Source organism: Ascaphus truei, chromosome 6, assembly GCF_040206685.1.
Source record: "Ascaphus truei isolate aAscTru1 chromosome 6, aAscTru1.hap1, whole genome shotgun sequence".
Classification (NCBI taxonomy): domain Eukaryota; kingdom Metazoa; phylum Chordata; class Amphibia; order Anura; family Ascaphidae; genus Ascaphus; species Ascaphus truei.
The window spans coordinates 43,227,801-43,352,893 of record NC_134488.1 but is presented as its reverse complement, the minus strand read 5'-3'; the positions used below and the strand labels follow the sequence as shown (position 1 = coordinate 43,352,893).

General features: G+C 46.7%; 1 protein-coding gene across 1 annotated transcript; it reads left to right on the top strand.

Moving 5' to 3' along the window:
* The first annotated feature begins 22,313 nt into the window (after positions 1-22,313).
* On the top strand, positions 22,314-91,118 carry LOC142496938 (nicotinamide N-methyltransferase-like). The gene is made up of 4 exons (XM_075604053.1): positions 22,314-22,417; positions 87,418-87,588; positions 88,124-88,331; positions 89,098-91,118. The coding sequence occupies exons 2-4, from the start codon at positions 87,441-87,443 to the stop codon at positions 89,519-89,521; spliced, it is 780 nt and encodes a 259-aa protein (XP_075460168.1). The 5' UTR covers positions 22,314-22,417; positions 87,418-87,440; the 3' UTR covers positions 89,522-91,118.
* The last annotated feature ends 33,975 nt before the right edge of the window (positions 91,119-125,093 follow it).

Below are 125,093 nucleotides of genomic sequence, written 5' to 3'. Positions count from 1 at the left end.
GGCATCAGCATCTCATGGGCTTAGATGGAGATTTACTAATAAAAATCAGTTATTTTCTAATACAACAGTAAATTATGAGTACACAAAACAGTGTGCTCAAAAAGAAATTCACTTCATTACTGTTACACTCACAATCGGTAATATATGTTTTAAGTAAATACTATTTAAAAAGTTATATTCTAAATTGTTAGTGGTGTGCATTTAAGTGAATTTATTTTTGAGCACACTGTCTTGTGTACTCATCACTTTACTGATTCACTTTTTGTTCACAGTTTGCACCCACTCATTACTATTTCTACTGATTATCTCACTTATTAGTATGGCTTCTAGTTGATCACTTCCTATCACCACCCCTTTTTCCCATTTTCTATTAAAATGCTCTTTTTTTTAATAATAATAATAATAATAATAACTTTATATAGCGCTTTTCTACCAATGAGACTCAAAGCGCGTCACATTTACAAAAAGGAAAACATATGTAAGGTTATAAAAGAGACCAAACACAAGGAAAGATACAATACAGGATGGGTAGGTTCTGTAGCTATTAAATGTGAGACAAGCTGTGGTTCATTAATTAAATGCCTGGGTAACCAGGTAGGTCTTGAGACTGTACATAGTACCGCGCTCCTCCGTATAGAAGTTTGCTGCTGGTAAAAAGATAGGCCTTACATATAGAAAAACAAAAAGAACGATTTCTGCACTCCTACCAATTACACTAAAATAAATTAGTGATCTCATGAATAAGGGTTATTTTGTTAAACCCTTTGCCCAAAGCGTTATAAGCCTGCACGCCACGTCAAGGCATATACAAACTTTGCAGTTACCTATACTGAATATATGTAATTATTGTCCCATGGACTAGTGAAAAAAGGGAGAAATCCCTGAAGGGGTTAAATAAAGCATATGCTTTTGTGAGTAGTGCAATTAAAATCTGTCTCTCACACTTCATTTTCTCAGGAATCATTCTTTTTGTAGATCCTGGGCCTGTGTTTATAGATCCCCCAGGGAGGGGCCTCTCGGGCTGTACAAGACAGACTGTTCCAGAGAGTTGGAGGAGCATGGCTAAAAGTTCAGGCGCCAAAGCGGGTCAAGGAGATTTTGGGAACTTTTAAGAATCCTTCATCGCCTCCTTTTTTTGACCCGGAACCCCCAAATCTTACCGATTTCAGTTCTCCAAGGTTAATATCTCTGCATATGTGTCAGATATGTCAACATCCAAGGATCAAAAGAGATTCTGTGATCCTGGCCCATAAAATTGGAAAAGGTACTGATTTTGATAGGTAAGATCTCATTGATCGATGGGGCTACTAAATATTAGTAAGACTGACTCCAAATTAGTGACTGAAAATCAGTGAGTTACATGACTGGTGGGCATCGCATGTGTATCAGTGTGTATTTACACTGTGTATCAGTTTCTCCATGTGTATTTGTGTGTTAATGATTGCACACAGTGTGTGCACTGTGTGTGAATCAGTAAGTGTTTGTGAAGGTGTGCAGTGGTTAAAGAGCATGAGCTGTATTAGGTGTCAGCATGTATAAATGGCAATGGAAATCATTAATAGAGATGTGGTCTTCCAGTATGGCATATCTTCCCTTAGCCATGCTACAGTATTACCCCCACTGACTGTTTTCTTCATAATATACCCTCAATTAGAAATCATTGAAGCCTTTCTTCTGGGCATGGTCTCCCACTTTCCGTTCCTGGCCCTGCCTCTGTTCTCACTGCCACTGCCTGCTGGGATGGTGGTGGTAATAGCGCGGGTTCAAGAGGAGAACTACGCCTGACTGAGTGACCCTAGGCCTATGGCTTCTCCTAGTTCTGGTGGTTTATGGTTGCTCTCACAGGTGGTGGTCGTGGTGAGGATTCTGTGACCTCTCTAGAGGAATACTGCAGGCAGTGATATTTCCACAGCTCCCTATAATAAAGGCACAGGTGGCTGTGCATGTCAGTGGTCCCAAGTTAAGAGCTTCCTTCACTAAAATATATCCACAAAAAAGATGATAGTGTCCTCCTGTTCATGGGGGGTGGGAGTGTTTTGCCATTCAGACACTGTGTCCTCCTGTTTCCCATCATCATCATCATCATCATCATCATCATCATCATCATCATCATCATCATCACCACCACCACCACCACCACCCCCAGAGCCACAAGCAACAGCAATGCTAGCTCCCTCAGTAGTGGCCTGACTTTGAGCCTCCTCAACTGGTATAATATCAGAGACAGTAGCAGCAACCAGTGCCGTCAGGCTGAGGCTCTTCTAATCCCGGAGTCTGATCCGGACTCTGGTGGTCGGCTGCCACCACAACAATGATGAGGTTGAGGAGTAAACCCCCAGCAGTGTCTACAGTGGCTGCTTCCTTGCCTCAGCTAATATGTAGCGGGGGTGATGATAGTGGAGGCGGTAGTTCTGGCCACACAGGAACGCCTAATTTTTTATCTCTGTAGTGCCTGCCTCCCTGTCTTCACCTCCTTTTCTCTCCTCAAACTGCCAATCCCTTTCCTCTTCCCTCCTCCTCCTCCTTTTCTACATACTAACATAAAAATAAAGAAAATTACAAAGGATGTAAAAGTAGCAGTTATAAAGAGAAAATTAAATTTATTTAAAACAATAAGCAATTTAGAAAGAAAAATAAAATTAACCTATATATTACATGAACTAATTTAACTGTAGCTAAAACAAACTATAACTTCAAATAATTTTAACAATATTACGGTGCTCGTCTCTGAAGTGGACCCGCAGGGCTGAGGTAGGGGTATATGATTACCGACCGGAGCCAGGGGACAGAGTCCTGTTACAGTAGTTGTGATCCAGGCAGAGGTCAAGGCAAGCGGCAAAGGTGCAAAGTCAAGATACAGGCTAGGGTCAAGGCAAGCGGCACAGGAGCGTTGGTCGGGGTCACAGGCCGGGGTCGGCAACAGGGATGGCTCCGGAACAGGGACTCAAGGGGGCCAGGAACACGTAACAGCATACCATGCCCGGGCTGGGAGTCACAGACCTGCTATTTAAAGCACTGGAACAGGTGCAGCCAATCACCAAGTGCAGGAAGCGTTTTTGCCAGGATCAAAGATGGCTGTAACAGCACATAAGGGCAAGTTACTGCAAAACACAGGACTGGAACCCTTACAAGCAACAAACAATTAAAATAAACTACATAACAATTTATTTTGTACCTTTTTTTAATATATTTTTTCTTTCACTAACACTCATTCACAATCACTCATAATATACTCAATATAACAATTAACACTCAATAAGCTCATACAGTGAAACACATTACATATCAATACAAATACAATCACATAATATAAAACACAACCAGTCTAAAACTGGCAGTAGTAATCACACTACGTACTAATCTAACCCTCTCGCTTCTGCCCACACCAACACCTAAGAACCAAATGTAGCAGGTCACTTGACCACATATATTTCTGTTTTGTATACGCTTTCCCGTCCCATAAATTTTTTTATGCTGTTGCCTGGGGATTATTTTTCTGGAAGTTAACTAATATGGTGATACTATTATCCCTTTGAGGCTTGGCGAAACCTTTTGCGTGGAATAGAATTTGAAAAAAAAAACAAAGTTTTGCATTTTGGATATTTTAACATATCAGCCACATACATTACATGCATCTGATTGGTGCAGTGCTTTGCATACTGTGGCGCCATTGGTGTAAATAATACATCGCAGCCAATAGACATCTGGGAGACCGCGATCAGGAACCAATGGGGAACCCTGTCTTCCTTTTATTAGGGCAGTTAGCTGTTAAGGGTGATAGGATTCCTGACTAAGCTATTTAGTATAGCGAAACGCATTGAATCTAGGAGTAGACGGAGCCACATCGGGATAGAGCCTCGTGGAGTGGTCTTGTTGCTTCTAGCGGTAGCATCAAGGAGCAGCACCCGCTCGCATTCATGTCTATCGGCGTGGACCTGATGCATTGAGAGAGGTGGTGAGATTGTCCTGGCTCTGGGTTGATTATCCTATGTTTGTTTTTATTGCACAAAGTGTAAGTGCACATTTGTGAGGTTATTTTTTATAAAATTTTCTACATATACAATCTGTGCTATGGTGTGCCTTTATGTCCTACCATAGTACACCCACACAGCTCCCCCCATCCCAGAGGTCACCTGGTTTATCAGGGACCTGTGTTCCTGCACACCTATCCACTGTGTGTGACATTCTTAGTCAACTCACACATATGTGAGTATCACTTTTTGAAGCCAACTAGAATTATTCATTGCATATGATGTTGCACTGTACATTGTCTCATTCTTTTTTCACATATGGTATGTCCCACTCCCACATGCTGCTTGTCCCATGTTTCCTAAGGAAAAAGAAGACTTTTCCCACATACGTAGGTTTAGTGGCACTACATTTGTGAATGCTTGGCATCACTGCTGGTTTATGATTGTCACCTTTTATTTTTTTTTGCAACCGTAGTGTTGTGTTCACTTTTCACCACCAGAGGTCATCATCTGTTCACTAGTCTGTGTTTTCCCGTTTCATTACATTTCTGGCTTTCAATTACATTCACCACCTATGGCGCCAGACCTGTATCTATGCCTACATACATTACACATCATGAACTTCTTTTTCTCAAGAGGAACCTGCAATGCATTGCTCTGCTAGATGTGACTTATCTTCCAATCATCATTTCCGTGAACATGTTCACCTTCATCAGGCTCAGCTTTCACCAAAACTTTAATGATAAAAGAATTCGAATTTATATGATACTGTATCTCCAACCTGGTTAAGCAAACAAACTAGGTGCGTCTGTTTGAGGCTCACCCTTACCTCGGGGAGTCATAATTAGGAATGACTAATCATGGTAATTTATGGAGCTAACCCCAGGCAAGGGCGTCAGTATGAGTCAAATTTTGGACTGAAGACTGTTCCACTGAATAAAAAAATCGAGTAATAGCAACTTTATCATGGTGTGTATGGCCATACCATTGCATGAACTTCTGAGAGGCGGAGAGGTTCAGCTAAAGGGAAGTCACTATACTTTTAACAGAAAAGTAAAGCATTACCGTTTTACAAACATCTTTATTAGAGATGGGTGAATTTTTGGCCGGATTTAGATCTGTTTTATTCTATCTCTTTCAGGATGACTGGACCTCTGAAGATGCCAATGTGTGTTTTTTGATCTGCAAATATAAATATACAGGCTTTGTTCATTGCTTATCATTCAGCTTAAAATTACCACTAAGTACTAGGACCAGTATACATTGTGTTTTGATCACGCTCAGATCTTGTACTTTTTATAATTATGTTTTGATTTATTATTTACTTAATTCTATCTCTTAATAAATGTGTAACTTTTAACTCACTTGGGTTAATATATCATGGATATATTATATTACAATAATGTATCCTCTATGCTGCAGCACTTTGGATGTCCTTTCTCATTCTTTTTAATAGTATATGTATTAAAAGTTACTTTGTCCAGGTCATTATACATATCTCTAAGGGGTATTTTACCCACTTGGAGTATTTATGAGTGCACCTCATCTAAAGGATTGCTTTTTCTCTCTCATCATATTCTAGTAGAGATTAAATAAAACATAGGTTTCCTGACACACAAAATTAAAAACAAGGTGAAGCGCAGCAAATAAAGCAGATGCAGAGAGATGGTGATATAACAAAGTGACCGGGTGACTTGAGTTAGAACTTCTAATCTTATAATTGTATTGTATTGTATGTCTTTATTTATATAGCACCATTAATGTACATAGCGCTTCACATTAGTAATACATGTGGTAATCAAATAAATAACAGATAATATAAATAACAGATCATGGGAATAAGTGCTTCAGACATAAAAGTAACATTAAGGAAGAGGAGTCCCTGCCCCGTGGAGCTTACAGTCTAATTGGTAGGTAGGGAGAACGTACACAGACAGAAGGAGGGAGTTCTGGTAAGTGCGTCTGCAGGGGGCCAAGCTTTATGTATCATGTGTTCAGAATATCCACAGTGCTATTCATATACTTCTTTAAGCAAGTGTGTCTTAAGGTGGGTCTTAAAGGTGGATAGAGAGGGTGCTAGTCGGGTACTGAGGGGAAGGGCATTCCAGAGGTGTGGGGCAGTCAGTGAAAAAGGTTTAAGGCGGGAGAGGGCTTTAGATACAAAGGGGGTAGAAAGAAGACATCCTTGAGAAGAACGCAAGAGTCTGGATGGTGCATAACGAGAAATTAGGGCTGAGATGTAAGGAGGGGCAGAAGAGTGTAAAGCTTTAAAAGTGAGGAGAAGAATAGAGTGTGAGATGCGGGATTTGATCGAAAGCCAGGAGAGGGATTTCATGAGGGGAGATGCTGAGACAGATCTAGGAAAGAGTAGAGTGATTCCGGCAGCAGCGTTTAGGATAGATTCTAGGGGAGACAGGTAAGAGGCAGGAAGGCCGGACAGCAGGAGGTTACAGTAATCAAGACGAGAGAGAATGAGGGCCTGAGTCAGAGTTTTATCAGTCGAGCAACAGAGGAAAGGGCGTATCTTTGTTATATTGCGGAGGAAAAAGCGACAAGTTTTAGAAATGTTTTGAATGTAAGGGACGAATGTGAGAGAGGAGTCGAGTGTGACCCATAGGCAGCGTGCTTGGGCTTCTGGGTGAATGATCGTAGTTCCAACAGTAATGTGGAAGGAGGTAGTATGGCCAGGTTTTGGAGGAAGTATGAGGAGCTCTGATTTAGCCATGTTGGTTTTAGGTGGCGGAGGGCCATCCAGGATGATATAGCAGAGAGACATTCAGAAACTTTGGTTTGTACAGCAGGTTTAAGGTCGGGTGTTGAAAACTATATTTGTGTGTCGTCAGCATAGAGGTAATAATTAAACCCAAAAGATGTTATTAGGTCACCTAGAGAGTGTGTACAGAGAAAAGAGAAGAGGTCCCAGGAAAGAGCCCTGGGGTACCCCCACAGAGAGATAAATAGAGTAGGAGATGTTAGCAGAAGAGACACTGAAAGTACGATGGGAGAGGTAGGATGAGATCCAGGATAGAGCTTTGTTCCGAATACCAAGATTATGGAGAATATGAAGGAGAAGAGGGTGGTCCACAGTGTCAAAGGCTGCAGAGAGGTCGAGTAATATGAGCAGAGTGTAATGACCTCTGTCTTTGGCAGCATGGAGGTCGTCAGTTATTTTAGTGAGGGCTGTTTCCGTGGAGTGAGCAGTGCGGAAGCCAGATTGTAGAGGGTCTAGGAAAGAATAGGTGTTGAGAATTGGAGCAAGCGAGAGAATACAAGACGTTCAAGGAGTTTAGAGGCAAAAGGCAGAAGGGAGACAGGTCGATAGTTAGAAAGACAGGTAGGGTCAAGCTTGCTGTTTTTGAGTAATGGTATGACTATTGCATGTTTGAAGGAGGATGGAAAGGTTCCATAGCAGAGGGAGGAGCTAAAAATGTGTGTGAGCGTAGGGATTATAGTAGGAGCAAGAGGTTTTAGGAGATGGGAGGGAATGGGGTCAAGAGGGCAAGTGGTAGAGGGAGAAGAGGCGATCAACAGCGACACATCCTCTGAGGCAGTGGAAAAAGAGTCAAGGAAGGCAGGAGGAGAGTTAGGAAGAGGTGTAGGATGGGAGGAAGAAACAGAGGGGATGTTCTGACATATGGATTCCACCTTTTCCTTAAAATAGTCAGCAAAGTCCTGAGCAGAGATGGATGAAGGAGAGGCAGCTGAGGGTGGTTTGAGTAGAGTATCAAAGACAGAGAACAGTCGGCGTGGGTTAGACTTGTGCATGTTGATTAGTGAAGAAAAGTAGGCTTGTTTAGCTTGCGAGCGGGCAGAGTTGAAACAGGATAGCATAAATTGTGAATAAAAGTGAAGGAAGTCTGCGAGAGTATGAGATTTCCTCCAGAGGCATTCAGAGGAATGGGTGGAGGAACGCAGCATGCGCGTGTGAGAATTTAGCCAGGGTTTAGGGTTAGAAGGGCGAGGGTGGCAGAGAGAAAGCGGGGCATGTAGATCAAGAGAGGAGGACAAGGCAGCGTTGTAGTTCCTGACCAGATTGTCAGGGTCTGTAGCAGAGCTGAGAGAGGAGAGGGAGGAGCGTAAAGTGGACTCAAAGTCAGGTAAGTGAATAGAGCGCAGGTTTCTGCAGAACCGGGGGTAGGTGGAGGTGGAGAAGGGGAGAAGCGAGATAGAGAGAATGAGATGAGAGGGGAAATGAAGAAATCGGAGAGAGAGAAGTTTTTAGTGAAAACCAGGTCTAAGTAGTGGCCATCCTTGTGGGTGCTGGCTGCAGTCCACTGTTGAAGGCCAAAAGAAGAGGTTAGAGAAAGAAAGCGGGAAGCCAAGGGAGAGAGGGGTCATCAATGTGGCAATTGAAGTTCCCAAGGAGAAGAACAGGGGAGTCTGAGGAGAGAAAGAAAGAGAGCCAGGATTCAAAGTGAGAGAGAAAGGCAGAAGGGGGATGAGTAGAGGTACGTGGGCGATAGATGACCGCCACATGGACAGGGAGAGGAGAGAAGATCTGGACAGTGTGAGCTTCAAAGGAGGGAAAAGCAAGAGATGGAGGAATAGGAAGGGTTCGGTAACAGCAGAGAGAGGAGAGCAGGAGTCCCACTTCTCCACCCCTTCTATCAGTGTGCGGAGTGTGGGAGAAGGAACGGCCACCATAGGAGAGGGCAGCTTCCAGAGCAGAGTCAGACTGAGTGAGCCAGGTCTCAGTTATAGCAAATAGGAGCAGAGCGTGAGAGAGAAAAAAGTCATGTACAGAGAGGAACTTGTTAGAAAGGGAGCAAGCATTCCAAAGGGCACAGGAGAAAGGGAGGGAGGATGGCAGGGGATGGGTATGAGGTTGGAGGGGTTGACACCAGAAGGAGTAGAGGTTGCAATAGGCAGGCGAGGACGAGCGCATGTAGGAATAAGGCAGGGATGAGGATTGGGAGAGATATCCCCAGAAGCAAGGAGAAGCATGGATAGAAACAGAATGTGTGAGGATGATTTGTAGGGGTGTTTTTTAGTGCAGAGGATATAGCTGTGTGGTGTCAGGGGTATAGCAAGTAAGAAAGGAGTTCATGTGAACAGAGAAGTGGTGAAGGAAGGAGAGATGGAGATATATGGATAGAGTTAGAGACATACTGAGGCTGGTAAAAAGAAGTGCATAATTTGAGAAGAAGTGAAGTCACAGCAAATATAAATGGTAAAGGCAGCATCACAGCAGTAATGATGCAGTCTGGTATAGATGATATCCTTCTTTCCAGCGTAGTTCAAATGCAGGAATCAGGGCCAGTTGGGGGTGTCCACTTCTTCACTTCTTTTGAACTTCCTTTTAAACTTCAGTTGTTCAGTAGTCCTGCCACTTATAATGGGCCACTTGGACTGGGCTGCAGGATATAGACAGTGGCACATATTTACTACTGCTCCTCCGTACATCTCAGCCCTAATTTCTCACTATACACCATCCCAACTCTTGCGTTCTTCTCAAGGATGTCTTCGCTCTACCCCCTTTGTATCTAAAGCCCTCTCCTGCCTTAAACCTTTCTCATTGACTGCCCCACACCTCTGAAATGGCCTTCCCCTCAATACCCGACTAGCACCCTCACTATCCACCTTTAAGACCCTCCATAAAACACACCTGCATAAGGAAGCATATGAGCAGCTCCATGGCTGATAATTAACATCTCATACATGAACCTTGGCCCCTTGCAGACGCACTTACCAGAATGCCATCCTACTGTCTCTGTACGTTCTCCCTATCAACAAATTAGATTGTAAGCTCTTCAGAGCAGGGACTCCTTTTCCTAAATGTTACTTTTATGTCTGAAGCACTTCTCCCCTTTATGTGTTATTTATATTATTTGTTATTTATATGATTGTCACGTGTATTACTACTGTGAAGCGCTATGTACATTAATGGCACTATATAAAGACATACATACTAAGCAGTGTTCTGCCATAAGGCTCCTTCGGTGCATGAATATATTGCAGCCTATTCAAATAAATGGACTGTAAGGTGTCTTCCCTTGCTAGAACGTGTCTTATAGAAGAAAACTGCTTATTATATATGATTCTCTATCCCAGAACAATGTAAAGTTTTGTGTACAGGTATTAGCACTCTATGAGAAGTAGAGCTCAAAACTATGTATAAAGTGACAGTGGTGCTACCCATCAGCTGGTTAAGCTCACACTGCTAGAGCTGTTGTTCTAAATAACACTTTGTGCGCTGTGGGAAGCCAGCAGAATCCCTTCCTACAGTTTGTAGAGCTTTATCTATTGTAAAATAAAGTATTTCAAATCAGTATGTCTGGCACGCTTGTCCCTGTTATAATTAGTGCATGCACCTGTAGTAGCTCCCTCCACCTGGATGTCTTTAAAAGCAGACAACGTCCACATGGTGGACAGTTTAATGTTCCATGTGGAGCACCCTGAGATACCTGAGAGATGTGTTTATAGCTTGATTACCTGTGTGAGCAGTTCAAAAGTAGGCTGTGATAATGACACAAGCTGGTTTGGCTCACACTGCTAGAGCTGTGGACTAGAAAAGTAGTGGTGGGTTCTAGTCCTGTTGGGTCCTGATCCTGTTGGGTCTGACACCATTCCAGTCATTAGGTTGGTACTTTAGGCTTATTATCAACTCTATATGGTTGGTATGTGTGGGATGGGATTCATTTAAATATAATTTGTATAGCAATCAGTATATCTCAGGTACCTCAGGGGTGCTCCTTTTTCATCAGACGCAGGTCTCCCTAATTTATTTGGAGAGATGTTTGAGGGGATATATACACAACTGGTGACAATCTGTCCGGATTGTATTCAATGACCGATTTGAATGAATCCACCTGGATCTTTTAGTATCCAATCCCCAGATGGATTTAGTGGGCGGGATGGATTTGTCACAACAATCTGTGGAATTCCAGGGAACAGATTTGGAATGTCCGGCCCATCCCTACTTCAGTCCTCAAGGGCCACCAACAGGTGCTGAAGAAGGGAATGATTGAGTCACCTGTAGTGAAGTAGAGATATCCTGAAAATCTGACCTGTTGGTGGCCCTTGAGGATTGGAGTTGGCTTTCTCTGGAGTAGGTGTTTAAAATGATTATACTTCAAGAATTTGCAACCATTTATAAGTCTTCAAATGGATAAAAAATGTCATTCTAATAGTTCGTGTGTCCCTTCTACTCATTCGTTATGTTTTTAGATCTGGCCCCTTTAGGAAACCTAGTTGAAGAGCCCGGCTTTGGAGCCTGGGTATAATGTATAACAGGCAGAATATCCCCAGATCTCGTTGTTGGCTTGGTATTAACTGTATGGTAGGAATTTAAAGGGAATCTCGACATCATTTCAAAGTGCAGCAGTTCCCACTAAATGGTTGTGGAAGCCTTAACCATCCATCAGCCAACGCATGTCCCTCTGACTGGGTTAACATCACAAATGACCAGTATTGTGAGATCTTTTCCCTCTGCTTATACTTGCTTGCTGCAGGTCCTTCTTGTTTCTCCCTGGATGCAATCTAAATCTACACAGCAATTACACAACGTCAATAAAACACGATTGAAGCCGACCTTAATCCAAATTAACACATTGGAGCAGCTGCACAGACAGCGCCGTCTTGTGGTGAAACTAAGAATGGGTGTGTACCCAGCGATGCACTCAACAGTAATTGACATTACTGCACAGCAATGGTTAGAGATGTACAAGATACCAGGTGTGGGGGGGGGGGGGTTAGGAACAGGTATATTTTACCATTTTGTGTCTGGAAATTGTTTTAATGTTGTTTATTTATTGGTGGTACAGTAATCAGGTTGTGTGATGTGATTTCCCAGCAAATGTAACCATTATTTTGTATACCTGCTGGGTGCTGGGATTTCCTTTCTTATTGTCTGATCTTGTTCGTGGCCCTTATGGTATTATAATTCCCTATACTGTCTTGTAAAGTGCTGAGAGGAGCTGTGGGCGCTATATAACTAAAGATATACATACATAAGGGAAATACTTTGACACATGTGAAGTGCAGAATAAAGGAACAATGCCCCCCAAAGCCAAAGTGTACTCGTTGGCAGTGTCATGTTTAAGGGGTTACAGCTGAGTAATTGATGCCCTTTCAACAAGAATCCAAAAATGAGGAGCCGGTCTGAGGACCAGAATAGAAACCAGTTCAACAAGACTTTAAAAACAAAAAAGCTGGCTGGCATGCGCAAAGGCTAAGGGAATGGAAGCATGAGAAGAGAGCTCCTTCCCCTTCGGCATATTATCAACTAATTAAACGCGCAAAAAATTCAGTGAAAACACTAGACAAACTTGATATACATAAACCGGAACCTATCGAGATGCAGTCTAAGCCAAAATCAGGGGGAAAAAAGGCCGTTCTTACAACATATTTTAATAAATCCGACCCGGCGCGCACCCACAGAGCGGGACCCTCACCGCCGCGTGCAGGCTCAGACTCGGAGGACGATTCAAATATGGAGGAGAATGCGGAACCCCAACCCACAGAGGCGATAACCAGAAAGTTCTGTAATGAACTGAAATCCTACATGCACACAGAACTCGCTGACCTCCGCAGGGACATCAATGGAATTGGCGCCAGAACTGCTGAAGTAGAAACGAGACTTGATGCCACTGTAAAAGCAGTTCGCAAAAACGAAAAAGTCTCGGCAAATCTGCAGGCACAAATTAATGAGCTTGCCACCAAGCAAGAAGATGCGGAGAATCGGGACCGCCGAAATAATATTAGGGTAAGAGGAGTCCCTGAAGAATTTACAGACCCTGAGGAATTTCTTACAAAATGGCTGACAAGCCTGTTCCCAGATAGGCCTGAAGCGGATCTGCACCTTGATAGGTGTCACAGGGCCCTCAGATCAAAACCTCAGCCAAACGACCCCCCAAAGGACATAATCGCTCGCCTGCACTTCTTCAAAATAAAAGAAGCAGTATGCCAAATTGCACGAGCCAAGGGTTCGGTGGAGTTTGAGGGGGTCAAACTCCTGATATTTCAGGATCTTTCTCCAACTACCCTGCTCAAACGTAAGACCCTCTTCCCGGTTACCAGGCTCCTGAGAGACAAAGGTATCAGGTACCGATGGGTGTTCCCCTTTGGTCTCCTGGTCCTTAAGATTGGCACAGCACATACACTGCGCAACCCTGAAGAACAGGACCGGTTTCTGCACAAGTTGGGCCTCAAGGAGCAGATTACTCACCCGTCGGACGCAGACGAAGCTTCCCCTGAGCCGAGCTGGAGCGGAGTGACGCGGCAACGCAGCAAGTCACGGGAAAAATCCCTCCACTGAGGTCTGTCACAGTCCAATTAAGCCTTAAAAGGGCCACACCACCGGACTGTGCGTTTGTCCAGGACGGTGTTCAATAAAGCTGGGATTCTTCAATCATCTGACACAGTGGAGCGGCCATCTTGCTACCCCCGCAGGCCAACAACACTCACCGGGAGGCTCGGTGGCCATCTTGGAGTCCCTCACAGCGATATCATGCGGAGCAACACGGAAGGGGAGGGCTCCCTACGGTCCGGCCACGGAACGCTCCTGGCTTGCCTCTACAGTTGCCACGACCGCCCCTTGCCCACTACTTCCATACACACTCCCCGCCCCCCCCCCGTCCAAGGAGGAGCTGATCCTGAGGAAGCAAACGATCATCAGCGCCGGGGTTCCCCAGCGGTCCTCCGCGGGGGGGGGGGGGCCTCAGCCATGCCCACATCAGCTGCGTTCGTATTGTCTCTTTTGGGGGACTGGAGGGGGGGGGGGAAACCCGACTAAGTTCTACATTAAAAGTGGGGGTACCCCGACGGGAGGGATAATCAGGAATAGGAGGAGGGAAACACTACTCATGGATGCCCTTAGACCCAGGTAGTAATGTAACTACAATATCCTGTTAGCAACACAGGGTAGGTCATCCTGAGGAGTGAGATCTATTTTAGATCCTACCCGTTCACCTGTAGACTCCCATCCTATCATTGCAGATAGGGGTGACTCACAGCCTAGATCCCTGTCACCGCATGCTCCCCGCAAAGTAGCTGTTTCACCACCATTGCGCCGTCACCACAACCCAGCTAGTTAAAAGTTAAAGGTTACAAGTAATTTCACCCACCTGTTCCTGAGCTTCCCTTACCCAAACATATTGGTAATAGGTTTCTCATATCAATGTTGAAAAAAAAAAAATCAAATGTTACACAAAGTTTACACTGATTAGTATTCGCAAATTTGTCGAGGGGGGGGACTCCCCCTTCCCTGGCTACCGCCATGTTGCTGACACGGTATGCCCTGTTTTGTTCCAGGACATGCCATAAAGTCCTTGGGGAGGAGCATGCCCAGAACATCATGGGCAACTGTACAAGAGGTATGGGTAATTGGTTACAATTTGCCCCCCCAAAGGCAAGGGATCCACAGAGGTCTATGACCGCCACTGGATCACCACATTTGTTTATGTTGTTTTTGTTTTTTGTCTTCCCTTCCCCTTCCCTTCCCGCCGGACTGCCGCGAGGCTCGTACGAATCAGATGACGATACCGAAGACTTCTCCGAATCCAATACATTGGAAATAAAGGTACAACACACCATACCGCACCACATCACACAAACGCCACTTATATTAGTTCTCCAAACAACCGCGTCATGGGGTTGATTATCTTGTCACATAATGTGAAGGGCCTGAACAGCCCAAACAAGCGAAAGTTGGCGTGCACAGATTATCAAAGAAGGCAAGCGGATATTATCCTAGTCCAGGAAACACACTTTAGTTCTAAGAACACACCAAGATACCTTGACAAACACTTCCGACAATTTTACACCTCATCCTCTACCAAAAAAAAGCAAGGAGTAGCAATCATCTTTCATAATAAATGCTCTTTTCAGCTGGAGAAAACCTTCAAAGACAAGGAGGGCAGATACCTAATCTTGTTAGGCACTATAAATGGCCAATCACTCACATTAGCAACACTATACGCCCCCAATAATCAGGACCCACAATTTTTCACGACCTTTTTCAATAAATTACATACAGTCGCCCAGGGCCCAATAGTTGTAGCAGGTGACTTCAACCTAGCTCTTAATCCTAAACTCGATAGATCGGCTCCAACACAGCGTCACCCCAAGGCAAGTCTATTGGCCCTACGCAGGGGGTTATCAAAGAATCACCTATTAGATATTTGGCGGGAGCAGCACCCTCACGATAGGGACTACACCTTCTTTTCTCATCCACACTCAACATATAGCAGAATCGACTACTTCTTTGTCTCTAGCAGACTGGTTCCGAAGATCTCCCATACTGGGATCCATGATATTTCATGGTCAGATCACGCATCTATAGAGCTGAGATGCACACAATTAACCCTAGACAGACCGGGAGCAAATTGGAAACTGAATGAGTCCCTTCTGAAAGACCCGGGATTCTCTCAGTTTATAGCTGATGAAATACAACAATACTTTGAGAACAACACAGGCTCAGTAGACTCTCAGCTATCCCTCTGGGAGGCCCACAAAGCAACCCTGAGAGGGGTTCTCATTGGATTAGCCTCCAGAAAGAAAAAAATAAGAATGGCCAAGACCCGTTTGTTACAATCTAAATTAAAGCAGCTTTCAGATGAGCATAAACGAACCAACAATCCTAGTATTCTTAAAAACCTGAAAGATGTCCAAATCGAGCTCAACCTGTTGTTGACCTCCCAGGCTGACACTTCATTGAATTGGTCAAAGAGGATGTTTTTTGATAAGGCGAACAAGCCAGATACTATGCTTGCGAACAAATTACGTTCCAAAACTCCTAACTATAGCATTCAAGCCATAAGGAATAAAGCAGGTGTTATTTCAGGTAATCCTAAAATCATTGTTGAAGAATTTAAAAAGTACTACGAAACTCTCTATAATGGAGATAAAATAGCGCATAATCCTCAAACAGATAGAGCACGGGGAAATTTCCTCGCCAGCTCTAACTTAACGAAACTGACGACAGAGGAGAGAGAGGTCTTGGGCAGAGATTTTACTTTAGAGGAAATCTCACTAGTCATTAGCAACCTGAAAGCGTCGAAAGCTCCAGGGCCTGACGGCTTCTCAGGCTTATATTATAAAAAATATAGTGAAATATTAGCCCCCTACCTGCTTAAAGTATTTAACACAGTGTTGGCAGGCAACCCCTTCCCCGAACATATGCTCCAAGCGTCGATATCAATAATCCACAAACCAGGAAAAGATCCCCTAGATTGTAAGAATTATAGGCCCATCTCACTCATCAATACAGATATCAAAATATATGCTAAATTAATTGCCAACCGTTTAAGTCAGATCCTACCTAGACTCATACACCCAGATCAGGTCGGCTTTGTTAAAGATAGACAAGCGGCCGATAACATCCGACGAATCATCGATCTGCTCGAAATAGCCAATTCCAATAAAATAAAAGTTATGGTGTTAAGTCTAGATGCCGAAAAGGCGTTTGATAGGATCGACTGGGCATATTTGAAGGACACGCTTGGAGAGTATGGTTTCGGTAGCCACTTAATCACCGCCATAATGGCACTCTACGCAGGCCCAACAGCCAGAGTGACTCACCAAGGGTTCCCTTCGGATCCCTTCAAGATCAGAAGTGGAACAAGACAAGGTTGCCCCTTATCCCCCCTGCTCTTCGCCATGTGCATGGAGCCCCTCGCGGCCCAAGTAAGGGACAACCCGGATATATCAGGCATTAGTATCGGTACCCACACCCACAAATTGGCCCTATATGCAGACGATGTCCTTATGATTTTGTCCAAACCCCTCACCTCTCTCCCCAACCTCTTCAGCTTATTAGAAAAATTTAACAAAATATCTGGGTTCAAGATCAACCAAACGAAATCAGAAGCCTTAAACATCACAATCCCGAAAGCTGAGGAAAAGCTAATATCACTTAATTTTAACTTCCGATGGCAAAATAAGGCGATCAAATACCTGGGGGTCTATATTACCCGTACGTACCGGGAAATATACACAGCTAACTATCCCAAACTCATCCGAACCCTGAGAGAAGATCTAAGGCGCTGGTCAAAATTTAATATATCATGGATAGGAAAAATATACAGCGTTAAGATGAATTTACTCCCACGCATTTTGTATCTGTTCCAAACACTCCCAGTTCCCCTACAATTGGCAGAAATTAACAAGTTACAATCCACCTTATCCAAATTTATATGGGGGGGTAAAAAGGCACGAATTAATAAACAAACATTACTAAAACAACTAACTGTATCATACTACAGAGCGGCTCAATTATGTCAAATCTCTCAATGGCACACAAACCCTGTTTCGAAAAGATGGGTAGCTATCGAGAATACGGCCAGCTCCCCATTGGAGTTGAGTCAAATGATGTGGACCCCAAAAATAGCGAGACTCAAAGCTATACCACAGCCGCTATCCTCAATGACCAATTCGCTAGCATTCTGGGACGCCGTAAAATTTAAATGTGGCCTTATCACCAAAAATACATTGATGACACCCCTATGGGGGAACCCACACTTTGCTCCTGGTCTAGATAGGACAAACTTTAGCATTTGGAAACATAATCATGTCCTAAGACTTAAAGATCTGGAGGGAGGAGATAACAAAATTAGAACTTTCGAACAAATCAGAAAAGATACAAAGATCCCACACTCTGAATTTTTTAGGTACCTCCAGATCAGAGCATTCTACAACAAAAATATCCCACACCCCCCATTGACGGTATTTGAACAGCTCTGTCTTAAAGAGACATCAACCAAAGGTCTCACATCGCAGATGTATAGAGAAGTGGTCAGTTCAGCAACCAAAGTCACAAGAAAATTAGGCTACATGCTAAAATGGGAAGCAGATCTAGGTGAGACTATAGAGGAAGATTCATGGACGCAGATCGTAACAGCAGCTGCCAAGAGTTCAATATGTACAACTTTAAAGGAGAACGCATATAAAGTCCTGATGCGGTGGTATCTGACCCCACTCAAATTATCTAAATTCTCCAAAGGAATCTCCCCACTGTGCCCTCGACAGTGTGGAGAACCGGCGGATCTGTTACATATGCTGTGGTCCTGCCGTCGGCTTGCCCCGCTATGGCACACAATCAGAAGTTGGCTTGAGAGGATTTTGGGCCTCAAAATTCCATTTGACCTAGGGCTCTTCCTGCTGGGTAGAGCCCACGGGGGACTCTCAAAATCAGATCTGAAACTTATCGCACACTTTGCAACTGCAGCGAGGTGCGAGATCGCAGCTTTATGGAAACAACACGAAATCCCGTCAATTCCCAAGATTCGAAACAAAATTTGGTTCGTGTGCCAGATGGAGAAGTTGACAAGTTTAGTTAACGACTCTGGCGATAATTTTCTAAAAGTCTGGTCACCATGGTTGGCACAGACAGACATCCCAGGGGTAGTAAGAACCACAATCCTGCTTTGATAACGCATAAATGCGTTCTCCTATGATGCGGTAACATATAGAAACGTCCGAACAACCCAATTACTTATAATACCCTTCGGTTCCATCGGAGAAAAATTACGTCCCAGTCAAAGGTGGATAACAATTCATTGCCGAGGACTCGGGGTGGTCTCGTGGCAGTCTGGCACTCCCTCCCCCTCCCCCCCGACACCTCCCCCCTCTTCCCTACCTCTCCCTTTTCTCTTTACGTTATTTATTATTTTTGATTCTCATGGTTAAAATGATACTGTTATGAAAGTTACTACAGTCGTTATACAGATCTAATCGTGAAAATGTATGACACAATTTTTGATCCTGCAATGTATTATGACTGTAACTCACTTGTAAAACCAATAAAAATGACAAGTTAAAAAAAAAAAAAGAAAAAAAAAAGCTATTTGGTAAAAGTAGCTTTAGGAACAAAAGTAACAGCTTTAGGAACAGGTTGTACCAGATATTTCCTGTATATAGAATGTAAGTTGGTTTTAGGCTGAAATAACCATGTTTTCTGCATGGTTTGGGTAAAACCTGTTGATTTTATTCCAAAATGAAAAGTTTGGGGCAGTTTTCTCATAGGGGACAAAGGGAGAATCTCTACAAATATGTTATCACTTAAGCCGGGGGTGCTAAACTCTAGTCCTCAAGACCCCCTAACAACAGGTCAGGTTTTTCAGCATATCCCTGCTTCAGCACAGGTAGTGCAGTCTCTGAGCCATCTGTGCTGAAGCCGGGATACCCTAAAAATATGATCTGTTGGGGGGGTCTTGAGGACTGGAGTTGAGGACCCTTGGCTAAAGCAATTAGATCTATAGATGTATGAAAGTTTAACTGAGAAATGAGAATCAAATGACTTTTGCATTATCACGTTTCCGCAGAACTTGCACGCATTGCCCGATCATTCAGTGTAATCATCGCAACAAACAAAAATAATCACACACACTTAAATCTATCCTTGGGTCTAACAATAAACCCAATCTTGATTTAACACAATATCATTGGAATTAGCTGAAATTCACCACAGCTTGTCAAATTTTACCATTTCCGCATACTTTTTTTTGTGGACACCATAAAAAATAATATCAATTGATTCGACAGATGATTCATTTTAGAAAACTGTGATTTGTACATATCTGTGTAATTACTGGAAGGTTACTCTCCAGCTAAAGCAGAGGCGACCAACTCCAATCCTGAAGGGCCACCAACCGGCTAGTTATTAGGGATATCCCTGCTTCAGCACAGAAGCATGTCAGAATGATCCCTTGAGGACTGGGACCCCTGAGCTTAAGGCCTCAATGTGCTTGATCCCCACACAAATAGAGATTTATTTCCACATTCTGTTTGAGAGTGTAACATTTTTTAAAGGGCCAGTGCCTTCTGGTCTAATAGGGATCTAAAGTCCATGGCCTGTATAGTAAGTTAAATAGTCAATCGGCGCCGCATTTTTTTTATTGACTAAACCATGTATTTTTAAATAATTTTCAAACCGTTTAACATGTATCTATGGTAAAAAAAAAAAAAAAAAGAAGCATTGCAGGGTTTTCACAATCTTTATCTAAATGTATTTTGGTGATCAGACTGTTTGCCAGTCCTCAAAGTCACAGACAAAATTGCTCTCTCTTGATTTGTTTCCTTGTTTGCAGAGGGATGATGCAGCGACACAGTCAGAGGAACAGAAGCAGCTGATCTGCTTGATCGTTCAGATACTGTAAGTACACAAGTTCCTTTTTAATAGGCGATTGCATTTTTCTGTGTGAGCCAATTAAAGGGGGAAATGCACTTCCCTTTTAAATCCGTGTTTAAAGGGAGAGCAAAAAACAGAAGCCTGAGGGATTTGAGGTGTTTGTGAGGAGAATATAAGCACTTGACAGCGATTGGGAGCTGTGGAATAAACACTGGTCGTGTGTTTTTCCATTCACCTGCAGCGTCTCCCGTGGAGATTTTCCAATTCCAAACAGAATATGAGCATGGGTGAAGATGCCCGCATGGGGAGATACGTCTCCTAAACTTGTTTCGGTTTCATCCTGTTGTTGGACTTCTACATTCTAATTTAATTTCAAGGAAGGAGACTGGATAACGATGCTTAACTAGGAGGGAATGTTCCGGTTAATCGAATTCCCACGCGTGTCTGTGTAAAGTGAGGGGAGCCATGGGATATTCCTGCTTAGTTATTTATTTGTCAAGGAGATGAACTAGCGCAGGGGTGGCCAATGCCAGTTCTCAAGGGCCACCAACAGGTCAGGTTTTCAAAGACTGAGCCACTGATTGAGCCACATGTGCTGACGCAGGGATATCCCAAAAACCTAACCTGTTGGTGGCCCTTGTGGATTGGTGTTACCCACCCCTGAACTAATGCATCCTGTCGGCGGGAACCTTTTTTTTTGATCAAACCATGAAAAGAGTTTTTACAAAGTATAATGATGCAGAGTATCTCTCTATACTCCTGGTTCTCCAAGTGTTCACCTCCAAAAGGGGGTGCACATCAAGAGATACAAATGCCTTGTTGCTGTTAGGTTGATGTTCTGTGTTTGTAATTCAGGTTCTAGAGGAAAATATTTCCGGGACATCTGTTTTATAACGGACACATGGAAGATGTATCCTCCTCACCACCTAATAACAAACCCAGAATGGTGATCGCACTGTTACTAGACGTTGTAGAGATAAGATGTCCAGACCAGATAAATTCATCTGACACATGAAAGTTTCCTCTTCCTATTCCAGTACTCCAAGTACTTATGGATTTATATGTATGAGCCACAGAAGTGCTATTAACCCCCTCCTCCCCCAAGCAGTTGATTATTAGAATATGTATTTCATCTTCTAGCTGCTTTAATTAGCTGAAGTTTCAGCCATACAATATATAGGTACAGGACATACAAAAAAGTACAGTACCTGCTAAATAGTTACAGTTGGAGGGTACTCCTTACCCCCAAAATACTCTACCCTTCTCCTCCTTACACATACATGTGGCTCATTTTCTAGAAGTGCATAGTACAATCAGGAGGTTCCAGTAGGATCTTGAAACTCTATGGCCCATACTTAGATTGTAAGCTCTTCCGAGCAGGGACTCCTTTTCCTAAATGTTACTTTAGCACTTGGGAAGCACTTCTTCCCATTATGTGTTATTTGTTATTTATATGATTGTAACGTGTATTACTGCTGTGAAGCGCTATGTACATTAATGGCGCTATAGGGAGCTAAGCTTCTGCACATCTTACACTCTCCTTCATTTGAATGGGCGTTTGTACAGTAAGTGCTGAATCCTAGGACTCTTTGGTGAATGGGACTCTATCTTGGCAAATTACCCACCCCACCTTTGCCTCATTTATACAGATTCGGTTCTTCCTTAACACTCCCCTATCTCTTGAACTAGTTACCTGGCGGATATAGTTGTTAACATGTCAGGTCACCTCCCTTCAAGACCCTTCATACTTTGCTATATGAAAATACCTATGTCATCAGAGAGAGTAGAGGGAAAGCTTCATTTATTTAACCCCTTCGTGGCTTTTCCCATACCTCACAAAGTTTAGTCCAGAGGGCAATAAGAAGTTGCATATATTCAGTGTACAGTAGGTAGCTGCTAAACGGTGTTTACCGTGACGAGGTTGGCGGCTTGCATCATATATTGATCAAAAGATGCAACCAAATGACTCCTTTGTTACACAGCCTTAGGTTCTAAATGCAAACATGTCACCAGTATATTTTAGCCCAAATTGGAAGGAGTGCAAGAATTGTTATTTTGTTTTCCATATAAAAGGCCAATCCTTTCACCAGCAGTAAACTCCTAAAGGGAGGAGCAAGGTAATATGTACAGTCTTCCACAAATGTTAGGCCAATTATTTTCCTTTGCAACATATTCCATAAGGGCATTTAATTATAGTGTGACTGATACATTGCGTCACAGGGGCAGGTTATCGCCTCGCCTGGTTTCTGCTTTACATAGCAGTTCCTTGGAGGTGTGTGGCTCCTCCCTTCAGCACAGAGCCCCTACCAATTCTCCAACTGGCATAAAGGTATAACACACCTCATTGTCAGTCCACACATCACCCGCCACCGAAGAGCAGGTGAGTGTCTGTGGCTGACAGAAGAGATATGTGTCAGCATTAATATTGCACACCTGTGCACCCACAGGTCACCTTTATAATAAGGGAACTCTGATACTGGCTTTGGCCAACTTTTAATTGCACTAAATCATAAGCTTCATTTATTTAACCCCTTCAGGGCACTTTCACATACTTCACAAAGTTTATTCCATAGGACAATAAGAAATGACATATATTCAGTGTAGGTAGCTGGTAAAGGGAGGTTACCTTGACGAGGCTGACAGGCTTGTATTATATATTGATCAAAAGATGCAACCAAATGACTCCTTTGTTACAGACTTGGGTTCTAAAAGTGAACATCTCACCAGTATACTGTATTTTAGCCCAAATTGGTAGCAGCGCGGGATCTGTTCTTTTATTTTACAAAATGATTGTGTTTAGCAAACTGGGATCCTTTTGAATTCAAGAAATACGAAATGGCTTCTTATCCCTATATGGTGCTGGGTGTTTGTGTGAAGCTTGGGTGTATGTATAAATATGACCCCAGAAGGGTCAAAGAAGGTGCTACTTTTTGCCCTTGCTGAGGAGATGTGGAAAAGGACCATATGAGTCCGAGAGATGTCAGTGTCGCTTCCACTATTAGTGGATACAGTCCCTTTTTTTTTGTGTCCCTTTTTTATAAGGCTGTATGGATGGAACAAAAGGTTTCAATATCTGATATAAACGCTTGTTTGTTCAGTGACACAGCCGATGACGATACTATCGGATGACCTTGAGGGGGTGAGCAGGGTTTCTGTGGATCTTTGCTTGGCTCTAAAACGTGGCTATCCTAGGGGATTGTACCATGATGTAATTAAACTTCCTAAAAGATCACAGGATCACACAGACCTAGTCCCAAACTCTGCCTTTTTCTAAGATTTAATAATGTGTTTTATCTCTTAGCAGTGATCCAGAGTGAAGAGACGATGCACAAGCGTGAGAAAAAAGGAATAGCTGGACTGCTGGTTACCGATACAAAAAAATCCTTTATTGGCGGCACATAGATACAGCAAGGAGAAAAAACTCCCTTGCTGTATCTATGTGACGCCAATAAAAGATTTTTTGTACCGGTAACCAGCAGTCCAGCTATTCCTTTTTTTTCCCCCACGCTTGTGCATCGTCTCTTCACTCTTGATCTATGGACATTTACAAGACTGGAGCACGCTAACGGCCTAAGGCTAAGGCCCTGCTCCCTCAGTCAGCGCGCCCGCACTGCAGACAGGCGGCGTGCTGACAGGCACAGACCGCGATATGCGGTCTTTAGGGAGCCGGAGCGGTAGGGGGGCAAGAGGGGGAGGGAGGGGCGTGGTTTGAGCGGAGGGACCTGCTACCCCCCCCCTCCCTCCACGGGCTCAGGCTCATATTCGATCTTCATATTCGAATTACAGCTCCTCTCCTGCGCACGAGGAAGAGAGGCAGCTTTAACCACGCGGGCGCACACTATAACATTTGGATTTATTTACGATTTACGAGCACTTGTCCATCCTGATCACTTCTCAACAAATCTCCATCTCTCGGTTTGCGTGCAAATACATGGCAGAACACACACACTCTCTCTCACACACACACACACACACCACCCCCTACCTTGTGTAGGAAGCTGTCTGACAGCTCCCGCTCCCGCCCCCGCCGCTGATAGGCTCATCAGCACACCATGTGACGCGTCACCGCTCGGGATCACAATTTTCTTGCATCCCCTGGTGGCTGACGCGTCACAGCGCGTAGTGAGCCGTGCAGCGAGGGGGACTGGGACCGGCTCAGAAGGATTCCCATGCTGGTGGGGAACGCTCACGCGGCCGTCCGCGCCGCCGGGCGCAGCGGGTCCCAGCCCTAAGAAGACGCTCAAATCCGTGAGTACAAACTTATCTATTTACTCACCAGTTTCCCTGCTTTCACAATTAAGTCCATACAGTGCAGGTTAGCAAGCGTGGTGCCTTGTGGAATAGGCCAGCCAACCTGAGGGCTAGTGTATTATCTGAGAACCTAACAAGAAATATATGAACAGGACTCAGTATATATTAAGCAACTTTATGAGTTATAGTTTCTGTTCAACATAGCGACTGGGATTCCTTATTTTAACAACCAATACTTTGTATTTTGCCTGGGGGTGTTTCACTCCTATCTTTCTTATCTCTCAGCAGTGTAAGATTTTCAATGATACAATCCTCTCTGCATTATCACGATATTGCCCGCTGTATCCAATGGTTTGATGATTCTCATCATTACATCTTCATTCATTTAGTGCTATCCTTTAAATTCTTCATGGGCAAGCTACCCAGCTATCTGAACAAGCTCCTCACCCCTACCACTTGCAGCACCTATCACCTGAGATCAGACTCCAAAAGACTGTTCATGGTCCCAAGGCTCAACAAAGTATCCGGACGTTCCTCCTTCTCCTACCGTGCACCCCAAAACTGGAACAGTCTACGGAGACTCTCACAGCCACCACCAGTTTAAGTTCTTTCAAATCTAAGGCTGTCTCACATTTTAACCTGGTCTGTAACTGTTTCATACGCCCATAATATATATTTTCTTTAACTGTGCACGCAATGTCTTGTATATAATGTATACCCTGTTCATTTATGTAACTGTATTTGTAACCATGTATTATTTGTTTTACTGTGTGCCCAGGACATACTTGAAAACGAGAGGTAACTCTCAATGTATTACTTCCTGGTAAAATATTTTATAAATAAATAAATAAATCCTTTCAGATCGCTTTATGTTGTTCATCCCCCAGTTTTTCCAGAGGTCCTCTAAATCCCTTGATACCAGATGGACACATGTCTCTACATTTCCGCTGACTTGCTTAATGGGAGTAAATCTGCTTTGGGGTTTCGGTTCAGTGAAATGACTTGTTGATAGATCCTCCTTGCTATCATTGAGCACTAAGATTTCTCAAATATGCCAGGTCGTTACTGTAAAAATTAGGAAGGCCAGTAACAGATTTCCCGTTAGGCCCGGACCCAGGACGGCAAAATATGGGGCGGCAAATTTTTTTGGCTCCATATAATAATAGCATGTTCTTGTATAGCGCTGCTAGTTGTACGCAGCGCTTTACAGAGACATTTTGCAGGCACAGGTCCCTGCCCCGTGGAGCTTACAATATATGCTTTTGCAGCGCTCTCGGGCCTAATGGGAAGGCACTTACATGTGTCGGTCGCCTCCTTTCTGCCGCCCTCCTGCTCCTTTGCAATCCCACCACGCAACGTCACCAACGTGGCGTTGCATGCCATGTCGTTGCCATGGCAAAGTAACATCAGGAGGGCGGCAGAAAGGAGGCGACCGACACAGGCAAGTGCTAGGCGCATGAACTGATTCTAAATTTAATTGAATGGGTGACGGACACCAATCTACTTGCAAGAATATTACTTCTGCACACGTTTCTGAGGAAACATGAATCCCAACAGGCAAAATATCCGGGCCTTCCTCAGCGGCAGATTTCTAAATCTGAGGAAGGCCCGGATGTTTTGCCTGTGGGGATTCATGTTTCCTCAGAAACGTGTGCAGAAGTAATATTCTTGCAAGTAGATTGGTGTCCGTTACCCATTCAATTACATTTTAAATAGCTGGTGGGCTAGAATAATAACCCTTTATAGGACTGGGCAATGTCATGGCTAAAACAGAGCTCCTCATACTTCCTCCCAAACCTGGCCCTACTTCTTCCTTCCACATTACTGTTGTAACTACGATCATTCACCCAGTAGCCCAAGCACGCTGCCTAGGGGGTCACACTCGACTCCTCTCTCACATTCGCCCCTCACATTCAAAACATTTCTAAAACTTGTCGCTTTTTCCTCCGCAAAACAAAGATACGCCCTTTCCTCTGTTGCTCGACTGCTAAAACTCTAACTCAGGCCCTCATTCTCTCCCGTCTTGATTACTGTAACCTCCTGCTGTCCGGCCTTCCTGCCTCTCACCTGTCTCCCCTACAATCTATCCTAAATGCTGCTGCCAGAATCACTCTACTCTTTCCTAAATCTGTCTCCGCATCTCCCCTCCTGAAATCCCTCTCCTGGCTTCCAATCAAATCCCGCATCTCACACTCCATTCTTCTCCTCACTTTTAAAGCTTTACACTCTTCTGCCCCTCCTTACAAATATCAGCCCTAATTTCTCGCTATGCACCATCCCAACTCTTGCGTTCTGCTCAAGGATGTCTTCTTTCTACCCCCTTTGTATCTAAAGCCCTCTCCCACCTTAAACCTTTTTCACTGACTGCCCCGCACCTCTGGAATGCCCTTCCCCTCAGTACCCGACTAGCACCCTCTCTATCCACCTTTAAGACCCACCTTAAGACACACATGCTTAAAGAAGCATATGAATAGCACTGTGGATATTCTGAAAACATGATTCATAAAGCTTGGCCCCCTGCAGACGCACTTACCAGAACTCCCTCCTACTGTCGCTATACGTTCTCCCTACCTACCAATTAGACTGTAAGCTCCTCGGGGCAGGGACTCCTCTTCCTTAATGTTATGTTTATGTCTAAAGCACTTATGATCTGTTATTTATATTATCTGTTATTTATTTGATTACCACGTGTATTACTACTGTGAAGCGCTATGTACATTAATGGCGCTATATAAATAAAGATATACAATACAATACAATGTGATTTGTTAGACGGAATGTCCGTCAAATGTGCAATGCGGGTGTCGCCATTGTTGGGATCCCGTCTCGTTGTCGTTGCATGGCTTTTGCCTTTGTTGCAGTACCCCTGTGTTGCTCCAGAATGGGACATTTGGTCGCAGCTATCTCGCCGCGAACCATTCCCTGGTGGCGTTGGGCCACAGAGGGACCCTCCCCCGCAGCCGCTCTGCCGTCGGCCACTTCTAGCATAAGGGGTTTTAGGATGGGGTTTAGTTTTAGGGTAGGGGTTAACTTGTGGGGTTTTAGTGGTTAGGGTAAGGGATTTAAGGTTTTATGGGTAGGGGGTTAAGATTAGGGGATTTTAGGATAAGGGGTAAGATTAGTGATTTACCTTAGAGGCAAAGAGTCCGGTGGTGGGCGATCTTTGCAACGAGGTTACTTGCGACAAAACGCTGGTGGAGATTTGTTGGTGGCGAAATGCCCGCCGTCACATATCCTAGACTGTGTTGCTCTGTATCTAAGGCCCGTAATATAGTGCGCGCGGCACTAATAATGGCTGTGAATAGCCAGCCGTCCTATACTAGGGCCGCACGCGCGCACGGCAGTGAGCGTGGAGCCGGCCAATCAGGAGGAAGACTGTGAAAAGTACGTTTTCGCTCCGCTACCGCCGCTGTATTGTGTGTGTGTGTGTGTGTGTGTGTGTGTGTGTGTGTGTGTGTGTGTGTGTGTGTGTGTGTGTGTGTGTGTGTGTGTGTGTGTGTGTGTGTGTGTGTGTGTGTGTGTGTGTGTGTGTGTGATGTTAATAAATAATTTATTCTTACACAACGTGTCTTTTTTTTTAACTTTACAAATATATAATACATTAATAACACACACGTGTGTGTGTGTGTGTGTGTGTGTGTGTGTATATATATATATATGTACATACATACATACATACACACACACACATACGCACCACTGCACCACTGCAAACCTGTCGCTCCCGGCAGCACGGACTGTACACACAAAAAGTGTCCGCACCCACTATAGAACAAGCCTTAGATCTTCCCTTACCCCTTCTGGTCAAAACAATCCTGAGAGGCCAGAAACGCATGCCTTTGCACTGTCTGCCAGGCCCCTCTGTGCTCGGAGGGGTACGCATGATGGCCCTTGGGAACCTATTTTAAGAAGACATTACAATGTGTTTATGTTCTAAAAACGGAATAGAATAAGGAACTAATCCCATCACTTCTTTATAAACAAAGTGGAACAGCAGGTGTATAAACAAAGAACCAGCGATTTTCCGGCTTAGTATGGAAAAAAGTAGTGACACTCTGCAGCCGTCATAGTATCACTTCAACCATTTCACCTCCTTGAGCATCAAAGAGTTAAGTGTTTTTTCTATTGAATCCATTCCCTGTGTGTCCGCTTGGGACTTGGGAACGGTTATCATGGGATGAAACCACTTCTGCAAATAGTTGTATAGCTGTGACTTGAACGCCTCGGGCTGGAGATGTACAGCAGATAAGTGAGGTTACGCTTCATTAAACATAGGAGAGGCTGAAGTAATTTACACATATTATAATACTTCAGGTACGCTGCTCTCTTACTGATTTATAATGTGTTAATGTGAATGTATTTATAATACAGTATATACATTCATTATTCTGGTATTCTTTACTACTTATTTCTCTCCAGGATCAATGCGTTACTACAGCAGGGGTGTTCAAATCCAGTCATCAAGACCCCCCCCCCCGCCCTCCCAAACTGGTCATGTTTTCGGGATATCCGAGCTTCAGCATAGGTGGCTCAATCGGAGGCTCAGTCAAAAGACTGAGCCTCTGATTGAGCCATCTATGCTGAAGCAGGGACCGATTGAGCTATCTGAGCTGAAGCAGGGACTGAGCCACCTGTGCTGAAGCAGTGACTGTTTGAGCCACCTGTTCCCAAAGCAGTGACTGAGCCATCTGTGCTGAAGCAGGGATAGACTGAAAACATGACCTGCTGGGGTAGGGGGGCTTGAGGACTGGAGTTTAAAACTAGTCAAGTTATTACATTCTTTACAATTGGTTTTTTTCTCCACTGGCTACATGGGATTGTACCTTTTACTGAAAGGCTTCCCTCTCTTCACCCTCAGCTGTGAGAACTATTGTTATTACATAAAGACGAGCTAACCCCATGATCCTAGATGGATGGTAACCAGTGGCCCACCTCTGGAGCTTGCAAACAGTGTTCATCAGACATTGGGAGTTTTTTGACTTCACCACACAACTAATAAGTAGGGAATGGATATGACAACAGTCTAGTCCTGGTTTTGCTCTGTTAGCAACATTGGTATGATAGAGCAAGGGATAAGAAAGACCTGGCCTGGATCATTATCATGAAGTGACCTGGGAGGGAGATATAACTTATTTGTGGGACCTTTGCGGAGGTGAAGAGTGGGGCTGCTTGTGAGTTGTGTATTAACACTTGTCCTGTAGAGGAGATGTGTATTGTGCATTTGAGGGACGTCTGTGAGGGTGAAAAGTGGGAGCGCTTGCGAGCGTGAATATTAACCTTTGTCCCGTGTGCAGGTCGCGTGCTCACAGGGGTGGCGTACGTGCCGGGTCCTTTCAAAAAGTTTGCAGGTGTGTCCAAAAAAAGGTAGTTCAGCAACTGCCACCTGCTCACACTTCCCACAGAGGTACAGTATGGGCATGATGTGCATTCTCAATCCTGCTCATTGTTGCACGATGGAGTATTAAGTGCTAACTAGCCACTCTCTTCTCTTATCTATGTATGTGGTGTCAAGCCTTCTTTCTTACCACTTTCCAGTATTTAGACATTTTTCAGAATGCCCAGAAGGCAGATTAAGCAACCTCAAATATTTAAGGCATAGAATGTATTAAGATACCAATTGTAATTGCAGTGCTCAAATGTGTTGGACACTCACGAATTTAGCCCAACCTGAAAAAGTTCGATTTATGACAACCCTCTGCTGTCTGTCCTTTAACCAGTTTTCAATCCAGGTGCATATATTATTACTGAGTCCAATTTTCTTTATTTTGTACACCAACCTCTTGTGTGAACCCGTATCAAAAGCCTTTGCAAAATCTAAGTAGACCACATCAACTGCATTACCCTGGTCTAAATTCCTACTTACCTCCTCAAAGAAACTAATAAGGTTAGTTTGGCAAGATCTATCCTTCATAAATCCATGCTGACTATTACTAATAATTTTGTTTTCCATTAGGTATTCCTGAATATTATCCCGTATTAAACCTTCAAGTAGTTTCCCCACTATTGAAGTCAGGCTTACAGGTCTATAATTTCCCGGTTGTGATCTAGCTCCCGTTTTAAATATAGGCACCACATCTGCTTTACGCCAATCTTGTGGTACTGAGCCTGTGGAAATGGAGTCCTTGAATATTAAATATAATGGTTTGGCTATTACTGAGCTTAACTCCTTGAGAACTCTTGGATGTATGCCATCGGGGCCAGGTGCCTTATTTACTTTAATTTTTTCAAGTCGCTTATGAACTTCTTCCTCAGTTAACCAATTGTTCATTAATATGGGGGTTGTGGCTTTCTCCTGCGGCACTACTATTGAAATTGATTCTTCCCTGGTAAACACAGAGGCAAAGAATTTGTTTAATATCTCTGCTTTTTCCTTATCTCCAATAATCTGCCTGCCCATCTCACACTGAAAGGCTCCTATATTTTCTTTTCTCATTTTTTTGTTATTAAGGTACTTAAAGAACATTTTAGGGTTGATCTTACTTTATTGCAATCCTTTTTTCATTATCCATTTTTGCTCATTTAATTGCCCTTTTGTAATTTTTGTTACATTCCTTATAATTCTCATACGATGTCTCTGTCCCTTCTGACTTAAAGAATCTAAACGCCTGCCTCTTCTTGTCCATTTCCTCCCCTACCTGTTTATTTAGCCACATTGGTTTGACTTATTTCTTTTATACTTATTACCCAAGGGTATACACTGATGAGTGTGCTTTTCTAACAGTGTTTTAAAGACTGCCCATTTATCTTCTACATTTTTCCCTGCAAAAAACATCACCCCAGTGTAATACTTGTAGATTAGACCTCAGTTGATTAAAATCTGCCTTTCTAAAGTTTAAGGTCTTTGTTGAACCCAAGTAATCTGTTTTTTGATCATTTATTTCAAATGAGACAATGTTATGATCACTGTTACCCAAATGTTCCAGGACTTGAATATTTGTTATTACTTCTACATTATTTGATATGACCAAATGCAGTACTGCCCCTCTCCTGGTTGGTTCCTCAATAATTTGGGTCATATAATTGTCTTTAAGCACCCCCAAAAACCTGCTTCCTTTAGTTGTAATGCTAATCTCATTGCCCCAGTCTATGTCTGGATAATTAAAATCCCCCATTATGCAAACATGACCCAGTTTTGATGCCTTCTCCATTTGCAAAAGTATTTTAGCTTCCTCAATCTCACAGATATTTGGTGATTTATAGCATATTCCCACAAACATTTTCTTTATACGTTTACCTCCACTGCTAATTTCTATCCACAAAGTCTCTACATTTTCATCATTCCCTTCATAGACATCATCCCTTATAATAGGTTTTAGATCCGGTTTAACATATAAACATACTCCACCTCCCCTTCTATTTGTTCGATCCTTCCGAAAAAGGGAATAACCCTCTAAATTAACTGCCCAGTCATGAGTTTCATCTCACCATGTTTCAGTAATGCCTATGATATCATACTGCTCCTTTGTAGCTATTAATTCAAGCTCCCCCATTATATATATATATATATATATATATATATATATATATATATATATATATATATATATACATACATACATACATACATACATACATACAGCCACCAGTATTAGATCTCTTGCCTTGGAAAATCTGGGGCAGTCTCACTGTAAATGCCACAACATTTCTGTGAGATTCCTAATGGCCCATCGGATTAATACAGCGGGGGGGTCCTTGCAGTCCCATTCAAACTGAATCAAACTGAATGGGACTGCAGGGACCCCCCACTGTGTTAATCCGATGGGCCATTAGGAATCTCACAGAAATATTGAGGCATTTACTGTGAGATGCCTTAGTTTTTACCCAGGCAAGTGATCGGATACTGGTGGCTGCAACTGTATATACACATACACATATATTTCAATGCAAGGATCAGTAAAACAAAAGAATACACTTTGCTTCAAGTAATCAGAGAGAGAGAAATGTAGTTCCGCCACTGCCACATGCTCACACATCCCACAGAGGTATGGGCAAGACGTGCATTCTCAATCCTGCTCATTGTTGCACTATGGAGTATTAAGTGGTAATTGTCTTCTCTTATCTATCTACGTGGTATCTACCCTTCTTTCCTACCACTTTCCTTCTGGTTTAAACTCCACCCCAACCACACATGAACCAAACCGCAATTCAGTCACACCGCTCCGGGCTGCAGGATTCTTTTCCTTCTTTTTTTTTTTCTAAATCTGTTTTTTCATTGAGTTTCATTGTTTTTATGAGAAGGGAGAGTGTGTGTGTGTGGGGGGGGGGTTAAACAGAACTTAAAATTGGGTGTGGAAGGGTAAACAGGTCTTCAGGCCCCAGGATTATTTACAAACCGCTGTTTAAATCAAGCACACTAATCAGGACAGCAACTAACTCACGCACATCTATGGCAATCTCTCAAACCAGGTGGTAAAATAAATTGCCACGAATTCCCAATTCCCACACAAACCACAATACATTAACTCACTGCCCTCTCCAAGCTCACAGACCAATGCTAGCAATCCACACTGCACACCACTTTCCTTCTGCTTATAACTCCACACTTAATGGAACTGCAGCTGCACAAAATCCCACCGCTCAGTGACGGCACGGTATACATAGAAATATACTGTTAACCTGGCGTTACTAGCCTTTAACCCCTTGGTAGCATCACAATAAAATGGGATTTTATGTAATAAAATCTATTAATAATAGGGCTGATCACTGTTTCACCCAAAAAATTTGTGTATATTTCAGGATACATATATGCGCACGCCATAAATATGCAATTAAAAAGTCTTTAATTGGCGCAACGTTGTGGCTATCCTCCGAAGCCTTTATCAAGAACCAATTAAGACATTGTTTTACATATTTATGGTGTGCCTATCACTTTGTTTGGTTCGTACCCTCTCCAGCAGTCTGGCTTATACTAGTTAAGAGTTTGCGTGAGTCCGTCTCCCTCCTGGATGCAAAAGCAACCCTCAAAAGTGGTTTATATATTAGCACTATATATATATATATATATATATATATATATATATATATATATATATATATATCTTATACTATATTAGTGAAAGCACTGTATGTTTGCCTGCCTGCCTGGATGTCCGGTGTCCCTAGGGGAAATCTCATTGGTCCCTTGGCCCGCCCGCCCCCGCACACCTCTCATTGGCCTGAGGCGGAGTGACGGGCCAAAGGACACACAGGGACACACACACACACACACACACACACACAGGGACACACACACACACACAGGGCCACACACACAGGGCCACACACACACACAGGGGGACACACACACACACACACACACACAGGGACACACGGACACAGGGACACAGGGACACAGGGACACACACACACAGTGACAGACACACACACAGTGACACACACACACAGTGACACACACACACACAGTGACACACACACACACACACACACACACACACTGTTACATACATTAGCGGGGCTCACAGTGTTAGCAGCACCCGCGCGCACCTCCTCCTCTCCCCGTGTCTCCCGCGCTTTCACCCCGACCCCCCCCTCCCCCGGCGCCGCTACAGTCAGCGGGACACACACACTATTATTACCCCTTCAGCGCCCCCCCCCCCACCAACCAGTGTCAGCGGCCGTGCGAGACCCCCCCTCTATATCTCCCACCTCTCCCCCCCCCACACATATACATGCCCCCCCCTCCCCGGCGCTACAACTCACCCCTCCCCGGCGGGGGAACAGCCAGTGGCCAGGCAGGCTGCCTCGCGGCGCCGAGTGCCCAAGATGGCGGCGCCCGGGACACAGCGGGGGAGCGGCCACAACACGCTGCCTCCCGCCTCAGATCCACGTGGGACCTGCCGGATGGGTGAGTGAGCAGCCTTCACCTCCCCTCCACCCCCCCTTCACCTCCCCTCCACCTCCCCTCCACCCCCCCCCTCCCCTCCAGTGTCAGTGTCTCCCCGATACCCCCCCCCCCCGGCGCCGCTACAGTCAGCGGGGGAGCGAGCGAGCGCCCGGGACACAGCGGGAGAGCGGCCACAACACGCTGCCTCCCGCCTCAGATCCACGTGGGACCTGCCGGACGGGTGAGTGAGCGGCCTTCACCTCCCCTCACCCACCCATCACCTCCCCTCACCCCCTTTCACCTCCCCTCACTCCACTTCTCCCTTCCACCCCCCTTCACCTCCCCATTTACCTCCCCCCCTCCACCCCCCCTTCACCTCCCCTCCACCCCCCCCCTTCACCACCCCCCCTTCACCTCCCATCCACCCCCCCCTTCACCTCCCCTCCACCCCCCCCCCTTCACCTCCCTTCCACCCCCCCTTCACCTCCCTTCCACCCCCCCCTTCACCTCCCTTCCACTCCCCCCCCTTCACCTCCCCTCCACCCCCCCTTCACCTCCCCTCTACCCCCCCCCCACCTTCACCTCCCCTCCACCCCCCCCTTCACCTCCCCTCCACCCCCCCTTCCCACCGCCTCCCCCCCCTTCCCACCGCCTCCCCCCCCCTTCCCACCGCCTCCCCCCCCTTCCCTCCACCTTCCCACCGCCTCCCCCCCCCTTCCCACCGCCTCCCCCCCCCTTCCCACCGCCTCCCCCCGCCCCCCCCCTTCCCACCGCCTCCCCCCTTCCCACCGCCTCCCAGCCCCCCTTCCCACCGCCTCCCCCCACCCCTTCCCACCGCCTCCCCCCACCGCCTCCCCCCACCGCCTCCCCCCCCCTTCCCACTGCCTCCCACCCCCCCTTCCCACCGCCTCCCACCCCCCCTTCCCACCGCCTCCCCCCCCTTTCCACCGCCTCCCCCCCCCCTTCCCACCGCCTCCCCCCCCCCCCTTCCCACCGCCTCCCTCCCCCCTTCCCACCGCCTCCCCCCCCCCTTCCCACCGCCTCCCCCCCCTTCCCACCGCCTCCCACCCCCATTCCCACCGCCTCCCACCCCCCGCCTTCCCACCTCCTCCCACCCCCCGCCTTCCCACCGCCTCCCACCCCCCGCCTTCCCTCCGCCTCCCCCTTCCCACCTCCTCCCCCTTCCCACCACCTCACCCCTCCCCCCCTTCCCACCACCTCCCCCCCTTTCCACCACCTCCCCCCCTTCCCACCACCTCCCCCCCCTTCCCACCACCTCCCCCCTCCCCCCCTTCCCACCACCTCCCCCCTCCTCACCACCTTCCCCTCCTCCCCCTTCCCACCACATCCCCCCTTCTCTCCCTTTCCACCACCTTCCCCCTCCTCCTCCTTCCCACCACCTCCCCCCTTCCCACCACCTCCCCCCTTCTCCCCCTTCCCACCACCTCCCCCCTTCTCCCCCTTTCCACCACCTCCCCCCTTCTCCCCCTTTCCACCACCTCCCCCCTCCTCCCCCTTCCCACCACTTCTCCCCTTCCCCCCCCCGCTCCCCTTCCCCCCCCCGCTCCCCTTCCCCCCCCCGCTCCCCTTCCCCCCCCCGCTCCCCTTCCCCCCCTCCGCTCCCCTTCCCCCCCTCCGCTCCCCTTCCCCCCCCTCCGCTCCCCTTCACCCCCCCTCCGCTCCCCTTTCCACCCCCCCCTCCGCTCCTCTTCCCCCCCCCTCCACCTCTTTTTCCCCTTTCCCCTCCCACCCCCTCCCACACTTCCACCCCCTCCTCTAACCCTTCCCCCCCTCCTCTAACCCTTCCCCCCCCTCCTCTAACCCTTCCCCCCCTCCTCTAACCCTTCCCCCCCCCTCCTCTAACCCTTCCCCCCCTCCTCTAACCCTTCCCCCCCCTCCTCTAACCCTTCCCCCCCCTCCTCTAACCCTTCCCCCCTCCTCCACCCCTTGCCCCCCATCTCCACCCCTTGCCCCCCTCCTCCACCCCTTGCCCCCCTCCTCCACCCCTTGCCCCCCTCCTCCACCCCCTCCTCCCCTTCCCGCCGCCCTTCGCCTTCATGCCCGCCTTACCGCCTCCCCACCCCCGCCTCTGCCTTTCACCCGCCCTTACTCCGGCCGCCTCTGCCTTTCACCCACCGCCTCACAGCCGCTGCACGCACTCAACAGACACCCGCCACACACACCTGCTGCCTCCCGCCCCTACGCACCGACATCACTGACCCACCGCCTCACACCCTAGCAGGACCCCCACTCACAGACAGCACTCACAACCCACGCGCCAGCCGCCGCCTCACACCCTTGCAGGACCCCCACTCACAGACAGCACTCACAACCCACGCACCACCCGCCGCCTCACACCCTAGCAGGACCCCCACTCGCACACAGCACTCACAACCCACGCGCCACCCGCCGCCTCACACCCTAGCAGGACACACGACTCAGATTTTTACATCACTTATGCCACCAAAATATACATTGTACTGTGGTGTGGTTACAATAAACCATTTTTATACAACATCGTATTACATTTTCTTCCATCTTTCTTTTCAATATTATTATCCAACCTTTACAACAAACAGTCACCTATTGTTCCACGATTTATAAATAATACTACCTATTACGCATTTACATCCCGGGCAACGCCGGGTCTCTCAGCTAGTATATATATATAATGTATATGTAGCCAGCACTCAAATAACAGTATGAAATAGAGGTGCTTGTCCTGTAAAAATAGTATTAAAAATATATATATTGGTGTATATGTATACATTATGTGATGGAGTTCTACAGTATCTATCAGAAGGTTGAAACTGCTGGAAGCAGGAACATTAGGGCAAGATGTAAACTCGAGATGCAAAGCCAGCAGTTAAGAGTTACCTGCCCGGCTGTGCAGGACACAGGCAAAAATAGGAACAAGGAAGAGCACTGCCAAAAATATAAGGAGGAGGATCACATAGATAAAAGTATATGAATTTTATTGGATCACATAAGACCCTCGATACAAAAGTAACTCACCTTTGCATTTCGAGCTAGCACGCCCTTTATCAAGGTGTAACTACTAAAGTGTAAAACCGGCATTTTATGTGTACACTCTCGCGCCAGTGGGTGACGTTACGCATCACCGACCAATGAGCTTCGCACTGCTCCGAGAATAGAGACAGTAGTTGTACTTCACAAATTTGAACAAGATTTACCTTTATTAAGTACTTGAACATAAACAAATATGTAGAAAAAAGTAAAGAAAAAGCGCCCGATCCTAGTGCATTATCATTAAAAATATTTAATACATTTCCATTGATCGCAATTCAAAACTCACAAACAAAGAATATATTCAGCCGTTGTATGAGATCAATACTCTTGCCCCAATCAAGTTGATGTAACTCCTCTCCTCTGCTACAATCGTCTACACAGTCCGTCACGTACTCACGTCCAGCAGGAACACCCAATGGTGTCAGCTCACAGATCGTCCTCCGGCAACACACATCTACTGCATTCAGTTCTGGGCAGGGAACGTTTTCAATGGGGCAGCGGATTTTCTTAATATTTTCGTATGGGTGCACCGCTCACAACCACCCTGGTATCAGCAACACATGTAACCCTACGTATTTCTTCAGAGGATGATAAGACAAGACTAGCTATACACATGTGTATTGTATGTGCTCTAATTGTACATATACAAATCAGCGTGTCTATAGATCAATTGCTTAATTAATCCACACAATCTTACTATAAACACACAATTATATATATTAAAAAAATAAATAAATGTAGCCCTTTTTGTGAATACCTGCACTAAGGAACTACTGGTGTTGCATATACCTGTGGCTTCAGGAGCTCTGAGCCTCCGCTGTTTGGGAGCCTGGGGTCATACCCTTACTTATCACGGTGCAGCGCCTCCACTTGCCCAGGATCCCCATAATAGAGAATCTACCCTGAGCAAGAACATAACAACAGTATTGTGCAACAGCAACCTTTTATGTATTATGCTTACTGAACGGAAACAAGTGCAGATAATATCATAACGTAACACACACACAGTGGCTCGGCCACAAATTATCAGGAATAATGTTCTGTACACAGGTGGCTCTGCCACTCTCCCAAGGAGTATGTCCTATAACCAATATCTGTATTGTACCATATGATTGCACACTGGTGCCCCAATTAGTTAGTGGGAGGCGGGATCAGCGCCTGTTGACCGGTGTAGGTGCACTTGTAGACCAACGATACCTTCCGGTCACTGCGATGACCGCCACACTCCACACAGGGTCCCTAGCGTTGTTCCAGCCTTTCGCCGACACTCCGTTATGCTGCGCAGTCTGTATCCAATCCAAGATGGCGTCCGCAGCTCCGCCGCTCAAACCGCACTAAAGGGAAACGTCCCTAACTGCTATGGCCGTCCCTACAAAACGGCACCCTATGATGACAGGTGAATGCTCCTCGGGCCTGGGGAATGTCTCTCACCTAAGCGGGAAGGTCACTGACCCTCCGCTCCCGCACACGAGGTTCCGCCAACCTCCTCCTTCACCTCTCACTCGTGTCTCACCCACCGCCCACACGCATCCTGTTCCTCTATCCAGAGTCTCGCACCCGATTGGTCCTCAGCCTCAGCTGACTCTCCCACAGTTCAGAGTTCAGAGTTCAACCCCCAAAGTCCCTCCAGATTGGTTGCCCTTAGCGCGCTTCTCTCGCGCATGCGCAGCCTGACTTGTACACAGTGACCTTGCTGGCAAAAGAACAATATGGCGCTTCCTTTGTAAGTGACAGCGCGGAACCTTCATATATATGTATACACAGCCTTACATTCTCCCCTCTCCAGAATCCAACGTCCCCGCTGGACTACCTAAACCACATATATATGAACTATTTACACGACCCTCTCTTTCCTAGATTAGGTTACACATTTCGTTGAACAGTACCATCATAGCTTGCATCCTATGCCGAGCCCACTGCCCCAAATTGATCATATGCCATTCGCATGGGAGGCTGACTGGTTCTTTGACTTCGCCGAGGTTGATTCTCCTCTGCTTCCTCTGCAGAGTGTCCAGTCTCAACTGGTATTTCCATCTCTACCCTTGAGGGGTTTTCAGCATTAGTACAGTCTCTCTGGGGTGTGAAACAGGGACTTTGTGGATCTAGGGACTGACTCACTGGAGTCAAATTGTCAATTTTCGGGCCAAGAGGCTCTTTACCCGTGGCTCCTTCGGGAGATGCCCCCACGGCCGGAAGGCCCCTTTGAGAGGTTCCTTCCATTGGATCCTCAGAGGTGGCAATTTTTACAGTCTCTGGACCATCCTCTGTGTTTTCAACTTCTCCATCTATGGGCGTGGCTGGAACTTCCAATTCGTCAGTCCCTACTTGAGGTATGGGAAGTAGATGATTCCTATGCCACACTTTTACGCGGCCTTCGGAGTCCTTGATCCGATACACAGGAAGGCCAGGCATCTGTGACTCCACCTCATACACGCCTTCCCGCCACCGGTCCGCCAATTTATGTTTCCCAGGAACACCTAAGTTGCGTAAGAGGACCGCGTCTCCGGGGTGAATCTCCTTGTGACGTACTTTGTGATCGTAGCGTCTTTTATTTCCCGCATTCAATTGCGCTGTCGTTCGTTCAGCCAATTTATAGGCCAGCTGTAAACTGTCCCTTAGCCGCTGTACATATCGAAAATGTGTTCTGTTGGATACCCCATCGGTAGATATCCGCAGCCGTACATCCACCGGTAACCGGGCTTCTCTTCCGAACATCAAAAAGTACGGGGTATACCCGGTGGACTCATGCCGTGTACAATTATACGCATGTACCAACGCCTCGACGTGCTTACGCCACTCCGTCTTTTGCGGGCTCGTCAGAGTTCCTAACATATCTAACAAAGTGCGATTGAACCGTTCGGGCAAAGCATCCCCTTCGGGGTGGTACGGGGTAGTACGCGACTTAGCAATGTTCAGTAGTGTGAGCAACTCCCGTATCAGTGTACTCTCAAAGTCCCTGCCTTGATCAGAGTGAAGACGATTGGGTAACCCATAGTGAATGAAATATTTCTCCCACAGGACTCGGGCCACCGTTACGGCCTTCTGGTCCTTCGTAGGGAACGCTTGGGCGTACCTGGTGTAGTGGTCAGTGATCACGAGAACATTACTAACGCCCCGACTGTCGGGCTCGATGCAGAGAAAGTCCATACACACCAAATCCATGGGGCCCGAGCTTTTCAAGTGTGCCATGGGGGCCGCCCTGGTGGGCAGGGTCTTCCTTTGTAAGCAGCGATTACACCTCCGACAATGCTGCTCCACGGACTCCCTCATTCTAGGCCAATAGAACCTATCCTGTAGTAGCCCAAATGTCTTATCAATGCCCAGGTGGCCATGGTCATCGTGAAGGGCCCGAAGGACTAGGGTTCTCAAGCGTTCCGGCAAAAACAGCTGACGCCGATCGGGATGGTTATGATAGGGTATCACCCGATATAACAAACAATTGTCCATTTCGAACTTCCCAAACTCATTCGACAGGAGTTTCACCAAGTTTTTGGGGGCTCGCTTCAGTATACACTGGCGACACACTTTATTCGAGCTCGGCTAGTCCCACGAATTCGGGTATACCCGGGTGTATTGAGGTTTGTGACTGTTTTCTGCCCGAGTGCATTGGGTTATTTTCCAGGCAGGAATTGAAGCATTTTATTCCCGCTGGCTGCAATACTGCACAGTATATATATATATATATATATATATATATATATACTGCATTACAATTCATGAATTTATGCCATCTGGTAGACACGCGAAGCATTGCAGCCTATTAAATCCTAATCATTATGATTTAATAGATCAGCCGCCCGTCAGCCAGGCATGAACCCAGGCTGGGAAGGCAAACGCAATGGGGCTTGTCAGAGGTGAGGAGTGGCGCATTCCAGGTATCTGCCAGGTACATACTGGGTATTTGCTCGAATAAAGTGTGTCGGTGCAGTAGAAGGGTTATCTTGTTGTACCGCTTGACGGGCTAGCTCCACTATGGGGTCTTGAGTTTGATAATGCACTAGATCCCTCCACGAGATGATATTATCTTCAGTGATATTCATCCCTTCTCGACCTTGATAGGCCCGAGGAATGGCTCGCGAATGACATCCCAACGAGTCAACAACCCGTAATTCCGAGAATGCTACTTGGTCGTCGACTACCGCAGCCACGGAGCAGAGGGCACGAATCCCGGGACCCGGTATCTCTTCCCATACTTCCTCATCAGGGGTAGATTGAAGGCCAGGTCGACGAGACAGGGCGTCGGCACCTATGTTGGTGGGTCCGGGTTTGTATTTAAGGTTGAACCTGTAGTTGGCTAGGGCAGCTAACCAACGGTGTCCCGTGGCGTCTAATTTGGCGGATGTATTTATATAGGTCATGGGGTTGTTGTCCGTACGTACTTCTAACTGTACCCCATACAGGTAGTCATGCAGCTTGTCCACCACGGCCCATTTTAGGGCCAAGAATTCCAGTTTATGGACCGGATAGTTCTGTTCGCTAGGGGTCAAGCTTCGGCTCGCATAGGCCACCGGACGTAGCCCGGTCTTATACTTCTGATGCAATACCGCTCCTAACCCGCTAAGGCTAGCATCGACATGTAGAACATATTCCCGTTCTGGATCCGCATAGGCCAAGACGGGAGCCTGAGTGAGGCTGGTCTTTAAGTTCAGGAAGGCTTGTTCACATTCTGGGGTCCATGTCTCCCCAAAGGGCGTCTGCGCCGTGACTCCCTTTCTCTCGGTTTCTCCCGGATATACCTTTAGAAGATCGTTCAATCGCTTGGCTTTGCTAGAATAGCCTTCAACGAACCGACGATAATAGCCACAAAATCCCAAGAAGGACCGCAACTCTTGGACATTATGGGGTCTAGGCCAATTCACCACCGCCTCTATCTTCCCTGGGTCGGTGGATACTCCATCAGCCGATACGATATGGCCCACATACGTCACGGAGGATCGACAGAACTTGCATTTGTCCAGAGACAGTTTTAGACCCTCCCCCTGAAGTCTATCCAGCACCTTCATCAGCCTTTCAGAGTGCTCCTCTAGAGTCCGCCCGAACACTATAATGTCATCCAGGTACACCAAGCATTCTTGCGGGTTCAGGTCTCCGAGGGTTTTTTCCATTAATCTCTGGAACGTGGCCAGGGCCCCGCAGATCCCTTGTGGCATGCGGGTAAATTGGTAAAATCCTAATGGGCAGATGAAGGCTGTTTTTTCTTGGTCTTCCTGGCCCATGGGTACTTGGTAGTACCCGGACCTGAGATCGAGCACACTGAACCATTTACTTCCCGTCAGAGCGTTCAAGAGATCCTCGATTCGGGGCAGTGTATACTGATCGGGGATGGTACGGGTATTCAGGGTTCTGTAATCCACACAGAGACTGACCGTCCCGTTCTTCTTGCGGACTACCACGATGGGTGAGGCGTAAGGGCTCCGAGATCCTTGCACGATGCCAGCCTTTTCCATCTCGGCGAGTAATCTCCTCACTTCTTCGACATCCCTGGGGGCAAGCCGACGGGAGCACTCCCGGAAGGGGGTAGCGTCGCTCATTCGGATGGTATGGTGGGCACTGTGACTGCACCCCACATCCATATCACTAGTGGAGAACACGCTCCTTCGGTCTTGTAGCTCGGCCTGCAGTCTCTTCCTCCATTCATCCGGGAGCGGAGAGTCGCCGAAGTCGAATTCCAACAATGAATCAGAGGTAGTAGGGGAGTACCTAGATTGTTTCGTCGAAGCTTTCTCCTCGGGAGTCACTGGGTATATTCTTCCCAGCGTCTGTCGCCGGTCAATAGTCATGGGATACGGGGAGATATTCTGCACGTACACCCAGGTGTGACTCGGAATCTTCCCGGGCCATTTCTTTACGGAGGCCAGTACTTTGTAGCCCAACCGTTGTTCGTCTTGGGCCACACTTTCCACGGTGAAGAGTTGATCCTCCGGCCGTCGTCGGGGATAGTGGCAAGCAGCGACCATCATTCGTCCTTCCCCCGGGGGAATTTGAGTCAGTCCCCATTCTTGGCTGTAGAGTACGCCATACTCCTCTTCAGTCGCAATTTTACAGCAGACCTCTTGGAGGGCGGGGCAGGCTGCTAGGGCCAGCAGCGGGGCTTCTCCCGCTTCTTGCAAAAACTGGCAGAATACCGCGCGCACAATGTCAGCGTTGGTCCCCAAGATGATTGGGGCGCTGGGGAGGTCCTGAGGTTCGGGGCACACTAAGGCCTCCACTTCCATGGGGTGATGTTTACCAGTGTTCAGTTGGAGAATATCTAACTGCACCTTTACTACTCCGTCTATGGGGTAATCCTCATGACTCAATCCCCGTAGTCGCAAGGCATCCGCAGATAGCAACGGCAATTGTTGTAGGTGTTGGTCGTAGAAGGGCCGGTATACAATGGTCACTTGGGATCCCGTGTCCAACAATGCGGCGGCGTAGATGCCCTCGATAACTACCCGAATAATGGAGGCGGGGCCAATTCGGTGGCTCTGGGAGGGCGGTGATGCCTCTTCATCCTCCAGGGTTTGGCACGGCATTGACTGCGCCGGTCGGGACGACGTTTTCCGCAAGGTGGGGCAGCGGGCACGTAAATGTCCCATCTTTCCGCATGTGTAGCACTGCATTTGGCTGAGGTAATCCTCGCCTCTCCTGGTTGGTGAACTTCGCCCGGTCGGGGGACGAGATCTGGGTGTCACTGGGGTGGTGACATCCTCGGGGTCGGGATCCCCAGGTTCGGGCACGTCGGCCTTGTGTTCCACTTTCTTGACTTCCTTACTCCCGGGCTGTGGCTTCTTCCCGGGGGCTAGGTCACGCCCTAACAACACCGTCTCGTGCGCTTGGACCCGATCCATTAGGTCGTGAAACGACAAGGCTTGCCCGGGCGTTAGGCAGCTACTGACCCGCACCGACACGGGGTGTAGGGGTAGGAGCCCCCTCAACAGCTGAGTGGTGCGTAGTCCATTGGCTTCTATCCTTGGCAACACGCCTTTCCTCACCAGATTCCATAAGTCCAGGTGTAGTCGCCTGAGAAAATCGGATACCATTTCCCCTTCCTTCTGGGCTAACGCATGGAATTTGGCCATCAAAGCATACGTATCCACCGGGGCTCCATACGCCTTCGTCAGGCAGTAGATGAGATCGGCCGCATCCGCCTCCGGATTGTCATCTCGGTAGTAGTGCACTATGTGGGACGCGGGGGGCCGTAAGCACTCAACGATGCGCTGTCTGCGGACCGCGTCCGTGCAAGTCCATTCGGGCAGTACCTGTTCGGTATGATCCAACCAGTCCTCTATCCCTACTTCCCCTTGAGGCGTGGGTTTCTCACCAGAGAAGGCCTTCAACTTCCTATACTGGAGCGACTGGGTGGTGTTGTGGAGAGCGGCTGCTATGGCGGGAATAGAGGTGTCTCCCGGTAAGCTATCCCCCACTGCGGGGTAAGTGTCCAGTCTTGATAAGCTAAGTCTGTTGAGGCCAGACCGCAGGCCAGACGGAGTGGACGAGGAGCCTAGGCTCAGGGCTGCCGGCCAGCGAGGTTGCAGGCCACAGTCAGGGGAGTGGTCTGGGCCCCCAGTCGCAGCACCCACAGTGGCTGTATACTCTCTCTGTGGGGTGGAAGTGGCCAGGGGCGCAGGGGTGTCCGCCTGGACTATGGGGCAGCGTACCCCCGGGACCTCAGGCAGTAGCAGTATACGGGGCAAGGCCTCGGGGTATATATCTTGTTCAGTAGCATACAAGACCCGGCGCCAGGCCTGGTCGCGGTCATAGAAATGGTCTTGTACTTGGGCACTGTCCAGGAGCGGGAGCTTTCGGACCTGCTCGGTCACAGTACCTAACGAGATCTTGGCGGGGACATGGCCCAGCGCGAAAACACGATTCAAGGGAATTCCGCGCCGCTGGGCCCACTTGCGCACCTCGAGCGCCGAGGGCACCGACATGATGTGGGTTGGTTGCACAATAGAGAAAAATTGTGGGGGCACCCCAGGTCTAAGAATCTCAGCAGCGCCTCCAAATGTAGCCCTTTTTGTGAATACCTGCACTAAGGAACTACTGGTGTTGCATATACCTGTGGCTTCAGGAGCTCTGAGCCTCCGCTGTTTGGGAGCCTGGGGTCATACCCTTACTTATCACGGTGCAGCGCCTCCACTTGCCCAGGATCCCCATAATAGAGAATCTACCCTGAGCAAGAACATAACAACAGTATTGTGCAACAGCAACCTTTTATGTATTATGCTTACTGAACGGAAACAAGTGCAGAATATATCATAACGTAACACACACACAGTGGCTCGGCCACACCTTATCAGGAATAATGTTCTGTACACAGGTGGCTCTGCCACTCTCCCAAGGAGTATGTCCTATAACCAATATCTGTATTGTACCATATGATTGCACACTGGTGCCCCAATTAGTTAGTGGGAGGCGGGATCAGCGCCTGTTGACCGGTGTAGGTGCACTTGTAGACCAATGATACCTTCCGGTCACTGCGATGACCGCCACACTCCACACAGGGTCCCTAGCGTTGTTCCAGCCTTTCGCCAACACTCCGTTATGCTGCGCAGTCTGTATCCAATCCAAGATGGCTGTGGCGATGGAGGGGATTTGGCCCGGGATTAAAGGGGTTGCACCCCATTTGGCCCCCCTGACCTCACCTGGGAGTCAAAGGGTTAACTGGGCTAAGACCCAGAACTGTGATTTAACCCCTGTAATGACATGTACATGTGTATTCCCCTGTTCCCTTGTTCCCTTGCAATGTCTGGTTAATCAGTGTCTGCATCACACACACACTAGAATCCATCCGGGAGCACAAGGGTTAATGTGTCCCCAGGTATGGACAAAGCAAAGGAATGTCTCTGAAGCTATCAGGATGACAGATGGCCCTAGAGTCCCAATGGCTAGAACTTAAGTTTTGTTCAAAAGGTTTTATTACCCTCCCTGTCTGTGAGTATGGGGGAGGTGCATACCATAGCAGTTTAAGTGTCCCACTTATCACTGTCCAACACAGGTTATCTTGTCCAAGATCCGGAGGGGTAGCTGGCCTGGCATTCCATTTGCACATGTGGGGCCTCAGAAAGGAGACCCCAGAGTTCTACTGCAGATGTGCCAGCTAGCAGGGGGGCCTGTCCTAAAATGTGTTCCCCCACCAAAGATTGGCTGGAGATAATTGCAAACCAATCCCAGGGTCTTAATGTTACAGATAGAGGGACAAAGGGTTTATAACCTGCTGTTTCCCATCTATCCTTTGTCTTCATTTTTGGTCGCCATGCAATGTCTTGGGCTGATTGCTGGATGAAACTGCCAGTTCAGATGGGACTGTTTTCATTATTTTCATCTTTTACGTAAGTGTCTATATTTTGCCTGTTATTGTATAATCTGTTGTGTTCACCTTTATCAAGGAATAAATTCTATTTATCATATCTAAGTCTCGTCCCAGTTCAAACCCAGGTATATATATATATTTATATATATAGTTTTTGGTGTAAATTACAGCCTGTCGCAAGCTCTCGTGACAGGCTTGTAATTAACTGGTGGCAGCTGGCGGGACTGAACTGGACCTGGATTACAGTATTCTGCGGGGTACTGTGATCCAGTGGGAACTTGATGGTAATTGCAAGTTCCTGGGACTAAAGATATTGAACACACAGTGTACAACATATAACACAAGATATGGCACCTCCTCACTGTTCCCCTACTTGTGAGAAGCATTTCCTCCAGAACCAAAGTGCCGGCCATCCGTCTGACTGGAGCCGGGCACTGAGACCAGAGGAGTGCATCAAGTCGGCGCGGGGAGCAGCAGCCAGCAAGGCTGAGAGAGAGACAGCAATCGGTGAGCATGAAACCCGGCAGGCTGAGCAAAGATCCACAGCTGCAGCTGCTGTAACCATCACACCGCCCGGAGAGCAGGGAAGGGACCCAGCTCCGGGACGGCAGAGACTTGTGGAGGGAGCGGGTGGTCTTGCACCAGGAGAGGTATTGGCCGTTGCGGCGGCCAGTCCATTTTACCCAGAATTGCTGGCCCTGATGTTTGCGCAGGGAGAGATGTCCCCGGCTGAGCGGCTCGAGCAGCTGAAGCTGGCGATGATCCGACCCACTTATCCCCTCCCAGAGCCCGGCGCTCAAGCCTCTCTGCTCTGGACTCCGTTGCCCCTTGCTGGGGTTAGTCTACCGGCGGCGGAGAAGCTCTGGAATGAGCCCAGCGCTCAGGCAACTCCGCTCTGGACTCCGTTGCCCCTTGCTGGGGTTAGTCCACCGGTGGCGGAGAAGCACCGGCAGCTGCTGCGGCACTGCCAACCAATGGGCCACAATAATGCCCAGTGCCCTGACCGTGCGCAGTCAGGCGAAGAAGCCCCTCAGGGCCAACGCTCACGAGCTGCGGAAAAGATGACCCAGCTAGCGGCATCCTCTGATGGCTCCCGCCCAGCCGGGGCGACAACCCTCCTCGGAACGTCTCCTGGAGAACCTGGACGGGCTGCATCAGCAACAGCGGCGGAGAGCAGCGGCCATCCACCGGATCCCGGCGGAGAACCAGCGGCGGCGGCGGCAGAAGAGCCGCGATTCCGGCAAAGTGCTGGAGCCCTTTCTGAGTGGGGGGAGGGACAGGGATTGCGGGAGGGGGTTTTGTTACCTGGTTTACATGGAGCTGTGTTTCTCCACAAAGACCTGGGACCCCGGTCCTGCATCGTTTCCCCTGTGCCAAACCCGGGCGCTGCTGTGGCGGCGACCCGTTGCTTACCGGCCCAGATGTTGCCGGCGGCAGCCACTCCAGTCCCCCTGCAATTGGGACCAACGAAGGCGGCGGTCTCTGCGGGGACCAGCGAGGTAAGCCAGACCAAGTCGCAGACTGACCCTGACTTATTTTTCCCTATGACTGTACCCTGTTGTTTCACTCTAGGGGTGACGGGGGGTGGCAGGAGATAGGGGCACCAGGGGAGGGGAAGGAAGGGCAGCTTGTAGGGCAGTCAGGATTCCCCATTACCCTGGCGGGGCAGCAAGGGGGCTCTCAGTTAAGAGCCCCACTGTTGCAGCCTGGCTATGGGCCGGAGGTATCAGGGGTTGTGGCAAAGTTAGACCACCCCCAGATTTCAGGGGTAGTGGCAAAGTTAGACCACCCCCAGATTACCTGCCAGCCAAGAGCTAAGGTGGGTGCATCTGCACCAGCAGCCCTGAGCTCATCCCCGGTAATGGGGAGACAGTGTCAGGGAGATGGCCTCACTCAGGTGTCCCTAGGATCCAGGTTAGGATTAGCTAGGGAGAAGCGGAGTGAGGGGAGGCTGCAGGTAGGTAGCCAGCATCAGTTCTCAGGGGAGGGGAAGGAAGGGCAGCTTGTAGGGCCGCCAGGCTTCCCCATTACCTGGGCGGAGCAGCAAGGGGACTCTCAGTTAAGAGCCCCACTGTTGCAGCCTTGCTATGGGCTGGAGGTACCAGGGGTTGTGGCACAGTTAGACCACCCCCAGATTACCTGCCAGCCAGAAGCTAAGGTGGGTGCATCTGCACCAGCAACCCTGAGCTCACCTCCGGTAATGGGCACAGCTTCAGGGAGAGGGGCTAGCCCCGTTAGCACCCAGCTCTAGGGTAGGATTGCCTGGGAGAGGGTTGGGTGGGCCATTGGGAACCGGGGAGGGAAGGCAGCGAGTGAGCCAGCCAGTTTTCCCCGTTACCCTGGCAGAGCCTCAGGGGGTATCTCAGATCAGCGACCCCCTGTTGCAGCCTAGCTATGGGCTGGGGGTATCATGGACAGTGGCCGGTTTGTGCCATCCCAGAGATACCTGCCAGCCAAAAGCTAAGGCGGTTGCATCTGGAGAGGTGCCCCTGAGCTCATCCCTGGTAAGGGGGAGACAGTGTCAGGGAGGTAGGTGCACTCAGGTAGTTCCAGGGTCTGGGGTAGGATTGCCCAGGGAGGAGAGGAGTGCAGGTGGGCTGCAGGGAGGTAAGCAGCAGGCTGAGGTGCTGGGCCTAGGGGAGGCTAGGCAGGGAGGCACCGTGGAGCAGGGGGAGATAGGAGGTCAGTGGGGTGTCAGGCAGCTGGCAGGAGCTAGGGATGGGCTAGGTAGGCAGAAAGTCCCTTGCTCTGACGGGCCAGGAGTGACCCCCCTGACAGATTCCCCAGGGTTCCCTAAGGAGGGGCTGTGGGTAGATAGGCAGCCAGGGAGGAGAGTCAGGAGTATGGCGGAGCAGCTACAGGGTGGCACAGAGCCAGGGCAGGTAGGGTCCCTACAGAATAGTGACATAGCCCATTCCCAGACTTGGTTGACAGGAAAGCGACGGTCTGTGCTGGATAGCTGGTCTCCTGCAGATGCAGAGACATGCCAGTCTCTGGGCAGTGTGCAGCCTGGACTGCACCGGGGCCCCTTCACCACGGACTTGGTTCCCAAGGCACTGGGTGGGGGGCAGAGGGAGGCAAAGGAGAATGCCCGGCAGCCAAGGTGGAGCCCTGCTCCCCAAGATCTGGACTTTACAATCCACTGTGGCCAGGACAATGTACTGGACAATGCCGGAGGACAATGTTGCCAGGCCAATCCCTCAGGACTTATTGAGTGCGTCAACGGCGCCAGTGGTACCCCAGGGCCTGGGGGAGGCGACTGGGGCACCAGGCTCCATTGAGCAGGGGAGGTGTGGCGATGGAGGGGATTTGGCCCGGGATTAAAGGGGTTGCACCCCATTTGGCCCCCCTGACCTCACCTGGGAGTCAAAGGGTTAACTGGGCTAAGACCCAGAACTGTGATTTAACCCCTGTAATGACATGTACATGTGTATTCCCCTGTTCCCTTGTTCCCTTGCAATGTCTGGTTAATCAGTGTCTGCATCACACACACACTAGAATCCATCCGGGAGCACAAGGGTTAATGTGTCCCCAGGTATGGACAAAGCAAAGGAATGTCTCTGAAGCTATCAGGATGACAGATGGCCCTAGAGTCCCAATGGCTAGAACTTAAGTTTTGTTCAAAAGGTTTTATTACCCTCCCTGTCTGTGAGTATGGGGGAGGTGCATACCATAGCAGTTTAAGTGTCCCACTTATCACTGTCCAACACAGGTTATCTTGTCCAAGATCCGGAGGGGTAGCTGGCCTGGCATTCCATTTGCACATGTGGGGCCTCAGAAAGGAGACCCCAGAGTTCTACTGCAGATGTGCCAGCTAGCAGGGGGGCCTGTCCTAAAATGTGTTCCCCCACCAAAGATTGGCTGGAGATAATTGCAAACCAATCCCAGGGTCTTAATGTTACAGATAGAGGGACAAAGGGTTTATAACCTGCTGTTTCCCATCTATCCTTTGTCTTCATTTTTGGTCGCCATGCAATGTCTTGGGCTGATTGCTGGATGAAACTGCCAGTTCAGATGGGACTGTTTTCATTATTTTCATCTTTTACGTAAGTGTCTATATTTTGCCTGTTATTGTATAATCTGTTGTGTTCACCTTTATCAAGGAATAAATTCTATTTATCATATCTAAGTCTCGTCCCAGTTCAAACCCAGGTATATATATATATTTATACATATAGTTTTTGGTGTAAATTACAGCCTGTCGCAAGCTCTCGTGACAATGGCGTCCGCAGCTCCGCCGCTCAAACCGCACTAAAGGGAAACGTCCCTAACTGCTATGGCCGTCCCTACAAAACGGCACCCTACGATGACAGGTGAATGCTCCTCGGGCCTGGGGAATGTCTCTCACCTAAGCGGGAAGGTCACTGACCCTCCGCTCCCGCACACGAGGTTCCGCCAACCTCCTCCTTCACCTCTCACTCGTGTCTCACCCACCGCCCACACGCATCCTGTTCCTCTATCCAGAGTCTCGCACTCGATTGGTCCTCAGCCTCAGCTGACTCTCCCACAGTTCAGAGTTCAGAGTTCAACCCCCAAAGTCCCTCCAGATTGGTTGCCCTTCGCGCGCTTCTCTCGCGCATGCGCAGCCTGACTTGTACACAGTGACCTTGCTGGCAAAAGAACAATATGGCGCTTCCTTTGTAAGTGACAGCGCGGAACCTTCATATATATGTATACACATCCTTACATAAAGAAAAGAGAAAAATATAAATTAAAGATCTATAAATAAATAACAAAAGAGAATATACGTGTAGCCCCCTGTAAACAGCACAGGCTATACCTATCTTCCTCCTACTGTGGTAAGTCCTGTTAAGGGCAGGCACCAGTAGTCATCATGGGTTTTCCCCCTTCCAAGCCCTGCCCTGAGTGGTAGATGCAGGCACCTGCATCTGCTGCAGGCACGAGACAGAGGGGAGGCTCTGCTGACATCACGAGGGGTGGGACTGAGTCTATATTTAGTAGCCAGCCCCGGCTGTTCAGTAGAGTTCAAGAGAGAGTTGGAGGTGGAGCTCGAGTCTAGTTCTGTTCTGTTGGTGTTCCCGGGCTGTCGGAGGAGTTGAGAGACGCAGCCACTTTGAGTAGAGCTGATAGTATTATAGACCCGGTGGACCAATGCCCCTCACCCCCTGTCTGGGGTGATGGGGAGAATCCATTCCCCACTCTGAGGATAGCCTCGGCGGTGGGCCGCGGGGTATTGACGCCCCAGCCCAGACCATCCTGTCGGAGGAGAGACATGGAGGGAAGGAGAGGAAGAAAGACCTGTGCAGGGAGGAGAGCGGAGTACTTAGCAGGACATTGCTGTTGTTGTTGTGGCTGCTGGTCGCCATTACATTTGAAGTCGCTGATCTGACCAATAAAGAGACAATCCTTTTATACAAAGACTGTTGTGTGAGTCTGGAGCATTCACCCTGGGACCAAAGGGGGTTCTTCTATACAGGTCCTATCCCATATTCCTGGGAGTATAGAAGATGGAGGCGCTGCACCACTAAGAAAGCATGGAGGCTACCACCCCAGAAGCCTGGTCCTGTCTCTCCCCTGTCTCTACCTTTGGCCGAACGAGTCATGGCCTTTGATCCAGACACCGCGGGGTGCCTCTCCGGGGACATTGATGGAGGTGGCGGAAGGCAAAAACAAGTCTGCCCTGGTTCCCCATTACACCCAAGCGGGAAGAACTAAGGCCCAGCCCGCTATCGAACTGAGCGGGTTGTCGACGGAGAAGAGCGTGACCGCAGTGGTGGTACCAGAGCGAGACTACTTTGTACCTATACCCACTGGTTGTATCACCAAAGAACCAGGTGACTCCCTAGTGGAGGAACCGATCTTGATATGCTCGGAGGAAGAGGTTGGCGTGACATCGGTGGCGATGCGCCTACCGGCGAACCACCCCAAAGGCATCAAGAGGGAGCAGACGAGTCCGGAAACTTTCCGACGGCGAGCGCTGGTGCGGCCGGAGGCCCGTAGCAGTCCCACGGCCGTGGTGACTCCCAGTGCGACGGAGACGAAGACCGAGACGATCCTAGAGGAATCCGATATCATCAAAAAGCAGCGGAGCAGTAAGGAGACTCCACCACCCCCTTACTCCCGCCAGGCACAGACCGCAACCACGGCGGATGAGAAGGAGAGGCTTGAGGCCTACTTGTTCGGCCGTGCCCCGGATGCTCTGCCATCGCCCATGCCGGTCCTCGATGCACTTCCGGTGCGTGACCACGGAGCGGGTGGAGATTCTGCGGGCACCCCTGATGAAGTAGTTTCCGGTTCCACCGGAAAGAAAAGGCCTGGAGGAGTGTTCTCCTCACAAAGCATAGATGCAGCCATTGCCCTGGCTACCCTACAGAGTCGAGGCCCCTCCAGGGAAGCCAGAAGCATGGCAGAGAGCGCGTCTAAGAAAATGTCCACTGGTCGCGCGATTGCCCACTTGCTGGACATTGAGTTGGGCATTCCCCCAGCCCCAGCTCATAGCTCCATTGCCCCGGCCACTGCCCCTGCCCCGTCACGAGTAGTGCCACCGGGACCTCTCAGGGATAAGCTATGTAAATATCCCAAATACTCCAAGGACTTGCGGGATTGGGAATTAAGTGATGAGGGGTCGGATGGGGAGATACCGTATTCATGTGTTATACCTGTGCCTACACCTGTGCCGTTTTCTCCTGCAGCTAGAGGGAGGGCCCGTGTGTCCCACACTCCAGTAGAGGCGGGGCTTACCAGCAAAGTGGTTCACAAGATGAATCCTACGGTGTATTATAATGCCAAAGGGAGGAGAAATTGCTCGCGATCTACTGATGTGGGTAAGTCTGGTGTATCATCTCAGGTAGAGTCTGAGGTAGAACGTACTAGTCAGTCCGCAGAGTACGAGCACCGTGACAAATGGTGGGCACCCCTGTTTACCGGATACCACAAGGGGATGGACCGTACGCGGTTCCTATTAATTAAGAATAACAATAAAGGGATACCGGCGCCTAATGTGTCCAATTAGGTGGATTCCTTGATCCAATGGAGATAATTCAAATTTCGGAATGATCAGCAAAATGTTGGTTTTGTGATGACCAGGTGCCTCATCCGTGGGAAGTGGAACATGTAATGAAATAAAAATATATTTAGTGCAACACAGCTATTACATTACACAGACAGGGACTCACAGGACATAGCAATAACACAAACAGGACAAGCCAACAGCACAAACAGGACAAGCAAACAGCACTCAAGACTAACAGCTAACAAAGGCAAAGCTATATTCAAAATTAGTTTAATATAACTACATGAAATAAAAATATGGACAATAGCAGGAACAGCATCCGGGTGGGTAAAACCCGAGTGACACTCACAGGACAGCAGAAAGTAATAAGCAATGTGCATCCACTACGCTGATGGATTCTGTTGTCACATGAAGAGAACCGCAGGGCTTCCAGTTTACCGTGACCTCTCCCGTATGCCTCGGTTCCTCAAACCAGGAAGGAACGTGTCTGGTGTGCTCCTCCGCGTCCCGTGTCGATTCGGGACCGGTAGTGACGTTTACCGGACGTCGCGTCACAGGCGGGCGGGACCTTCTGGCAATGATGGAAGGAACGGCAATCGCAACTCCTCTGCTGCTTCTCACAAAGTGAAGATAATGGGCACAGATACTCCCCTCTCAATGTCCTGCAATGTCCAGTATTGAATAAAACAGCCCTACGCATTTCGTGTGTGTAACCACACTTCTTCAGGGGATAAAAATAATGTCTGTGATGCCCGGTATTTAAGCTCCTGCCCCCAATTTGATTGGTCTATCAATCATGGCGGCCTTAAAGCAATACCTACTGGCAAAATAGAAATCACTGACACTTGATAAGCTTTGCAATTTGTAAACAACTATACCTAACACATACATAAAACATAAAAACATAAAAATACAAAAATGAAATGGCATGTAAAACATAACATTATTGATTGTAACTGATATAGGAAATTAATAATCAAAAAATGATCAAAAGATAATCACAGAAATGCCCCCAACTCAAAATCTATATTGAGACCTTTAGGGGAAAGGGTTTGTAACTCATAGATCCAGTATGCCTCACGCATACATGATCTTTGTAACCTATTCCCACCCCTTGTAGACCATTGGTGGGCGGCTGGTTCTTTCACTCAACAAGAGGTGGAGGATGAATTGGATCATCGGTACAGGGAGATAGAACAGAAACTTGTTGTACCTCGAGGCCCCAGTATCTTATATGATGAAGTAGCTCCGGAAGAGCCTGTGTTTTGAATACTGCCAAGCAGGGCGGGGCACCGCAGACTCACCAAACTAAGTCGAGCTGACCAGGCCATAGTTGCTAGATACCGGCAGTCCCACGGGTATGAGTATCCCTATGTGCCTGAGCCCATCAAGAGGGAAATTGAAGAGAACCGAGACAGTTGGCTTAGGGAGGCAGTCCAGGAATATCTTCGGACCAAGTTCGGTCAGGAAGGGTATCACAATGAGGATAAGATCAGTGAATTAGTACGCATATTGAGCATAGGTAGATGTATATACATGCATGGTGTAACCTATAGGCCCGAGCATGGGTCGGTTCACTCGTTCGCTGTGACCCTCACGGATCACAATGGGCGGAGGATACGAAAGCCCGATCCAAAGCATTATCTGTAGGATTCTCCATGTTGGGAGTGCCCGGTTGTATTATTATTGAACTACCTCATTATGCAATATATGATGAAAATGTCTCATGTGTGTGCTGTTTCCCAGGTTGTTCGCCGCAGGATGGGTCTGCTAAAACTAGGTCCAAGTGGGGACCATTGGATTCCACCATAGGGAGAGTGTAGCCCCCGTAAACAGCACAAGCTATACCTATCTTCCTCCTACTGTGGTAAGTCCTGTTAAGAGCAGGCACCAGTAGTCATCATGGGTTTTCCCCCTTCCAAGCCCTGCCCTGAGTGGTAGATGCAGGCACCTGCATCTGCTGCAGGCACGAGACAGAGGGGAGGCTCTGCTGACATCACGAGGGGTGGGGCTGAGTCTATATTTAGTAGCCAGCCCCGGCTGTTCAGTAGAGTTCGAGAGAGAGTTGGAGGTGGAGCTCGAGTCTAGTTCTGTTCTGTTGGTGTTCCCGGGCTGTCGGAGGAGTGGAGAGACGCAGCCACTTTGAGTAGAGCTGATAGTATTATAGACCCGGTGGACCAATGCCCCTCACCCCCTGTCTGGGGTGATGGGGAGAATCCATCCCCCACCCTGAGGATAGCCTCGGCGGTGGGCCGCGGGGTATTGACGCCCCAGCCCAGACCATCCTGTCGGAGGAGAGACATGGAGGGAAGGAGAGGAAGAAAGACCTGTGCAGGGAGGATAGCGGAGTACTTAGCAGGACATTGCTGTTGTTGTTGTGGCTGCTTGTCGCCATTACATTTGAAGTCGCTGATCTGACCAATAAAGAGACAATCCTTTTATACAAAGACTGTTGTGTGAGTCTGGAGCATTCACCCTGGGACCAAAGGGGGTTCTTCTATACAGGTCCTATCCCATATTCCTGGGAGTATAGAAGATGGAGGCGCTGCATCACTAAGAAAGCATGGAGGCTACCACCCCAGAAGCCTGGTCCTGTCTCCCCAATAACAACGCGGGAAGCTCAGGCCCTCCTGTTCCGCGCAGGTATGCACCACCACTACGCATGTAATCAGCCCTCACGCACCCTAGACACTACAGATGAGTCTGGGGGGGGGGGCAAGGGTTACATACCTAAAAGAAAAGAAAAAATATATATATATATATATCAGAAACCTTTACAAATTATAATCAGTTTAAATAATAATACTGTGTATCCAAAAAATATTCAGGGTATTGATACATAGTCATTTTGATTCATTGGTCTCATCTATCTATAAGAGCATCTTGTATTATCATATTAAATTTAAATGATTTCAAAATATAGACAGATGAGAATATAAAAAACAACAAAACAGAAAGAGGAGAACCAAATACCACCTAATCCTTAATTGAACATTTGTAAATTATTAAATAATCAATATCAAAAACACTAATAATAAACTAAGAATAAAAATAGGAGTAGCAAATACAAATCTCGACTTCATTGTAATAGATTGAAAACTTACATATACTAATAATAATAATAATAATAATGCAGAATATAGACACAACTAAAAAGATTGCAAAGAAGAACCAGCATTACAGGCAGTTAATAACAATCCTCATAAGGGGATCTCAAAGGCATATCTTTAACTGTGCATGAAATGTCTTGTATATAATGTATACCCTGCTCATTATGTAACTGTATTTGTAAACATGTATTATTTGTCTTAACTCTGTGCCCAGGACATACTTGAAAACGAGAGGTAACTCTCAATGTATTACTTCCCGGTAACACATTTTATAAATAAATAAATAAATAAATATGCAACACTTCAAACATTATGAAATGCACATAAATCAATAATATCAACACCTTAGAGTACTTGTATATCTGAAATATAAACCAGGGATATGAAATCTCCTGTAAAGATTGAACCGAAACATTTTGGATACTGCAAAAGGTACCTGAAGAGCAGAGGAAGGGTCACTGGATCACAAAAAGAGGCCCAGGTCCCAGTTCGTATTGAGACCGAATGGGATATGGTTCTTCAAAATGAATATTCAGTAAGCCTCCCTCTGGTCCAGCCTCATAGTGCGCTTACCTCCTTTGGCAAGTGGAGGAATAAACTCAATGCTACAACATTTTAGATATTTACTATCCCCCCTACTGCAGTGTGAACAGGGCTTTGGAACCGGGTGAATAATATCTTTACCATTTCTAACTAGAAAAAAGAGTGGTGTGATTAGCGCTAAAAAATGTGTGCAAATACAATTCAAATGATGACAAAAACGTGATAAAGCTTACAATAGACAAGGCTGCCAGGAAAAACTAACCCAAACACAGTTAGTGGTGAACAAAAAGAAAACAATACAGACCGGCGCCTTAGAGTCCAAATGGGAGATATAAAAGTTCAATGGATGATTAGAAATGTCCAATGGATGTTGGTCTGGTCCAGTGGACAGCAGGTACCTCAACAGCAGGATGATTAGGACATGCAGGGGAGACAAGAGGATAAGATCATAGTGCAATACTGTGAGATTATTACAAAGAACACATAGACATAGACAGACATATACATATAACACTAAACAGTAGGCTGACTAATATATGGAGAAATATTTAATGAACAATAAAAAAGCAGGTACTGGTGACAAGCAGGTCTAGGATCCGGTGTTTTAAAACCGGAATCCTACTTACAGCAGGTCCCTAGAACACAAGCAGGTAAGAGGGTATAGGTGTCCGACGGGCAGTGCTGGTGGACACGCGCCACGTGTAGGTGCCTGTGGGAGCTTCCCTCAGCTCCTGCCGATGATGGCGATGCTTCCCTTCACTCCACGTGACTCTCCTTCGCTGGCGTCCGGAAGTGCGTCACAGCGGGCGGGACTACACACCGGGTACTTCTGCCGATTGTAGCACTTGTATACTGCGGCTCCAGGGGCTGCTGAAAAGGTCTGCTCCTCTGCCAGTAATGCTGCTATATGATTCTCAATGGCCCAACGCGTTTCGTGCGCATGCGCACTTCTTCAGGGTGTAAAATGAGCACAGTCCATGGTGACTTTAAATACAGACAGGGCATACTTCATTGGTTGATTAAAGTGTCACTCACAGTTCGTTTTGCAAACCGTGATTGGATGCACTGCCTGTCAATCACGTCCTGTGTATAAGTCAGCCTTAACATACAACTAGACAACATAAATACAAACATTGATACATATAAACACGTTAAAAATACATAAAATTCAACAGTTATTACAAATAATGTATAATACACCAACTTTATCAGATTATAGCAGATAATATAATGGATGCACATAGTGCAATTAGTGCTGTTTTAAATAGCTTTTCTCCATATTGATGTGAACTCCATTGGCACGCTATAGGCTTTAATTGCAGCAGATAATAATTGCTGAATACCCATTTTAAAAGATCTAATTAGAATATATTATAAAAATATAAATATATATAAAAATGAATACCTTTCATTTGAATTAATAAAAAAAAAAAATTTCTTTTAAAAAATTCTTGTTTAAAAAACCCTTTTATAAAATTATTTTAAAATTATTTTAAAAAGACGCCTAGATCAAAATCAATGTTGAGTCCATTGGGTGATAGTGTCTTTAATTCATAGATCCAGTAGGCTTCACGCCTACTGATCTGTTTCAATAAATTGCCACCTCTCCAGTTATGTTGTACAATTTCAATGGCTTGACATTTAAGACCCATCGGGTTTCTGTTATGATAGATGTTGAAATGGTGCGACACACTATGTGTATTTAGACCTCTTTTTATATTATAGATGTGTTCATACACTCTTCTTTTATAACTTCTTCCAGTTCTGCCCACATATTGCAGGCCACACGGGCACTGCAATAGGTAAATTACGAATGTGGAATCGCAGTTGATTGATGTTTTAATAGTGTATATTTTATCTGTAACATTAGATTGGAAGGTGTCCGTGGTATTACTAAATGAACAAGCCATACATTTGGTGCATTTAAAAAAACCCTGTCTTATGCTTTTTGGTTTTAGTTCTAATTTTTCCAATGGACAACTAGGTGCTAGACGCATCTTAATGTTTGGTGCTTTTGTGAAAATTATTTTTGGTTTTTCTGGGAGACATTTAGATAGAGTCGTATCGCACAAGAGCATGGGCCAATGTTTATTAAAAATCTGACGAATTTTTGGCGCCATCTCATTGTACTGGGTTATAAAAGAGACACCATTGTTTTCATTAGATGCTTTTTTGTTCTTATCTTTATATTCCAACAGTGTGTCTCTCTCAATTTTCTCCACCTGAAGGGAAGCTGCCTCGAGTAAATTGTCTGGGTAACTTCTATCGCGGAATTTATCTTTCAGCTCACTCGCCTGGAGCGCATACTCCTCTGAATTTGAACAGTTGCGCTTGAGGCGGGTGAGCTGACCCTTAGGAATGTTCCGGATCCAGCTAGGGTTATGCTGGCTGTCAGCCCTAAGGTAGTTGTTAGCCTGGACAGACTTGAGGAAAGTTTTTGTTTCTATTTTGTTGTTACTGATATAAATAGCGAGGTCTAAAAATTCTATATGTTCCTTGTGGTGGTTGAATGTAAATTTCAAATCCCTATCGTTAGAGTTTAAGTATATAAAAAACGACTCAAGCTGTACCTGGCTGCCTGACCAAACGAATATGACGTCATCTATGAAACGGTGCCAGAGCACGAGGTGGGCCCCGAGATCTTTTAAAATGGGTATTCAGCAATTATTATCTGCTGCAATTAAAGCCTATAGCGTGCCAATGGAGTTCACATCAATATGGAGAAAAGCTATTTAAAACAGCACTAATTGCACTATGTGCATCCATTATATTATCTGCTATAATCTGATAAAGTTGGTGTATTATACATTATTTGTAATAACTGTTGAATTTTATGTATTTTTAACGTGTTTATATGTATCAATGTTTGTATTTATGTTGTCTAGTTGTATGTTAAGGCTGACTTATACACAGGACGTGATTGACAGGCAGTGCATCCAATCACGGTTTGCAAAACGAACTGTGAGTGACACTTTAATCAACCAATGAAGTATGCCCTGTCTGTATTTAAAGTCACCATGGACTGTGCTCATTTTACACCCTGAAGAAGTGCGCATGCGCACGAAACGCGTTGGGCCATTGAGAATCATATAGCAGCATTACTGGCAGAGGAGCAGACCTTTTCAGCAGCCCCTGGAGCCGCAGTATACAAGTGCTACAATCGGCAGAAGTACCCGGTGTGTAGTCCCGCCCGCTGTGACGCACTTCCGGACGCCAGCGAAGGAGAATCACGTGGAGTGAAGGGAAGCATCGCCATCATCGGCAGGAGCTGAGGGAAGCTCCCACAGGCACCTACACGTGGCGCGTGTCCACCAGCACTGCCCGTCGGACACCTATACCCTCTTATCTGCTTGTGTTCTAGGGACCTGCTGTAAGTAGGATTCCGGTTTTAAAACACCGGATCCTAGACCTGCTTGTCACCAGTACCTGCTTTTTTATTGTTCATTAAATATTTCTCCATATATTAGTCAGCCTACTGTTTAGTGTTATATGTATATGTCTGTCTATGTCTATGTGTTCTTTGTAATAATCTCACAATATTGCACTATGATCTTATCCTCTTGTCTCCCCTGCATGTCCTAATCATCCTGCTGTTGAGGTACCTGCTGTCCACTGGACCAGACCAACATCCATTGGACATTTCTAATCATCCATTGAACTTTTATATCTCCCATTTGGACTCTAAGGCGCCGGTCTGTATTGTTTTCTTTTTGTTCACCACTAACTGTGTTTGGGTTAGTTTTTCCTGGCAGCCTTGTCTATTGTAAGCTTTATCACGTTTTTGTCATCATTTGAATTGTATTTGCACACATTTTTTAGCGCTAATCACACCACTCTTTTTTCTAGTTACTGTTTTTCCAACACAGGTGTAGCTGCTTTGTATCTTACACTAGCTTATTTATATTAGCAGTCAATATTTGACCACACAGCACTGTTTATTAATATTTGAGTTATACATTCTCATACACTATGAGTACACTGTTTCATTCAAGATCCCGCAGAAATATCAATGTGGATCTTATTTTTAATGACCCCCATACGGTCCCTAGAGTGGAGCCTAGGGTGGCAGATTTCCATCCTATTATGGTAGAATTAGAAAAGACACTAGTTACTGAGAGCCGGCAGTGGTGGGAGGTTACAACCCTAAGTAAATACTTAGAAAACCATAGAATCCCACGAGGACTGCGTGTCCAAAAGGTACCAACATTTGATACACACAACGTACCATTCATGCAGGAATGGAATGATATTCTAGATCAGTGTTCATTTGCGCTGATGAAAATGCTAATACATCAACGCAAAAAGACACTGATGGAATTAGACAATGAGATTGAAAATTTAAAAATAAAACTTGACCCGTACCTTACTAATAAAGAACTTCTAGAAATGGAACCCACGGTCAAAAAAAGATTAGACCAAATTGAATTAGAAATAGTGGGTACCAAACAAAGTAAGTTCTTTAGAGATAAGAACGACTATGACACGGGTCGCCAGAGAACCTGGAATAAAAAGAATAAAGATGAACAGATCAAAAAACCAGATCAGAGGAATGACAATACATCTATAGGGGCAAAGAGGACAAGGACAGAGAAGGGAAATCCCACTCCAAGTAACAATTTTACTAGGTCCAAAAAAACACACACTCTTCCCCTTATACCAATTCCGGTTCCCATTCCCCAACCACAGAGGATATTACCTCAGCATGACACTGTTCAATACCTGAGACAAAAAAGAGCTAAGGAAGTGTATGACGCACAGATAGCATCAACACATGAGGTTAATTTGACCAATAATAAATATCATGTGCTATCCGAAATCGAGTCAGAGAGCGAACCTGATAGTGCGTCTTACACCCCTTTACCTACGCCAACAGTCAAGTCCAACTTCTCTTTTTTAGAATGGAGAAAGGAGAGGGAACATATCTTTCCCCAGGTAGAAATAAAAAAACCCAGTGTAGAACCTCCACCTCCCATGAATTACAAAAAAAGAAAAAATGCACCAGAGGGAGAAGAGGAGGTGTTAATAGAAATAGGTTAGGTGTCAATAAGATCTATCAAAACATCTTCAATATCAGTCAACACACTCTTACACCAGTTGAAAGGAAAGTGTTGGGCAAGGGTCTCACCTTTGCGCCAATATGTGGCCCGAATAGCTTTAACCTCCATATTGATGTTCATAAATTTGCACGCAAATTGGCACTTAAAAAATATTTTTTAAAAGATGCAGTTACCCACCAGCTAGATCATAATCTTATTAATGATGAGTCCAATAAACCGTGCAATAATTTTAAAATAAAATCCACATTTTACCCGAAATTTGCGCAGGGACATCTGGTAAACTCATTTGTAGAGATTGTAACCAGAGAATTAGAGGAGTCCAGTAGGGCATATAAAATACACAAAGACAATCTTAATACTAAAGAGAAATTAGCTCTACAAGAACTGGAGGATAACAAGAAAATAGTTATAAAACCTGCTGACAAGGGCTGGGGTATAGTGGTGATGGATAAAGAGTATTACCTACGAGAGTCCATGCGATTGCTCGGGGATACTGCCACATACCTCCCCCTTGCCAGTAATCCATTACTGGCCTTGTTGAATTGATATATAAGTTAGTATGTTTGAATGTAAAAAGTTTTTTTTTTTTTTTTTCCTCTTAACTCTGTGCTGTTAATTGACCAAATGGAACAAGGTGACTGATTGGGGAGGGGGAGGGTCATGTGACCTTTTTTTGTGTATAATACTAACAGCTCAGCTGCATTGGGCAGGAACTGCATTAGGCAGTGAGGCATTTAAAGTGAGGTTTTTAAGTGATACAGTTAGACTACAGTGTGACTGGGGACTGCTTTTTCCTGCAAACTCTTTAACTCAAGACAACAAATGGTAAGCTATTCAGATCACACTATGATCCCAAGCTTGTTAGCCTGCATAGTTTAACCCCCCACCCCTTTACAACTTCTTTCACTGCAGCCTCTCCCAAAACTGACTGCACAAAACACTGAAACCCTGAATTGACCCTAGCATTGCAATGCAGCAAAACACATGACAAGGTACAGGTTCACCCCTGCTGTTTAGTCTGCACACACTCACTCTGCTCATAACAGCTCCATGCAACACTGCCTACCTCTGGCATCATGAACCTGCTATGTCTTCTAACTTTTTTCTTTCTCCTGGCCTCATGGAGATGTTACTCCCTCTATCCACTACAAACTCCTCCATCCTGGCCCACACCCAACATCACCATACACCCTGGACTACTCAAAAGCCTTTCATTATCTATGGAATGTTGGTGGAGAACTCTAAAAACCAGCACACCAACCACTGCTCACTCTAATGGAAAACACCACAAATTTACAACTTGTAAACAACTACCCAAATTTCTTCTCATACTATTACTCTCTCTAGCAGGTGATATTGAAACTAACCCAGGTCCTCCCATTTCAGCTCTGCCCCATGCCCCTGAGAATTCCACCTTTAAATTCCAAAAAGGGCTATCTGTCGCCCATATAAACATCCGGAGCCTGCTGCCCAAACTAGACGAACTAAGGGCATGGTGCCTTATGCATAAACCCAAAGCCATCGTTCTTACAGAAACATGGCTATCCTCTAAAACCCCTGATGCAAATATCGCCATTCAGGGATACTCCATTTTTAGGAGAGATAGGTCAAAGAGAGGAGGAGGGGTGTTATTTTATATTGCAGACACCTTACAATTTACACTGCTACATTGTCCACCAAGTCCACCCTCTTTTGAAACTCTAGTTGGCAAAATCTGCCTCCCCTTTTCTAAGCCCATCTTGCTTGCTGGCATCTACCGCCCCCCTAAAGCCCCTCTACAATCCTTGACTGATATCACCCAATTTCTTGCCTCCATTTCCTCTTTGAATGAGAAGAGTGAGCTGCTAGTTCTTGGGGATTTCAACTTCAATTGGCTTGACCCTAAAAACCACAAAATCCAGATACAACTCAAGTCACTTAACCTATCGCAACTCATTTCCCAACCGACACGAATAAACCTGAAGTCGCATAACCATTCCTTGCTAGACTGGATTCTCTCCTCAAACCCCAGCAGAATCCAATCCTCTGGCATCCTTCCTGACATTTTCAGTGACCATGCAATAGTGTACTGTGTAAGGAAAATTAAACCGCCCCATTCAAGCCCCAAAGTTCTCCTCACTAGAACATTTAAAAACTTTAACCCACAACAGTTTCTGGATGACCTTACCAACTGCCCATGGCACAGAATCGATTTAATCCCCGACCCTGACTCTGCGCTCGACTATTTCCAATCCGAGTTCTTAAAACTCTGCGATACCCATGCTCCACTACGCAAAATAAGGGTACGGGGGGCCCACCTTCCATGGGTTACACCTGACCTTATAGCACTCTACCAGTTCAGGGATGCCTTGTGGAAAAGCTACAAAGTAACTGGCACTACCAAGGATCTCAATCACTACAGATGCCTGCGGAACGTGTGCACAAGGCAAACAAGGCATGCAAAAGCACAATATTACTCTGACAATCTCCTCCAGAATACATCAAACCCAGCTAATTTCTGGAAGGTTATCAACAATATATTCCAGCCTCCTAACCATCAACAACCAAGTAAAATCACTAAGGGGGATATTACTCTGACAAACCCCACTGACATTGCAAATGCATTCAATGATTACTTTGTGGGGTGTGCCACTAACTTATTAGCGAAACGCAGCACAAACCCCAAACCTGAATCTCATCCTGGGAGTACCCCTATAGTCCCACCCCCTCCCAACACTGCCCACAATTTTCAATTTAGCCCAGTATCTGAAGAGGAGATTACACAAGCGCTCCTCAAACTAAAACTAAGCAGCCAATGTGGACCCGACTTACTACAATCTAGGTTCCTACGACTTGGTGCCCCAGCCATTGCCAAACCAATTGCGTCCATAGTCAACTCTATCCTGTCTGCAGGCCATATCCCTAAGACCTGGAAAACTGCCAGAGTTGTCCCAATCTTCAAAAGTGGGGACAAAAACACTGTCTCAAACTACAGGCCATTCTCACTTCTCCCAATTCTATCCAAAGTTATGGAAAAATGTGTCCACTCCCAATTAAGCGATTTCTACACCAAGACAAATTTCCCTAGCCAATTCCAGTCTGGGTTTCGTCCCAAACACTCCACCGTAACTACCCTGCTAAAAGTTTGCAATGAAATCCAGTGTGGAATGGAACGGGGACAACTCACTGGTGCAGTATTCCTAGATTTTGCAAAGGCTTTTGACACAGTTGATCATGCTATCCTGCTTAACAAACTCCAGAGCTCTGGAATAGGGAAACATGCTTTAAACTGGTTTCAGTCCTACCTATCAGGAAGATCCCAACATGTGTCCATCTCAGGCTCTAACTCCAACCCCCTGGATATCACTTGTGGTGTCCCGCAAGGCTCTGTTCTGGGGCCCCTACTCTTCTCAGTGTTCATTAATGATCTTCCCACAGCTTGTAAGGAAGCCTCAATACACATGTATGCAGATGACACAATCCTGTATGCACACAGCCATAGCCTCTCTGACCTTCAACACATACTTCAGTCTGACTTTTTGAGACTCGAAAACTGGATTTCCCAAAACAAACTGTTTTTAAACACTGACAAGACTGTAACAATGGTATTTGGGACCAAGACTAAATTTGTAAAGCTTCCAGTGACTGAGCTCCTGATTAGAACCAACGCTAAAACCACCCTAACACCTGTCACTAGTTTTAAATACCTGGGCTTATGGTTTGACTCCCACTTAACATTCGGGATGCACATTGATACCCTGACAACCAAGACCTATGCCAAACTAGGGGTACTTTACAGGAACAAATCCTCCCTAAGTCTCCTGGTCAGAAAGCGTATTGCACAGCAGATGCTAATGCCAATTATTGACTATGGAGACATAGTATATGGCTCGGCTCCTCAAACCCACCTTAGCAAACTTGACACCCTCTACAATTCAATTTGTCGTTTTGTTCTCCAATGCAACTACAACACACATCACTGCGAAATGCTCAAAGAACTAGATTGGTCATCACTAGAGTCTAGGCGCAAAGTTCACCTTTCCTGTCTCACCCTCAAATACTTTCTGGGCAAGCTACCCAGCTACCTGAACAAGCTCCTCACCCCTACCACATGCAGTACCTATCACCTGAGATCAGACTCCAAAAGACTATTCATGGTCCCAAGACTCAACAAAGTATCCGGACGTTCCTCCTTCTCCTTCCGTGCACCCCAAAACTGGAACAACCTACCAGAGACTCTCATATCCACCACCAGCTTAAGTTCTTTCAAATCTAAGGCTGTCTCACACTTTAATCTGGTCTGTAACTGTTTCATACGCTCATAATATATATTTTCTTTAACTGTGCATGCAATGTCTTGTATATAAATGTATACCTTGTTCATTTATGTAACTGTATTTGTAACCATGTATTATTTGTTTTACTCTGTGCCCAGGACATACTTGAAAACGAGAGGTAACTCTCAATGTATTACTTCCTGGTAAAATATTTTATAAATAAAATAAATAAATAAATAAATAAGCCAGTTTGAGACTGAACTCACTAGAATGCTAGACATTGGTTTAGAAAAGGGAGCCATTACACAACAAGAATTTGAGTTTTTAAATACACAATTTTCACGCACTCCTATTTTTTATTTCATCCCCAAAATACACAAGAGCCTCACAAATCCTCCTGGCAGGCCTATCATTTCGGGTATTGGGTCACTCACATCAAATTTATCTTTATTTATAGATCACCATCTCCAACCACTAGTCCATCAGATCCGATCCTACTTGCGTGACACTACACATGTCCTCCAGCTACTGAGAGATCTAGAGTGGAAACCCGAATACACCTGGGTAACAGCAGATGTGACATCACTGTATACCACCATTAATCATGTGAAAGGATGTCAGGCCATCACACGCAAGTTAGAATCGGATAACACTACACCACCAGCACTTAAGTCATTTTCAGTTAACAGCATTAATTTTATTTTAACACATAATCACTTCCAATTTAATTCACAATTCTTTTTACAGGTCTGTGGATCGGCGATGGGCACGAGGTTTGCCCCGAGTTATGCTAATATATTCATGGACAGTTGGGAAGAAGACTATATTTGGAACAACTGTCCACTCGGGGCCCACCTCGTGCTCTGGCGCCGTTTCATAGATGACGTCATATTCGTTTGGTCAGGCAGCCAGGTACAGCTTGAGTCGTTTTTTATATACTTAAACTCTAACGATAGGGATTTGAAATTTACATTCAACCACCACAAGGAACATATAGAATTTTTAGACCTCGCTATTTATATCAGTAACAACAAAATAGAAACAAAAACTTTCTTCAAGTCTGTCCAGGCTAACAACTACCTTAGGGCTGACAGCCAGCATAACCCTAGCTGGATCCGGAACATTCCTAAGGGTCAGCTCACCCGCCTCAAGCGCAACTGTTCAAATTCAGAGGAGTATGCGCTCCAGGCGAGTGAGCTGAAAGATAAATTCCGCGATAGAAGTTACCCAGACAATTTACTCGAGGCAGCTTCCCTTCAGGTGGAGAAAATTGAGAGAGACACACTGTTGGAATATAAAGATAAGAACAAAAAAGCATCTAATGAAAACAATGGTGTCTCTTTTATAACCCAGTACAATGAGATGGCGCCAAAAATTCGTCAGATTTTTAATAAACATTGGCCCATGCTCTTGTGCGATACGACTCTATCTAAATGTCTCCCAGAAAAACCAAAAATAATTTTCACAAAAGCACCAAACATTAAGATGCGTCTAGCACCTAGTTGTCCATTGGAAAAATTAGAACTAAAACCAAAAAGCATAAGACAGGGTTTTTTTAAATGCACCAAATGTATGGCTTGTTCATTTAGTAATACCACGGACACCTTCCAATCTAATGTTACAGATAAAATATACACTATTAAAACATCAATCAACTGCGATTCCACATTCGTAATTTACCTATTGCAGTGCCCGTGTGGCCTGCAATATGTGGGCAGAACTGGAAGAAGTTATAAAAGAAGAGTGTATGAACACATCTATAATATAAAAAGAGGTCTAAATACACATAGTGTGTCGCACCATTTTAACATCTATCATAACAGAAACCCGATGGGTCTTAAATGTCAAGCCATTGAAATTGTACAACATAACTGGAGAGGTGGCAATTTATTGAAACAGATCAGTAGGCGTGAAGCCTACTGGATCTATGAATTAAAGACACTATCACCCAATGGACTCAACATTGATTTTGATCTAGGCGTCTTTTTAAAATAATTTTAAAATAATTTTATAAAAGGGTTTTTTAAACAAGAATTTTTTAAAAGAAAAAATTTTTTTTTATTAATTCAAATGAAAGGTATTCATTTTTATATATATTTATATTTTGATAATATATTCTAATTAGATCTTTTAAAATGGGTATTCAGCAATTATTAGCTGCTGCAATTAAAGCCTATAGCGTGCCAATGGAGTTCACATCAATATGGAGAAAAGCTATTTAAAACAGCACTAATTGCACTATGTGCATCCATTATATTATCTGCTATAATCTGATAAAGTTGGTGTATTATACATTATTTGTAATAACTGTTGAATTTTATGTATTTTTAACGTGTTTATATGTATCAATGTTTGTATTTATGTTGTCTAGTTGTATGTTAAGGCTGACTTATACACAGGACGTGATTGACAGGCAGTGCATCCAATCACGGTTTGCAAAACGAACTGTGAGTGACACTTTAATCAACCAATGAAGTATGCCCTGTCTGTATTTAAAGTCACCATGGACAGTGCTCATTTTTCCCCTGAAGAAGTGCGCATGCGCACGAAACGCGTTGGGCCATTGAGAATCATATAGCAGCATTGCTGGCAGAGGAGCAGACCTTTTCAGCAGCCCCTGGAGCCGCAGTATACAAGTGCTACAATCGGCAGAAGTACCCGGTGTGTAGTCCCGCCCGCTGTGACGCACTTCCGGACGCCAGCGAAGGAGAATCACGTGGAGTGAAGGGAAGCATCGCCATCATCGGCAGGAGCTGAGGGAAGCTCCCACAGGCACCTACACGTGGCGCGTGTCCACCAGCACTGCCCGTCGGACACCTACACCATCTTACCTGCTTGTGTTCTAGGGACCTGCTGTAAGTAGGATTCCGGTTTTAAAACACCGGATCCTAGACCTGCTTGTCACCAGTACCTGCTTTTTTATTGTTCATTAAATATTTCTCCATATATTAGTCAGCCTACTGTTTAGTGTTATATGTATATGTCTGTCTATGTCTATGTGTTCTTTGTAATAATCTCACAGTATTGCACTATGATCTTATCCTCTTGTCTCCCCTGCATGTCCTAATCATCCTGCTGTTGAGGTACCTGCTGTCCACTGGACCAGACCAACATCCATTGGACATTTCTAATCATCCATTGAACTTTTATATCTCCCATTTGGACTCTAAGGCGCCGGTCTGTATTGTTTTCTTTTTACCATTTCTAAGTCGTACATGTTCCATAATACGAACTTCTAAACAACATGTAGTTCGTGCAACATACAGTACTGCTTACCGCAGGTGAGAAGGTAAATAACCAATGAGTTTTTACAATGGATAAAGTGGTGAATTTGGAAGGTTGCATCGGTAACCGTGAACTGAAAAGTTTTGGACGGTGTCATAAATGTACAAATGTTACAGGAACCCCACCTACAGTATACGACCCTCTGGGCGATTGAGTGGGTTTATGTATTTGAGATGAGAAAAGGCTGGGTGATAAAGAATTAGAGATAGTTTTAGCCCTCCTGAAAACCACATTAGGGTCAGTCTGTAATTCTGGTCCCCAAATGGGGTCCAGGCGCAGGAGGTCCCAATGTTTTTTCACGATTTGTTTTATTTGGTTAGCCTGCTGGCTAAACCGGGTAATGGATAATGGGCCCCGGAAAGTAGAGGCATGCTTAGGTTTCTAATTAGTAGTGATTCTCTTTCCATGTCACTCACCTCCCACCCCAAGTTGCAAGAAAGTGCAGGACACAGGTGCATCAGCAAGTGCATTTAGAGAGAGGAGAGCGGAGAGAGGAGAGAGGAGAGAGAGAGATATGGGGAGAGAGAGGGGGTGGAGAGAGAGGGGGATGGAGAGAGGGGGGGATGGAGAGAGGGGGGGATGGAGAGAGATGGAGAGAGAGAGGGGGATGGAGAGAGAGGGGGATGGAGAGAGAGAGGGGGATGGAGAGAGAGAGGGGGATGGAGAGAGAGATAAGGGGATGGAGAGAGATGGAGAGATGTCCATGTGTAAGGCACCCAGGAGAGGTTTCTAACCAGGCAGAGCTGTGAAGAAGCGCTCGCCAAGCCTTGGGAGAAAGGCAAAGAATATATATACGAGGAAATGAGAGGGATGTTAAAACCCTGCACCCAGTGGGAAGACCAAGTCAAGGACTTCACAGCAGACTGCTGGTGTGGGATTTGGTTTTCTGTGGGATCTGGTGTAAGGATCCAGTTGTCAGTGATCTGAAGTCGGCAAAGTGATGTTAGTGCGCTGATGAGAGTTAGGCTTTGTTTATATGGCTTGTTTCCTAAGTGGCCAGGTGTGACTTTATGTTTTGTTTCTATTAAAACACGCTCATTTTCACTGTGGCGGGCTAAGCTTTATCATGATGTAGTTCCTATTCAAATGGATGGGCTGTGCTGAAGCTTAGTGAATATGGATCGAAGAATAATATCCGGTCTCTATATAGCCTGATTACCTAAGCCAGGTCCCAAGTGGCCTCTGCTGCGCGCGCTACGATGTGCGCGCCAGACACCAGAGCACAGCCCTCTATGGGGCAGGCCCCAGTTGCCATGTGTGGGTGCGCAAAGTGTGAGGCCGTGTCCGCTGGCAGAGAAGACAAGAAAGGCAGGGCAGACAGTGTGGACCAATAGGAGTGCAGGTAGTGTAGACCAGGAGAGCGCAAACTTTTTTCCCTGACCTCCCCTGCTGGCAGTTCCCCTCTCTCCGCGCCCCCCCCCTCTTACCTTTGCTTAGGTGGCGGCATCATGGCATCACATTGCCATGGCAACGTGATGTCACATGACCTTAAAGCGTCATTTGACGCTGCGTTGCCATGGCGACGTATGTAATAAGGCGCCGGAGCCAAGGTAAGTGAGGTTTACAGAGGCATTTGCTGCTGCCCCGGCACTTAATTTAAGTGCCTTCATAAAGCGCCCGGGGCCTCTGTAAACCCAGCGCCTCACGCAGACAGTCTCACGCCCCTCAGTTTGCGCACCGCTGGTGTAGACCAATGGCAGTGAAGTGCTGTGCTTTGACGTCGTGGCCGCACCACCCCCTCACAAATGGGTGTGCCCCCCCATGCATCCCATCACTCCACATAGACCGCAGATCACGACTTTCAACTGTGCACGTGCCACCAGGCGCTCAGACGTGTGTGCCATCGTGGCCACTGGAGTTGTAGCCTAAGGCTTTGGTCCCGCTGCGGCCGGCGGCGCGCATGGCCGCGGGCCACCAGCTTCTTGTCCCCGTTCTAGATGCTCCCGCTGGCTCCTTCCGGCGTGGCTGACTGCGTGCTGTGACGCATCAGCTAGCTGGAGCTACAAGGAGCTTGTGATTTTGGCCACTGTCGCATTACGTGGCATCCCAGCAGCCAATCCGATTCCCCCCTCTGCTCCGATCCCTGTTCCGATTTCCCCCTTCAGCTCCGATCCCCGTTCTGATTTCCCCCTTGCTCCAATTCACCCCCCCACCCCACGTGTGTATTTGCCTGTGTGTGGAGGGGAGCAGGGAAGGAGCTGCGGATGTGTGTCCTGGTTTTTTTTGTTAACTTTTGGCCGGCTCAGAGGAGGGTTGGGTGATGTGCGCGAGAGACAGAAAATGTGTATCTCCCGCTCCCTACAGACCACAAGTAGCGGTCAATTGCCTGTCAGCGCGCCGCCTGTCTGCAGTGCGGGCGTGCTGACTGAGGGAGTGGAGCCTAAGGCTGAGGACCCGTTGCCACCAGCCCCTTACTTCCAGTCTGCCTGTCCCCGCTGCCTCCTTCTGAAGTGGCTCACTGCGTGCTGTGACGTGTCAGCTGGCCAGAACTACAAGGCTCTGGTGTTTTGCAGCGGTGATGCGTCACATGGTGTTGCTGTGAGCCAATGAGGAGGGGAGCTGTCTGGAGCTATGGGAGGGAGGCAAGTATGTATGGCAACCGTGCATAGCTCGCTCTCCTCTTCTCTCCCCCCCACCCCCCTCTGGTGCCCGTTTCACAGGCTGACCCTGCCCACTGCGGCTCCGGGAGGTGGGGAGCAACCCCAAAAAACAGAGGGACAGAGCGGCAGCACTCACCGGCAGACGGGCACCGCAATACGTCACCTCCCGGCCTGACCCTGCACCTCGTGACGCGCTGTCACCGAGGCCTCCGGGGCTGTGAGTGTGGAGAGACGGCAGCACCGGAGGCCCAGGAGGAGAGAGAGAGAGAGAGGCCTCACACCCGGCTATACCGCTCACACACCGGGGTGGGACCACTCGCAAGGCGGCCGTGCGGGCGCATGCAGCGCGACCTTAGCCTATAAGAGGTGACGGACTACCACGGGACTCTGCCTTGTTAAAAAAATAATCAAATATATACATTAAGCCAGTGGGTGTTGTATCTGGCCTGTGAAATCACAATGAACATAGCCTGGTGGCAGATAAGGAGCATCAGATAGCTATAAAGTTTACACAGACAAGGGAAATCGCTTGACACGAGAAGAAAGCAAGAACGCTGTAGAAGGAGAAAGAGGCGTAAAGAATTGAGGACCTCATAAGCTATTAAAGAAAAGTGGGGGGGGGAGATAGAAAGCAAGAAGAGGGGGGAAGAACTAATGTAAGAGTTAATGTAAGTTAAAGTTTTTAATTAAAAAAAAACCTCCAACCTGTAATTTCGCCCCCCTATAATATATCACCTTTACCTTACCGTATGTTATACGTCACCCGTGTGTTTCTCTGTTTTGTCTACTACTTTTTCTTTTTCCCCCTTGGTTGTTATTCCCCACGTTTTTTCCCCACCTCCCTCCCTCTCCAGACGTGTGATTTTTTGTTTAGCCCTCTTTTTTCATGTTAGGCTCCCTCCTATCCTACAATAGGGTTGGCTCATGTTAGACATTTATTGTTTCAATACATTACTGTTAGTTTTCTATTGATGTATTTGACTTATTTTTTCAATTTTTGAGTGCTGGGAACCATCATATCTATTTTGTAATTTTGACTGGGTTTCATGCTACTATATAATGTCCAGTTAGATTGTAAGCTCCCCAAATATTTACTTATGTATTATGCACTTTCTTTCCTTGCCCTATATTATTGTATATTATCTCTGTAAACTGGTGCATACAGTACATGGTTGGTAAAACAAAAAAACAAACCAGTAAAACAAAAAAATACACTTTGCTTCAAGTAATCAGAGAGAAGATGGGACAGTACATGATTTCTCTGACTATCTGGTGATAAACACCAGGCCCTGGAGTGGAAGAAACACTATTGACCATGCTGAGTGTAACACCTGTGTTTTTAAAAGTCACTCTTCCAAAACCAGTTGTACTTGAATATTCAGATTGTTCAAAGGCAAGCCTGACTTCCTCCCAATTTGTCGTTTTTAAGATTAATGACAGCAACATAGTTTAGGGAAAGGCAGGAATTATCACATACTGCAAGAGTAGAATAACACTGATGAAAAGAAAATCTGAATGTATACATTTTTTTTTTTACACAGGGAGCAGGTAGGTGAAAATGTAGCTTTAACGGGATTGAAACTATATAGGAAACCCAATTCTATAATTTGTTTAATGTTGCTATATGGGACTGCCATTTTAATCTGGGTTTGCAGAGTTATTTTTTAATATAAAAATCACTTGGCAACAATTATGATTTAACGGGGTTGGTCAATAGCTGAGTGGCTGGTCATTCTTACTTCTATATCATTGCCACGGGAGACCAGGCAGTATACAACTTTTTATACCAGGATCATTCATTGAGCAAAATAGGTAATGAAATAAATTGTAGTTTTATTCACTTAAATAGGCATACACACAGTGGAACACAGACTACAGGCAAAAAGACACACTTACTTGGGAACTGGGGTACAAATCTAGACTTTTCTAGTTGCAGGGAAATCCTAAATAAGGGTCATCTGACCGGGACTTAGCCCGCAATGTCCTGGAACTGAAATCAACCTGCAGTTCCAGATGCCACCGCTCCCCTCTTTCTAGAAGACTGGAGATTACTTGCCGGACACACAGCTTAGAATCTACCAATCTCATTGGCTCAGGGGTTTATAATACTTCTGAGTTTAATTCACAAAACCCTGCAGCCAATCCGGACGTAGGAGTTTCCTAACCCGCCAATCAGTGCAATGCTGGTCTTTGTGAAGCCAGCAAGCGGGGGTCCTGAATCAACCAAGGGGCATGGGCAACTTGGCACCTCTGCCCGTTTCCCGCAATGCCACCTGCGGTGACAGGCTCCTCCAAGTCTGACAGAACAACTGGCCGACAGGATTTGAGTGCCAGCCTGTTCCTGCTGCCCATCTGATTTTCACACCACAGACATCCTCTGTGGCTTTCATCTCCGATGTCCTGTTCAGACTTACCAAGTTGGTAGCCCAGTGGCCTGTCAGAACATTTGGTTCTGACAGTCCCAGCTCATTTACTGTGCACAAAGCATTTATGTACTTAACGCACTTTGTTAATAAAATATAAACTTTTAAAAACCTAAGTCTTTCTGGTATGGGGAATAGAATAAAATGCTCCACTTTACTTTTCACTAGCCATATTCCAAACACACTATTGCTTAGCCTTAGTATAAGGGCCGCCAACACAAATCATAGGGCCCAGAACAAAGGAAAGGAGCAGTCCTCCCCCCCCCCAACCCATAGCGCACCTACCACGGAAAAACCTTTACTTTACTGTTTTCTTGTTATTGTAATACTGAAAAAAACATTACAATGCAATCTGTATATTTTAATATTTTCAACAAAAGACAAAGATATTGTCACGGTAGCTTTGTGTCAGGGTTATAATGCACACCAGGTTACAATAATAACCTCTCTTATCTCTGGGTTGAATCGAATAAGACGTGCGGTATAATAAAGAGATTTTATTCCTTAAAGATAGGTGGACACACAGAATATACAAATAACAGAAAATATATTAATCACTTACATGGGGAAGTTGCCAAGATGAAGCAATCTGCAGACTGGCAATTCATCTAACAGGATACAACAGGAACCAATACGAACAACAACTTGGAATAGAGCTTACTCTTTTATGGAGTTCTGCTCCTATTCCCTACCATTGGGTTGCAGGGATTGGATCACAATCCCTGGACCCAATGAACCAGTGACACCTCACATGGGAAAAAGTAATGTACCTCCCCACAGGGGGTTGGCACTCCTCTAGTCAGAGACACATTTCCTTAGCCCCACTCTAAAAAGCTGGCGCCTCCAAGTCTGCCAGATGGGGATTTGACAGGAATACTCTGACTTTAAGTGTGACTTATAGCACCTCATGTGAATAGCAATGTCCTGCTTTCTCTCCATCAGGTATACACAAACCGGGGGGATGAGCCTTTGATCAGTGGCCTTTGTGTAGACATACTGTCGCCCCCTGACCATTAACATACTATATGGGGCAGTAGTTTTCGCGGGCTTTACACTAGGCATGAAATACAGTAAACTCACAATATTTTATATACATAAAAATATTACGTTCGGTTGGGCCAAGCGGGCTACAAATTGCCATACCCTCATGTCGGAGGGGACTCTACATGGTGAGCTCACAACTCACACTTTTGAGCTCACAACTCTGTTTGGAACTATACAACATCAGTGCCACTCATTTCTATTCGGGTCTCCCTGGACGCAGGGGGGCCTCATTTACTTTACAGCAACGCAGTACAATATACTGAGACTTGTAATTGCAGTGATTTTTAATGATCTATCATTTATTATTTATTTTTACTACTATTTGTGTGTTTTTATTAAATTAAATGTGGTTTGTTTGCCTTTACCCATATGTTTTTTTGCGCTTCTTTCTCTTTTCTCTGACTCTACATGGTGGCCAATTTTGAGCTCGCTGTGACCCACCGAACCGGAGATAACAATATATCATTTAAATACCATATGTTAGACATATTGCATTTCTCCGCCATTGGAGTCAATGGCAGAACTAAACTTTACAGAGTAAACCATACTCCGTTCGGTTGATCAGAGAGAGCTGGAAATTGCCATGCAATCATGCCGGAGCGGTTACTGCATGCATGGTGGCCAAATCCCAGCCCTCTAGTCCTTACCGAACCGGAGATATGGGTTTTAGGTTTTCACACTTTCACACTTGGTGTTTTAAAACCTTTTTTCCTCCATTGCGGTCAATGGTGGCAACCCTCGTGGCGGCCGCGACCCTTTCCCGTGACCATTGCCCGTTGGACCCCTTTAGGGTTGAGTAAGGGGGACTCCCTGAGCTAGGGGCAAAAATAATTAGACCGCTAGCTGCCCCAGAACCAAAGTTACAATTTTAATATGTTTGAACTTGGCTGTGACCAAGTTCCAACGGCACTTTAGCGATCAAAAGCTCTTTCATTGAAATTGTATCCGCTTTCAGATATTGCGGTTTGGCCGGCAGCAAACTCCTTCTTGGAGAGTGGACTCGAGGAATTCCCATTGAAAGGCATTACACCATTCATTTCAATGGAGAAGTTCCGCTCATCCTCTCGGGCACCATCTGCTGGTCTTCTTCGATATCGGGCTAAAATCTCCATAGACTTTCATGGAGCTCCAATGGCGACCTATGGGACTGCTGCAAATGGGGATTAAAAAGGCGGGAAGGGGAACAAGGCCATAAACCTGTAAACACAATTAACCCTTTCCCTCCCGACCAGATCCCAGCGTATATGTGTTTGGTGCATACACTGTAAGGGGAGAAATATATGTAACCAGGGGCATACATTTTGGTATGGAGGCAGGGGCATAAAAACACACAACCATAATGATGGTTAACCCCTCGCCTCCCACACGAGGGTAGGGGTGGCCATCTGGGGTGTAATCCCTTTTTTACCGGGCCAGCCACCTCCTCTCGTGACAGATATCCAATGTGACAAAAGGCCTGGGGGGGATTCAGTATGGGCCTGAGCAGGGGGGGCGTAGTAGGGGTGGGGGGGTGGGGAGGAGTTGGATGATCAACTTTGTTATGTCCCGGGCGGGAGGATTTGGAGGGGGAGGGAAGGGACGTGGGGGCCTGCAGCCTGTTGTACCGGACGGCAGCAGAGGAGAAACCGGAAAGGTAGGGCCGGATCCTGATGCCTCGGGCATTGCACATGGGGGAGGCCAGCAGCCTGTAACCGTGTTTGTCGGTAGCAGGGCCCAGAGGGGGGTAAGTTGGATGATCTACTTTCTTAAGCACGTGGGGTGCCTGCAGCCTGCTGTACTGCGTGGCAGCAGAGGAGGAACCTGCTCCAGATGGCCGCGGTGGACAGGGTAGTATGCTGGGAAGGTAGGGCACGGGGGCGGTTTGGTTGCTTCCTCGGTTAGGCACCGTGGTTAGGTGCTGGTTATGGAGTTGGCCCGTGGTATGGCACGTGGGGAGTCCCTCAGACGGTAGACTCAGTTAGGGCTGGTGGGGGAAACTCAGTCAGTGACACAACACACACAGGGACACAACACACAACAGTACACACTGTACACACACAATAGTACAGGGTAATACAGATACAAAAATTACAGTACAAATAAGCAGTGCTTGACAAACCAACCAAAAATCTACTCGCCACCTAGCCCCGCCCCTTCACAAATTAATTGAATAAACTCCTAGTAAGAACTAATAACAAGATTCGTTTTTTTACATAACAGTTTATTGTATTACATTTATACTTTACTACAATTACTCCTTGTTACATAGGTGTGTGTGTGTGTGTGTGTGTGTGTGTGTGTGTGTGTGTGTGTGTGTGTGTGTGTGTGTGTGTGTGTGTGTGTGTGTGTGTGTGTGTGTGTGTGTGTGTGTGTGTGTATGACTTCACTAATCGGAAAAAAAAGCCAGATGTGAATGACTAGTTTCCTGAACCCCTAACCAGTGACAGGATGCCCCTGCTTAACAATATCTAAAGCAGCAATCCCACCTGGGATCTTGCCTGATCCGCAGTCCTTCAATGTCCAGGTACCCTCATTCCCGCAATGTTATATGTTGGGTGGGAGGTGTTCCCAGCCTGTCTTCTGGGTTAGGGGGGATTCTGATGTCTCCCGTGTGAAGCTTGAGAGTCAGATCTTGAAGAAAGCAGTATAGGTTATTTTGGTGTACAGTAGGTATAGGGCAGTTAAGATAAGACAGAGAGTGTGTGGGTGAGAGACACAGAGAGACACAGAGAGAGAGAGAAACAGACAGACAGAGACACAGAGAGAGAGACACACAGGGAGAGAGAGACACACACAGGGAGAGAGAGAGACACACAGGGAGAGCGAGAGACACACAGGGAGAGAGAGAGACACACAGGGAGAGAGAGAGACACACACAGGGAGAGAGAGAGAGAGAAAGAGAGATAGACAGCGGGTGGGGGTGAGGGAGTGGATGGGTGAGGGGGTTGGTGGGTGACTGACTCTTGGGTGGGTGACACTTGGGTGAGTGACTGACTCGTGGGTGGGTGCGTGACACTTGGGTGAGTGGGTAACTATGACTGACTGTGGGTTGGTGTCTGTATTCATTCACACAGACACTCACACAGACACGCTCACACAGACACGGACACATGGGGGGGGCAACAGAGCAGGGGGGGCAATTGGAGCATTTATTTATTTATAAAATGTTTTACCAGGAAGTAATACATTGAGAGTTAAATCTCGTTTTCAAGTATGTCCTGGGCATAGAGTTAAAATGACAAATAATACATGTTACAAATACAGTTACATAAATGAACAGGGTATATATTATGTAACCCTGTTCTCCCCACCCCTCAATCTCAGATAGGGTCTATTACGGGGAACAGAATGCTGGTTACTTGGAGTGGTGTGGTGCATACCTGCTGATAAACAGTAGCCCTGAGTCTCCCGCATGATTTAGGGGATAGCAACAGGACAGGCTTCTGGGGTATAACCTGACTCGTACTCACGGGGACAGAGCCTCCATCCCTTGCAGTCCCCAGGATAAGGAAGAAATTCCTGCTTGAGAGTCTCTTTCTCTTCTTCCAAATAGATTTCAATCCCAGGAAAGAAGTATATTTAACTGTAGTTCTTTATTCACTATGCACACAGCACAGCAGTCACTCAGCAGAACTAGGGCCTGCACCCTCAGGATGTCCCTGGACTACACTCCCAGCCTGCGGGCACCAGGAGCAGTCCTAGCTCTTCCCTTACCTTCTGATAGAGTAAGGGGAACAGTCTCCCACCACTCCCCTAACGGAGGGCACACAGTGTACACTGCTCTCGGGTAGACTAGCCTCTCTCATGGTAGAGGCAACTGAGTAAATTCAGGAAGTGCAGCCCCTAAAGTACAGATCCAGTAAGAACCAGTCCCTTGCCCTTGATTGAACACCAGGCCTGATTACACTACCTTTTCTGTGACTCAATGGCTGCAGAGAGGTGGGGAAAACCCATGATCACTCCTGGCAACCTGCCCTTACCAGGGATTAATGCCAGGAGGAGGGCAGACTGATCGCCCAAACCAGCCAGGGCTACAATTATATACAAGACATTGCATGCACAGTTAAAGATAATATATAGTATGGGAGCAAGGGGGGGGAATCGGAGCAAGGGTGCAAGGGGGGCAATCACAGCTAAGGTGGCAATCGCAGCTAAGGGAGGCATGAAGGCATGGAGGCATGGGAGGTAAGGGGGAGGCAAGGGAGGCATGGGGCAGTACTAACCTTACTTGCTCCATGCAGGACTTACTTGCTCCATGCAGGATCCCCCCAAAAAGTCGGGCTTTACTTTGCAAGCTCGATAGAGCTTGGCTGCGCGCCCTCAAAAAAAAATCCTGTCAGCGCGCCAACACCAACTGGTAGGGGGATATTTTTTTTTTAATTGGGAGAGAAAAGCATGCGCTGCTTGGTGGATCGCCAGCGCACAAAATCCTGTTACCCCATGGTGACTGGGCGGCCGGGCCCCCTGACTCACCGGGCCCAGGACGCCAATCCTGGCAGACCCCCCCCCCCCCCCCCGTTGCTGCTTAGTGTGGATTCTAAGAATCTCCTCTCAACCTTATATGTATGGTTGCAGCACCTCAGAGCCCCTATACCGGTTCTAGGTGACCTGGGAATTTACTGGGTATCCCCATTAACCTAGGGACCCCTTGACTATTTCAGGGACACCTCACATCCCTATGCCCTTTTTACCTTTCTGATCTGTGCTGAAGCAGGGATCCAACCCATGAACCCCTATGCAGTTTCTGGGTGGGGTGACAGGGACATTAACTGGACATCCCCCTTAACCTAGGGACCCCTTGACTGTTTCAGGAATATCTCACACCCCTATGCCCTTTTACCTTTCTGTGCTAAAGCAGGGAACCCCTAGTGGTGAGTCACGCACGCGTTTTCAAGGGGAGATATTGCCGGGACAATGTGCCTATATGTATCCGGGAATCAAGCATGATTCTCGGGTACATTTTTGGGGTATCCAGCAACTCTGGACCCCAACTACCTAGAAACATTCTGACAACACTTTCTCCGCAAAACCCCCCTTGAAACTCATACCCCAGCAATCCCTGCTTGCTGGCAGTCCTGGAAAGGTAAAAACACATCAAATACTTTATTGTCGCACAATACATTTGATGCATTACACAGTACTGGGCTCAAGAGCTGACTCTTCTTGAACACTTATTACGGATCAGGGGTAACCAAACAGGCTTAAACCTTTATTTGAGAGCCTGGTTACCCCCCTGCCCCCCCACCGTCACAATCATCCATGCCTGGGGGTCCCTCGAACAATTAGTTGTAACCCAACACCTTTTAAATCTCTGAGGCGGCACCTGCCTTCCCTATAAATATTTCAGAAAGAGTCGGGTTTCCAGAAGAAGCACAAGCGAACGCTGCTAATACGGACAGGACCTCACTGACAGGTAGCAATTTAACCATCATTACTTTCTTAGTAATACTGTCTATTTCTGTTATCCCATTCGCTGCCGGGTGTGCAGTTAAAATAATATTTCCAATGCTTCGCCGATCATATAATAATGAGTTTCATTACAATGGGGGACCTTTAATGACTGTATCATGGGAAGCCACCTCCAGTCCTCAAGAGCTACCAACAGGTCAGGTTTTCAGGATATCCCTGCTTCATGACGGGTGGCTCATTCTTCAGCACAGGTGGCTCAGTCGAAGACCAAGCCACTGATTGAGCCACCTGTGCTGAAGCCGGGATATCCTGAAAACCTGACCCGTTGGTAGCTCTTTTTGGTAAGGGTTTTCTTACTGCAGATATAATGTATCTCTGACCCTTGATGATATATTAACATGATGGGATTTAACTGTACAGTCATTTTATTTAAATTCCACTATATTGATGTTTGTTACAGAGGAGCATGGATGAATCATTTTCAGCTCCAAAGTTACCATACAATGGGCTTCTGAATAGATGAGCAAATAGGAAGAATACTATACAACAATAGTTAAAGTTGCCAGGATGCTATTTTACGAGTTAAAAAAAAAAATGATGATGAAGTAGCTAAAGCATAATTGGCTCCAAAAGTTCTAGCAAAATACTTTATGCAGACAGACTCAGACCTCTCTATTTCTAAATAGTGTCCGATTGCTCAACTGGCTCAATTGAAACCTACAGAATGTGGTCTGGTCGCTTGGCCAGTTTGTCGTGATCGCCTGGTTCCCCCGACTGCAGTTAAACCGTCTCTCTCGCTGTCTCTGTGTCTCTCTCGGTGTCTCCCTCTGTCTCTCCCCCTCTCTCTAAAAAAAAAAGTGCAATCGCAAGAGGCACCAAAAAGTGGTGGGTCTTTAATGTTGAGAAACCCTCTCTAATAGCGCGTCTGAGATCAGATGCATTGTAAGGAACCCCAACCCTCTCTAATAGTGTGTCTGAGATCAGATGCATTGTAAGGAACCCCAACCTTCTCTAATAGCGTGTCTGAGATCAGATGCATTGTAAGGAACCCCAACCCTCTCTAATAGCGCGTCTGAGATCAGGTGCATTGTAAACTCTTCTGTATTTGGTACATTATTCAAATGACCTAAAAATTGCAGGGAAACCTTTTAAGGATGTCCAGGGAACCCAAGGGTACCTAGGAACCCTGGTTGAAAAATACTGCCTTAGCGGTTAGTCGTTGAGGTAATGAAAGGGGGTAAGGAGTGTATTTTCATATTATTCATTAATTTTTTTTGGATTATAGTTTACCATGGATTGCACAATTGGACTATCTACAGTATGCCCACATTGAGAGGACATAGGTATTCACAGTGACAATCAGCCGATTTATTTATGTTTTAAAATATATTTTCAATGTTCTGATTTGGCTAATAGGAATATAGGGCATTAGTCTAGAGGGGTGGGGGGTAGTAGTTTTGGGGTGGGTGAAGCGGGTACATCATTTAGTTTGGTCTATCCTGCCCCTTGATGATGTAGATAACCGAACATCATTATCTACGTCACGAGGGGAACACTATTGGGCCATATTGGGCCATAAAGGGGATTAGAAAGGACATTTAAATGATTTAATTGCCCTGTCCAAACCCCCTTGATAACAAAAATGACCAAATACTGGCCTATAGTATTCCCCCTAATGACGTAGATATCAATATTCGGTCATCAAGGGGCAGGACAGATATGAAGACTACTTCCGAGCTGCTCTTGGGCGACACAGAGAGACCGCTTCTCTCCCGGACTCCTCTGCCCAGCTCTTCCAGACTGGTGGCTGACCCAGCAGGACAAACATGTGTGCGTGCGTGCGTGCATGCACACACACACACATCTATACAAACACAAACACCTAGGCAATAAATGGCAGATGAGGTTTAATACAGATAAATGTAAGGTTATGCATTTGGGAAGCAAGAATAAACAGGCGACTTACAAATTAAATGTGGATAAATTGAGGGAATTCTTGATGGAGAAGGATTTAGGAGTGCTTGTAGACAGCAGGCTTAGCAATAGTGCCCAAAGTCATGCAGTAGCTGCAAAGGCAAACAAGATCTTATCTTGCATTAAACGGGCAATGGATGGAAGGGAAGTAAACATAATTATGCCCCTTTACAAAGCACTAGTAAGACCACACCTTGAATATGGAGTACAATTTTAGACACCAATCCTTAGAAAACACGTTCTGGAACTAGAGAGAGTGCAGAGAAGAGCCACCAGATTAATAAAGGGGATGGACAATCTAACATATGAGGAGAGACTAGCTAAATTAGATTTTATACATTAGAAAAGAGGCGACTAAGAGGGGATATGATAACCAGTGTTCGACAATCCTAGACATTTACACGCCCTGGGCGGGTGGATTTAACCCCCAGGCGAGTAAATATTGGCCCAAGCAGCGCCACGTGCGTTTTTTTTAAATTACCCCCGCTCACGCTGAAATTTCCCTGCTCGCGCTGGCTGAAAAAAAAAAAACTCCCTACCTGACAGCTGATTGGCGCGCGCTCCCAGGCTTTGTGGGCGCGCGGCCAGGCTCTATATGAGCTCGCCCCCAATGAGCGGCCATTCTTTCTGGCCGGAGATCTGTTGGAGAGTAAGTACTCTCCAATCCTCCGTCTTGCGGCCCCTCTGCTCCTTCCCTGCAAGTCCCCTTACGCCTTCCCTGCAAGCCCCCTTACTCCCCGCACGAGGCAGGTGTTCCCCCTTCTCGCCCTGTCCCCGCGTCCCGCTGATTGCAGTCGGGGTGTTCCCCTTCTCGCCCTGTCCCCGCGGGATGTCCCCGCGTCCCGCTGATTGCAGGGGGGGTTCCCCCTTCTCGCCTTGTCCCCGCGGGACGTCCCCGCGTCCCGCTGATTGCAGTGGGGGTTCCCCCTTCTCGCCCTGTCCCCGCATCCTGCTGATTGCAGTGGGGGTTCCCCCTTCTCGCCCTGTCCCCGCGGGACGTCCCCGCGTGCCGCTGATTGCAGTGGGGGTGTTCCCCCTTCTCGCCCTGTCCCGGCATCTCCGGGCTGGAGATGGTCATGGGGGGGGGGATTGGTTGGGTGGCGAGCGGGGCAGTGGTGGTGCTCGGTCCCGCTGCCTTTCCTCTGTGTGTGTATGTATGCGTGTGTGTGTGTGTGTGTGTGTGTGTGTGTGTATATGTGGGAGTGTGTGTATATATGTGGGAGTTTGTGTATATATGTGGGAGTGTGTGTATATATGTGGGAGTGTGTGTATATATGTGGGAGTGTGTGTATATATGTGGGAGTGTGTGTATATATGTGTGGGAGTGTGTGTATATATGTGTGGGAGTGTGTGTATATATGTGGGAGTGTGTGTATATATGTGGTAGTGTGTGTATATATGTGGGAGTGTGTGTATATATGTAGGAGTGTGTGTATATATGGGGGAGTGTGTGTATATATATATATGGGAGTGTGTGTATATATGGGAGTGTGTGTATATATGGGAGTGTGTGTATATATGGGAGTGTGTGTGTGTGTATATGGGCGTGTGTGTGTGTATATATGGGCGTGTGTGTGTATATATGGGAGTGTGCATGTGTGTATATATGTGTGTGTGAATATATTGTCTTGTATGTCTTTATTTATGTATGTATATATTTATATATATATGGGAGAATGTGTATGGGAGTATGTGTGTGACATCAGAGGTACCCCCCCCCCATCAGTCACCTGCCCCGGTCAGTCAGTCACCCCTGCCCCGGTCAGTCAGTCACCCCTGCCCCGGTCAGTCAGTCACCCCTGCCCCGGTCAGTCAGTCACCCCTGCCCCGGTCAGTCAGTCACCCCTGCCCCGGTCAGTCAGTCACCCCTGCCCCGGTCAGTCAGTCACCCCTGCCCCGGGCAGTCAGTCACCCCTGCCCTGGTCAGTCAGTCACCCCTGCCCCGGTCAGTCAGTCACCCCTGCCCCGGTCAGTCAGTCACCCCTGCCCCGGTCAGTCAGTCACCCCTGCCCCGGTCAGTCAGTCACCCCTGCCCCGGTCAGTCAGTCACCCCTGCCCGGTCAGTCAGTCACCCCTGCCCCCCTCTCTGTGGTCTCTCCCCTCTCTCTGGTCTCTCCCCGTCTCCCCTCTCTCTGGTCTCCCCCGTCTCCCCTCTCTCTGGTCTCTCCCCGTCTCCCCTCTCTCTGGTCTCTCCCCGTCTCCCCTCTCTCTGGTCTCCCCCCGTCTCTCCTCTCTCTGGTCTCCCCCCGTCTCCCCTCTCTCTGGTCTCCCCCCGTCTCTCCTCTCTCTGGTCTCCCCCCATCTCCCCTCTCTCTGGTCTCTTTCTCTCCCCTCTCTCTTTCTCTCCCCCCTCTGTCTCCTTCTCTCTCCTGTCTCTTTTTCTCTCTCCCTCCTCTGTCTCTTTTTCTCTCTCCCTCCTCTATCTCTTTTTCTCTCTCCCTCCTCTGTCTCTTTTTTCTCTCCCTCCTCTGTCTCTTTTTCTCTCTCCCTCCTCTGTCTCTTTTTTCTCTCTCTCTCTCCTCTCTCTTTCCTCTCTTTCTTCTCTCTCTCTCCTCTCTTTCTTCTCTCTCTCTCATCTCTTTCTTCTCTCTCTCTCTCTCTCTCTTCCTCTCTCTCCCTCTCTCTCCCTCTCTTCCTCTCTCTCCCTCTCTTCCTCTCTCTCTCCCTCTCTTCCTCTCTCTCCCTCTCTTCCTCTCTCTCCCTCTATTCCTCTCTCTCCCTCTCTCTCCCTCTCTTCCTCTCTCTTCCTCTCCCTCTCTTCCTCTCTCTCCCTCTCTTCCTCTCTCCCTCTCTTCCTCTCTCTCTCCCTCTCTTCCTCTCTCTCTCCCTCTCTTCCTCTCTCTTCCTCCCTTCCTCTCTCTCCCTCTCTCTCCCTCTCTTCCTCTCTCTCCCTCTCTTCCTCTCCCTCTCCCTCTCTTCCTCTCCCTCCCTCTCTCTCCCCCTCTCTGTATCTGGATATCTTATTTACCCTATATATCTTAACTGTCCTATACCTACACGAAAATAACTTATACTGCTTTCTTCCAGGTCTGACTCAAGCTTCACACAGAAGACATCGGAACCCCCCCTAACCCAGAAGACAGGTAGGGAACACATCCCCTCCAACTTATAACATTGCGAGAATGAGGTACCTGGACATTGAGGGACTGCGGATCAGGTAAAATCCCAGGCGGGATTGCTGCTTTAGATATTGTGAAGCGGGGACATCCAGACACTGGTTAAGGGGTTCAGGAAACTAGTCATTCACCTGTGGCTTTTATTTCTAGATCCGACATTTACACACTTACACACACACTTACACACACACTTACACACACACTTACACACACACTTATACACACACACACACACACACGTAACAAGGACTAATTGTAGTATAATGTAATAAATACATTTGTCAAAAACGAATGTTCTGACTAGGAATTTATTAAATGTATTTTATTTATATTTTTTATTTTAAAGCGGGGTTGGGGGCGGGACTAGGGGTGGGGTTGGGGGCGGGACTAGGAGTTGGGGCGTGGCTAGGGGCGGGGTTGGGGGCGGGACTAGGTGGCGAGTAGATTTTTTGGTTGGGCGAGTAGATTTTTGGGTGATTTGTCGAACACTGATGATAACTATATACAAATATATTCGGGGACAGTACAATGAGCTTTCAAATTAACTATTCATCCCCAAGGGCAGTACAGAGGACTCGGGGTCATCCCTTAAGGTTGGAGGAAAGGAGATTTCACCAGCAACAAAGGAAAGGGTTCTTTACAGTGAGGGCAGTTACAGTGTGGGATTCATTACCCATGGAGACTGTGATGGCAGATACAATAGATTTGTTAAAAAAAAAGTTGGACTTCTTGTTGGAAAGTAAAGTTATACAGGGATACACATATACCAAATAAGTAAACATGGGAAAGGTGTTGATTCAGGGATTAATCCGATTGCCAATTCTTGGAGTCAGGAAGGAATTTATTTTCCCCTTATGAGATATCATTGGATGATATGACACTGGGGTTTTTTGTTTGCTTTCTCTGGATCAAAAATTAATTATAGATATAGGATAAAGTATCTGTTGTCTAAATGTAGCATAGGTTGAACTTGATGGATACATGTCTTTTTTTATTACCTCATCTACTATGTATGTAACTATGTATATACGTACACCACTTCACTGCCATCACACCTGGCCCCTCTGCCAGTAATGCGTTCACCTTTTTATAGACATTTCCACAACAATCACAAATTAATAACCAAGGACAAATATACAGTGTTGGCATTTAAAGACCATCAATTAGGAATGAAGCTGGGTTTGATCATTTCTATGTTTCTCGCCGCCGCAGGGACAGAGATCAGAAGGCCAGACATGGAGTGTATTTTGGCTAAAGAGGCCACGTACGAAAGTGATTTTGATGGCAGACGGTTCCTGGACACTTATTATCATGGAGATTTAGCCACGACAGACCAAGGGATGATCTTTTCACTCGAAAATCTGCATCGATTTTTCGCTAGGGGTATGTCCTTACCTTTTATATTTCCAGGGCAGGGATGGGTTAATTTATGTGGTTCCAACAAAAGTTTAACCCCCACCTGCCAGAGAGACCTGCCATACAGTAGATTCCCAATCTTTTCAAACTCAAGTCTCCCAAAAGCATTTGTTTTGTCTTTTGGGGTCACTCTTCCGTATTTGGTGCTTAATAAATAACCAATGGTTGGGTCCTCACACAATCCCATGTAATAGCATAAGAATTCCACAGGGTGGGCTATATTAAGTGAGGCATCATTGGAAGAACACAGACATTCTTTGTACCGGTCACTCTTCCTCTCTTTGTGGGTCTTGCAACAGTGTTAGAGAATCAGCAAATACTCGTGTAGATTTACACAATATTTGGCGTGCAAATGCCCATATTTTAATGATCAACTTCAAAATAAAGAAAATATGTAATGCTCTTCAACTGCGGACACGTTCCTTAAGAATATTACTTGAGTGTGTGAGGGACAACGTTGCTTTACTTGGCTAATGCATTGCTAATGAGTTGTCTTTCACAGGTTGTATAAAAGGAGACTGTATGATTGAAATTGGCTGCGGACCCACTATTTTTCAAGTGATTTCCTCTTGCGAGCATTTCAAGAAAATCTATCTGACGGATTATTCGGAGGCAAACCTTCAGGAAGTTGACCGGTGGCTAAACGATGAGGAGGATGCTTTCGACTGGACACCATACATGAAATATGTGTGCAATTTGGAAGGGGGCAGGTGTGTATTTAGATCAAAGATCTGTGGATACCACTTTTTATTTAATTTTTTATTCCCAGTCTCCTGGCTGCAAAGACAACAATACCAGAGCAGAAAAACAGGGGGTAGATATAGTGAAGATAGACACAATCTTGCTGCTTCCATGTGTAGGGTAGGAAGCTCAAAAGTGACACGCTCATTCGTTTGTCGTTAGCCAGAATCTTTGTCTGCCGCTTAACCGCTGTATGTCATCAAACAATGGGGTGAAACAGGTTTGGGGACCTGCAGATGACATGTAAATACTCATGTCAGCGTTCCCCAACCTTCTTATGGAAACACTCCAGCCAGACCAGATTTTAGGAATAATCTATGAAATGCCAAGCAGACATTTGCAGTTATCTTGTACGTAACTGTGTGATTGGCTGTTCTCCCTGAAACATGGCCTGGAATGAGGAATTGAGAGACCTTACCCTATTCGTTTGATATCGTTGTTGTACCTTGTATGGTGGATAGATTGTATTTATTTTACCCACTCCTTGCCGTGCATGTGCCAACTCACACTGGGAAAATCCCATCCAAATCCCAGTGCCTGGTCTCCCGGTGAACTTGGTAAAGTCACTTTATCTCCCAATGCTTCAGGCACCATAGTCATTGTAAGAGCTTGGGGAAGGGACTCATTATGCCTTTTATGTACATCGCTGTGTACATGGGGGGGGGAGAGGAGGAGATATTCTTGTTCTTATAAAGTCATTCAGGCACTGAAGAGATGAACCAATGTCCTTTTCAGAACTACTCCCGAGGAGAAATCGGACAAGATAAGGAAAAGCGTCACACTCATGAGATGTGATGTCACCCAGGCGAACCCAATGCAGCCAGCTGTACTTCCACTGGCAGACTGTGTGATCATATCAGAGTGTCTGACCTCGGCTTGCAAAACCTTGGAAGATTTCACTGCAGCTCTTAAGAACATTTCATCCTTGTTAAATCCAGGCGGGTACCTCATTCTGTCTGATATTTTAGGGGGTTCCTACTACCTCGTGGGGGAAGCCAATTTCCCAGTTTTGCCACTTGAAGAGAAGTTTATCAAGAGAGCAATGGCCGATGTTGGATTTACCATAGAAGAGTTTAAAGCGCTTTATCCAGAGCAGAGTTACATGGTGAACACATGTGACTGCCAAAATATCTTCTACTTACTGGGCCGTAAACTCTGAGGCCTGGTAATCCTGCCACAATAACAGAATATTTCATATTTACAAATATTATCTACACATCACTGCTACTCATTGGAATTATATATAGATATATATATAGATTAGATCCATATATATCTTTTTACATAGGAATGGTACTAGGCCATGCATAAAATGAATAAACACACAATCCCAGCAAGCTCTAACCGCAGAACCCACCACAGTGTGTGTGTGTGTGTGTGTGTGTGTGTGTGTGTGTGTGTGTGTGTGTGTGTGTGTGTGTGTGTGTGTGTGTGTGTGTGTGTGTGTGTGTATAAAATCAAAAGGAGTGCTACTGAGCGGGGCCAAATGTATACAACAAAAGACAAAAATACCCAATGCTACATGTATGAAATGAAGGCTGCACTCTGGACCATATAGAATTATCTCCCAGATAAGACAGGGGCGTTCATCTTAATAAGAGAAGTCCTCGGACCATTTATGGAGTATGAAAAGGACCAAGAAAGCACAACATTTCGGGGTATTCATCGTTCCTCGGGAACCAGTTAATACCCAGAATACCCCGTTGCACATTGTCTTTTTTATACCCCATAAATGGTCTGAGGACCTCCTTTTAATTCAGACGAGGGTACCTAACTTTTATCCAGATTAATGCGGTATAGTGACGGGCTGGGGAGATCCCACCATGAAGATATCCAGCACCATCTAAATATACCTACCAGATCCTGTTAATTTTCAACAGGAAGAACAAGCACAGGGCAAGAAGGACTTTTTTTGAACACTATAGAATACTTGTGTGTTAAATGTGGTTCTGTTCAACAACATGCACAAAATGTCTAGCAGGGTCCATCAACGCTTTGCTCTGCCCTGAGTGAGCTAATGTATAAATGTATCATTTATTAATGGGCAGGGAGTCGTTTAGGGAGCAAAACACAGACATTAGAAGCTGTCATTTGATTCCCCAACTTTCTCATCCATATCTTGGCTGAACTTTAGCAGGTATTGTGTGTGTGTGTGTGTGTGTGTGTGTGTGTGTGTGTGTGTGTGTGTGTGTGTGTGTGTGTGTGTGTGTGTGTGTGTGTGTGTGTGTGTGTGTGTGTGTGTGTGTGTGTCTCCAAGTCAGTACCTTAAAAAAAAAAAACTACATGTAATAAGGTTCAATCCCTTCTACAATTATGAAAAAAAAATTATGTTTACTAGTTTTCCTTATCTTTTGAAAAAGGATTCCTTCCTATTTCTAAAGCCTCCTCCTAAACTTCCTCTGAACCTTTCTATGTGGGGAAAACGCCCTCGGACTGTGATTAAACAACATGTAGATAAAACCAAGTGAAGCCTTAATTCTAGTTTGACGATATCACTGCCCTCACTTAGAAGGGAGAATTAGTGAAAAGGAAGGATGAGACGAACAGGGCATTCTGGGAGAGGTGATAGCAACCCGAGGTTCACGTGTACCACGCCCAATGTTGAAAACGAATGGATTGTCAGCATTGTATTGGAAAATATTTATATATTGCATTAAAAATGAATATTGCAGTGACAAAGCAAATGGCCCAACTCTTCTTAATTAATGTCTCCAACTGTGTCTGCTGCAATTCCTTCTATTTAGTGGTGGCAATCAATTTGATATTTTTATCACTCTGAGCGACCTGTGCTGAAGCAGGAATATCCATAAAACCTGGCCTGTTGGTGGCACCTTGAGGACTGAGTTTGAGACCCCTGGAGAAGGCAAGGGAACCACTTCACAGGTTCCCATATAATACTCAAATACAATGTAATATTGAAATGGTTTTCTGACTGCAATTTTCAACCACTAAACTGATTTTATAAACACACATCTGTCATAGCTTCACTTTAGGGCTAAGAAGGACTGCAGTTCAGAACACCTGCGGGACCCTCTGGTTAATCTTAAATGGGATTTAGGTAACCAGTTTCTCTATAGGATTTTTCAGGGCGTGATTATTGTCTTTGGCCACTAGGTGGCAATAAACCACCACCACACAAAGGCCAAAGTAAGCTCATAGCAATAAGGGTGTAGTTGGCGTCTTTGGCCACTGGGTGACACTATATCACTGCAAAAGCACCTATAGACTATATCCTGATTCTTTACGCCTAGAATAGATTCCCTGTAGGTTCTGATACCTTTATAGGAACCAACATTCGATGAGATCATCGTGTACAGAACTTTCCTAACCTCGTTGGGTGTTTAAGTGTATCGTGAAGTTGACATAATACCTCCAGGGGACACGCATCAAGGGTGACAAAATGGAGCCATTTGCATCAACCTGACACGGCAAAGTTTTGCGCCAATGGAGTTCTTCATGAAACTGCGATAGTGCTGATCAGGGCGCTATCACGGGGAAGCTCCCATTGTCTTCAACGGGAGTTCCCATGTGTTACTGCCCTGATCGGCACTATTGCAGTTTAATGAGTAACCCTGAGGTTGCTGTGCTCCAGGTTTGCTCCTTTTGCCCCAGTGAGGGTGGAGAGGAGGGGGGTGATTGAAGGGGTTGGGGAAGGAAAGTACAGTAATAGGAGATAGATCAATATTTGCCTGATAACGGCTAGCGGTTTCTTTCCCTTTTATTTGCCTCGAGACAATCGGCGCCCGAGATATCTGCAGGAGACGCGGTTCCGACGACGCCGGCGAGACTGACGCGGAAGAGAACGGATTTTTCTCTGGGCTATGATTTTGGACACTAGTGAGCAGAATAACTAAAGCCATTTCTAATGGGACAATCCAATTCCCCCCCCCCCCCCCGGTAACAAGTGCTCCCATTGAGCAGCGGCACTGTAAGGGTTAACCCTTGGGGCTACTGGAGGGGACACGGAAGTGGCATTAAAGAGGTGCAGTCACACACAGGCCCAAATGGAACTGGTGACAGGGATCATTTTCACAGGTTAAAAGTAAGTGCCTCCTCAATCAATAATCTAACGAGTTTAAGTTTTCAAATCAGCTTCACATTGCAAAGCCGGTATAACCGGCCTCAAGCTAAGGAGACCCAAACGCACAAAACAGCTGTCCGTGAGTGGGGTTACTGTCTCTGCCCTTCTTTAACCCAGGCTGCGCTGAAAAGCAGTGTATTACGGCAGGCAGAAGTTGAAATGGACATAGTGTCACCTTTGACATCGTCTGCTCATTTGCATGTCATTACCCAGAATCCCTGGCTGCAGGGGAAGCTAATAGATAATGGGGAAGGGCAGGGTTGCAGACGTGTCTGAGCTGTGTGAATGTGCTCCACCCCAAATCCTGAGCTGATGAGACTTCAATATACTCTTAGAGTTCAAGAGAATGTCCAAACAATGAAAGAAAACAGGACCCGGGAGAGAGAAAGCAGAGATACGGGCAGTAAACCCACACGCCACGATTCAGGCTGCAGTGAATACAGACATTCAAAAATAATGGTCAAATAATCAATTCAATTGAGAGAAAAAATGTATTTCTTTTATTACGGCATCAATAGCGCAGCACAGGGGTAAGGACACGCTCTGTGAAGTGATCCGGTTTGTTTCTTAATATGAAATCTTGACCTTGGATTAATTACTTTATCTCTCTGCACCTCAGGCACCAGAAATAGAGGGTAAGCTCTTGGGCACAGGAACGTCTTGTTTCTGAAGAATTCTATGCGCAGCGCCATGTACAATGTCAGCGCTAAATACCAAGAAAAAAATGTATTCTTTCACCTGTTTAACATGAGAATATTATCATTAGTTTAATCTGGTTCTGTTTGTCATTGCGTGTTAAAACAGGTGTGCTCAACTCCCGTCCTCAAGCCCCACCCCCCGCAGGTCTGGCTCTAGGGATATCCCTGCTTCAGCACAGGTAGCTCAGTCTTTGACTGACCACCCGATTGAGCCATCTGTGCTCGAGCTGGGACTGATTGAGCCACCTGTGCTGAAGCTGGGAATCCAGGAAACTTGACCTGTTTGGGGGATATTGAGGACTGGATTTGAGAACCCCCTGTTTTAAAACAATTCACTGACATTTCAGCACATAGAGGAGGCGGGCACCTTTTTAAAATGGAAAAATAAATAGTATGAAATAATATTGGTAAAATAAAAGAGGAACATGCCGTTCCTCTTCCCCCCTCAGAATCCGAACATTGTATTCTAGATGTGCCTACCCCTGAGATATGTAATAGCAGATGGGACTATTTATTACAGGATTGAAGATGCTGCAGACATCCGCCGGGCTATAACTTACTATTAATGCCAGAAAACCAACTGTTACAGTTCAGTTTTTTAACGACCTTGGCATTTTTGGAAGTTGGTACCAAGCGACGTCTCTTTCCCAGCGGCACGCTCAGCCAAACACTTCAAAACTTTACCTTTTTCCAATATATTGATGAGAAAACCTGAAGAAAATGGCAGAGGGGTGGCAGCACTTTGGGCAAAGACTCCCCCAATTAGCGAGAAGAAGAAAACAGTAATTGTGCTTTATTCCCAGAGAAAGACACCAAGCCAAATCCTTGCTTTGAGCATGGTTATATTTATTTTAACAAACACACACATACACACACAGCCCCTGTAAGATCAGAATCCAAATCCCCCACATCACATATATATACTGTATATCAAAAAGAGCGCTACAAGGATTGAGACCTCCTGTATAGAACAAGACAAAAAGCCGCCGTGCTACAGCCAATATAACATATTATATAAATACTTATCTGTTTATCTTCTCATAACCAAGGGTTATATTAGTTCAGTGCTTCGGCCCATATATTTGAAGACTGCACCCACATCCCGTATAGCCCATCTGTAGGTGCCAGCACTGCTGCCCCTGTACAAAGCTCTGATAGCCTCTCTAATATGTAAAAGTGAGTGTGACCCTCCCTGCTGGCTTCCTAAGGGGGTTACATGGGGGTGCAGTATATGGCTTCCTAAGGGGGTTACATGGGGGTGCAGTATATGGCTTCCTAAGGGGGTTACATGGGGGTGCAGTATATGGCTTCCTAAGGGGGTTACATGGGGGTGCAGTATATGGCTTCCTAAGGGGGTTACATGGGGGTGCAGTATATGGCTTCCTAAGGGGGTTACATGGGGGTGCAGTATATGGCTTCTCCGGGTGGGTTACCGTTACTCGGGCGCTGGATTCAGGCGGCTGGGCGAGGAGGTAGCAAGGTTGTAGAATAATCGGCGCCAGGAACTTTTGCAGCACAAGAGGCGTCTCCCCATGGTCAGGGACCGCTCAAACCCACAGTAATAACGCTGCACTGGATTTTATACCAGACATACATGTATACGGTTATTCCACCGGTGCCCACTCTTAACACGCAAATGGAGGTACGTTGATTTAGTTGCTCTAAGTAAGTGTGGGACCCGGCCCCCTTGTTGCTTGGGAAACCCTCAATGGTATTAATCCGATTACTCTGGGGCCCTACGGGTCTTATCTTACTTTGACCCGGTACCTGGTGACTATTGGGAAATGCCACTTCCACACAGACTGCTGTGGAGTATCAGCGCCGATCCGCGGTTTTCGAATGTCTCGGGGTAGGAGTTATAGGGAGAGGTTATAGGAGGAGTTATAGGGAGGGGTTACAGGAGCAGTTAGTGGAGGAGTTATAGGAGCAGTTAGGGGAGGAGTTATAGGAGGGGGTTACAGGAGCAGTTAGGGGAGGAGTTATAGGGAACGGTTGTAGGAGCAGTTAGGGGAGGAGTTATAGGGTGGAGTTAGGGGAGGAGTTATAGGGAGCAGTTATAGGAGTTATAGGAGCAGTTAGGGGAGGAGTTAGGGGAGGAGTTATAGGGAACGGTTGTAGGAGCAGTTAGGGGAGGAGTTATAGGGTGGAGTTAGGGGAGGAGTTATAGGGAGCAGTTATAGGAGTTATAGGAGCAGTTAGGGGAGGAGTTATAGGGAGCAGTTATAGGAGTTATAGGAGCAGTTAGGGGAGGAGTTATAGGGAGCAGTTACAGGAGGCGTTATAGGTGCAGTTAGAGGAGGAGTTATAGGGAGTGGTTATTTTTAAACTCTTGTGTCTAATCAATGTTTTTTCCTATGTCTGTGTTAATTAAACACACCAAGTCTGAGGTCAAATGAATCTTTGCTCCTAAGACATCAATGTAAAAAAAAAAAAAAAAAAACGCCATCTGTAGCTACCTTACAATTATCTCCAAAGAAACCTTTCTTTTTTCACTGAGATAAAAGTGGAAATATCACCAGATTTATACAAACCTTTACCAACAGAAATTCTCTCCGACTGTTACACATTAGTACTACAGATCCACAAACTGAACAGCAAATCGCATCAATAAATTGCTACTTTTTTTTTTTTAATTAGTTCCAATCTCCATTTCTGACTGCAAAAAATCTGGGAAACCTTTTGCCCTTGAGACTTTAATATTATTTGTTCACATTTTTATGACGCCAAATGGTCTGTGTTAAAATGGGTGTCGTTCTTTTAGCTGGCGAACCATATGGCATAGCAAGTGATAAATAAGGTATTGTGATAGTTAATGAACCTAATTGCTGGCAATGGTTTTAATACCAGGGATATGCTGCTGGGAATTTAGCATGGCATTAAACATGCAACAGAACGCCTCTGACTTGTGAGGCTTAATTTAAGTTCTGGAGAGAATAATTCGGAAGCCTCCCTGCTGAAGAAGCCACCTGCTGGTAGGCTGTGATTATACGGAATTACTAAAATCCCAATCAATTTTATATACGCTATTAACACTTGCTGTGCTGCCAATATTTTTTATTGAGCTGCGCTGGTTATGGCTCCGATAACGGGTGTTACATGGGGTTATTTATCCAAGTGCAAAACGGGGGCAGGGAAAACAGCGCCCGATTAATGAAATCAATTAATCCCACAGATTTTAATAGGGTTTTCATTGGTAATCTGGTGTAGGGTTTTTTTTTTTTTTTTTTTTAATGGAGGGGGGCAGGAGGGTTGTACGGACTAGAAAAGGGTTTTTGAAAAGCGGTGATCGCGATAATCTGCCTCGTTTTATACAGGAAAGAAAGTTGCCGTTTATTACACAGTGGGGTTTAGATATTTCGGACTGTGTGTTTCGGAAGATTGAGGCAAGATGTATGCGGTGAAACAGGAAGGCGGAAACGTGCAATAAATCCCTTTCCCTTTGAAAAGAAACTGGGGAAGCACATTTTGGAAATAATACAAATAAGTGGTACTCTAATACAGGGCGTCTCAACTCTGGTCCTCAAGACCCCCCCCCCCCCCCCCCCAACAGGTCAGGTTTTCAGGTTATCCCAGCGTCAGCACAGGTGGCTCAATCAGTCCCAGATTTCACACAGGTGGCTCAATCAGTCCCTGCTTCAGCACAGGTGGCCCAAACAGCTAGAGGGTCTTCCGGGGACAGGAGATGTCTTGGTAATAATGGGCCTCTGCATTCAAAAGTTACAAAGCAGGTACAAACAAAACAATTATACAGAACGTATCCCAGGAGAAATAAATGGACGTTTCGTCCTCCTTCATACGCAGCAGAAAAATGACATTCTGATTTCTGTGGCGGCATCAAACGCAAGGGACGTTCAAATCATCATTCCTCCGACGTAAAAGGATTTCAGCTATAAGTGGCTGTATGTGACTATATGTGGCAGGCGACCGCACGTACAAGTTTTCATACTCCCATTATAATGTGTGTGCGACTTCCTAATGTTGCCTATATAATCACTCCGGAAATCACAAGGGCGGCAAATCAGCTCATTAACCCTTTCCCTGGCAAAAGTAGTTGCGACAAGGATTTTCATATTTTTTTAATTAAAGATATATATATATATTTTTGTGTGTGTGTGTGTGTGTGTGTGTTTCTCTCACTCTCCCCTTCCCTCAGTCAAACACTAACACTGCAATATGAACAATACGAAATCCCGCTCCCATAACCCCCAAAGTGCATCGTGTCCCCTCGCTCCTCTTTATCCTCTCTGCGGTGCTGAGAATGGGATATACAGTATACTGGCGATTATGCTAGGAGACTTTCTGGCAGGTTCCCTTTACCTGTGGGGTCCCGTGAGATACGAGCGATCAGACACAATGCGACTCTTTATGCAACGTGTTTAGGGAGAAGATTTTCATAAGTCGAACAAGCACCGATTTACTGCTCACAAACATGGCGGCCCCCTGGATTTGGACGGGCATCTGTCAATCAACAGAACAAAAAAACTAAACTGCAAAATACATGTTTTGGATTCTTTGGGGCCCCAAGATGTTGTCATGGGGTCTGGCACTGCAGGGGTTACGTCATGCCCAAGGAGGGCATTTATTCCGTTTAGATCAGGTTCCATGGCGCATAAGGTGCAATCTGCAGTGCAGGGAAATGAGAGGGGAGGGCTCCTCAGTGACCGTGCTTTGCTGGAGATGCCCCTCCCGCACACACAGGGTTAACATGCTGCAAGGCCGCCTTCCCCGCGCTGGGGAAGACTGCTGTCTTGGTACACCGCTGCCTGGATTTTGTTCCATGGCTTCGCTAGCTTTGCTGTACTGAGCACAAGCCGATCACAGAGAGGATACGCCTGCTAGTAATGGTGCTATCTTTGAAGTGGGGCGAGACGATTTGTATCTCAATGTCGGTTACGGCCATTAATCTACACACTTGAAAGGTCCCCGTAGTGGGCAGAAATAAATAAATAAAATCCTTGTTCAGGGAAACGTCTTAGGGACTTGGGTCACTCGGAAGGGAAAATGTTCCTTATTGGTTATCATTAAATCACAATATTTTCCTCTTTCCCCTGCCCAGTTTCACCTGTGTACAGCATCTTTTAATGATGTGTCTCAGCCTGTCTTCTATGTATCCACTACAGCACTCTGCTTCACTTTAGCCGCCATATTTTTCTATCCCAGATTTCAGTTTGCCACTTCAGGTGAATTTTTTTTTTGATTTCTGTTCTTTGTTTACAAAATAATTATACAAATAAGTTGGTTTTTTTTTTTTGGTTTTTTTAAAAAGCCATTTTGAACCCCCCAAAGTGAGGGGGAAAAAAAAAACATTTTCCAAACACCGTATCACTGTAATAGTCTTAAGAAGGGTCCATTCACCCTTAAATAACGGACTTTCTATTTTCTTCATGAGCAATGCCCTTCTAGCAGTCTTGGGGTTCCGTTTCATTCCCTCTCAGGAGAAGGATGATACAAGCGTAGATATATATATATATATATTTCTTATTACTGCACACTTCGGGGTGTTTCTTTTCACGCTGGGACACGGTGAGTCACAATATAATGGTAGGTGCCTGCGTTGTGCTCACGAAACCCAACCATTTGGGCCGTCCCATTGGGAAATCATCGCAAACTCATTTCCACCCCGTGCATATTCTCTCGTCTGGATGAGTTTCCATCCATCTGTTTCAATGGCCCATTGCCCGCGCAGCAAGTCATTCACATCTTTGCCCTAGGGCACCAATGCCAGTTAACAATGGCTTCAGATAGCCAGGCTCATTTGCACTGTTAATGCCATGCCGTTTCCAAGAGGCAGGCCTGACGTGCCAAAAACTGGCATCTGGCACTGTGTGTTCCTTTCCTATGGAAACAGCCATTCAATGGCCATAAACCTGCTCCCTATTTGTCGTCTGATTCCTTAATGAGCGTTTTACTCATGAAGAACTACCTTACCAAGATAGATGGTTCCCCACTGTGACTATAATGGATGTTCCAGTAAATATTTTTTAAGGGAAAGCTTGCTACAGGGTAACTGGGTGCCACAGTGAAATGGCTTTTGGCACCAGCATCCATGCTGCAGATTGAATCTGAGCTGAAGGCACATAAAGACACAGAGCCTTAAAGGGGCAGTTCTAGGACCCAAGTGACATAAGGACAGTAGCATGTTTAACAGGTTAAATCGGACAACTATGGGTCATATCGAATCCCTTTTTGAAACTTTCAACATTATTTGCATGGTAAACAAAAGCTTTGTTTTTTACAATCTTTATGTAATGTTTTGGGGTGATAAGACCACTGGTGGAACGAGTGAAAGGGGGGCCCGGATAATACAACCCCCACCTTGGTTGCGACCTCCATCCACTTGTCGGGATGTGCCACGCTAAGCATTCTGGGACGCTCCTGTTCAGTGCTTGGCGGTGATTGATACGCCACCGAGCAGCGAAACATCTTGCGGCAGGATTCCTAAAGCAGCGGACCACCGTGTCAGACCGCACTGCGTCCCTTCAGGCCGCGGGATCCTGGTGCCCCAGCGGTAGTTCTGCCCCTGAATAATACTGTTTCTCCCTCCTCAAAGCTACAGGTAAATTACTGCTCGTTTTGTTTTGTGCTAAGTAATTATAGAACCATCACAAGTCAAACTGATAAACAGATGTAGTTGATATAAGTGAATTCAGCATACCTGGATAAAAGGGAATCCTATTTATTTTTCCACATAATAAACCCCCTATCAATATAAGTTGTCTTCTTTCTAGAGATTGTTAAAGTAAATAAATGTTGCTTATGTAACCCCCTGTGCTTATTTATTTATTTATAAAATATTTTACCAGGAAGTAATTCCTGTTGCTTGGCAAGCAACATATGCACTCTTCCCCCTAGCAGGTTCCTCTCCTATGGACATGTGACTATGATGAGCCGGTAGAGAGGCTGGTGAAGGAGGAGGGGCTAAGAGGGAGAGGGGTTATTAAAATGGGGCGGCCATGACAGAGACAGATCTTCGCGGGCCTGGAGCAGTGAGGCTCGCTCGAGGACGACCTGTGGGACGGGACCTGCACGCGTTCCGCGTGGGTGATATCGTGGTTGCTGAGAGGACAGAGAGCAACTTAAAGAGTCAGGAAGCCCAGCAGCTGCGATCGGGAGCCGTATGGAGGAGAGACAGCCGATAGAGGGGGGATATATAAAATATAGGCCCGCATACCCAGGATTGGGAGGCCTCTTAGGTTGACAATAAGGCTGCATTTATAGTGGAACGCGCTAGCTTCCGCGCTCCTCAGCGCAGCGCACGCTCAACTGCAGCAGGAGATATTTAGTGTCCGGCAGACAGAGGCGACAGGGAGGCAATTTTTGGGGGTCACGGAGCTGGTTCGCCCTCAATGGGCGAACCGCTCATGTGACCCTTCCGTCGCGCGGGAAATACAAACCTGTTTGTAGCGCGAAGCACTGGGCTCCCCGTAGCGCATGTGCACACGCACTATACCCAAATGCATTGGCGTCCTAGTGTTTCTTTTGGCGCGAGCTACATAGCTCGTGCCGTATCCTGCACTCTGGACGTTTATGGGAAATGTAATGAGAAGTAGTATGAGTTATACAAGTTTGTGGTGATCCTATTTCCAAGGATCACGAGGTTTCTGCTCCCCGGTTTAATATATAGTTATATAACAAAGTGTTGTTGCAGTTGTGTCCGTCACTGACTCCACGCAGAGGCGTCGTACTTATTACAGGCATAAGGACTCAGCCCCCCTCCACAGCACCAGGTGCGTAGTCTGGGGTACAGGAATAAAGAGGGGTGACCCTTATTTTGCTTCCATGTAAAAAATGCCAGTAAACGGGGCAGTGATGTAGAATCCGATACCCGAGCTGGTACAGCGGCCGACCAGAGCGCAACAAGAACCCGACGCATTACTGCTAAAAACTGCCACATGAAAATAGCTTTCCTCACACCAGTAGTGCTTTAAACCCACCTTACTACCAGTGGCCAAAGTTTCATGGTACCGAACACCCACAGAACCACTGCTTTTTATTTATTTAAATCAGACACATGACCGCTGCTTTCTTTGAAGCAGCAATCCTGTTTTCCTTTTCCTATTTATTTTTGCATTACAGGATTGAAGCAGGGGGTCAGTTATTTTCAGCTTCGTGGACCCCCTACATCCTGAGATTCTTACCTCTGTAGGGGGTGCCAGTAGCAGCTCCCGCTGGACCGTGTGGGGCTATTGAAATGGTGGATTCAAATCTCCCGCATCACGCGGGTCAATAGGAAGCCATGATGTCATCCCTTGCGGCTTCCTATTGGTCCGCATGATCCGGAGTTTAAAACCTATGGAGCCGGTCCCTCTCGGAGGGAAGTGTTTCGGAAGCAGGGGGTCCTGGGAGCTGAAATTAGCGCAGTTCGGTTCCGGCTCACCGCCTATTAAATACACACGTACTTCTGCTTTAAGTCACGTTGAACACTGATATCACGGCATGCTTTGAATGGTAACCAGAAAAAGTTTACATTGTACCCAAAAGATCTGGCCAAAAAAAAAAAAAACCTAAGCGGCTCTCTTTGCTTTCCTCCGGGCAGGTGGGGATAATCGCCTCCATTATTCCCCGCGCCTCCTCCCGGGGAAGGTTTTCTGCTGCAGAGTAAATAACTACGAGGAAACATTACCTTACTTTTAAGACTCAAGGTGATTATTAAATGCTGAGCGGAAATATGGGCCTCGGGATTTTTTTTTAGATATTTCCCGGGAGATTAATTCTAGGGGATGTGTCTGTGCCGGTGAGCCTCGAAATCTTCTGAAAATCTTAACCTTTTCATTGCTGCCGGGCCCGGCGCTTTCCAATGCATTGCCAGCAGTGAGAGGAGCTAATATGCAGAGTAAGGCCATGTTTGTTAAGTGGTGCTATGCCAGAACCCCCCCCCCCCCTCACTAGAACAGGCTGGAAGGCGGCTATTGTCGCCAGGCCGTGCCTAATGAAGCAGAGCAGTAGAGCTGCAGAGTTTGGGCAGTAGGGGGCATCACGGTCTATTTGAGTGACCTGAATGAATTGATTACCCCGCATGGCAATTTGCTGACTCGCTTCACATCTTCGCAGGGGGGGCGGGGGCTTTTAACAGGTGAGGCAGCGTCACAACTTCTTTAAAGCAAATTGCCGGCACGTGGCCCATTGCTGGAGAGCACCTGCTCCTCATCAACAGGACAGGCTCAGCTGCTCCCCGATTGTAAGTCTCTGTGTCACGCGGCCCTGTCCGTTAACCCCTGGGCTGCCAGACATTCATTTAGATATTTTGTTTACAGAAATCAGAGTAGACACTCAGTGTTAATATAGGTATTATATCATATTACATTAGATTAGATTATTATTGCATTATTATTATATACATTATTATTATTGCATTATTATTATATACATTATTATTATATACATTATTATCATTATACATTAGATGATTATTATTACATTAGATTACAATTAGATTGTAAGCTCTTCGGAGCAGGGACTCCTTTTCCTAACTGTTACTTGTACTGTATCTCTGAAGCACTTCTTCCCATTATGTGTTATTTGTATTATTTGTTATTTATATGATTATGTGACGTGTATTACTGCTGTGACGCGCTATGTACCTTAATGGCGCTATATAAATAAAGACATGCATACATACATTATAAATCATTGGTTTGTAAACACGGTGAGCGGAGATTTGGGAGGGCTTGGGTTTCCCTCTGGCCCTTCTGCGTGATATCACCGTGTGCTGGACAGGAGTTTGCACAGGCAAAGCCCCATTCTCTCCTCCCCACATGTCATCGTCTCTAATAAGGACAAGGTGGGCTAATCTTCGAGAAGCCCCTAACCCTGGCCTGCATAACTCCAGTCCTCGAGGGCCGAAAACAGGCCAGGTTTTTTAGGATATCCCTACTTCAGCACAGCTGGCTCACTGAGCCACTAATTGAGCCAGCTATGCTGATTTAGAGATATCCTGAAAACCTGGCCTGTTTGCAGCCCTTTAGGACTGCAGTTGTGCAGGCCTGCCCTAACCCTATTCAGAAGAAAAAGCTGTGTGTGCTGTGCACGCGCATAGTAAGTGAAACTTCTTTGACTTTTGTCACAGAAATTGACTTATAACGCGCGTGCTCGGCACACATGTGTCAGTCAGTGTATGTGTCAGTCAGTGTATGTGTCAGTCAGTGACTATGTATGTGTGTCAGTCAGAGAGTATGTATGTGTGTCAGTCAGAGAGTATGTATGTGTGTCAGTCAGAGAGTATGTATGTGTGTCAGTCAGAGAGTATGTATTTGTGTCAGAGAGTATGTATGTATGTTTGTGTATGTATGTGTGTCAGTCAGAGATTATGTATGTGTGTCAGTCAGTGTGTGTATGTGTGTCAGTCAGTGTGTGTATGTGTGTCAGTCAGTGTGTGTATGTGTGTCAGTCAGTGTGTTCATGTGTGTCAGTCAGTGTGTTCATGTGTGTCAGTCAGTGTGTGCATGTGTGTCAGTCAGTGTGTGCATGTGTGTCAGTCAGTGTGTGCATGTGTGTCAGTCAGTGTGTCAGTCAATGTGTGTGTGTGTGTGTGTGTGTGTGTGTGTGTGTGTGTGTGTGTGTGTGTGTGTGTGTGTGTGTGTGTGTGTGTGTGTGTGTGTGTGTGTGTGTGTGTGTGTGTGTCAGTCAGTGTGTGAGTGTGTGTGTCAGTCAGTATGTCTCTCTCTGTGTTGTGTGAATGTCTCTCTGTGTCGGTCAGTGTGTGTATGTGTGACAGTATGTGTGCGTATCAGTCAGTGTGTGTGTGTGTGTCAGTCAGTGTGTGTGTCAGTGTGTGCATGTGTGTCAGTCAGTGTGTGCATGTGTGTCAGTCAGTGTGTGCATGTGTGTCAGTCAGTGTGTGCATGTGTGTCAGTCAGTGTTTGCATGTGTGTCAGTCAGTGTGTGTGTGTGTGTGTGTGTGTGTGTGTCAGTCAGTGTGTGTGTGTGACAGTCAATGTGTGTGTGTGGCAGTGTATGTCTCTCTCTCTGTGTTGTGTGAATGTCTCTCTGTGTCGGTCAGTGTGTGTATGTGTGTCAGTCAGTGAGTGTATGTGTGTCAGTCAGTGTGCGTGCATATGTGTGTCAGTGTACGCGTGTGTGTGTGTGTGTGTGTGTGTGTGTATGTGTGTCAGTTAGTGTGTGTGTCAATCAGTGTGTGTATGTGTGTGTGTGTCAGTCAGTGTGTGTGTGTATGTGTGTCAGTCAGTGTGTGTGTATGTGTGTGTGTGTATGTGTGTGTGTATGTGTATCATTCAGTGTGTGTGTGTGTGTGTGTGTATGTGTGTCAGTCAGTGTGTGTGTGTCTATGTGTGTCAGTCAGTGTGTGTGTGTATGTGTCAGTCAGTGTGTGTGTGTGTGTCAGTCAGTGTGTGTGTATGTGTGTCAGTGTGTGTGCATGTGTGTCAGTCAGTGTGTGTGTATGTGTGTCAGTCAGTGTGTGTGTGTGTGTGTGTGTGTGTGTGTGTGTGTGTGTGTGTGTGTGTGTGTGTGTGTGTGTGTGTGTGTGTGTGTGTGTGTGTGTGTGTGTGTGTGTGTGTGTGTGTGTACTGTATATGTATGTGTGTGTGTCTGTCAGTGTATGTGTGTCTCTCTTTCTGTGTCCTGCCCCCTCTCTCCTGACTCCCCCCCCCTCACAGACAGGCAGAGCTGCGGACCCACGGCGGCTCTGCCTGAGACTCTCCTCCTCCCCTCACACCCCCCCCCCCCCCCCTCACAGACAGGCAGAGCTGCGGACCCGCGGCGGCTCTGTCTGAGACTCTCCTCCCCCCCCCCCCCCCCTCAAAGACAGGCAGAGCTGCGGACCTGCTCCCTGTCTGGGGGGAGCAGAGCTCGTTAGGAGCTGCGGCGGCGAGTAAATGTTGAGCGGGTGGGGGGGACCGTTTGGGGGGGAGCAAAGATGGTTAGGAGCGGCGCCGGCGGCGATGATTTGCCAGAACACAGCCTGGCCTCAACTGCCAGCACTGTGACGTCAGCACTTTGACGTCACATCCGTTTCATTTTCTATCCCCACAATCCATTTTTGTCCCATTAGGAATGAGGTGCCACTAAAGAAGTTTCACTTCAAAAACTCTTTTGATTTTCAAACAAACCAAGCAAATGTTTACACGAGATGACATTTGCTTACAGCAGTTATTACATTGTTGAGTTGTTTAAAAAGAAATGGGTTTTATTTTCATACACTAGGGAGGATTGTGCCCTTGAGGAGGTGCGTGCGCCCATGTTTTTCTTTGAATAATATTTGTTTGTGATTATAGAACTGACAGTATACGCCAGGGCTGCACAACATACGGGCCGCGGGCCGCCTGGCCTCTCTGTGTGGCCCGCGGTGACTCCAGCCGGACGCCAGTTAATTAATTTAAAGTTTAAAAAAATGGCGGCGATTCATCCCCCTCCCCTCCTCCACCGCCACCCCCCGCCCCCGGGTTTTGCAGTGCGCGGGGGCAGAAGCAGCATGAGGAGGATGCAGGATGCCGGGGAGGTCAGAGCATGCCGGGGGCGAGGCTTAGTTCCAGAGAGAGAGGATGTGCTGGGGGTGTGAAAAACGGGCTGGTGCAGAGGTGGGGGGTGGGCTGGTGCAGAGGTGGGGGGTGAGGGGGGGTGGGCTGCTGACATGTGAGGGGGGGTGGGCTGCTGACATGTGAGGGGGGGGTGGGCTGCTGACATGTGAGGGGGGGTGGGCTGCTGACATGTGAGGGGGGGGTGGGCTGCTGACATGTGAGGGGGGGGTGGGCTGCTGACATGTGAGGGGGGGGTGGGCTGCTGACATGTGAGGGGGGGTGGGCTGCTGACATGTGAGGGGGGGGTGGGCTGCTGACATGTGAGGGGGGGTGGGCTGCTGACATGTGAGGGGGGGTGGGCTGCTGACATGTGAGGGGGGGTGGGCTGCTGACATGTGAGGGGGGGGTGGGCTGCTGACATGTGAGGGGGGGGTGGGCTGCTGACATGTGAGGGGGGGGTGGGCTGCTGACATGTGAGGGGGGGGTGGGCTGCTGACATGTGAGGGGGGGGGCTGCTGACATGTGAGGGGGGGTGGGCTGCTGACATGTGAGGGGGGGGTGGGCTGTTGACATGTGAGGGGGGGGTGGGCTGCTGACATGTGAGGGGGGGGTGGGCTGCTGACATGTGAGGGGGGGGTGGGCTGCTGACATGTGAGGGGGGGTGGGCTGCTGACATGTGAGGGGGGGGGGCTGCTGACGTGAGGGGGGGTGGGCTGCTGACATGTGAGGGGGGGTGGGCTGCTGACATGTGAGGGGTGGGTGGGCTGCTGACATGTGAGGGGGGGTGGGCTGCTGACATGTGAGGGGGGGGTGGGCTGCTGGCATGTGAGGGGGGGTGGGCTGCTGACATGTGAGGGGGGGTGGGCTGCTGACATGTGAGGGGGGGGTGGGCTGCTGACGTGAGGGGGGGTGGGCTGCTGACATGTGAGGGGGGTGGGCTGCTGACATGTGAGGGGTGGGTGGGCTGCTGGCATGTGAGGGGTGGGTGGGCTGCTGGCATGTGAGGGGTGGGTGGGCTGCTGGCATGTGAGGGGGGGCTGCTGGCATGTGAGGTGCAGGGGGGAAGTGATGTGAGGTGCAGGGGGGGTATGATGTGAGTTGCAGGGGGGGAGAGAGTGTCATATTGAGGAGAGGGGGAAAGTGTGTCATATTGAGAGGAGGGGGAGAGAGTGTCATTTAGGGGAGGGGGAGAGTGTCATATTGAAGAGAGGGAGAGAGAGTGTGTCATATTGAGGAGAGAGAGTGTCATATTGAGGGGAGGGGAGAGAGTGTTATATTGAGGGGAGGGCGAGAGTGTGTTATATTGAGGGGAGGGGGAGAGTGTGTTATATTGAGGGGAGGGGGAGAGTGTCATATTGAGGGGAGGGGGAGAGTGTGTCATATTGAGGGGAGGGGGAGAGTGTGTCATATTGAGGGGAGGGGGAGAGTGTCATATTGAGGGGAGGGGGAGAGAGTGTCATATTGAGGGGAGGAGAGAGAGTGTCATATTGAGGGGAGGGAGAGAGAGTGTCATATTGAGGGGAGGGGGAGAGAGTGCCATATTGAGGGGAGGGGAAGAGTGTCATATTGAGGGGAGGGGGAGAGTGTGTCAAATTGAGGGGAGGGGAGAGTGTCATATTGAGGGGAGGGGGAGAGAGTCATATTGAGAGGAGGGGGAGAGGGTGTGATTTAGGGGAGGGGGAGAGTGTGTCATATTGAGGGGAGGGGGAGAGAGTGTCATATTGAGGGGAGAGGGAGAGTGTCATATTGAGGGGAGGGGGAGAGAGTGTAATATTGAGGGGAGGGGGAGAGAGTGTCATATTGAGTGTAGGGGGAGAGAGTGTCATATTGAGGGGAGGGGGAGAGTGTGTCATATTGAGGGAGGGGGAGAGTGTCATTGAGAGAGGGGGAGAGTGTCATTGAGAGGAGGGGGAGAGGGTGTGATTTAGGGGAGGGGGAGAGAGTGTTATATTGAGGGAAGAGAGACATGGGGGAGATGCTGACATGGGATGCTGACTTGGGGGGGGCTGCTGACATGGAATGGGCTGGGGGGATGTGGAGGGGTTATTGTGTTTTTGATGTGGAGGGTGGTATTGTGTGGGTGTGGGGGAGAGATGGGGGTATGAGAGATAGATGGGGAGTATCATAAAGGTTGATAGTGAGGGGTTCTGGGGGAGATGATGATGATGGAGAGGTGCTGGAGGAGAGATGATGATGATGATGATGATTTAACCCGTGCGGCCCAATTTTTTTTTCCTTGGAGCAGTTCGGCCCTTCTCACTTTACGAGTTGGGCAGGCCTGGTATACACAGTGCTTGTGCAGGGGCAGTAATTCCCTCCCCCTGCTGGTGATAAATTGAAACAACATATGAAGTTTGCTCTGTTGCACAAACCATCTAATGCGAGGCGTTCAAAATTACAAAAAGCTCCTATCTTAACAAGCCTGCCATGTATTTACTATACATTCCTAAGGGGGGAGGGCGTCTATATTTGCATTAAAAAAAAACACTCCTTTTTTGTAATTTTCATGGCAAACCAAAATTGTCATCTGCAGACAGGAAAACATCAACAACATTTAAATACATCTTAGTATTTCTGCCTCCTTTTTTTTTATCAAAGATTCTCTGGGTTTTAACAAAGTGCTGTAAATTAAATGCTTGTGTGTGATATATCCAAAGTCTCACCTAACAAATAAAAACAGCTTAATTAATCAAATATAAAAACAGTGTCTTTATTTTGTATAAGTTTTTTTTCCCATATCTGGGTTTTATAAAAAGTCCCCGTATTTTACATTGTTTTGCTTGGTTATATTAATGTACCCCCCCCCCCCCTTAAGTAATTAGTGTAAGTAGTTGACAGCTTTAATTGTAAGTGTTGTTCTAGAAACAGTAATGTTGTAACGCTGTACTGCCCGCAGACCAGACCGGTCCGCAGTACTGAGGTGGGTAAGGGTCTAACACGCATCCACAGCAGTGAAGGCGTGCCCGGAGTGGGGTAGGGCGCGTTGCCGGGTCTGGGGAGAGAGGGTTAGCCAGATACTTGCCGAGTCTGGGCCGCCAGAGGTCCGAGTAGTGAAGTCCAAAAGCCGTGGGTTAAGGGAAGGAGAAAACAGTGTAGTCGTAGTCCAAAGCCAGGTCCAGGGGTTAGAGAGGTACGCGTAGTCAAATGGAAGCTGAGATCAAGTCCAGAGAGGGTACACGGAGGGCAGGTTCAGGAACGAGATCTGAAACCCAGAAGAGAGCCAGGCACAGAACTCCGAGCAGCACAAAGCCACAAGAAGCTATGCAGAGCGAGAAAGGAGAGGACGGGGTGGGGTAATATACTGTGGTGGACCAATGGAGGGTAGAGGTGGGGCGGAGGTGCGTCCAGGCAGTCCCTGTGATAGGCTCAGGGACATAGAGGAGAGGGGAGCCAGGTGCGCAGCTGGGGTGAGTGAGATGGTGTCTTGTGATTGGCAGGGGGCGGGGCTAGCCATGCGAGGCGAGGGCAGAGAGGATTGGGTGCGCGCGCGCCCTGTAATGCTCCTGCGTGCACGACCCGGCAGCGTGGAGTCAGTGGCGGCGTGTGCCGCAGAGGAGAGGGAGCGGAGCAGCATCTGGCCGGTGGAGGCGGGGACCCGGCGGGCGGACCGAGCAGCGGGTGCGCCGCGGCACTCGAGGCAGGTAAGGGGGGGACACGCCGCGGGGGACATATTCCCTGATTCCTTACAAATGTTCTAGAAACTGGCTCCTCAGAGTTCTGTGAGGGCCTCACTGTGAGTCCTGTATATAGGTTTAAGTGTATAGATTAATGTATTAAGAGTGCTCTGTCCCTGTTTATTGTTTTTAGTTAAGGAATGTGCCCTATATTGTTAGTGCCTATAGTAATGGCCCAAGATTGTTCTCATGCGGGAAGAGGAGTGAGAATGTGCTCAGCAGGGAGTTCTCAGAGTAGTAACTCCGGAGCCTAATCTTTAATAAACTCCCGATCCAATATGCATGTAAGAGGTATGCAGTGCACACCAAAAAGCAGAGTGTATTCCCAACATGGACCCACTTGAGATGGGGCATTATTGACGCTATGCAGGAGATTGCCAGTGTAACCTATACTAAGGCCTCATCCAGGTTGGCACTGAGCAGGCAGGCGGGCGCGCTCACACTGGCCGCGATGAAACACATTGCAGCAATGTGTGTAGCCAGCGTGAGCGGACGGGTGCGCCTGCTCGGCACTTAGCCGCTTACCGAGCAAGCAAATTTGAATTTGCTGCTCGCAAGCGCGTCACGGAGTTGGTTCGCCCAAGGAGGGCGAACCAACTCCGTGACGTCGTGGCCCCCAGACTCACGCTCACCTAGCCGGCCATGAATCGCCCGGCCGAGCAGGACGCAGCGCACGAGCACCAGCGCACCCTTTACCAACCTGGCTGAGGCCTTAGGGAAACAAGCATAAATACCGCCCCAGCGTAGGAGTAGGAGCTACCAGGGGGAGTAGCACAGAGTAACCATATTCTTTGCCACCAGTTAATATGTCACGGGAAGTATGTCTTTGTGTGGCGAGCCTAATAAACGAATGTGAATAAAGCTCTTCTTTGTACCTGTCGCCCAGCCTTATTCTATCTGCATAACCACGCCCAGCCTTATTCTATCTGCATAACCACGCCCAGCCTTATTCTATCTGCATAACCACGCCCAGCCTTATTCTATCTGCATAACCACGCCCAGCCTTATTCTATCTGCATAACCACGCCCAGCCTTATTCTATCTGCATAACCACGCCCAGCCTTATTCTATCTGCATAACCACGCCCAGCCTTATTCTATCTGCATAACCACGCCCAGCCTTATTCTATCTGCATAACCACGCCCAGCCTTATTCTATCTGCATAACCACGCCCAGCCTTATTCTATCTGCATAACCACGCCCAGCCGTATTCTATCTGCATAACCACGCCCAGCCTTATTCTATCTGCATAACCACGCCCAGCCGTATTCTATCTGCATATCCACGCCCAGCCTTATTCTATCTGCATAACCACGCCCAGCCGTATTCTATCTGCATAACCACGCCCAGCCTTATTCTATCTGCATATCCACGCCCAGCCTTATTCTATCTGCATAACCACGCCCAGCCTTATTCTATCTGCATAACCACGCCCAGCCTTATTCTATCTGCATAACCACGCCCAGCCTTATTCTATCTGCATATCCACGCCCAGCCTTATTCTATCTGCATAACCACGCCCAGCCTTATTCTATCTGCATAACCACGCCCAGCCTTATTCTATCTGCATAACCACGCCCAGCCTTATTCTATCTGCATATCCACGCCCAGCCTTATTCTATCTGCATAACCACGCCCAGCCTTATTCTATCTGCATAACCACGCCCAGCCTTATTCTATCTGCATATCCACGCCCATCCTTATTCTATCTGCATAACCACGCCCAGCCTTATTCTATCTGCATAACCGCGCCCAGCCGTATTCTATCTGCATAACCACGCCCAGCCTTATTCTATCTGCATAACCACGCCCAGCCTTATTCTATCTGCATATCCACGCCCAGCCTTATTCTATCTGCATAACCACGCCCAGCCTTATTCTATCTGCATAACCACGCCCAGCCTTATTCTATCTGCATATCCACGCCCAGCCTTATTCTGTCTGCATAACCACGCCCATCCTTATTCTGTCTGCATAACCACGCCCAGCCTTATTCTATCTGCATAACCACGCCCAGCCGTATTCTATCTGCATAACCACGCCCAGCCTTATTCTATCTGCATAACCACGCCCAGCCTTATTCTATCTGCATAACCACGCCCAGCCTTATTCTATCTGCATAACCACGCCCAGCCGTATTCTATCTGCATAACCACGCCCAGCCTTATTCTATCTGCATAACCACGCCCAGCCTTATTCTATCTGCATAACCACGCCCAGCCTTATTCTATCTGCATAACCACGCCCAGCCTTATTCTATCTGCATAACCACGCCCAGCCGTATTCTATCTGCATAACCACGCCCATCTTATTCTATCTGCATATCCACGCCCAGCCTTATTCTATCTGCATAACCACGCCCAGCCTTATTCTATCTGCATAACCACGCCCAGCCTTATTCTATCTGCATAACCACGCCCAGCCTTATTCTATCTGCATAACCACGCCCAGCCTTATTCTATCTGCATAACCACGCCCAGCCTTATTCTATCTGCATAACCACGCCCAGCCTTATTCTATCTGCATAACCACGCCCAGCCTTATTCTATCTGCATAACCACGCCCAGCCTTATTCTATCTGCATAACCACGCCCAGCCTTATTCTATCTGCATATCCACGCCCAGCCTTATTCTATCTGCATAACCACGCCCAGCCTTATTCTATCTGCATAACCACGCCCATCCTTATTCTATCTGCATAACCACGCCCAGCCTTATTCTATCTGCATAACCACGCCCAGCCTTATTCTATCTGCATAACCACGCCCAGCCTTATTCTATCTGCATAACCACGCCCAGCCTTATTCTATCTGCATAACCACGCCCAGCCTTATTCTATCTGCATAACCACGCCCAGCCTTATTCTATCTGCATAACCACGCCCAGCCTTATTCTATCTGCATAACCACGCCCAGCCTTATTCTATCTGCATAACCACGCCCAGCCTTATTCTATCTGCATAACCACGCCCAGCCTTATTCTATCTGCATAACCACGCCCAGCCTTATTCTATCTGCATAACCACGCCCAGCCTTATTCTATCTGCATAACCACGCCCAGCCTTATTCTATCTGCATATCCACGCCCAGCCTTATTCTATCTGCATATCCACGCCCAGCCTTATTCTATCTGCATAACCACGCCCAGCCTTATTCTATCTGCATAACCATGCCCAGCCTTATTCTATCTGCATAACCACGCCCAGCCTTATTCTATCTGCATAACCACGCCCAGCCTTATTCTATCTGCATAACCACGCCCAGCCTTATTCTATCTGCATAACCACGCCCAGCCTTATTCTATCTGCATAACCACGCCCAGCCTTATCCTATCTGCATAACCATGCCCATCTTATTCTATCTGCATAACCACGCCCAGCCGTATTCTATCTGCATAACCACGCCCAGCCTTATTCTATCTGCATAACCACGCCCATCTTATTCTATCTGCATAACCACGCCCAGCCTTATTCTATCTGCATAACCACGCCCAGCCTTATTCTATCTGCATAACCACGCCCAGCCTTATTCTATCTGCATAACCACGCCCAGCCTTATTCTATCTGCATAACCACGCCCAGCCTTATTCTATCTGCATAACCACGCCCAGCCTTATTCTATCTGCATAACCACGCCCATCTTATTCTATCTGCATAACCACGCCCAGCCGTATTCTATCTGCATAACCACGCCCAGCCGTATTCTATCTGCATAACCACGCCCAGCCTTATTCTATCTGCATAACCACGCCCAGCCGTATTCTATCTGCATAACCACGCCCAGCCGTATTCTATCTGCATAACCACGCCCATCTTATTCTATCTGCATAACCACGCCCAGCCGTATTCTATCTGCATAACCACGCCCAGCCTTATTCTATCTGCATAACCACGCCCAGCCTTATTCTATCTGCATAACCACGCCCAGCCTTATTCTATCTGCATAACCACGCCCAGCCGTATTCTATCTGCATAACCACGCCCAGCCTTATTCTATCTGCATAACCACGCCCAGCCGTATTCTATCTGCATAACCACGCCCAGCCGTATTCTATCTGCATAACCACGCCCAGCCTTATTCTATCTGCATAACCATGCCCAGCCTTATTCTATCTGCATAACCACGCCCAGCCTTATTCTATCTGCATAACCACGCCCAGCCTTATTCTATCTGCATAACCACGCCCATCCTTATTCTATCTGCATAACCACGCCCAGCCTTATTCTATCTGCATAACCACGCCCAGCCGTATTCTATCTGCATAACCACGCCCAGCCGTATTCTATCTGCATAACCACGCCCAGCCTTATTCTATCTGCATAACCACGCCCAGCCTTATTCTAACTGCATAACCACGCCCAGCCTTATTCTATCTGCATAACCACGCCCAGCCTTATTCTATCTGCATAACCACGCCCAGCCTTATTCTATCTGCATAACCACGCCCAGCCTTATTCTATCTGCATAACCACGCCCAGCCTTATTCTATCTGCATAACCACGCCCAGCCGTATTCTATCTGCATAACCACGCCCAGCCGTATTCTATCTGCATAACCACGCCCAGCCGTATTCTATCTGCATAACCACGCCCAGCCTTATTCTATCTGCATAACCACGCCCAGCCTTATTCTATCTGCATAACCACGCCCAGCCTTATTCTATCTGCATAACCACGCCCAGCCTTATTCTATCTGCATAACCACGCCCATCCTTATTCTATCTGCATAACCACGCCCAGCCTTATTCTATCTGCATAACCACGCCCAGCCGTATTCTATCTGCATAACCACGCCCAGCCGTATTCTATCTGCATAACCACGCCCAGCCTTATTCTATCTGCATAACCACGCCCAGCCTTATTCTATCTGCATAACCACGCCCAGCCTTATTCTATCTGCATAACCACGCCCAGCCTTATTCTATCTGCATAACCACGCCCAGCCTTATTCTATCTGCATAACCACGCCCAGCCGTATTCTATCTGCATAACCACGCCCAGCCTTATTCTATCTGCATAACCACGCCCAGCCTTATTCTATCTGCATAACCACGCCCAGCCTTATTCTATCTGCATAACCACGCCCATCTTATTCTATCTGCATAACCACGCCCAGCCGTATTCTATCTGCATAACCACGCCCAGCCTCATTCTATCTGCATAACCACGCCCAGCCTTATTCTATCTGCATAACCACGCCCAGCCTTATTCTATCTGCATAACCACGCCCAGCCTTATTCTATCTGCATAACCACGCCCAGCCTTATTCTATCTGCATAACCACGCCCAGCCTTATTCTATCTGCATAACCACGCCCAGCCTTATTCTATCTGCATAACCACGCCCAGCCTTATTCTATCTGCATAACCACGCCCAGCCTTATTCTATCTGCATAACCACGCCCAGCCTTATTCTATCTGCATAACCACGCCCAGCCTTATTCTATCTGCATAACCACGCCCATCTTATTCTATCTGCATATCCACGCCCAGCCTTATTCTATCTGCATAACCACGCCCAGCCTTATTCTATCTGCATAACCACGCCCATCTTATTCTATCTGCATATCCACGCCCAGCCGTATTCTATCTGCATAACCACGCCCAGCCTTATTCTATCTGCATAACCACGCCCAGCCTTATTCTATCTGCATAACCACGCCCAGCCGTATTCTATCTGCATAACCACGCCCAGCCTTATTCTATCTGCATAACCACGCCCATCTTATTCTATCTGCATAACCACGCCCAGCCTCATTCTATCTGCATAACCACGCCCAGCCGTATTCTATCTGCATAACCACGCCCAGCCTCATTCTATCTGCATAACCACGCCCAGCCTTATTCTATCTGCATAACCACGCCCAGCCGTATTCTATCTGCATAACCACGCCCAGCCTTATTCTATCTGCATAACCACGCCCAGCCTTATTCTATCTGCATAACCACGCCCATCTTATTCTATCTGCATATCCACGCCCAGCCTTATTCTATCTGCATAACCACGCCCAGCCTTATTCTATCTGCATAACCACGCCCAGCCGTATTCTATCTGCATAACCACGCCCAGCCTTATTCTATCTGCATAACCACGCCCATCTTATTCTATCTGCATATCCACGCCCAGCCGTATTCTATCTGCATAACCACGCCGAGCCTTATTCTATCTGCATAACCACGCCCAGCCGTATTCTATCTGCATAACCACGCCCAGCCTCATTCTATCTGCATAACCACGCCCAGCCGTATTCTATCTGCATAACCACGCCCAGCCTCATTCTATCTGCATAACCACGCCCAGCCTTATTCTATCTGCATAACCACGCCCAGCCTTATTCTATCTGCATAACCACGCCCAGCCTTATTCTATCTGCATAACCACGCCCAGCCTTATTCTATCTGCATAACCACGCCCAGCCTTATTCTATCTGCATAACCACGCCCAGCCTTATTCTATCTGCATAACCACGCCCAGCCGTATTCTATCTGCATAACCACGCCCAGCCGTATTCTATCTGCATAACCACGCCCAGCCTTATTCTATCTGCATAACCACGCCCAGCCTTATTCTATCTGCATAACCACGCCCATCTTATTCTATCTGCATAACCACGCCCAGCCTTATTCTATCTGCATAACCACGCCCAGCCGTATTCTATCTGCATAACCACGCCCAGCCTTATTCTATCTGCATAACCACGCCCAGCCGTATTCTATCTGCATAACCACGCCCAGCCTTATTCTATCTGCATAACCACGCCCAGCCGTATTCTATCTGCATAACCACGCCCAGCCTTATTCTATCTGCATAACCACGCCCAGCCTTATTCTATCTGCATAACCACGCCCAGCCGTATTCTATCTGCATAACCACGCCCAGCCGTATTCTATCTGCATATCCACGCCCAGCCGTATTCTATCTGCATAACCACGCCCAGCCTTATTCTATCTGCATAACCACGCCCAGCCTTATTCTATCTGCATAACCACGCCCAGCCTTATTCTATCTGCATAACCACGCCCAGCCGTATTCTATCTGCATAACCACGCCCAGCCTTATTCTATCTGCATAACCACGCCCAGCCTTATTCTATCTGCATAACCACGCCCAGCCTTATTCTATCTGCATAACCACGCCCAGCCTTATTCTATCTGCATAACCACGCCCAGCCTTATTCTATCTGCATATCCACGCCCAGCCTTATTCTATCTGCATAACCACGCCCAGCCTTATTCTATCTGCATAACCACGCCCAGCCTTATTCTATCTGCATATCCACGCCCAGCCGTATTCTATCTGCATAACCACGCCCAGCCGTATTCTATCTGCATAACCACGCCCAGCCTTATTCTATCTGCATAACCACGCCCATCTTATTCTATCTGCATAACCACGCCCAGCCTTATTCTATCTGCATAACCACGCCCAGCCTTATTCTATCTGCATAACCACGCCCAGCCTTATTCTATCTGCATAACCACGCCCAGCCTTATTCTATCTGCATAACCACGCCCAGCCTTATTCTATCTGCATAACCACGCCCAGCCTTATTCTATCTGCATAACCACGCCCAGCCTTATTCTATCTGCATAACCACGCCCATCTTATTCTATCTGCATATCCACGCCCAGCCTTATTCTATCTGCATATCCACGCCCAGCCTTATTCTATCTGCATAACCACGCCCAGCCTTATTCTATCTGCATAACCACGCCCAGCCTTATTCTATCTGCATAACCACGCCCAGCCTTATTCTATCTGCATAACCACGCCCAGCCTTATTCTATCTGCATAACCACGCCCAGCCTTATTCTATCTGCATAACCACGCCCAGCCGTATTCTATCTGCATAACCACGCCCAGCCTTATTCTATCTGCATAACCACGCCCAGCTTGCGCGGACCCAGCACCCTGAACAGGTAAGAGAGACTGAGCAAAGCCATGTATAAAGTTCAACTGGATGTAAACTTATTTAGATCCGGGGAAGGAGCGTCACATTCATAATAAGTTGTGTTTTATTTAACACAGTGTCTGTTTCTGTGTTCACTGATTTTTAAACTAATTTCCAAAAAGAAATATCTCAAAACCGGAATTAACATTGTCCGCTAAGAACTTCTCAGCTTGTGACATCACCGAACTTCAAAGAGTCTTATCAGTAAAGCTCAAGAGAAGACAGGTTCTCTGAAAGGTCTTCTTAAAGTCTGTATGGGAAATGGTTCCTGTGCTGCCTGGCAGAGTGGAGCAAGTGAGGGGTCCACGAAGACTAGGGGTAACCAACTCCAGTCCTCAAGGGCCACCAACAGGTCAGGTTTTCAGGTTATCCCTGCTTCAGCACAGGTGGTGCAGTCTTTCACTGAGCCACCTGTGCTAAACAGGGATATCCAAAAAACTTGACCTGTTGGTAGCCCTTGAGGACTGGAGTTGGCCACCCAAGACGTAAACACTATACCGCAGGATTTGGGCCTGTTTAAATGAGACATCAAATAAACAGCAAGTGGGGAAAAAAGAAAACGAATGCTGTGTAATGCGCTCTAATCCTGTCAGGGCCCTCAAGACATGCCGGGTTACATTACGGGGAAATGCTTGCTTTCCAGAAACGGAAGCGGACTCCCCTTCACTTCTCTTTCCATCCACCAGGGGGTGGTGACGGTCATGTGATCGCTACTGAGGCCATCACGGCAAATACCTTTGACACTGAAAAGGTTAAAGGGAATGGCCTGCAGCTCACTTTCAAGATAGGACCATTGCTGGAGGGAGGGTGGGAATACTTCTGCAGAAACATGGCCAATAATGACGATGCCGTGATGTTGATATAACTTGTTTATTAATGACCTTGATTTTGGCATCGAGAGCAAAGTCTCCATCTTTGCTGATGATACTAAATTGTGTAAGGTAGTAGAATCAGAGCAGGATGTAATTTCTCTCCAGAAGGATTTGAAGAGACTGGAAACTTGGGCAGGTAAATGACAGATCAGGTTTAATACAGATAAATGTAAGGTTATGCATTTGGGAAGCAAGAATAAATAGGCGACTTACAAATTAAATGGGGATACATTGGGGGAATCCTTGATGGAGACGGATTTAGGAGTGCTTGTAGACCGCAGGGTTAGCAATAGTGCCCAAAGTCATGCAGTAGCTGCAAAAGCAAACAAGATCTTATCTTGCATTAAACGGGCAATATATGGAAAGGAAGTAAACATAATTATGCCCCTTTACAAAAGGATTAGCAAGACCACACCTTGAATATGGAGTACAATTTTGGGCACCACTCCTTAGAAAAGACATTATGGAACTAGAGAGTGCAGAGAAGAGCCACCAAATGAATAAAGGGGATGGCAAATCTGATTTATGAGGAGAGGTTAGCTAAATTATATTTGTTTACATTAGAAAAGAGGCGTCTAAGAGGGGATATGATAACTATATACAAATATATTCGGGGACAGTACAAAGAGCTTTCAAAAGAACTATTCATCCCAAGGGCAGTACAAATGACACTGGGTCGTCCCTTGAGGTTGGAGGAAAGGAGATTTCACCAGCAACAAAGGAAAGGGATCTTTACAATAAGGGCAGTTAAAATGTGGAATTCATTTCTCATGGAGACTGATGGCAGATACAATAGATATCTTCAAAAAAAGGTTGGACATCTTTTTAGAAAGGAAAGGTATCAGGGATATACCAAATAAGTAAACATGGGAAGAATGTTAATTCCGGGAGAAATCGGAAATCCATTATTGGAAACAGGAAGGAATTTATTTTTTCCCCTATGAGTAGGGACGGGCGAATCTGTTTTTCTCGCATTTTCCCCCCAAAATCCGTTTTGCCGTGTAAAATCCGCCAATGGCATTGGCCATTTTAATCCGTGCGGATTCATTAAAAAAACCGCCATTGAAGACAACCTGTGGGAGAATGTGTAGAATCTACTTCTTAAGGATCCACCAACGCGATGCGGCATCCACGGAGCATATTCGTAATGATAATACAAATATCAGCAAAATGCCAAATCGCCCCTTTTGTGATTGATCCACTCAAATACATGGACCAAAAAGAATCTGCCGATCCGCTGCGGATCCAAATCTGCCCCCAAAATGTGCCCATCTCTACTTATGAGACATTGTTGGATGATGTTTCATTGGGGTTTTTTGTTTTTGTTCCTCTTGATCAAAATACTGTAAATACAAATATAGGATAAGTATCTGTCATTTAAAATAGGTTGAACTTGAAGGACATACAGTATGTCTGTTCTCAAGCTCATGTACGATGTACCTACAAGTATAGAACTCTTTAAGTGGACTGCATTTAAAAGAGCAGAAAAATCACAAATATTTGGAGTTATATCAACGACAGGGAGACCGCTAGAGTAATATGAAATAGAGAGTTATATGTAGGTAGACAGATAGATAGACAGACAGACAGACAGACAGACAGACAGACAGATAGGAGTTATATGTAAGTAGACAGCGAGAAAGAGAGAAATGATACACAGACAGACAGACAATTACACTGCCAGAGGCCTGAAACACATCCACTGCCCACGTGGCTAATAGGGGTACAATATCCTTAATGCATTGCAGGCTTCTCTGGCAGCAGGAAAAGGGTTAACTAGTGTGTTCTCCTCCCACCCCCCCCCCCCCCCCCCCCCCCAGGGATCTTTAAATAAAGTGTTTAATATTCCTCAGGCACAAGTGACTCTTATAAATAGGGAGAGCAGCATTTACAGGCATAACGTGCTTCTCAGGAGGACAGAGAAGCCAAACCTTCCGATGGATGAGACATTGTGATTGAGAGGAACAGAGTGGATTAAACGCTGTGTATAAATACACTTTACTATCACAGTAGGCAGCGCGTTAAGAGGAAGCTATTGGAATATTTTTTATTTTTTTTAAATATAGAGAGATGCAGATCAAGTGAAAAGACAGAGAATAAATAAAAGGGAAAGATAATTATTTGATGGAGTTTCTTTCGGATATGCCCCAGCAGGGGAGTGACTGAATGCATATTACCGCAGACACAGCTACCAAAGCATTAAAAGGAAGCCATAAATTGTCACAGGAGAAAATTGATGCCGGGAGATTGAAGAAAGTCAGGCACTAGCCGTGTTATTTGCATTTGACAATGCGTTTTGCAGCGGTTTTACATACTAAAGAAATCACTGCGGTGTGAAATGTAACAGTATTTCACAAAGATATCCAATCTCTTTTTTTATGTTGTGACTGTCTTCGCCCAGTGTCAGATAATTGGGCTATTTGTAGGGACGGATGAAAGATCTTAGTTTGGTCCACCTGAAGAGGACTTAAAGAATGACAGCAAGACATGCTAAAATTATTACATTATTATTTGAGTGTCAATTTACTGCTTCCTAATCCCTCCTATTGCTTCATGTACCCCCTCTGTAGCACTCTTTCCCTAAATTGTCCAATCACTCAATATAGGTCCCCTGAAATACCTCCTATTACTAATTGCTCCTTTATAACACCTCCCTAAGGGCAGGTTCATACTGCCTTTGCCTGCGTGGAGACGTGCGCGTCCGTGACGTTATCTGCATGAAGCGGGTGCGTTTTTTGGACATGCTACACGCGCCATTGGGGGGCATGTTTAGGGGTGTGTCTGTGACATCATGGAGCTGGTTCGCTCTCATTGGGCGGACCAGCTCACGTGACCTGTCCGTCGCGCCGAGAAATCAGTTTCAAGCAATTCCTTGCGCAACGCGCGCCCCTTCCTGCTGCTGCCCGTGCGGTCTATGGGCGCGATCAATGCCTTAAGGCAATGTGATCGCGCCGCACGCGGACGCCTCCGTGCCGTCTGCAGCAGTATGTACTTAGCCTAACTTCTCCTAAATCTCCATATAACTGCTCCTCCTATTGCCCCATATAACCACTCCCTGTAACTCCTCCTATTGCCCCACATAACCGCTCCCTATAACTGCCCTTATTGCTCCATATAACTGCTCATTATAACTGCCCCTATATCCCATAAAACCGCTCCCTATAACTCCTCCTATTGCTCCATATAACCGCTCCCTATAACTCCTCCTATTGCCCTGTATAACCACTCCCTATATCTCTTCCTATTACCCCATATAACCACTCCCTATACCTCCTCCTATTGCTCCATATAACCTCTCACTAGAACACCTCCTATTCCCCTATATAACCACTCCCTATAACTCCTATAGCTCCATATAACCGCTCCCTATAACTCCTTCCTTTACCCCATATAACTGCTCCCTATAACTCCTCCTATTACTCCATGTAACCGCTCCCTATAATTCCTCGTATTACTCCATATAACTGCTCTTTATAATGCCTTATTACTCCATATAACCCCTCCCTATAACTCCTCCTATTACCCCATATAATCTCTCTATAACGCATCCTATTACCCCATATAACCCCTCCCTATAACTCCTCCTATTACCCCATATAACCGCTCCCTATAACTCCTCCTATTTCTCCATATAACCTCTCCTTATAACGCCTCCTATTGCCCATATAACTCCTCCTAATACCCCATATAACACCTTCCTATAACTCTCCTATTACCCCATATAACGGTTCACTATAACTCCTCCTATTGCCCCATATAACCTCTCCCTATAACTCCTCCTATTGCCCCATAAAGCAGCTCCCTATAACTCCCTCTTTGTTTTTAAAGTCATTATGAAGCCAATATGTGATAAACAGATTAAAAAAAGCAGCTGATCTACGTAAATTCAGCAGCCCGGAGAAAAGTAAAACATATACATTTTTTCACTAGATTCAAATAAGTAAAACAGTTAATTTTATTCCTACTTATTGAATCTGTCTAAAATAGCCGATTCCACTCATAAATTGTTTATTTTTTTTAAAACCCTGTTACAAACTTACAAAAAAATTCCTGCGTCCCAAAATAGCCACTTTCTAATAACTTAATGAGTGTAACTGGACACTAGCAGGTGTTCCCTGACCTTTCACCTTGCGGAATAGCCCAAAAGAAAAAGTAATATATAGTGTTACTCATAGCCCATAACATTCAGTTCGCTGAAAAATACAATAGTCCTTTATAAGCCCTCTTCGCGGGATGCTCCATCAAGAGCTGTGGAAAAGGACCATGTGAATTTTGTTTTGATAGCAAGCTTTTCTTCCATTGTCTATCCTGGTTTTATTCTTTTTTTGAAATGTTATTATTCTCATTTCGCGTTCCTCTGGGCCTCCCGTTGGCTGCACGCTGCCTGAAGTTCCACTAACGGTTGTAGTAAGTTCAGTGACCTCATGGGACCAGCTGGTTATGGTGGGAAGAAAGAGCCAGCGTTGACCAAATCCATTAGGAAAGAGATAACGAAGATTGATGCAACTTTACCTTGCTCAATGTCTTTGTCTGGCTGGATCTCTCTGCCTCTCCCTCCCTTCTGCATGGTTTCACTACAATTACCAGTATATCGGAATTCCAAACGCTGCCCATTAAAGTTTCACCAATTAGCGCTTAGTATGAGGTCTTAGTCTGCCTTCCACTGCTACGGAATTAGTCAGTAATAAGGTTTTGGAATTAACCTACATAAACAATGAAATAGGACTAAACAATATACAACAAAGAAAAAAATAACTGGTCGGAAAAAACGAAAACAAGTGTGAGCCCAAATCAATCAAAAGGGAAAAAATGGATGAAAATGTCAAAGGACACGGGCAGTAGAATTCTACTTTCCCCTTTGTATTACTAGAGACAAAAAAAACCGGGGGAAATGGCAAGTCGAAGAATATGGGGATATTCGCAATAATGCGCAATGTTCGCTTGTGTTCACGGCCGTGATACAGCTTATACTTACAGGTAGGACGGCTCTGAACAACACTGCCATTCTGGCAAAATAAAGAACACAATTTGGGTGCTGCTAATGATCTCTAAAACCACACGGGGAAAAAAAGATAAGGATCATAATTCCTATGGGGCGCTTCTCCATGGGACCCCAGCCATTGGAGCACCCCGTGTCTTATTATGGTATAGCACTGCTTAGTAAATAGGCGCCAACTTTGGACTAATACAGAGCATCCAATAATTCAGATGACTGCGAGAAGGCGCAAGATGACATTGTTCACCGCAGCGCGCCTACGGACAGCCGGCAGAATTATTTGTGCGGTTATTTATAGAATTGCCCTTTCAGTACGTGTGTCCGGCAGATGGCGCGTGGAGCATCTTCGCCTGTGATACTCGGCAGCGGTAAGGGAGCCGCAAGTTACGAATAAATGCCAGGGATTTTAGCCCAGGTTTGTGCAGCACAGCGAACAGTAAGATCTGTACAGTAGGACTGATTTATTGCATTTAATGCAGAGGGCGTACAGCATTGTACAGATTGTACAGTATCTGTGCCCAAGCTTGCCAAGAACTCCCCACGTGTTTCAATACAAGATACAATGTAGTAACGCCTCGCTTTAAACACGGACTTTCTTTGTGTAATGCGACCTGGCACTTTTCATCACGAGCAGCGGGGTCACACTTTCTGCAAAACACTTTTGTGGGGGGGGTTTTTTGACTTACAGATGTGCGATTTTGCATTAGGTGCCAGCCGTGTGATTAACGGAGACCTGGGCAAAACATAGAAGCCTTGAGACTGGCGACAGATAATAGCCACCGCGGCAGGCGTGGTCAACAACAGGTCAGGTTTTCAGGATATCCCTGCTTCAGCACAAGTGGCTCAATCGAAGACTGAGCCACTGATTGAGACACCAGTGCTGAAGAGGGCTCTTCGACTGAACCATTGATTGAGCCACAGTTGCTGAAGCAGGAATATCCTGAAAACCTGACCTGTTGGTGGCCCTTGAGAACAGGAGTTGAGCGTCTCTGAGATTTACGTGCTGCTCACCTCTGCTACTGAAAAATCTGTATAACTGGGAGAAATAAGATGAACAAACGTCGTACATTTGCTGCCAGAGTAAATGAATGTAAATGAAAATGTTTGCCCGGTGTCTTGGGGCTGAAAGTACCATCTTTATACACACCCCCTGTTTGACAGCGCTTAGCAATTAAGGTCCAAAGTGAGGTCTTGGTTACCATTGAAGAAAAAAAATCTGAGAAGCTGCCTGGTCCATCATGCAGGAGGAACTGTAGGGGGCGCTGTTGATTTCATATTATTATAGTTATACTGTATATTTACACACATACTGTAATTGTAGAAATATTCCTCTTTTTTTTTGTTCCAATATTTTTTTATTATTTTACTTAAATAAATTAACATCTTACTTACATGTACAATTTTGATAAAGGAACAATATTTATACATCTATCTTAGTAAAAAAAACAATTATCTTCATAACAATTTTTCTTTACTATTTTCTGTATGTTGCACATCAATATATAAATCTCTTTGGATTCTTTTAATTTCAAATTATTTTTTAACATAGAAAAGATAAAGAAAAAGGATAAAGGGGGCCAGAGAGGAAAGGAATGAGAATGGGAGGGAATGCTTGAAGCTGCAGTTCAGGCAATATTCTGCATGTGTGGGTTTTTTTAATAAATCAGTTCTGTAGTAAGAAAAAATACTTTTAGCATTTTCTGTTTTAAAAAAAACAACTTTGAAAGACCAATTTTCTTGTATTCTATTTCAACAAGCATGCTTGTTCCTATAGCAACGATTTACATTCCCCATATTTAAAAATGTCGCCAAACTTTGCCGATCAATAGACGGAGAACGAATTGACCGGCTGTTATGCAGTTCTTTAGGTAATTAGAGATTGCCCACATGAAACTATTGAAGTAAAAAAAAAAAAAAAAAGACTGAACTGCAGCTTTAAGGGCTAAAAGGTAAAAGAGACAAGGGACACTGTAACAATCAACCAT

What these genes read in the sequence shown, in the direction of transcription:
- LOC142496938 (XM_075604053.1), top strand. Translation starts at nt 87,441, where the DNA reads ATGGAGTGTATTTTGGCTAAAGAGGCCACGTACGAAAGTGATTTTGAT. An exon ending in GCATCGATTTTTCGCTAGGG is followed by an intron (nt 87,589 to 88,123) that starts GTATGTCCTTAC and finishes TGTCTTTCACAG; the next exon opens with GTTGTATAAAAGGAGACTGT. An exon ending in TGCAATTTGGAAGGGGGCAG is followed by an intron (nt 88,332 to 89,097) that starts GTGTGTATTTAG and finishes TGTCCTTTTCAG; the next exon opens with AACTACTCCCGAGGAGAAAT.